Below are 109,211 nucleotides of genomic sequence, written 5' to 3' on the forward strand. Positions count from 1 at the left end.
AGCTGTAGCTTACTTGGGCATATACCTGTCAGGCTGAGCTACCTTCTGTGTGATGTGTTTCACCCTCTGGATCTCATGCTGGGAAAACTGGTTTGAGTCACCCCTGTGTGTGGTGGGTCTCCAATTCACACAGAGGCAGTATGGTCCCATCTCCTCCCCCAAACAGCTTTCCTAGTACTGAGTCCCAAAAGGACAAAACATCTCTAATGAACTCCGGATCTCAGAGGGTCATTGACCCAACTTCTAAATCAAACCATGTGGCAGGACGGCTTCTGCCTGGTTTATGCAGACCATCTATTGTGCTAGGGAAGCCCAGTCAACACAAGGATGAAATTGCACTTAGAGGGAGCTGGGGCCCTGGGAAGGTCTTAGACTTTCCAATATCCCTCACCCTAGCCCCCAGAGAGTTCAGCAGAGTATTTACTATGATAGAGCAGATATGAGCTGTTCCCATGATGTCTCTAGGAGGCTGAGGTTCCCCTTCTCTAGACCTGACTTCAAGGGCTCTACCCAACCTTCCTTTGCTTTAGAAATGGACCCAGCTCTTTGGGTTGGGTCACTCAACTTCCAAGACTGGTGCAGTGGCTACTCAAACAACTGATCAGATGTCCGTCTGTGACCATATCCCTGCCCAGCCTTGCAGAAGTAGGGGTTACCCTGGGATGTTGGAACCCTCATCTAGAAGAAGGGACTGAAAAGGCCTTACAGAAATGATCAGGACCTGTAGGCCCCGGATGAGTCCAACCAGTGAGGCCAACTTTCTACCTGACTCTGGAGGTTCCAGGAAATATTTCTGCCATTGAATTGCTTAAGCATCTCCAGAAGATGGGTTCTTTCCATAAATGCTCCCTTGTCCTGGGAGGCTTGCCTGTTCCTGTGCACATCATCACCTGCCACTGGCAGCCCCAGGAGTTCTCAGCATTTTCTGGGTAGCATCACTGTCATGGAAGCCCTGCCTTGCTTGCTCCAAGCTGACCACAGCTCATGCTGTGTGGTTGTAGACTGAGATCCTCTGAGAAGAGGTAGGGGGCCAGTGGGTGACACTACATAGTGGTATTTAGCAACCCTGGCTGAAGAAAGCCCAGAATCTTACTTCTCAGACTCTGAAGATAGAAGACCTGATTCCATCAGCCATTGAAGAGGGTTATCTGGATAACTGAGACAATGTCCCTTCTTTGAAAATCAAACTAAATCTTAGAAGATTTAGATCATACAAAAGTGAGAAAATAGGAGGGTTCCTTTACACTTTCAAGAAACAAGGGCTCTTCATCCATGGACTAGAGTCTCACAATGGCCATTTGCAAAGCAGACTTAGGGTTCAGGGGGAGGCAGTGAAAATCACTGCACCTGGTCATGTCTTGTCTGGGGGAAAGCCCCTAAACCAGCGACCCTTCTCCCTCTGTTGGAAGGGCCCATTGCTTAAGGCTGTGTAGTCCATCACATCTGTCCAGCACTGGGGGCAAGATGGAGGACTCTCTCCCCCAAGCAGGGCCTCCGGCTCTCTGCCTGACTTTATGTGGAAGCTGCCTCTGAGCATGGATGCCTGGCCTATCTTAAGTGTGGCCTTTGACACAGATTCGTGCCGATGCTCTCCCTGCCGCTGCCCATCTGACAGGCATTGTGCTCCAGCTGTATGGTAGGACTGTGCTGCCAAACACAAATGAGGCAATGCCCCAGCCGCTGTCTCCATCCTGTATATTTCTCCTCACTCTAGAATAAAGCTGACCAGGACACTGAAACTGTCCCCCAGAAAGCTATTTCTTTCGCGCTCACAGCTGTATGATCATGGATCCTTACTTGCTCATCATGATACAAGCCTGGTGTGCATGCATGTGTGCGTGTGTGTCCATGTCGTACCTGAAGACTCGGCAGATTGAAGCTACAGCTCAAGGGCTTTCTTTTTTCTTTTCTTTTTTTATTGATTTTTATTGAGCTCAACATTTTCTCTGCTCCCCCCACCCCTTCAACCCTCTCCCAAGATCCCCAATGCTCCCAGTTTGCTCAGGAGATCATGTCTTTTTCTATTTCCCATGTAGATTAGATCTATGTATGTCTCTCTTAGGGTCCTCATTGTTTTCTAGGTTCTCTGGGATTGTGATTTGTAGGCTGGTTTTCTTTGCTTTATGTTTAAAAACCACTTATGAGTGAGTACATATGATAATTGTCTTTCTGTGTCTAGGTTACCTCACTCAAAATAATGTTTCCTAGCTCCATTCATTATCCTACAAAATTCAAGATGTCATTTTTTTTGGTGTGTAGTACTCCATTTTGTAAATGTACCACATTTTCCCTATTCATTCTTTGATCAAGGGGCATTTAGGTTGTTCCCAGGTTCTGGCTGTGATAAACAATGTTGCTATGAGCATAGTTGAACACATGTCCTTGTGGGATGATTGAGCATCCTTTGGATATATACCCAAAAGTGGCATTGCTTGGTCTTGAGGAAGGTTGTTTTCTAATTTTATGAGAAATTGCCATACTCTCATACAAAGGGGCTATACCAGCTTGCATTCTTACCAGCAATGCAGAAGTATTCCCTTTTCCCTACAACCTCTCCAGCATAAGTTGTCATCAGTGATTCTTATAGGTGTAAGATGGAATCGCAGAGTTGTTTTGATTTGAATTTCTCTGATGTTGAAGGATGTTGAACATTTCCTTAAGTGTCTTTCTGCCATTTTAGGTTCCTCTGTTGAGAGTTCTCTGGTTAGGTCAGTACTCTGTTTTTTTTTTTTTTGGATTATTTGTTCTTTTGATGATCAATTTCTTGAGTTCTTTGTATATTTTGGAGATCAGACCTCTGCCTTATGTGAAGTTAGTGAAGATCTTTTCCCATTCTGTAGGCTGCCATTTTGTCTTGTTGACCGTGTCCTTTGCTTTACAGAAGCTTTTCAGTTTCAGGAGGTCCCATTTATTAATTGTTTCTCTCAGTGTCTGTGCTGCTGGGGTTATATTTAGGAAGTGGTCTCCAGTGTCAATATGTTCAAGTGTACTTCCCACTTTCTCTTCTATGAGGTTCAGTGTGGTTGGCTTTATGTTGAGGTCTTTGATCCATTTGGACTTGAGTTTTGTGCATTGTGATAGATATGGGCCTATTTTTATTCTTCTACATGTTGATATCCAGTTTTGCCATATGCCATTTGTTAAATATGCTTTCTTTTTTCCATTTGATATTCTTGGCTTCTTTGTAAAAAATTAGGTGTTTGAAGGTGTGTGGATTAATATCCAGGTCTTCTATTCAGTTCCATTGGTCCTCCAGTCTGTTTTTATGCCAATACCAGGCTGTTTTCAGTACTGTAGCTCTGTGGTAGAGTTTGAAGTCAGAGATTGTGATGCCTCCAGAAGTTCTATTATTATACCGGATTGTTTTGGCTATCCTAGATTTTTTGTTTTTCCATATGAATTTGAGTACCATTTTCTCGAGGTCTGTGAAGAATTTTGCTGGGATTTTGATGGGCATTGCATTGAATCTATAGATTGCTTTTGGTAAGATTGTCATTTTTACTATGTTAATTCTACCAACCCAAGAGCATGGGAGATCTTTCCACTTTCTGGTGTCTTCTTCAATTTTTCTCTTCAAAGATTTAAAGTTTTTGTCATACAAGTCTTCTGCTTGTTTGGTTAGAGTTACTCTAAGATATCTCATGCTATTTGTGGCTATTGTAAAGGGTGATAGTTCTCTTATTTCTTTCTCAGCCCCTTTATCATCTGTGTACAGGAGGGCTACTGATTTTTTGAGTTAATTCAAGGTGCTTCTTGAATGTCACAGATCAGGGAAGTTCAGTGAGGTGTCACTTGCAAGGGCAGTTGTCACATGTGGTGGTTACTCAGCAAATCACCTTTTCCTATTCCTTGGGGAAGAGCTGACTTTCTGAGCCGGGAAGAAATCACTTGAGGAGGGGCAGCAGGTAGACTAAGGCACGGTGTTGAGTTATGCTCTGACCCAGCACCACCTTGCTGTCCTCTGGAGAACCACATTTCCTCTGGCACACCTGAAGGATGCCCTGCTTACAGAGCCCCCAGTGCCATTGCAAGTCCTTCACTTTATGCACCTTGCTGTGCCTCATGTCCCGGGGCCCTGCTGCAGATGGCAGGAACAAGCAGCCTCGCCTCTGTCCTGTCAGGCTTCACTCTGCACAAGACCCACGAGCTGGGTGACTTCAGGCAGATGCCGTTTTCTCCACTCACCACAGTATATGGTCAGAGGCCTGTGCTCAGCCCCTCACAGTTAGTAAGTGACAGATCCTGTGTCAGTAATTAAAGCGAAAGGGGTATGGCAGGGAGGAAAGATGGAGGGGCAGAAGGCGACTTTGGAGAGAAGAAATGCTAAATAGGATCAAGCAGAAAAGACCAGGCAGAAAATGTTTTCACAGAGGCACTAGAGAAATGCAGAGGTATGGTAGTGCATGCCTTTAGTCCCAGAACTTGGGAGGCAGAGGTAGGTGGATCTCTGTGAGTTCAAGGCCAGCCTGGTCTGCAAGAGCTAGTTCCAGGACAGCTAGGACAGTTAACACTGTTGCAAAAAAATCAATAAAAAAAAAAAAGAAATGCAGAGTCATAGCTAATCCTGAAAACACCCGATTCACAAGTAAAACTTGTTTATCATGAAAGGTCAGATCAGACCATGACCACATCCAAAGTCCATTCCTCTTACAGTGGGGACCACTGGACTCCCCTGTTAACAAGAGTTAGTGTCTCTGAAACTCCCAGAACAGATGTATTTATTCGTGCAAGCTAACGACTCCGCGGATGGTGGTAAGGGAGCCCGACAGCTGCTGGGTTTGAGCCTTTCAGGCCCAACCACGGGCATTTAGGGATCCTTAACAGATGCCTGCACTGGCCCCATGGGAACTAGGGGCACAGATGGATGAGGTGGCAGGGAAAGGCTCTCTCCAAATGTTTGCAGCGTTGTTAATGTTTATGACATTCCTAGGAGTGGAGCGGTTGGTAAGGATGACGACACTGAAGAGTTGAGAGCCCCCAGGCTTACTCTAGAACCACAGAGTTCTGACTTTGACTGTAAGATGTCCCTTAGGGTTTTGCTCCCTCAGCAAACAGATAAATCTGCAAGGACCAAGAGAGCAAGTCACTGTTGAAGTGGCCCGACTCTGTGAGGATGCTCTCTGATCATGCCAGGATCCACACAGACCCTGGCTGTGGTAGGGCCATGGATGGAGACATGACCTCAGCTGCAGCCCGGGCCTGGATGTCACCATGGCCCATGTGGCAGCCCAGGTCACCCAGCACAATCACCGACTGTAAGCGGATAAATGCTTCCCGGCCCGTGTGTCACTCTCCCGTTGGCCGCAGCGTTTAGTTTCTCCCACAGGCATCAATCATACAGGTGAGAACTGAATTCTGAGTTTTATCGCTTCCTGTTTATAGTTTCTAGCTGTTTCGTGCTCTTTATTTAGTCATGTGCCCTCAGCCCCCATCTGACCCGCAGCCCCTTCCTGGCCCTAGCCCTCCTCATCCTGGTGGCAGGGACAGAACAGTCATATCCTGAGATTCCTGAGTCACACAGGCATCTGGCAATGTTTCAGATTTGATTTTGATGTGTTTAAGGGCTAGGTGGGCAGGGAGCTTGTATTTTGCAGGATACTAGTCAGAGGAGGGGCGGTATTGCCTGTTGTTTCTTACATGACGTCTGCTCAGGTGTCACCTAAGTGGACACAGGATCCACCTAAATGGCTTTCCCTGACATTTGCATAACTACAACAATAATCAGTTGAAACACTTGCCCTATAGAGACACATCTCTGTCATCTCAGAAGTGTGTGCTTTTTTCTCTTTCCCATGCTTTACAGAAAATACTCAGATATATTCAGTTATGATAAATTATACAATTACTTTAATAGAGGCCTTGTTTTTGATATTTTTGTCACTGTGTAGACAGATACAGAATGTTCTTTCTCTTAAGTTAAAAGCAAAAATATTTAAATGACGTAGCACAAATTCTAGTCAGTCTTGTTAAAAAAACTCAGAGTCAGACATCGGGGTAAGTGCTGAAAGATCAGAGAGCTAAAGGAGCCGGCCGTTAGTTCTTACCTCTACTGAATCCTCAGACCCGAGGGGCGATCCGTCCCTGTGAATCCTCAGGCTGAATGCTCTGCACTTCTGTCTCCTCCAGATTCAGCCTGAAGTTTCACAGATACAGCTTTCAGCATGAGGATCCTTGGAGACAGGATTGACTCTTTGGTCTGAGGATTCAGTAGAGGTAAGAACCAGTGGCTGGCTGGTCTGCTTCTCTGATCTTTTAGCATTTACCCTGATACATCTGAATCCGGGTTTTTATTGTTAAGACCAATTAAACTTTGCACTAGGAAATATAATTAAATATTTATGGCAATGCCCAACAGCTAGTGTCTAAGTGACATCTCAAAAAAATTTATAGAGCAAGTAAGACATTGCAACAGAGACTTTTCTGTTTTCCTAGTGCTAAAATGTCTTGTTGATTGGAGCTGCTTGTGCAGGAAGGATCCTCCTTCCTCATGGATGGCTACTCAGCCCCAGCCAGCCCATCAATTACCCAGGATTTGTTCTTTCTAGGTAAGGGATTGCCTATTCCAAGGTTGCTCTGAGCTTGCCTGATGGAAACGCTGCTGGCTCTTGGCCTCAGCTGTCCATCTAGGAAGGGCAGTCATCCTGTGTCACAGGGTGAGCCTTCTGCAGTATCTTGGGATGAATGGCAGCCCTGGCGCCTTGACTGTCCCACCCACCTGGGCACTGAGCCTCCTTTCTACCTTATGAGGCTACGGCTCTTCTTTGGGTTGCTGAGCTAAGCTTGCAGGAGTCAAACATCTAAGGACTTCTGAGGTCTGAGAAGGGTGTGTCCTACTCTGCTGGGTCATCCAAAGGAAGGTGTCGCACCTCTTTGTTCTCCCTTCTCTGTAGACCTCAAGGTTGATGTGACAGCCCTGTCCTGACTGGAATTACCATTTAGGAAAACAAGGCATCTGGGACTAAGACATCCCTGTCCCTTCTTGAGAATCCCACTCCTGGAAATGTCAGGGATCCCACTCTGCCTAGGTTTGCCTACCCAGTCCCACTCCTGACCAAGGACCTGTGGCTAGTGTTTTCCAGAAGGGACAGATCAAGCACTGCCCCTCAGATCAAACTTCTTTCTTAGTTCCTTTATGCTCCAGTGTGGGATACCCTCCAGCTCCTATGGGAAGATTTACTCTACCTGGCCTAACTGAACTGAGTCTAATGGCACTTGTAGGCTCTAGTTCCGGAGCAAAGGCAGCACTGGCTACTGGTGTTGGTACCAGGAGGGGGAGGAGAGGGGTCATCTCCAGTTCAACCTCTTTTGAGTCCTGTGCTGCATCTGTGGGGAAGAGAGGAAGGACAAAGGGGCAAGGGATGCCCACAGAGGGAGAAAAAACCTCCTCTGCCCCAGGTTTGTACATGTGGGAAGCAGGAGTTTGTCTCTTCCTCTCACTCCCACAGTGCCAGGCTCATGACTGCCACTTTTACCCTTAGAGACTTGTTAGGAAAAGAAAAGCATAGTGTAATCATTTAGGTGGGAAAGGTGGGGGAGGAGAGATGAGATGGTTAAACATGAGCAAAGAGGATTCAGGAGTGTTGTGCTTTTGTGCTGAGCCTGAGAAAGGAGACGAATTGCTGTGGAGAAGCAGGACTGAAGGCCCATGGCATACCCAGACTGGTGGATTAGACACAGGGAGGGCATGCTTGTCACAGGGCAATGTCGTGAATTAGGTCGATACGATAAGTAATCAGGCTAGCTCAAGAGTAACAGGAAAGAGGGAAACTTATAAGAATGGGAGTTCCAAAATCCGATAGGTCTGGCCTGCACCTGCATCCCCAGGTTTTTCTACCTGGGCTCCAGGTGGCCACACCCTAACTACAATGTGATTGGTTGATAGAGTTTCCCCATCAGGGCAGTCTTAAGGGAGGGAGTTAGGGCCAATTTTCCTAGGACTGAAGATGGGTTGGACTGAGGATTCAAGTTACTATGACTGCCCCAAGTTTCTATGAGAGTAACAAGAGGGAAGAGCTGTGCTCTTGGGCCCCTGCAGCTCACGGCACTCATCAGCCAAGGGCGACACACTGGAGGTCTGCACAGAGCCCATAGGAACAGATGGCAATGACAATGCTTTTGAGGTGGCTGCTTCCTACTTCCTGTGTATTAGAATCATTTTAGTGTTGGGTTCTTGGGCCTCATGATACTTCCTCCCTTTCTCTTGGTCACAAAGTCCAGGTGGCTCTTCCTGCTATCATGTAATTTCTTTGTATTTTCCTGAACCAAGTCGACGTACTTCTGACTCCATGCAGAGTTTCCTTCCTGTAGTTCTTGGTAGTTTATTTCCATCCATCTGATTGGACAGTAGAAACCCACTCAGTGTTCCCGAGCCTCTACAATGCACGGGAAGGCAATGCATTTATCAATGGCTTCACCTATTCTAAGGCATGAGGCCTGTTTGGAGTCCTGAGGTCACCACTGAATTCTGTGCTTTGGACAATGAGCTGGGAAGCCCCTGCTGGAGTCAAGGGAAGGAAGCTCAGTTTAGTGTCAGGCTTGAAACACTTTAGGAAATTTCTGGAGTGCGAGGCAGAAGCTGTCATCCATGACAGGAGGACGTCTCTGTCATTCCTACAGCCTGTCCGCCCCTACAGGATTGCAGGTGTGTGCTCTCAGCCATATCAATGATATGGCTCTGGGGAAGCCACCAGGACAGGTAAGAGTAGGCTGTGCATACCACACTCAAGAGTCAGCTGATAACCAACGTCTTCAGTTTCTCAAAGTGCCCATGTGTATATAACTCTAAGAACACCACATACACAAGCGCGCACGCACACACACACACACACACACACACACACCACAGCAGATGAAATGGAAAGGCTTCTGCATGTGAATCTCCAACAACACCTTCCAATTTAACAGACCAAGTAAATAAAATGACTAGGAAATTCAGCAACCGTGGAATTCCCTATAGGTGCCAGCAGGTGGCACTGTGGGACAATGGACAGAGCAAAAGCCACTTCACAGAAACCCTGGTTGATGGGGTCTCTTTGCCCTTTGTTCCTTTCCCCCAGAATCAGCCCTGCAGGACACTGGGAGTTCTATTCCCACTTCAGGGGATAGGAGCAACCAGGTGGGTGCCCAGCTGTGTCATTGCTTTGAAGTGATGGGATTAAAAGCCACCTGCCACCTTGGGACTACTGAGAGAATCTCAGCGGGTTAAGGACTGTGTTAGAGGTTGAAATGTAGGTGTGTCCAAAGACCAGGTTAAATGGAGGCAGTGCCTGGTTGCGGGAGAAGGGGCTTCATCTTAGCTTTTTAAAATTAGCTTACAAAGTAAGTGCATTCCCAATTCTTTTCCTCCCCTCTTATTAAAAATAGATTATTTTCTCATACACTATATGTCCTGATTATTGTTTCCCCTCCTTGTCCCCCCAGTTCATACCCACCTCCCCTCCCATCCAGATCAACTCCCTTTCCCTGTCTCATTAGAAAAGAACAGGCTTCTGAGAGATAAAAACAAAACACAACAAAATAAAACAAGATAAAACAAAAGCCATTATCTCAAAGTTAGAGAAGGCAAGTTAACAGAAGGCAAAGAGCCCCAAGAGAAGGCATCAGAATTAGGGACCCACTTGTTCACACACCCATGAGTCCCTTAAGCGTACCACACTGGAAACTGTAATATACAGACGGAGGACCCCCCGCAGACCCGTGTCGAGCCTGTGCTCTCTGCGTTAGTCTAGTCCAATCTATTCTACTCCCCTCCCAGGGAAATACATGTGCCCCCCCCCCTTCAGCTGTCTTATTGCTCAAGCTAAGACCTCAAGAACTATATTGAACAGACATGGAGAGAGTGAACACCTTGCCTTGTTCCTGATTTTAGTGGAATTATTATTTTCTCTCTAAGTCAATGTTGGTTATGGGCTTGCTGTAAACAGCTTTTATTATACTGAAGTACGTCCCTTGTATCCCTAAGCTCTCCAGGACTTTTATCTGGAGAAGTGTTGGATTTTTGTCAAAGGTCTTTTCTGCATCTAATGAGATGATTATGTGGGTTTCTTTCCTTTTGGTTTGTTTATATAGTGGATTACATTTATTGATTTTTGTATATTGAATCATCGTTGTTTCTCTGGGATGAAGCCTACTTGATCTTAGTGGATGACTTTCTGACATGTTTTGGATTCAGTTTTCAAGAGTTTTATTGTGTGTTTTTGTGTCAATGTCAATGAGGGAAATTGTAATTTTCTTTGTTAAATCTTTGTGTAGTTTGGGTATCAATGCAACTTTGGTCTCGTAAAATGAGTTGGGCAATGTTCCTTCTGCTTCTATTTTCTGGGATAACTTTTTCCACTTTATTTTTCCTATGCGCCTTTTACATCTTGTATCTTGATCCCATTTGTTTCCCTTTTCTTAGCATCCACCCTCTACCCTTGCATTCCCTCCCAAAATAAAACAAAATTTGAGAAAAAAGGGGAAAAAAATTAAAACTCTCATATTGGAAGCTGCAATGTGAAACATGACACAGTGAGCCCCACAGTAAACCCTCTTGTCCATATATGGGTTTTGTGATTGCTCATTGAAAAGTCATTGGTTTGGTTGGAGGCCTCTGGTTTCTACTACACAATCAATACTGGGCCCTCACTGGGCCTCTCCTTGGATATCCTGTTGTTGCCCTGTGTTGTGGTCAGCAGCTCATAAATGGCGTGAATGCTGGGGGCAGGCCAAATCACAACCCTGGTTCTGGGCCTGGGCAGTTGCAAGGTTGGTCCCTGCCAGTTCTCCCTGTCATCACCATCAGGGTGAACTCCCCAGCCTTGCTGCCTCCTACACCTCCTGCAGAACTGAACAAATTCTTATGCTTTCGTGTCCTTAGGGACGCCCCCACACCTGCATCATCAGGGCCAGTTCTGCTGCGTTGCTCAGGTGAGGTACAGGGACCACTCTCCAGCGTGCTGCAGTTAGTGAGGGGCAGAAACAGCCCTTCGGATCTAATGACCCTGGAGCCGGCTCCTCCACCTGTCTCAGGCAGTGATGGGCAGGGGGTGGGGGGAAGGGCATCTCTCCTCCACATGTCAGATGGGGACAGCTCTCGCTTGCTTACAACATCGGGTCACCCTCACCTCCGACCACCAGGCCAGCTCTGCTGTGCTGCCTAGGCTAAGGGCAGAGCCTTCCTGAGTACTGCAGCTTGTAAGAGGGTGGCCAGCTCTCTCATCTGTTGCAGGCAATAAGGGGAAAGGGGTAAGGAGGCATTTTTCCCCCTCTTGTGGGATAATTTGAGGAATATTGGTATTTTCTTTGAAAGTCCGATAGAATTGTATGCTAAAACCATCTGGCCCTGGACTTTTTTGGATAGGAGAATTTTAATGGCTTCTATGTACTAGGGGTTATAAGTGTGTTTAAATTGCTTATCTGATCTTGATTTAACTATCAAGATAATTATCCATTTTAGATTTTCCAGTTTGATGGAGTACATATTTTTAAAGTATATCCTTACAATTCTCTTTATTTCCTTTGTGTCTGTTATGTTCCTTTTTATTTCTGATTTTGTTGATTTGGATATTCTCTGTCTCTTTTGGTAAGTTTGGATAAGGGTTTGCCTATCTTGTTGATTTTCTCAAAGAATCAACTCTTTGTTTCATTGGCTCTTCAAATTGTTCTTTGTTTCTATTTTATTGATTTCAGCCCTGAGTTTATTTATGGCCATCTATTCCTCTGGGGTGTGATTATTTCTTTTTGTTCTAGAGGTTTTTAGACATGCTGTTAAGTTGCTAGTGGCTCTCTCCGGATTTTATGTTGGCATTTAGTGCTGTGAGCTTGCCTCTTGGAACAGCTTTCAGGGTATCCCATAAGTTTATATATGATGTATATTCATTTTCTTCAATTTTAAAAAGGTTTTAATTTCTTAATTTCTATCTTGACCTATTTTTCCCACTCGGAAGAGAGGTGTTCAGTTCGCATGTGTTTGTAAGCTTTCTGTTGTTGATCTCCAGCTTTAATATGTGCTTGTCTGGTAGGATGCAGGAGTTATTTCAGTTTTCTTGCATCTGTTGAGACTTGCTTTGTGTCTGAGCATATGATCAGAGAGGAAGATAAGTTATTTCAAGTGTGGGTGGAATGTTGTGTAAATTTCCATTAGATCCATTTGGTCTAGAACGCCAGTTAGCTCAAGCACTTGTCTAGTTTTTGTCTGGGTGACCTATCTATTGATGAGATTGGGGTACTGAAGGCCCTCATTATCAGTGTGTGAGGGACAATATATGATTTAAGCAGAAATCTTTTGTGAAAGCAATTTCTTTTGTGAAATTGCACGCCCCTGTGTTTGGGACAAAGATGTTAACAATTGAAATGCCATCTTCGTGGATTTTTTTCTTTGAGTGTGTAGATATTGTTCCCTGACTCTTCTGATTAGTTTTTGTTTGAAGTCTATTTCATTAGATATTAAATGGCTTCACCAGCTTGCTTCATAGGTTTTCTGATCTCTCTACTGCCTTCCTGTCCCCTCCTGTTAGCCACCTTTCTCTCTTTTTTCTTCTTCTAGAAATTGTTTTCCCCTCTCATGACCCCCTTTCTAGTTTCAGGACCTAAACCCTTTCCACATACACACACAGTTATAAGAGAAAAAAAATGTGCTAACTGTCTCAGATCTGACTTATTTTGGTTAACGTAATAATTTCTAATTCTCTTTTCCTATACAGAGATCAGGATGTCAGTTTTCTTTAAGGCTAGATCAAGTCTTTGTCTGCTAATGGATACTTAGGCCGGTTGCATTTCTGGGCTCTTGTGAATAGGACAATGATAAATATAGCTGTGCAGGTAACCTTGTGGTCTACCGGCTTAACATCCTTCATATACATGCTCAGGAGTGTATGGTTGTGTCACAAGGTAATTCTAGTTGTGGTTTTCTGAGAACCCGCCCCAGTATCATCAACAGTGGCTGTACCCACTTTACAGTTAAGTGGTGGAACTCTTACAAGCTAGGCCTAATGGGAAGGACATCGGACACAGGCCCCGAAAGCAGACTGTGGGTCTCCTGCCTTTCCCCTTGTTTTTACATTTTGTGTTTCAGTCTTGAGATGAGCAGCTTTGCTGCACTATGCGACCCCACCACCCACCATGTTCTGTCTTACCATGGCCAAAGCTATGTGACCCAGCAGTCATGGACCAAAACCTCCAGAATCAGGAGCAAAAATGAAGCTTTTTTCTCTATAACTTTACCAGGCCACATATCTGTAACAGCAGTGCAGAGGGACTGACAGAGAGCAAGAGGACAAGGAGGAATTAAAGATGGAGAATGGTGGTAATGAGAAAGCTAAGGTGCTTACAGTGAAAGCAGGTTTCCATGGCGTATAAACATAGTATTACATGGAATATGGAAATGTTTCTCATGCAAGCCTAGAGAGGAAAGATATTTGGCCAGACCAGGATAAGGTTGTGGCATTTATTTATCTGTGCTTTGTGTTGACTAGAACGTAACTAGAAAACTGAGTGTATTTGGAGGAGAGTCTTGGTGGTTCTGAATGAACATAAAACTGTCTTGAAGGATCTGGAGACTGTGCCAGCTTCTCCCAGTCCAGCCTTTCAGCCATGCGTGAAAGTCTCAGCCTTCCCCCGACTCATCCTTTAGCCCCCATGCCTAAGAGTCATTAGTGAGGCCTGGCCTGCTTCCATGGAAAAAATGTGAGCTAGAAGTTATCACAGCCTAGGGCTGTCCATGAGATTAACCATCCTCTTCCTCAAGCCTATGACTCCAACATGTGTCATGTCTTTTCCAAGCAGCTCGAGACCCACATTTGCCAGTGCCTGGCTCCAAAGTGGTGAGGACTTCTACTCATACAGGAGGACCCGGGATCCATAGGCAGGTTCCTGCTGGAGAGAAGGCGTGGTGAGTAATGTCCCCATTACCATTGCCTCTGACATTTCAGGTGCCAATCAAGCCACGGAGTTGTGAATTTAAACTCAAAGGTACCATTGCATTTAGCTAAGCAAGTCCTCATTTCAAGCAGGGTGAGCCCCAGGAGGCAGGCTCAGCCACATTCAGGTTTGCAGTGACCCTACTCACCTTAAGGGATGGGGTGCTGTGGCTCCACCCAGTAGTGATTAGGGTGAACATGGTCATTCCTGGCAGGCCCCTCACGTGATAGGTGACTTTCAATTAAAACGTGGGAGCTGGCTCTTGCCTGCTACTGTGTGAGTCCTGGCCATCAAACCTGGGTCTTTCGGCATGGTAGCAAGTACCTTTTTACCTGTTGAGCCATGTCTCTGGCCATCAAACCTGGGTCTTTCGGCATGGTAGCAAGTACCTTTTTACCTGTTGAGCCATGTCTCTGGCCCTACATTTTACTTTTAATTGGAGGATAACACAGTATATTTGTGTGTGTAAGCTTTGATGTGCCTTTCATATGTGCTAGAATTGTGGAATAAGTATGTCAATTAACTAACCCGCCACTCCATACTATAAGTTTTCTCGTAGTAAGAACATTGTGTACACCAGTTTTTTCAACAACTCTGAGACAAACAGTGCTGTAGTCACAATCTGGGGAGCAGCCCTCCTGTTCAACAGAAGCTTTACCCTCCCATCCTGCATCTCCTGAGATCCACTCATCTCGGATGCTGGGTCCCATCATTTGCTCTGTGTCTAGGAACTCAAACCTATGTCATACATGACCATTAAATACATCACCTGGGGTGCACCTAAGGTAAGAAACCAAATTTAAACTGACTTTCCCATGCTGGTTACAACCTTACTTTTTATTCCAGTGTGTCTATGTCTAGGTGGCTGCAGAGGCTGTAAGAAAGCGTCGGATCTCCTGGAGCTAGAGCGGCAGGCGTTTGTGAGCAGCTTCACATACACGAGTGGGATTGCACCCACTGCTCTGGGAGAGCAAGTACTCTTAGCCACCAAGCTGCCTCTCCAGCCCCGCAGCCATTTTATTTTAAAAGTTGTTTTTTTTCTTCTTTATTTCCTCCAAGTCCTAACTCGGGCAATATTGAAGCAGATGCTAAAATGTCTTTCTGTAGTCTTTTCCTCTGGGTTACTGTATAAAGTAGGGGTTTTAACACCAGATGTATAAAGTGAGGACCTAGCTGCTCCAAGGTATGGTTGAGAGGAGGTTTTTATTGTAGATGTGAGAGAGAGCACAGCCAGGGACATCTGGAAGAGTCCAGAGCAGGAAGAGAACATAGTAGACTAACATGGGCAGTAGAAGGAACCAGGCCATGGGGTTGGGGTGAAAGAGGATGACCAAGAGGGCGCTAATGGCAGGGTTGTATAAGAGCTGGAGAAGTTTAGGAGAGGTGGGAAAAGAAGAGCTAGGACTCCAGCGTGGACGCTGTAATAGGTATTTGCTATGCTGAGAAAACCTGGAGGCCAGCACACACTTAGGTATGCTAATAGGCACCACAGTGAGCCATTTGTCCTGGGGTTTCTGTTGGACTTGACATTCTAGCTTTTTTTGTTGATGATAAAGAGTGAGGTAATCTCTTCTGTAACTGCTTCTTAGCTCAAATTAAGGTGCAGCTGTCAGGGCCCAGGAAGGCTCAAAGATCAGGAAGGAAGAGGAGAGTACAGGCTGGGGGACATCTATTTTGCTAGCTACCCAGGTTCTGGAGGACCCCCTGAGGCTAGCAAAGTGCTGATTCAGAATTCCTCAGAAGCATCTAGTTTATATTGCTTTCAGCATGTCTGGAGTTCGCTGGTTCCGATATGGAGGAGTGTGCAGTCTTGAGTTGACTAGGGACAGACAGAAGGTAAAGTTAAGGATCTTAGGGGGAAATCTTTATCTTGGGTGTGCACTTAAAACTTCTAGGCCTATGGTCCTGATAGTCGGTGTGGAGGTGTCAGGTCCCAAGAAATTCCTTTTCCCAAAGTCTGGCATTTAGACAAAAGCCAGCATTCTCTCAGGAACTTGAGAAGCTAGTTCCCACTTTTTATCCCTGGCAAAAGGGACATATGGCTCTTCATTAACATATACCTACAGTGCCTATCAGTATATCTTCATCCTTGATAACCTCCAGGCTGCCTCAGTCCCTGCTCACAAGTACTTGTTTAAGCCTTATTGGTTCCCTTTCCCTCAGGTAGCCATTCCTTTATATCCCTGAAGATTTTTTCCTGTTGCTTCTCTAAGGTGATGTCCATCACACAGATGATTCATATCTAGTGGGGGCAGAGGTAGTTCCCCAGATGGACTCACACTGGGATTACCAGGTTAATGCTGAGAATGAGGCCCCTAGCAGGATAGCTTGAGATGAAATGATTATTTGCCTCCTGGATGGTCTCCCATGAGGTAATTCATTTTGATAAACAGAGAGAGGGCAGCCAGAGGCTGGTTGAAAATCCTCTCCCTGCTCAGAGTACACAAAGCTAGATCCTAATTCTCAAGAGGGCATGCTTGACTTCATCTCCTAGTTAGCCCCTGATATTAGAAAAAAAGTTAAAAAGCTGGATATTGTCCTTCAACCCTCTACAGAGATCTGTTGAATATAACATTTAAAATGTTTAATAGATGTGGGGAGCAGGAAAAGACAGAAAAACTTCCTGTGATAGAAGTACCAGCTTCTAGAGGCAGTCCTCAGGTCTCCTCCAAAGAAGAGGATGGGTGTAGATAGAAGTTTCTGTTCTCCCGCTGTTCAGTCCCAAAGAAACACAGAGGCTTATATTAATTATAAACTGCTTGTCCTGTTAACTCAGGCTTATTATTAACTAGCTCTTAGACAAGTATTATGGGTTAATTTAAGTCCTATGTTTAGCCATGTGGCTTGGTACCTTTTCTCAGTGAGGCATTCTCATCTTGCTTCCTCTGCATCTGACTAGTGACTGCATCTCTGCCTTTCCTCCCTCCAGAATTCTCCTAGTCTGGTCACCCCATCTATAGAACCTGCCTGGCTACTGTCCAATCAGTATTTTATTAAACCAATATCAGCAACAAATCTTTATAGTGTATAAGAGCTATTATCCCACAGCAGATGAAGGCACTAATGAACGCCACCTGGAGCTTGCTTTAAAGAAGCCAAGTTGACCCCTGGGTAAAAAACTGCACTTCACTTGTCTCAAGGACCCTGCCTAAACTTTGGACACTGGAGAGTTGACTGCACCTCTTTGCCTCACTAAGGTAGGCCAGTCTCCCAAGTTTCTTCTACACAGGAACATACCTTGGATCTTCTGGACCTAATGGCTGAAGACTAACACTGCCCTGGGACCTCCATTCCAGCAAAATCAAGATGACCATGGAGGAGCCTAGGATAATTGTCCAGGTAGTGGGTAAGTCTGTGCCATTCTTAATCGATTCAGGAGCTAGTTGGTCTATACTTCTTGTTACTCTGGTGACACCTATTCTTCTCAGATCTCCGTGGTGGATGTTGATACTCATCCCCACATGCCTAGAGCTACGGGTCCTTTCTGGGGCCACCTGATAGCTCACTCCTTCCTCATTACATTATTGGGCAGAGTTCAGTCATACTTTCCCTTTTCAAACAACTCTCTCTGGAATTTCCCCCTCCTTCCAGCCCCCTTATTCACTGACTGACACTGATACTTCTCCCTACCCCCTATCAGACTCATTCACCCAAGAGTATGGGATTCTTCCTCTTCCTCAATGGCCTCCCATCCTCCTCCTGGACCCTACTTCCCACCCCATCACTCTTAGTACCATAGTTCTCTCAAATATAGACAGGTTTTAGGGCTTAAAACATATACAGCTCTTTCTTGATAATGATGTTCTCAAAGAACACCCACACACCCCATCCTGCTTTTACTAAAGCCTAATGGTTCTTACAACTACCACTTAGTCCAGGATCTCAGGATTATTAATATAGCAAGGGTTTCTATAACTCTTATATCCTACTTTCTCAGATTCCCTCCTCTATCTCCCATATTATAGTTCAAGACCTTGAGGACGCTTTTTTCACCATCCCCCCTCCCCCCCGCCGACCCCAGATTTCCACAATCTCTTTGCTTTTACCTGGCAGGATCCTGACACCAGTACAGCATTCCAGCTTTCTTGGACAGTCCTTTCCTAGGAGTTCTAAGACAGACCATATGGTTTCAACCAGGCTCTAGCCACTAATCTCTCCCTAGACCTGCCCTAAACCACCTAATAGGTTCAGTATGTTGATGACCTTTTACTCTGCAGCCCCTCACTCTCACGTGTCACATTTTGTCCACCTTTTTAACGTTCTAGGAAAAAAGGATACGGAGTCTCCCCTCTAACGCTCAACTTTCTGTCTCTCAGGTCAAGCATCTAGGCTTTTCACTATCCCCTAACAGGCATGAACTTACTCTTGATCCCAGAAAGTACCTGCAGACACTCCAACCACCGAGGAAGAACTTTGAGAGATCCTTTGGCCTGACAGGAACATTAGAACCTGATTCCTAACTTTGCTCTTCTTGTTCTCCCCTCTATGAAGCAGCTAGGGACATCAACAGAGTCTCTGGATCCTGTTAAACCTCTCATGCCTCCGAGATCCTATGGGCTGTGCCTCTCCCTGACCTTGGCAAACCCTTTATCCTATGTTCTACTGAAATAGGGAATGGCCTGTGAGTTTTGGAACAAATCAGAGGACCCAGCTTTGGCCCTATTGTCTGCTTTTCTAAAGAGCTGGATACAACAGTTAGTGGATGGCTGCCTTGCTTGCAGGCACTAGCAGCAGCTTCCCTACTGGACCAGGAGGCTTCTAAGCTCACCTTTGGCTGCCCTCTCTGTCTCTTCCCACACCAGCTCAAGAATCTCCTGTCACACAGGGGTCGCTCCACTCTGCATGTCACCTTCCTAGAAAGTCCTAATACCTCATTTGGTTCCTGCCCTCACCCATTCCTGCCTAGAGCCACTTGATACCCTTACTTAAAGAAATTCACAACTTCCTGTTTCCCCTCTGTCACATCCTGACTGTACTTGGTTTATAGACAGAAGCTCATCTCTCAGCTCCACTGTTTTCTACCAAGCAGGTTGGGCCATAGTCTCCTCTGACCTGGTTTGTAGTACCTTCCTCTTTACCCCAGGCATTACTTCTCAGAAGACAGAGTCATCACTAGAGACCTCAACTTGCACAAGACAAAACCATCAATATATATAGAGATTCTAAGAATGATTTCCTTATTCTACATTACTATGCTTCCATTCAGGAGGAAAAAGGTTATCTCACAACAAAGAGGCACATATATTGCCAATGGAACATTAATCCTAAAACTGCCAGAAGCATCTTATTTTTCCAAGAAGACAGCAATTATTCACTGCTGGGGGCACCAGGTCCCTTCTAATGATATAGCCTTGGGAAATGCTTTGCTAACAAGACTGCTAAAGAGGCCAGCCAACATTCCTATTCTCCCAAACTTAATTTCTACCTACTGTGAGTCCCAATGACAGCACACCCCCCCCCCCCAAGTTATGAACTAGTCATGAGTCCTCAGGGTTGGCTTCTTCTACAGAACAGGTTCTGTTTTCTGAACCTCAAGCAAAGTCCTTTCTGACAGATATTAACTCTTTTCACACTGGGTCTCCACTTCTGATTCCTCCAACTCTTCTTCTACCCCTTCTTAAGGCTACCACCCCAGGATGCTCCACCTGCACTCAAATCTCCCAACCCTCTCCTTTCAACCCAACCACGGGGGTGAGGGGCAGTCTTCTTGGGGAGGATTGGCAGACTCAAAAACACACAAATATCTTATTATAGTAGACAGTTTCTCAGGAGGGGGTCGAAGCTTTCCCTTCTATATTTGAGACCGTAGAAGTGGTTCCCACCTCATAAATGGTACCTTAGCCAGAATTGGACTTACTAGATCCATACAATCAGATATTTAATGGCCTAGCATTCATTTCTAAAGTCAGTCAGTCTGGAGGGTTTTAGGGGTACAGTGGTCACCTCCACATTTTCTACCAAAACTAGACCAAGACATAACTCCCTGAAGCTTACGTGAATTTTAACTTTACAAAAGGAGTGAAAATTTTAGATACATTATCATTACCATTGTTTGTAATCTACACAGAAATCCACACTGTAAACAGCTGGAATATACCATCTTGGTTTGAAGAATGAACACTTTCCTCTGTCAAGAGGGCTGGACATATGGATGGAAAAAAGATGTTTTCAGCATGGTAAGAAGCATTTTCAAGTCTTTATAACCAAAGGAAACTTAAATTTTGAGCTATAACTCTGATAATAGTAGTCAGTGCCTTACCAGAGCTAGATTAAGAGGTTATCGGAACTAAATCGATTAATGTTTTAACTCTGAAAAAGTCTCCACATAACAATAGCATAGTGTGAGGGAGTGGGATTTGAAACACTCTCATTTTTCACTTTCTTAAACCTGTACACCTTACTTAAGCTTTCAAAGCCTGGTACCTTTCCAATTAGATTACTTTCCTAGACCTGCACGACTTAGACAAATTTCAAACCTCGTTCTTTCCATCCAATCATTTACCATGAGACACAGGTGGTTGGTTGCTAAGAACTGTCACTGCAAAGTTAGTTTCTTTACATAAAGAAATGATAAAAAGTTACATGGAAACCTGATTTGTAAGTTTGTCCTTTGCAGTGTGAGGCGAGAGGAGCATCCTGGCACATCAGTGTGACTTTTACAGTCATAGTAGACAACACAGGCAGCTCTGGAGTGGTGCTCATCCAGCAGAAGGGAGATGTGTGGTTAGGAAAAGTGAGGATTCCAGGAGAGCAGCTGTTCTCAACCTATGGATTGTGACCCTTTGGAGGTCACATATCAGATATTTACAACTCATAACAGTAGCAAAATTACAGCCATGAAGTAGCAATGAAATAATTTTATGATTGGGGGTCACTACATCTGTGGGACTGTATTAAAGGGTCATAGCATTAGGAAGGTTGAGAACCATTGCAATAGATTAAGAAGGGTAAATTGTCTTAGTAGAGAGATACCAACATGGTGGGAACTTAGGAGGGCATGGAAGTCTCCAGGAGCCAGAGGGAATGAGAAGACACTTAGTGAATGGGCAAGTAGAGACAATGGTTAGAGCAAATGGAAGGAAGAAACAGCTGAAGAGGCAGACTCTAGAATTTGGAGTCAAATATGGTGAGTGATAGAAACCAGCAGAAACAAATGATCCACGTATATTCAGGATCTTGGTTTGGTTAGGAGTGGCTGCGCCACTTGGAAGGGGGCTCATGCTTGTCCCTCCTGGGTTTCAGCACCAGATGTATAAAGTGAGGACATGGCCATGCCAAAGTGTAGTTGAGGGAGAGGACAGACAGAGGTGTCTGGGAGAGTCCAGAACATAGAAAGTTGTGGACTGAACACGGTTAGTAGACTAAACTGAGGTATGAATGGAGAAAGAGGAGGACCAAGAAGGAAGACAAAACCAAGAGAACACCTGGCTGCAATGGCAGGGTTATATAGGAATGAGAAACTGGAAGGAGTTTAGGGGATGGAGTGAGAAGAGCTAGGATGCAAGCAGGGACTCTGTACAGGGTACTCACTACACTGAGAGAGCTTGCAGGCACTTTAATGTGCTAAAAGGCAACATAGTTAGCCATTTATCTCGGAGTTTCTTTTGGATTTGGTAGTTACTAATTCTAACTCACATGTACTTTTTAAAAAGTAGGTTCTGCTTCTGACAAATTATCAGTCTTTTATAATTACTGTGAGAAAGAGACCCAGCATGAGGGAAGTGCAGAATAGAACAGAGGTCCATATTAAATAGCTTTATGGAGGGTGCCTGTGCAGTGCACAGAAACAGCTGATAGTCAGAGTTACATTTCTCGACTGGGGAGACATACACTACCTGTCCGGTGTCTTGAGTTGCAGCCTTGTGGGGCAAAATTCCTCTCTCCTGACTGTTCTTTAATCCTGACTGGGTGGCCACTCTTGCATTTCCCTCTGTGATCAGCAATGTGGATTTCCTATCAGAATATGTCCTGTGGATAAATACACATCCAGTCATTGTTATCAGAACTTAGAAGACGACTCCAGGGCCCGTATCCATCCTGCTCCATGGTAGCTGCACAGTCATGGAAACAGTCACCACCTCTCTGGATTTAAAGTCAGGATAGTCACTCAAGAGACCACAAAGAATGTCTTCCTCTATGGCCTCTTGCAGGTCACTAATTGGTAGCCTACAACTCCAGAGGAGTGGAGAGGGGCCTGTGGTTTTTGCACTGTCAGGAGGAGCCCCAGGGCACAGTGGCTAGAAAAGCCATCCTTCATATCCCGTCAAATCTGCATCCAAGCCTGACCCTGCCTCTTTATCATGTTTTATTTAAAATTTTATTTAAAGTTTTTTTTTTCTTTTTTGTTTTTTTAAGACAGGATTTCACCATGTAGCTCTGATTGTCCTAGAATTGACTTTGTAACCAGACTGGGATGGAAGTCATGCTCCATCACTGCCTGATTCATGTTTTTTTTTAATTATTATAAAAAGTGTTAATCAAATTGCAATGTCTATAAGGAGAAATCGAGTTGTAAAGCAGACATTTGCTACTCACTGCTCATTCTTTTTAAGCGCCTGCCAGGTTTGCTGCAGGTGCAGGCTTCTAAGCTGTCCTACAGACACACAAAATTACATTACTGTCACGTCGCACAGCCTATCCACTCCCATGTGCATGCAAGTGGTCATGTGATACTTGAGAGTCATGTTTTCTTCTACCCACGGACCGTGGGCTGCCTCTGTCCATACATTTCTCTCCAGTGGAGATTTTGTCATGGGCACAATCCCTCTAGCTCTCTTACAACACAACAACAGGTTTCTGGGAGACTGGGGACCGTGGTTGAAAGAAATGCCTTTCCATGAAAATAAAGTGGGAAGTAGTCGTGGACTCTGGGGCATTCAAACAGGATATCAAGTACCACTTAATATGTAAATATCTTTCCCTGAGGTAAGAAGGGTGTGTAAACTGTGGTTAACTGTGCGTTTGCTATGAATATGGAAGGGAAGTCTTCTTCTAGAGACAAGATATGGGAGGGAAGGGGAGAAGAAGGGAAAGATGAATGTGGGGTAGAGAGTAGGGGAGGAGGAGAGTGGGGATTGGGAGAGGGGAGGAGAAAACTTGACACTCGACCTAATGAAGGGTGGACCTTGAAGTCACCATGGCCAGAGACTTGGGATACTTATGAGCTGCTTAGTCAAAGATCCTCCCATAATGCCTAAGTTTCCTGGGAACACCTACATGATGCTCTACACAGTATAGATGTGTTCCTGACCCTCACCTTGTGCCATTATTTGAGTGTGTGTGTGTCGGGGGGGGACTAATGTTGCTTACTCAGACACCACAACTGCATCCTGACTGGTTCCCATGGCATTCTGTAGGCCTCTACCACAATGGGTGGTGGGTAGTAACTGCCTTAGCTGGCCGTCTCTTCACACACCATTATGTGTGTGGCCTGGGTCCTTCCCACTAAATCAGGCCAGCTCTTTTCTGGCCCTACATCACCCGCCCCACCTTTATTATCTAATTTACATCTGTCAGTCTTGTCTGCTGTACAGTGGTCTGTGGTAAGTAGAATTGGGGTTTCAACCGCCCTAGTAATAAAGAATCGTTGGGAAGAGCCATACCCAGAAGAAAGGAAATGCCCTGTATAGGAAATAAGCAGAAGAAGGAACTTACCACCTGCAAATTACAGTCCAAGTGAGACTGGCCAAACCACCCACGAGGAGTGCACCCAGTGCAATGGAGACCCAGGATGCCCGAGAGAGCCTGCCAGAATCTGTACAAGAGGACATGAGTCAGCAGATCCAGCCAGCATGGCTACAGGTTTTCACTTGACTGGCTCTTAGCAGAACTCGTGGAGGAAAAGACTTTTAGATACTGTGTTCTTCCCTGAGTGAATTGGGTATAGGCAGAGGGTCTGGCCCTTTAACTGAGAGAGAGGATCAGGTCTAGTGACTGCCACAGTCAGGCTGGGATGGGGATGAGGATGCCCTTCCTTTCTCATCTTGGAGGGCAGACAGTGAGTTTGCTGAGGAAGCTATGTAAGCTAAAGGAATCAAATAGGACAGACAGTGGGCACCCAGCAGCTGTATGAAGACCATGACACAGCCCTGGAACTAGTCATATGCACTTGGAATTTGCAAAGACTGTGAGATTCAGCTGGGGTCCAGGAAGGCAGCCTGAAGCCCCTGTGCAGTTACAACTTTAGGGAGATCTAGGGACAAATGGCTAATTTCCCAGTGATCTTTCCAACTGAGCCACTCACTGGGAATTAGAAAGCAAAGGGCAGACTTCTTGGGCCAGTTTAGCCAGGACCCTGAAACACTAGAGTCTGAGCAGGTGCTGTTCTCACGCCTTCTGTGTTCCTACCAAGTTCTGAGCCCACTGACTTCTGCGAAAGGCTGTCAGTCTGTGGCCAGTGACCTTTGCTCAAAGTCCCTGCTATCACAATCTTATTATTGACTCCTCTGCCCGCTGTTCATTGCTAGCTCCCTGAATTTGTTAGAACTCCTCCGGCAGAGAACTGGTTTTTAAATGCCACAATGTCACATACTACACTATCTCCATCACTGGAAAAGGTGTCACGCCCCTAAATCTAGGAGGACTAGCCCCAGCAAGAGGCTACAAGGGGACTGGGTCAGTGCTGGCTAGGAATGGTGCTGAGTGAGAGAGAGGAAGCACTGAGGCCTTGGCAGCATGGTGTGATTAGACCGGCTTTTCAGCTGCTTTCTCTATGGAGAATGTGAAAATCTCTCAGGGTCTGACCTCCTTGAAACCTGGGGACATTGATATATCTTACAGCTGACCCCTGAGGTTAACATTTGGCAATCTGTCATGTAAAAATTCTTCAGATGGCCCCTGTGTTTCTTCCCTAGGAACTGCCTTATGAAGACCTCACTATCCTCTCCCAACATGGAACTGGCCTCTTATGAGGCCACTTACTGTGCCTCTGCCCACGCATGACTGTAGAGTCTCCGGGCTTTGGCTTGTGCACCCTGTTCAGCTCTATGAATCCTTGGTGCAGGGTGGGAAACCCTCCACATGTTTTCCACTCCAGAATGACTTTAAGATCAATTTGAGGCTTGGTTAGGACCTCGGTGCCACCCTTGCAAGGGCCATTGTCCATAGTGCATGTTTCTGGAACATGTGCTTTTTGGTGATAAGACATTAAATAAAAAAATTCCATCCTCAACAGTTTTCTGGCTTGAGTGCTAAGCATTCAGAAGGGAATGCTGAAGACATCCTGAGCCAAACATCTACATTGCAGACAGGTGCCCTTTAGCTGACTGACAGCATCAGGAATTTTATTCTGGGCCCTTGAAGGTATCTCATGGGGTAAACAAGGTTAGCATGTTTCTGGGCCTATAGGGAATTGGGATGCCAACTTCAGGGTCTCACGCTTCACTTTGGGAGGTTTCTTTCTGAATTAGCTATCTTGTAAATGCAGGCAGAAGCCACCTCAGATTCTGCTGTACGCATCTCGCAGCTCAATTTGCATCTAAACGGTGTTTCAGATTTACTACTGAAAGCTGACGGGGTGCCATTCCATGAATTCCTTTAGGTTCTCCTTGTCTACTCTCTGCTAGGCAGGGTGAACATCAGCTTGGCTTCTGGGAAGATCTGGGGTACCCGCTAGGAATATAGCTAAAGTTTGATGAGCTCAAACACAGTATTTTTCTTATTTCAAAGAAACTGGCCAACAGACATTGCAAGGAAGCCACTCACCTATGCAGGTCTTCTCATCTTCACCTAGCACGTAGGGGTCTGTGCACACACACTGGAAGCTTCCCTTGGTGTTCTTGCACTTTGCAGAGGGGTGGCAAGGTGGGTGTGTCAAATCTGCGCACTCATTCACATCTAGAAGAATAAAGCACAGGCACTAGTGGGGGGGGGACCCAATGCCCCTAGCCTCATGTGGCAGACCCTTCCTTTCTTACCACCTAGGTTCATCCTTAGTATCGAGAATGTCAGTGTTACAGCCATGCTCCCTTCATGCTCCTATGCTTGTGAGTCTGCTGCAAAGCACCTTCAGCCTGGGTCTGTGACCAGGCCTGTCTCACGAGTTCCTGTCGCTTGTGGTCCAGCTGTGTCCCTTTGGCTCTTAGTCTATCTATGTCCCTGACGATTCTGTCATTTATGCCTCTACTGCCTTTTCCACACGAGCATGAGCCACCGACTGTCAGAGCTAAACGTGCCTTTCGTGTCTTGCTGTGTGAAGACTGGGACTGTTACTCTGACCATCTCTGCCACAATGTGCAGGGCAAACTGTGCTTGTGGAAGGTAACGGATGACAGACCTTATGCCCTTCTCTATTTCTCAATGAATTGGGGGATCTTATTTTTACTTTTCCCATATGCAGTTTTTTTCGTGGCTGCCACAGGAATCACCACAAGCTGAGAGTCTAAGAATAGAATCTGGTTTCCTTTCTGTTCTGCAAACCAGAAGCTTAATGAGTGGAGCCCTCTACAGCTCTTTCTTTGCCTCTCCCCAAACATCTCCAGGTGTGTCATGTCTTTTAGACTCATTGTAGTCCCCAAGTCTCTCCAACTTTCCTGCCTCGGTGTCTTTCCTTGTAAAAACCCAGGACCCTGGGTGAGGATCAGCCAGGAGCATCTGTAAAGATTCTATTTTCAAACAGGGCCACATCCAGAGATACTGAGGCTTAGGACTTGAACTTAGCTTTCTTTGGGACAACAGTCAACCTCAGACTCAACATGGTCAATTGGTTCTAAGCAGAAGTCACTCCAGTGAGTTTGGGACCATGCACACTCTGAGCTTCCTTGCAGAGGGTTAACTCCGAGAAGTGTGCTGCAAATCTACCCTGAGAGGAGACTGGTATTCTCCACAAAGGAGAAGAGAAAACATGTGGAGGTGGACCACACTATTAGAACTCTAGTGCCACCTGCATGGAGGACCAAGGTGTTGTGTGTCTGATAAGATGGTGATATTTCTCAAGAGCAGCAGGTTGGGCTCTCAGGTCACCATGGAAATATCTCCACTGATCTGTTTGACCCTGGAAGCAGACAGAAATATCTGCACCCATCTCTTACACACATGTTGTGTAACAACTATGAAAAGCTATAGACAAGCAGCTTCTATCTACTGGAACCCACAGCTTGAACAGGACTCATCATACACACCAACTGGATTTTCCTCTCAGTTTTACATGGGTGATGTATTAGTTACTTTTTTAATACTATGATGAAACACTGTAACCAAGGTAACTTACAGAAGGAAGGTTTGGGGCTGGTTATCATTCTAGAGGGATAACAGTCTATCACCATCATGGCAGGGAAGCCTGCCAGTAGGCAGTCATGGGGGCTGTAACAAGCCACCAGAGGACAACTTGGAACGGTGTAGAGCTTTGAACTCTAAAAGCTCACCCACAGTAACACATTCCATCAAGACCACACCTCATGGACCTCCCCAAACTATGACTGGGGACCAAATTCTCAAAAGCCTAAGACTACGGGAGGCATCTCATTCAAACTACTACACTCCACTCCCTGGCTGCCATAGGGTCACGGCCAAATCTTAATGCAGATTGTGTTTCATCTAGCTCCAAAAGTCTCCATAGTCTTTGAGTCTTAACATGATTTAGAAGTCAAAAGTCTGTGTCTCTTCTGAGACTCAAGGCAATCTCTTACCTGTAAGAGACTGTAGCCACTGTAAACTCAAACACAAATTGCATGCTTCCAACATGTGATGACACAGAACATACATTGTCCTTCCAAAAGGGAGGAATGGCAGTGGAGTGAGAAAATAATAGACCAGAGCGAGACTAAAACCCAACATGGAAAATACCAAATCCCATAGCTCTGTGTTTGATGTCAAAAGGCCCTTGCAACTTTGCTGCCCACAAGATCTGCCCAATCTCAGGCTATTTCCATGCCCTGTGTGCAGTTCTCTTTGGCAGATACTCATGGCTCTGACATCTGAAATATCTTGGTGTCTTTACTGAAACACATGCTTTATTTTTACAGTTTCATGCAATGGCCTCTCAGGGAATCTTGCTTTCTCAAGGACCTTTGTGCAGGGATTCCCCTGCCACAGACTGCCTGACCTCAGCAGCCCTCAGAGACTGTGGAGGAAGAGTCCATGGCCTATTTACTCCCCATATCTTACATTACTCTGAAGCCAGCATCATGTAGGTGGTACTGCCACGTTCAGCCAGCAGTCTGGGATGAACCCTCGAACTCTTGAGCCACATACGGAGCAGTTTTTGCTGGGTATTCCTTCCTAGGCCTCTCACTTCCACAAGCCTTCCCTTTGTTCTAATGCAGACAAGGCCTCGCCTCATCTTCCTGTCCCTTCTGTGACAAGCCTGGATTGCAGTATTAAGTTTCCTGATTCTCTTTATCTCTCCAAACTATTTTGCAAAGTATTAATCTCTTCAAACTTTTGTCTTACTTTCTCATTTTCATTGAGGACATACCTAACAGTGATTACTCATGACTATTTAATAACATCAATATCAGGCTTTCCTAAAATCTTCAACAAATGCCATTGCTTTTAAATTCAGCCCCAGGCAAGTTTGTAAGACAAAGGCAGAACACAGTCAGGATGTTGCCAAAATCTCACAATAGTATCATTGTCACCTAGCATCTATTGAGACAGGCCCTGATCCACATAGCTTCCACCACTACTGCCTCCCAAGCTCCCACCAGGGACATCATTAAAGCTCCACTGCAGTGTCCACCACTTTTCTAGTTCACAGCTCCAAAACTATCCACATTTCTCCCAACACCAGTGTGATTATGTCCGACACAGCAATAGCCCACTCTCTAGTTCTAGCATATGTATTCACTACTTTATGCTATTGTAATAAAACATTATAATCAACGCAGCTACAGAAGGGTCTGTTTGGACTGATTCTAGAGGGTTAATACTCCATCATGTAGAGAAGCATAGCCACAGGTAGGCGTGGCAGCTGGAACAGCTGAGAGCTCACATCTTGAGCATTAAGCACCAAACAGAGAGAAAACTGCGAGTTTGTCCATAGTGATACACTTCCTCCACCAAAGCCACATCATCCTAACTCTCCCCAAACAATACAACCAACTGGGGACCAAGCATTCAAATGCCCCAGACTCTAGGTTTAACTCATTCTGAGCATCACAGCTGCATTTTAGTGCCTAGATGGGATTTGAGCAGAGAAGATAAAATAATCTCTCTGGATTTCCTATGGTCAGTATTCAGCTTGCTGCTCTCCCTTCTCTAGTGAGTCACATGGCTAGGCACACTGGAGATCAGTGAGATACATCTTCATGTCAATGTACAACAAAAATATTTAGTCTTTCTTTTTAAAGATATGTTTTGTTTCCTTGTGAGTCCTTCTTTGGGTCCATGTAGTTAGAGGTAAGATTTAGTGAGAACTCCTGTACATGTAAACATGTCTGCACTTAGAATGTTTCCTCAATGCACCTTCATCAATTGCATATAAGAACATTATAAAAAAAAACCCAATAAGCCAGAAAACATGGCTCATAAAACGAGGACTCCCTTCCTTCTTCCCATCTTGCTCTGCAGACACATACCTCTAGTTCTAAGGTCTCAGCCATGCAATGCTCTTTGCAAGCTCACAAAGACCTTTCTCTGTGCAACACATGCAAACAGGTGCCCTTCCTTCCAGATGGATCAGAATGGATTCTCATCCAACATGCCACACTGACGGCTGTGTTTTTGTTCAGTGGTGTATCTTAGGTGAGCTCGGCTCTACAGTCCTAGCCGACCCTCCTTCATATGTTCAGCAGGGTATTTCATGTGTGCATACATTCATTGTGGGGGCACTAGGCCTTGTGTTTAATGTGGTACATCAATTCATTTAAATAGGCAACACAGGAGTTGGACTCCGTGACCATTCTCACTGTCCACTGGTAGGGTTGGAGGCAGGCACAAGCTGAGTGACCTCAAAGGGCAGAGTAATTAGTTTCTGAAAGCTATCCTGTTGGGAAGCTGCTGAGTTGCTATGCGGAGGAATGAGGCCATGGTCAGTGCTGCTCAATGGGTGTCTCACCCTTCACATGCTGGGCCTTTGCAGTGACGTATAAAGCATGCCAATCTGATCTCAGAGTGCTTGGCCCTGAAAGGCTGCTGGTCTGAAAAGAGGATGTCATTTCTTCTTGTCACAGGGTCTACATTGTGAGCTCACTTGTTGCACGTGGAGGCCATGCCACTGGCCTTTTCTACCAACAGGAGCACATGGGCAGCTCAGAAATTAAGTCCATGGCTACTAAGTCCTTGGGACCTGCTGGCCATGGTACCCACACTTCCTTAACTTTGGGGAGCCAGAGACTGCTAAAGTGAAAAATCAGGGTAAAAAACAGCCAAAGGGTGTGGGTTGGGGACAGAAAACTGTCTAGTGGAAGCAGAAGGGGTGTGCTTCTCTTAAGAGCTCAGCAGAGGGGAGCCCTGTGAACTGTCACATCCGCTCACATCCTGTACAGTCGGTGGTCAGCTCAAGTGGTCTGAGGACGGAGAATTTCCCTCAGCTAAGCTTTCCTTTGCAGTTGAAAATTCTAAAACAAATCGACCCAGTGAGCTTATAGAAATTCAGATTTTTAGACTAAATGAAATGAGGTATATAAGAGAGCCTGGTCATTCATAAAGCATCACTGTGCCAAACCCTAAGGGTCACACCCTAACAAGACACTGCCAGTGGGAAGAACAAGGAATCCTGGCCAAGTGAGCAGTTCTTGTTTGTTTGGTTGCTAAGCCGAAACAACACGGAGGCATTCAGGATTGTCATAATGAAGATTAACTACAGAAATTGATAATTCAGAGCGAGCGATCTAAGTAGCGGTTGTCAAAAACAACACCTGCACACAGATGTTGGCACTTCATAGAACAGCTGGGCTTCTGTCACTCATTCTGTGGGCATTCTGTCTTCTGGCAGAGGATCTCTGATGGTGTTCTCAGTGATAAAGTCCTTTACCTTGTCCCCTGGCCCACTGTTGCTCATGATTAGACTCAAAAGAGAATTGGGGAGTCTGTCCATTCCGAGCCTTCACAGCTCACTTTCTTTTGGTGCAAGACGGGGAGAATGGGACTGCATGTTCATATCCAAGTTTCCAGGCCAGGTGGTTGCTTTCTGGAGAAAGCTTATTCTCTCTCTCTTTACAAGTCGAACCCAGGACCCAGGCTCTTCCAACAGAGGTTGACACTCTTGCCAACTTCCCAATTATCTTAGGGGCAATCCCTACTTTGCAAACTCACAACAGGAAAGTGGATGGTGGAAGCCAGAAGGGCTGGAAGTGCCCGTTTCTTTCTGCTCTCCTATTACTGGCTGTGAGAAGGACTGGGAAGTGACTGCCTGAGCATGAGGAGTCCAAGAATATAGCTGGGAAGGTGATGCTCAAAAGGGGGAGATAGTTCTAGATCTTTCTATGGGTGCCTGGAGTGAGAATCTTCTCTGTTATTTAATTTGGGGAATGTACACTCTCAGTTCTTTCCACAGCCTTGTCAAGAACTAACTGGCTCTTTTTCGTCTCTCTCTGCCTAAATCACCACAAGTCCAGATTCGAAGTGACTGTCTGCATGTTTTGCCATCTAAAGAAAGCAATGAGTGTGACGAATAGAGGGAGAGTCTTCTCTTCCAGTGTCAGAAAAACTCTAGGGATACACCTGTGCTCAGAAAATGTCCTGGTGAACGATCTGATGCTCTCCTCTGGGGAAACACAGACTGTTGTTCTGTAATTGCTGTTCAACTCCACACCATGTGACTCCACTGACCTTTACAGACAGGAGGCTCCGAGTCCCAGCCATTCTGGGTGCATGTGACCTGCTCCTGGCCTTGTAGCTTGTATCCATGGAGACAGGAATAAACCAGGACCAGCTTCCCAGACTCTTCACAGTGCACAAAGTTCCCATTGTCCACCTTGTCTGGGAAGATGCACTTGTCATCTATGGGATGTTGAAGGTTAGAATTCAGTGAAACCACAAGAAAGATTCTAGACTGCCAGCCCTGCTGTGTGTTGAGCTGCAGCCCTCAATTAAGCTTTATTTCCCAATGCCTTGTATCTACAAAGCATTAGGTTGGGAGATAGAGGCTGCAGAGAGGAGGTTTCCTTGGCTCTTGGTCTGGAATGGAAGTGGTTAGTATGTTTGTATGCATGTCTCTCTATGGGCATATACAGCACGCCTCTTTGTGTCTCTGTTGGGAAATGGATTCCAAGCCATGGAGAAGTGCCTGCCACATAGCTAATTCTTTAGCTCTTGCTTGAATTCAAGACTGACATGGTACAGAACTGAGGTCATATGGTTAACAAAAGAGTTAGCATTTGGTGTGGTTGAGAAAATTCCTCGGTTGCTCAAGCGCTTGCTGTGCATTTGTGAGGATCAGAATTTAGATACCCAGAACCCACATAACAAACAGCTGGACGGGCCTGGCGCCATGGTGCTCTGACCACAATCCCAGCACACAGAGGCAAAGACAAGGAGTTCCTAGAGCAAGCTGGCTAAGCAGACCAACTAGTTCTAGAGTCAGCGGGAGGTAAGACAAAGAGATCAAGGACACTCAATGTCAACGTCAGGCCTCCAGACACACATGTGTACAAATGTGTGCCCAAATCCATACACACGTGAATATGCACAGCATAATATACCATGCACACACATGCAAAAGGAACAAATGTTTTGTGACAGTGGTAATTCATGAGATATAATTTAGTCTGTCCTAAGGATAGAACTAAAATCAAGGTGAGAACATTGACTTTGCTAATAGTCTCAGGAATCTGTAGATCCCTGCTCAATCTTCCATCTTTTTCTACATAGCCAAGTGTCAACCACTGCTGGCTCGTCAATAAGAGCTCATCCACCACTTCTCAGCCGGGAGGACTGAGCCAGCAGAATCCCAGGAGACTCTGTGGCCAGAGCTCCCTAGTGCTGTTGGAATCTCATGGGTACAGAGCCCATGACAGATAAGGAGAATCTGGGATTGCCAGAGCCAACGCTTGGCAGCTATCAAGTAGTGTGTGAACCTGGACAGGGTACAGATCCATCAACTGTTGCAAACTTCTGGTCTGATTCCGAGTTCTCACTGGGTACTCCCATACCACAGGAGAAGGCAAGGCTCGGTCTCACCAGTACTTTCTTAGGAGCACAGGGTTGAAACCAGCCTCTCTTCGAGAGGTTACACTGACTATAGTGGCACGATGAAGTAACAAGTAGTTCAGAGTCACCTTGTGGAAAGGTCTCTCTCCATGCTTCAAGGTTCATCCTAGGGATGTCTTCACAGGACTCAAAGTCCTGGGGGAATTTTCCAGTCCGGAAGGCATCCACAGGTACCCTGGTGAGGCCGGTGTTGTCACAGATAACCCGCGATAGCGAATGCTTCTCCAGTTCCTGCCTCTGAGTGTCTGTGAAAACATGGCTGTTCTCCCACCAAAACCTGCACGGGAGAGGGCACGTGGGTGGGCAGTAGGATATAGTGCTACCTCTGTTTCTTCCTGCACTCACTATCCCCATGGAGAAGATGGTCAGGGGGTGAGCACAGCATCCAGGGGCTGTGAGAATTGGGCATTAGAGAGTGGAGAAAAAAGGGTATGGGCCAGTCTGTGGAGTGGGGGCTGTCTGCAGGGCAGCATAAGCTGACCAGCTCCACTGTGCCTGTTTGGGTGCATCCCTGCCTCAGAAACAAGTGGGATAACAGAAAAGTCAGCCACAGGAAGAGGTGCCGGCCATTCAGCCCAAGGCCCAAGTGTTGTTCTTGTCCTTCCCTCCAGGCCAGGACTGACAAAGAAAGGCAATAATGTCAGTTCTTCCTATGAATGTGAATAGCATGGACAAAGCTCCAGTTTCCCATAGCCGTTTACTGTATAAAGACCATCTCCATTCCTAGTTGGGAACACATTCTTGGCTTGTGGGAAGGAACTGAAATCTGCAAAAGGGCTTGGACAGCATGGGAAGGAATCTTCTATCAGTTGTCTGATGGAAGAGTTGCCTTTTGGGGACACTCAGTCATAAACACAAGAGTTAGGAATCACCATATCACCACAGCAGCTACCAAAGCCTCTTGGACTTTGCCATTGGACTTGACCCAAAGACCATGTCATACTCAAGGGAGTCCAGGAAATGACCTGCCTCCAAAGTTTGTGTCTTCTCATTCCCTAATTATGTCAAGCTATATGACTTTTCTAAAGATATAGTTTCAAAGGAGATAAACTCCCCCAGGATTTCTTCCAGGTGTCTCATCTCTGTGAGATGCTGTGTCCCAGAAATTTATGGCAACATTCATAGCAAAGGTAAGGAAAGAATTGTAAGGCTGTGTCTAAAAGCTGAGACACTTATGAAAAGCAGTCTTATAGGGAGAGAGGGATGGATGGAGGCAGGCAGGCAAGAAGACAGAATCTAGTATAGGGGTAACTATCTAAAAGAAAGAAAGAAATGCTTCCTTTGTTCTTCCCTCATGCTTCTATGATTCTAATGTTTCATCTCATACCCTTAATCACCATCTGGCGTCAGCTCATGAGGTGCACAGGTGTAACACACCTGCTTTTCTCGCCCCCTCTGGGGGAGCTCAAAATTCTAGACTGAAATGGAGGAAGAAGCAAGTGCAAGACAGGCAGGAGCCTCAGCCAGCTGTGTGGGGATGGAGGGGGAGGCATGGTGGGGAGTGGGCCGGACTCTTCAGCCACATTCTGCTCCTGGGTACCAGCTGGGGTCCACATCTGCATTAAGGCAGGGCTACCTGTCCAGTGTCAGCAGTGCCAGCGAATGGCCAAGATGGACACGATAGATTGTCACAGTTTGAATTTTGTTATGTGCCTTCTCATACACATGACTAGTAATATGGGAAAACAACAGTAATATTTCTTTTTCTTTTCTTTTTTCCGAGACAGGTTTTTTTTTCTGTAGCTTCGGAGCCTATCCTGGGACAAGCTCGTATAGACCAGACTGGCCTCTAACTCACAAAGATCCGCCTGCCTCTGCCTCCAGACTGCTGGGATTAAAGGCATGCGCCACCACTGCCCGGCTACAACAGCAATATTTCTAAGTGAACAGGATATTCTATACGTCTTGTGGTCCTTTTGTTTGGTGTCAACATTGTTTTAGGGTTGGGAATGGTTTGTTTGAGAGAAAACCTTCCCAAGGTCACATATAAGTGCTTGATCCCAGATCTAGCTGCTTTACATGAGCCTTATGTAGAACACTCTGTAATACCCAGCATGCTTTGCCCCGAATGTGGAGAGGCTTTCCACAGGTGATCACCTGTCTCCATCCCTCAGGGCTTTCATCTGTTTCCCAATGATGCATGCAAACAGAGGGCCAGTGCGGGCCCCCCGTGGGAAGGTTTCAGCCAGGCCTCCCATCCAGACGTCGATGTTGTCTGTGTGCTTGTACAGCTCCATGATCTTGTTGACCACAGTTTGGTTGGTAATGGCCCTGCTCAGCTCAGCTGGTGTTTTCAGGCGTGACAAGCCACAGAACTCTCTCCATTCATTGTAGCCTGTACAAGAAAGAGGGGCTAGTTTGTTTTTACAGGGACTTAGAGTTCACTAGTCTACCCATGGGTTCTGTTGATCCGTGGAAGCTAGAGTTGCAGAGACATAGCCCTGTCTGCCATTCCCTGATGCAGAGTGACCATTGCGTTATTGTGGTATGACTTTCAACCCTATGGGATTTAACAAAACAGGCCATGCAGCACAGACTTAGGGGTCTTATAAAGAGTGTATTTTGGGGGTGAATTAGGATAGAAAGGGTGCCAAGTCAAGATACTTTAGTGGGTTCATACTATAATTGGACCAGTCTTCTCCTACTGAACTGTGGTGACAGCCCCACCCTCTTCAGACCTGTTGATGCTCCAGGAGGACACTGAGAGCTTATGGAGAACAAGAGCACACATGCGCACACACACACATTCACAAGCATAGGCACTCTCTTATACACACAAAGTGAAGAAAAATCAGCAGTGGGAATTTAAAAACTGGTTTGTGAATGCTGCCATCCGAAGGTATTGAGTCAATCCTCAATGAGAGCAGCTCCCTCCATTCTGATTTAGGAGAAGCTGGTATCTGTTTAATGATGGTGGTGGTGGTGGTGGTGATGGTGATGGTGGTGGTGGTGGTGGTGTGTGTGTGTGTGTGTGTGTGTGTGAGAGAGAGAGAGAGAGAGAGAGAGAGAGAGAGAGAGAGAGAGAGAGAGAGAGAGAGAGAGAAAGTGTGTGTGTGTGTATTTATATTTGATACAGCTAATCACCGTACCACCTTTTTCAGAGTCATAGCTCCTGAGCTTCCTGGCCAACGAGTCTGTTCTATCTCAACTCAAGGTCTGTTGTACATGCTGGACCCGGTGAGGGGCAACTCTCTGGTCATCCCCCTATTTTTTCTCTCATTCCAGATGGGTCACCTCAGTTATCTTTCTCAGGAGCTATATAGCAAGGTAACAGGCTCCTCCTTTCCTGTCTACCTAGTTTTGATGAATTCCATAGCATTTCTACTTCATCACAGTCTGTTTTAGGGCAGACCTCCCAGATCCCACAATCTCATGACAAGCAAAATAAAATCGGTGGATTTGATTTATCTAGAAACATATATTCCCACTGCTTGCCACAGAGGTTGGGGAATATTTCAGTTACTTCATTAAATATCTTTCAGGATCATTGAAGAATGAAAAGCAAGTGAATTACACTCAAAAATTGGGAGATAGATTTTCCAAGGGCCACATGTAGCAGCTGTATACTTCCACATCTCAGAGAAGCAGGTGCACCTAGAGTTCAGGGTGGCGTACAGAAGGTGTGTGGTCTTCCAACACAAGCAAAGGGTCCCTTTTCTGTATCTTTCCTGTATGGATTTGCTCTTCAAACCCAAGTTACTCTCATCTTTTTGGTGGCTGTGGTGAGGGAAGAATGACACAGGACAGCACCAACTACACCCTACAATCATAGTAATAGCCCCTGAACTTGGGGGCTTTTTCTGCTGCATGTATTTAGGATACTGGCTACTGGTCCTCTGAGTGGGCCACTGGGTTAGACAAAGCATCAGTGTAGCATCTCCTAGGGAACCCTGGGACTCCACAGACTTCTGTGGTAGGGACTCCAACAGGGTCCTGGGTGAGTTCTGTAGTTGGATGCCCTTCTAAGACTGGGATTTGTCCCCAGGCCATACAAGGAAACACACCAGAAGAGGCATCTTGGACACAAATCATAGAAAGGCACACAGACTCTTGTGTGGTGCTCACAGGGTGCAGGGCAGTCGGTTTACAGGTAGATATATAGTTATAGGCCTGGCATATACCTCTAATCCAAGTTACCAGGAAGGCTGAAGCAGAAGGATCATGAGTTTGAATCTAGCCTGAGCAACATAGTAAAACCTCATATAAAAACACAAAAGCCAGCCAAGCAATTGAACAATAAAACACCAATCTATTCCTCTGAAGCTGGCAGTGCAATATATTTGTGGGTGTGTTTCACTTTACCCCAGACAATGAACCAGAGAGTCCTTCCCCCAAAACATACTGAGGCATACCATCTAGAGACCAGACAGACCTGGTAAGCCATGGTCACGGCCCCTCTGCAAGTTAAGCGATGCCAGATCCAAGGTGCCAGCATTAGACAACACGAAGAGCTGCTCAGTCAGCTCCTCATTCATCAGCTGCTCCTGTACCTGCAGCTTGGCTGGTCTTGCCAGGAGGCCTCTCACGATTGGGTCCAAGCCACCTGAAAAAATCATACACAGGTCAGTGGGGTCCCTAGGTCCCTGCTGAGTTCTGGGGACAATGGATAGATTCTCAGTTATAAAGCAGGTTTATTCTTAACCATTGTCTGTGCAGCTTCACCAAATCACCTTTCGCAGTTTTGAAAGTATTCCAGGTTCTTTAGGACACTGTGGTTATTGGCAACTTAGTGCTGAGGATGCACCTTCAACACCTTGGGGCCTAGACAAAGGCAGGGCCACATTACTGAGATTCATCATTTATTTTTCAGCAGCAAAAGGTTTAGAGAAGTAGTTCTCAACATTCCTAATGCTGCAATCCTTTAATAATACAGTTCCTCAAGTTGTGGTGACCCCCAACCATAATTTATTTTTAACATTACTTCAAAACTGTAATTTTGCTACTGTTATGAATCATAACAGTGGTTTCAGGTGAGACCCCAGGGAAATGGTCTTTTGACCCCCAAAGGCGGCATCAGTTTACAAATTGAGAACTGCTGGTTTAGAGCCCAGGGAAATATTCTCTGGATTCCACTGTGTGGAACAGTAAGATGCGGCCTGGTTCTGGTAAACTGTTTCTCACGGACCTTGCTCTGTTACCCACTGAAGTCTGGGTCACCTCATAGAAGGCCTCAAAGGAAGCAAACCACCAAGCTCCCAGGTCTTGCCTACCCTTAGCTGTCTGAATTCAGAATTACATGCAATAGCATCAACTAAGAGAGGCCAGTTACCTTAGGTGCACACCAAAGGCAAATGTACAATGTATTTTGAATTGGGTAAGGTGACCGGGAAGATCCCAAGCATCTTTCCTCATGTTCTGCATGGTAGCAATTTTATTATCAGTGGTGAGAGAACATACTGTCAGCTGCCATCATCTCTATCCTCCATCATCCCCGAATGTACTCTTGAGACCGTTTAGAAATTATCAGAGGGAGAGAAAGAACATGGGAATAAGAATAGAAAGTAAAACTGTGGAGTAGTGTGAAAACAATCCTCCAGAGAACTACAGGTTTTTTTTTTTCTTTCATTTTTGCAAAATGCATGCATCCTGCAGCTCACAGTGCTGGTCTCATCAGAGAACAGGTATAGTTCTTGGTGATGAAGAAACTGACAGCACCCCTCCATAAGGCATGACTACCAGGACACTACTACCTGTCTGTCTGCTGAGAGGGAATGGGGAGGGAGGAGGAGGGAGGGGAGGAGGAGAGAGAGAGAGGGAAAAGGAAAGAGAGAGAAAAAGAGAGAGAAGAGATAGAGGGAGAAAAGAGTGTAAGAGAGGTGAGAGAGGAAGAAAAGAGGGAGAAGGAGAAGAAGAGTCTGAAAGAGGTAAGAGAGAAAGGGAGAGAGAGAGAAAGAGAGAGAGCGCGCACTCTATATCTAGATCATCTATTCTGAGTACTGAAGAGCTCCAGGTGTGAGTCAAGGCATTTCTCAGGAAACTTCACCTTCTAAAAACCTTTGAGCACTGTCCTGGGGAATGGCTCAATCAGTAAAGTACAATGCAAAGCAGGCCCAGAAATCTGAATTTGCTCCTCAGAACCCAGGGCAATAATTGTAGGGTGTAATGGTGAGAGCTTGTAATTCTGATCTTGTGGAGGCAGAGTCAGTGATTCTTGTGGCTTGCTGTTCGGTCAGTCTAGATTAATCGGTGAACTTCCGGTCAATGAGAGACCTTTCTCAAAGGAAGTAGATTGCTGTCCTAAGGATGACACGGGAGACTGTCCTCCAGCCTGTATTTGCACACACATGCACTGGAGCACAAAGAAACATGCCACATAGGTACATATGTGAAAAAGGCTTTGAATATATTTATGCCCTCTAAATAACACTGAAAAAGTAGATAGCATTAGCTTAACCAGCCAGCATGGAAGGTAAAGTCTCATGCAGGGCCACCCTGGGTGTGCTTAGCTATAGGCTCATGTCAGGAGTACGGGCATACCTTCCTGGATCAGCCTCCAGGGCCTGAAGAAGACATCATGCAGCTGCAGCCTGGGGAGGTCTGTGTGGTCCTGGAAGTCAGTATCTAGCCGTCTCACCAGTGGATGGACTGCGGCGTGGCCAAAGCGGAAAGCAGCAGTAGAGAAGACATTGGAAACGGTAGGGTTCACAGTGGGATCGTAGCCTTCATAGGGGCCCACGTACTGCCTGAAGGCATCGGGACCCAGGATCTTGGGGATATAATCCCTCATGGTGATGATCTATAGAAGAAGGAGACAGGTGCTCTCTGAGCAGGGAAGGTTTTCAGCAAAGCTCAAGGATGCCTGCAGGCCAATTGGAGATTAAAGATAAAGCAATAGGGAGAAAGTCTGCTTGGGCATCCTTGTGATAGAACATCATAGGATTGGTGAGCTTCCAAGAGAAGAACACAGTCCACAGATGCAGGCAGAGGTGTGGGGGGACATGCCCATCAGGTAAGGCACAGCCCATAGGAACATTAAAATAAATACAAGTAGCAAAGAGACATTAGATTGATGAGGGTAATACAGAAATCTGAGAGCATCTTTCCTGTTCATTGAGACAGTTATCACTTTCCTATCAAAAATAGGCTGCTGGATGATTAATGTTCAGGTCAGCAGAGATCCTCAGATATGCAGAACCACACCCTCTATTTTACAATTATTGGGCTTGTGTCAGGGCATCCCAGAGGAGCCTCACCACCAATATTGCAGAGATTTACTCAGAATAAACATGCAACCATGGCCCTCACTCATCACATTACTTTTGTATCACGTGAATGGTCACTTGTGGTTCCCTGAGCCTTCCTTGGGTGACTGGCCAACCCTCACTTAGACAGTCTAGACTCTGGAAGAGGCAGTAGGGAAAGAGACTCCTCCTGGGATTATTCCTGGGACTTTAACCTCTGTAGAAACTCCGTACATATTCACAAGATACCTACACTTGCCAGGACTTTCTAGCTGCTTGGAAAGAAGAACAAAAAGTATTAGGCCTACACCCCTCTCCCTATGGAGCTGACAAACTGATATCCACCATTGGCCAGGCCTGGAAGTCAGCCAGGGAGAGAATCATCATAGATTCTTCTCCCAGGACAAGGAGAATGCAGCCAGCTCTGGGGGTGGGAGCTCTTGCTGCCATGTAATGCCCCCCCACCGGCACAAATAAATCCTAACGTTGGGCCACCTCCTTGAAAACAGCAGGACTTTGGGGCTCCTGGTCTTGTAAAAACTATCCAAAATCGCTTTGGCTCTGCCCTCACAGGTACTGATGTGAGGTTCTTTGTGGGAGCACACAGCGATTAACAGCAAACCGTCTGTTTACACACGCCCATCAGGCAAGGTTAGAGCTACTTGGTGAAGTACTTTCACTCAGTGTTAATTATAAGCTCCAGTTTCAAAGTTTTGTATATCCTATTTCTCCTTTTTTTCATTTGCAAATAGGATTTATTATTCAAATGGTGCAATTTTGTTCTGTCTAGTTGACAACATGTTTATCCTCTGAAAACACAATAGCTCACTAATGTAATGCATCAACTAATCTTATCTGAGCATTAGGGAGATGACTCAGTGGGGCTTGTTTGTGGAGGGCAAGGCTGGTGACCTTCATCACCATATAAAGATGGCCAAAAGTATACCCTATGAATTTGTCTTCTAGTCTTCATATATCTGCCATAACCTAAAAATAGATATCAAATTACACATACAGAAAAATTTAAAAAATAAATTACATCATCAATACATTTTATCTGTCATTTCTAGATAATTTTCCTAGAAGGCAATGCTCTTCAAGAAGAAATACCAACTATAACTAATGGAGACATGAAGAAGCATGGAATGTCAAAAGTATATACATATTTCCATAGCACATTGTCTTAGAGTTTCTATTGGAGTGGAGAGACACCATGACCATGGCAAATCATATAAAGGAAAACATTTAATGGGGTGGCTCACTTACAGATCAGTTTAGTCCTTCATAATCATGGAAGAACGAGAGGCACCATGCAGGCAGATACGGCGCTGGAGCTGAGAGTCCTTACATCATGATCCAAAGGCAGCAGGATGTTGTCTGTCTCTCTGGGCATGACTTGAGCATATGTGAGAACTCGAAGCTCACTTATACATTGACAAACTTCCTCAAACAAGACCACACCTACTCTGACAAGGCCACGCCTACTAATAGTACCACTCCCTTTGAGGGCCTTTTTCTTTGAAACCACCACACACATCAAGGTTTGTTATGAGATACACAGTTGATGGCTGATTTTCCTACTTTATTACATCTCTTCCATTTAGATGGAAATGCTGCTTTGGATACTCACATGAGGTGCTTAATGTTTCTTATATTCTCTTCTATCAAGTATTTTAACATTAGCATCATTAAAACATGTTCACAAAGTGAGACACGCTGGGGGTACTCATCTTCCCAAGCACTTGTACTCAGGAGGCCGACACATGAGAATTATGAGTTCAAATGGAGTCTTGACTAATCACTGACAAACAAGCCAGCTGGATAACAACATTTCAAGGGGATTTGTGAATACATGAAAATAAAACCAGTAGACAAGTGACTACCCCTCTCTCACAGACACCTTGACTTGAAAAGGATGATCACACATTGGCCCATATTTAATTAAACAATGGACCACTTAGATGATGGGCATCCAATTCTATACACAGCAGCAGAAAAATATATACCAGTAAGTAAAAGTACAATCAAATATACACTAACGTCACTGAAGGACTATAAGGAACACAAAATGAACTTCGTTAAGTAGATTTGCCACACGACACACTTTAATATATAACTCATATGTTGCAAAATGGAAGCTGCAATGCTGTGATCTCACCATTGGTGCTTAGTGAACTTGGTATTAATTTACTTACTTCAAGAACGTGATAAAAAAAGAGATGAAACAAGCTTTTTGTCCCCTTGAAACTGAAGATAACTGTCATGTCCAAAGTCTTTATTAAATTGTTTACATAAATAGGACTTTTTCTTTCTATGAGTTCTCATCTCTTTCCTGATGTCAAGTTTATATATTAATGCTTTAAAATGTTTACAGGGATAGACATATGGCCAAGCAGTTAAGACAAGCTCATTCCTAAAACCAAGGTCAGGATTTTGACAATTTGTAACACTTGCTACAAGATCACAGGGTCTAACCTTCTTGGGAACCAGCATACATACATGTATTCAGAGACTAGAGAAATGCAGACTTCACCACATATATTTTGTTCCTAGGGTTTCTCTCCAGTATGAATTCTTTCATGACTTTGAAGATGAAGATGACTGGGCTGTACAAAGTCTTTCCCACGTTCATTGCATTTTTAGGGTTTCTCCAGTATGTATTCTTGTATGTATTCGAAGAAGACTATGACATGAAAAGGCTTTACCACACTGACTACATTCATATATTTCTCTCCAGTATGTGTTCCTCTATGTATTTGTAGAGTACACTGTGTAGAGAAGGTTTTACCACATTCATTCCATTGTAGGGTTTCTCTCCAGTGTGTGTATTTTATGCCTTTGGAGACCACGTGAAGGATTTAACACATTGCTTACGTTTACAGGTTTCTCCCTAGTATGACTTATTTCATGACTTGGGAGATGAATGTCGCATGCAAAGGCTTTACCATATTGAATATATTCACAGGGTTTCTTTCCGGTATGACATCTCACACATTCATGAAGATAAATTTGCTCATGTGAAAGATTTACCACATTCATTACACTGATGAATCTTTTCACTGAGATGAATTATTTTTTTACTTTGTCTGATTGTAAAGCGGCATCAGACCTCAAAGTTTGATGGCTTTCTTTATATCCATATTCTTCTTTGTTGTGGGTTCCTTTTTGTCTTTGAAGATACCTGTGATGGGAAGAGCCTTTATTCCATGACTCACATGCGCAGTACCTTCTTTTCATTTGAGTTTTTCACATGCTTGAAGAGAACTGGAAAAACTCAGAGTTTTACCACTGCTTTCAGTCATGAATTATTTTTCTAGACTGTGAGTCATACTACATTTGCTTGCTGAGTCAGGACAAACAGAAGAATTTCCACATTCCTCGGGCTCAAAAGACTCTTCATCGGTGAGTTTTTGATGTATTCTCAATGAAGTTGGAAAACCAATTAACTGCAAGGTTGTATCATATTAATCAAGTCTACTTAAAGTGGGGGATGCGATATATCTTCTCATTTTTCAAGAAAAGAGAAGTACATTGCTTCTTTACACACTCCTGTTCTCACAAGACCTCTATCCATTGTGACATCTGGAATACCTTCCACATCTTCTATAACTTTTACAGTGTTCTTCCATATGCTCTTCCCAGGTGCAGCCTATAGCAGTGAGGTTCCTGAACGTTTCAAGCATCACATCTTTGCAGAGATTCTTCTGAAAAGGATCCACCAAAGCCCACTCTTTCCAAGGGAAGTCGATACAAACATCATCATAGGTCACTGCATTCACACTGTGGCTGCCACACTTGCCCAAACTCCCCAGACAGCAGAGCCCACAGTGCAACACATGGACCAACTTCTCTCATGTCTACTCTCTTTTTTTTATTTTTATTTTTATATTTTTATTTATTTATTTATTTATTTATTTATTTATTATGGACACAATATTCTGTCAGTGTGTATGCCTGCAGGCCAGAAGAGGGCACCAAATCTCATTATAGATGGTTGTGAGCCACCATGTGGTTGCTGGGAATTGAACTCAGGACCTTTGGAAGAGCAGGCAGTGCTCTTAACCTCTGAGCCATCTCTCCAGCCCCCTCATGTCTACTCTCTTATCTAACCCAGTTTAACATAGGCACAGACCTATGACTAGAAATAGACACATAAAACACAATCCACTACAGAAACATACACACAGAACAGGTGCACAACACAATTCAAACTCAGAGACAAACACTCAGACATACAACACACAAAATACTGAGCCCAGATACAGTATACACAGTGCACATGATTTCCTAACCAGAGCTGATAGACACCCAATGTGTACCTCTGTGTACACACAGGGTCTGGGATATTTGGACATTTCCATGGGGCTGGTAAAGATTTTTAGCCCCTGATGTTCCCTGTCTTCATGTCCTCCTTACTCCCAGCTACCCATTGGCTAATGCCTGGTCTTTAGGTGCCTGAGGCCATGGTAGGGCAGGCACTCCTGGGCTGCCCCTTACAACTATGCACAGAAGAACAAACTTCCTTATTTGTTACATGAGATTGAGGTCATCTTCCTGTCTGATTTAGGGTTTCCGTTTCTGTGGTGAAACACCATGACCAAAAAGGAAGCTGGGGATGAAATAATTTATTAGGCTTACACTTCAGCATTGCTGTTCATCACTGAAGAAGTCTGGACAGGGAAGGATCCTGGAGCAGAAGTTAGCACAGAGGCCTTGGAAGGGTGTTGCTTAGTGGCTCACTTCCTATGGCTTGCTCAGCGTACCTTTTTATAGAACCCGGTGCCTGCAGCTCAGGCACCTTCCAATATGGGCTGTGCCCTCCCCCATTGATCACTAAAGGAGAAAATATCCTACAACTGTGATGTGGGAGGTGATGTATGCTGTGAATAGGTTTTATTGCCATTGGTTAATAAAGAAGCTGCTTTTAGCCAATGGCTTAACAGAATATAGCCAGGCTGGAAGATATAGATAGATAGATAGATAGATAGATAGATAGATAGATAGATAGATAGATAGATAGATAGATAGATAGATAGATAGATAGAGATAGATAGGGAGGGAGGGAGGGAGGCGGAGTCAGGGAGATGTCATTTGTCCTGCTGAAGGTAGACACAGGGAACAAACTTTACCGGGTAAGACACAGCCATGTGGTGATACACAGATTAACGGAGATGGGTTAGTTTAGGATATAAGTTAGCCAGAAATACGCTTAAGCTTTTGGTCAAACAGTATTGCAATTAATATAATTTCTGTTGATTCAGCTCTGGGCAGCTGGGAACGAACAAGCAGCCTTTCCCAACATAGCTGGATCTCAAGGAGGCATTTCCTCAGCTGAGGCTCCTTCCTCCCGTGATTTTAACTTGTGTCAAGTTGACACACAAACCACCTAGTATACTTCCCCATGGTGTTTCTATGACAACACAGGGGCTATGCCAAGTGTCCAGCACAGAGCTTGTTCTAACCTGACAATGAAGGAAGGTTAATATAGAGCAGTGGTTCTCAACATGCCCGATGCTGTGACCCTTTAATACAGTTCCTCATGTTGTGGGGACCCCAGCCACTAAAATTATTTCATTGCTGCTTTATAGCTGTAATTTTGTTATGAATCATAATATAAATGGCTGATAAACAGTCCTTGAGACCCACAGGTTGAGAACCACTGGAATAGAGTAAAATAACTCATTTCTTCATAACAACCCAGTGAGACTGTGGAGTAAATGCTGTGTCTGTCTGTCTGCCTGCCTGCCTGCCTGCCTGCCTTCCTTCGCTTCCCTACCCTCCCCTGCCTTCCTTCCTTTCTTGTATGGTTTTCTATGTCACAAATGACATAGAAATGACTCACAGCAATCTTTATTTAAGATCCTCTGGCTTTTTAAAAAGAATCCTAAAATAGAGTTTCTAAAACTGGCTCTTAACCTAGACAACAAAGGGTGCCCTCAGAGAGATATACAGGGATCTACATAGGAAGGAGAAAAAGACAAGATCTCCTGAGTAAACTGGGAGTATGGGGGTCACTGGAGAGGGTAGAAGGGGAGAGGGGAGGAAGGCAGGGGAGTGGAGAAAAACATACAGCTCAATAAAAACAATCAAATAAAAAAAAGAAAGCAGACAATAAGGAGATCAAGGCAAGCCTGGGCTATATAGACTCAGTTTTAAAAAACCCAGCTTCTAATGTAGCTATGCATTCAATTATTCCCATAATCCATTTTGCGAAAACGCTTGAGATGCCATTGATTGCAAAGTGTGCCAGTATTTCATATATAAGTAAATAGGGAGTAGAAATGTTAACTAGAAAATCTTAAAACAAGTCTGAGCATGGATGGATAGATGGGTGTCGTCCCTGACAACCTGGTTCTTTTACTTCAGTCTTGGGTGTCTGGGCAACTCTGCTCCGCAGTAGCTGGGAACCTTGGGAAAAATGCTTCTTAGAAACTGCATGTCTCAGACATGAAGCATAGCGACTTTTTACTCTGTTATTGACAGAATTAAACATGACCTTGTCCTAGTATTAAGCAAGTGCCCAGTGCTTGCTTAGCTATGATGCTGTTGCTACAATTCTTGCAAGCGTGGAAATCAAGATGTTAAGGATTCTTAAATGCCTTTCCTTAATCTGAATGAGTTCGCCTAGTCTCAGTTGCCAAACCTTAAGACGTTATTTGAGGTAAGCAGTCATGGCTCTGCTTGCCTGGTGCCTGAGCTCTCTACAAACAAAAAGACATCATCTTCTAAGATGGAGCCACAGCAAACCTCCTAAACTGAAGAACAACCCGACCCCAAGGAGCTGAGAACTCAGTCACAGTGGGTAACAGTCTGCATAATGCTTTGTATGACATTTCCATGCTCCTGGCTCATTTTTGCTTAAAGGGAGAAACCCACCCACCATCTGCTTCCCTGCTTAAGATCCCGAGGTGTTGAGCTGACAACCTTTGCCTGGGAGAAGTAACGCAACTCAATATCCTGTAGTCGCTGCATGTTTCCAGACAGCTGGTGAGCTTGGCTAACAAGAGAAGGGAAGATGGTCTCCTCTGTGGACCAGACCTCCGGGAATGAGTCACCTGCCACTGCCCATAGAGGACGGCTATGGAGTCAAACTCCAGTAAACCACAGACAGGACCAGCAGCGTTTCCTGAAGACAGCCCTGGAGCATACACAGGGCCAGAGGGTAAATCAGACCACACACAGATAAGGAGCCCAGAAATCAGTTCTTGGCCATGGGCAGCTCCTCAGTCACACCAAAGCTTTCTTATCGTTACTCTAAGTAATTACAGGGTAGCAAATGCACAACAAAGATTTATTTTCACCCTAAAAACTGTCAAGATTTAAAGAATAAGCACATGATAGTTATTATCTAACAATGAAAAAATTAGCATGTAGTTAATCAGGGCTATGTTGCCAGAACTTTCTGTCAGCTCTAATCATTTTTATTTTTTTAACCTGAGTTTTTGGATTTATGACTGCTTGTTGACTAATAATAACTTACAGTTTCATAGATATGATTACGCAGTAGTTCTTTCTAAAGAAGAACCATGTTCTTAAACTGAAAAGCTCCCAATACATCATTTGTATATAAAGTAGGCAAGGATGGTCTAAGATGACATCAGTATCTATCATTCATGAAAGAGCTACAAGTAACATCTTAAGGGCGCCATAAATGATCATTTGGCTAGCTTAATAAAATACCAGTTTCTAATGGAAATAAAGAAAAACCGATTCTTAATTTGACAGAATTAGGATCTCCATTATTACCAACACACAAATATGCCAGAATCCAGCTCTGTGCCCACTTCATAGGGCTGCTCCAAGGAGTATGCAAGCTGCCTCTATGAGGCTCTGAGAGTTATGGTTGCCAGGTAGCAGCCGGTGAACGGACCTGTTGCTGCTAGACACAGTTGTGGCTGCAGAAGGTCTGTGGCTCTGTGGTTACTCTGGGTGATCCAGTGCTGGGAGGACGGAGCCAAGAGGAGGCCCCTGGTACCAGGAGTATTTTGCTCACAAACACTTGTGCCTTAAATGTCCCCACTTGAATATCCCAAAGGTGATTCTGCCGGAAACTCAGAGAGACAATGATAGTCCTACTGGAAGCCACTGGTAAGTCAGCAGTGACCCTGCCCAACACCCTTAGGGCTCTCACAGTGGCCTCACAGACACGCCTTAGGGGTATGCACTAGTTCCTGTCTGTACTGCCTCCCACCCCCATGCCATGCACGGTACGCACCTGATGCAGCGCGCCCACCACCTTGCGAGCCTCCTGATAGGAGGTCTCAGCACTCCAGTGTGGGTTGATGGCCTTGAATGTAGCAGCCAAGCGGTTGTGCTCACGCAGCCACAGGGTGTGCACTGCTGCCAGGGCAGGGACCTCGCTTGCGCGGCCGTCGCCAGCCAGGAAGCAGGGAGTACGGGTGTTATGTGGGGCACCGGGCTCTGGGGCACAGGCAACAGATGCGAAGGGCAGGTAGGTGCGGCCTGAGTCTAGGTGGCGTGTGTTGACACGCAACAGGCCCGCGGAGCTGCTCCAGTTGCGCAGCTGCTTCTCGGTGCCAGGGGAGCTGCCATATACAGTGGATGCATCGAGAAAGGAGGTCAAACCATTCATCTGCTGCCTGGGATTGGCCGCAGACAAGTTGCCGAAGAGAGCTCCCTGGTCCCCAGTGCCGCAGGCTGCTGAGGAACGGTAGAAAGGCAAGCATGCCGTGGTCCCCGAGGAGTTTGAGGGAAGCTGTAGCAAAAGGGAGACTAGATATCACCTCGGAATCTTGGGCCCTTTTATAATCTTAAATCATAAAATAAATCTGTGTTGATTATGATATGGAGTGCGGGGTAATAATGATTGCTGATTCAGAGTATGCACGCTGCATGCCTGGGAACTGTAGGGTAGTTTTCACATACAAAATAATGTTTTACACAGGAGTGCATTGAATATCCAAGGAAGCTTCTGGGGACGGGACAAGAGAAGGAGACTTTGTATTTCATTTCAAGTTTTTTTTTTTTTGTGTGTGTGTGTGTAATTTTTAGAAAGACACATTGTTTCATAATCAAGGAAGAGTGTAGGGGATTACCTGTATGGGGAAGCAGGGATTTTGGTTCTCACAGGTCAGCTGGCAGTCGGCACCTCCCCAGAAGGCCGCTGTGCTGGTGCTCTGTGGCGTGAGGGCAATGTCATGATCGATGTACTGTCCCCACGCTGTCAGGAAATCAGAGTACTGGTCATCTTCCGTCACAGCCTCATTTGAAACTTGGATGAGGTGCCTCGTCACCTCTCGTACCTGGAGGGAGAGAACAGATAGCAATGACGTAGACAGATTGCACTGTAGTCAATAATGGAGACCTTGGGGTTTTAAATGCACAGGAAGGGTCTTGTTCACAGCTCCAGAGAGCCCCCGGGAAGACCTGTCATTGTAGACATGATGGGAAGAGCCAAGATGGAAGATAGACACATCTGGACTTGGAAACCTGCCCTGATTTGTGATGTCTGGGGCCTGTTAGGCCAGTTCTCAGAGCCTTAGGAAGTACATATAAAATATGTAAGTAGACAGAAAGCCATCAGTTCCCAGGCCTTTGTGGGAAGGTGTGTGAAGAGCACAGACAGCCCACGACTCAGCCCTCAACTACAGGGTTCTGACCAAGGTCTTAGTCCCTGGTCTCCCCACCATTGAGAAGCAGCCATTCTTTTCTGTTCCTTTCCTTCCTCCCTGCCCCAGGACAGTGCTGACTATTACCAGGACGGTAAAGAAGATGGATTTTGGGAACAGGAAGAAGCTTTGCTTATTTCATAGGTCGATTCTCTCTTTCCACTATGGGGTCCTGGGAGCTAAACTCAAACTTGCATGACAAGCACTTTTACCAGGTGAGCCATTTTGCCAGCCACAGGTCAAGATAGAAGAGAATTTGTTCCTAGGTGAGTCCCACCCAGAACTCCCCGTGTGTGACTTCAGTGACCTCCAGTGGTAAGATCTGGGTTGGACACTAGACCTTGAGTGCTGGGACAGAAGAGGGACCTATGGTGTGGGCACCCATGGATGGATAGATGTGAGCCTCTGGGGATCAGAAAGTAGATTGTGATGGGCAAAAGAACACCTCCAAATATGTCTGCTTTAAAATATATAACCAGCATGTGTGGTTAGATCAAAGACCTTGGGATACAGAGGTTGTTACAGGTTTTCAAGAATATCCTCACCACATGAGTCTTTATGTTTTGAGAGCCTTCTTGACTGTGGTCAAGAGTTGGGGCTTGGGGTGGAAGACTTGGAGAGATACCACATTGCTATGTGGCCGGAGAGCCATAAAAGCAAGAGTGTGAGCAGCCTTTAGTACTTAGAAAAGATGAGGCTCAAGAGATGTTTCTGTGGTAAAAGCACCTGTCTTGCATGTGCAAAGCACTGGGCTTTGGCCCTCAGTATCCCATCCACACAGGATCCAGAAAAGTCAAAGAGATGGGTTTTCCCCCCAAGGACCTTTAAAAGGACACGGTTCTGAGAGGCCTTGCTTTTGGCTTACAGAACTGGAGTTAAAAATTTTTTATTACTATGAGCCTGTAAACTTGGATTACTCTGTTAGAATAAGCTTAACAAATGAACAGGCTACACATAAACATACTTGGGTGCTGATTCTTATAAATAATATTATATATAAACAGACAAGAATTTGTAGAATCTTAGTATCAGCACAGGACTTGGGAGACTTTAGGATTTGAACTGGTCCAATGGCAAACACATGAGAGGCAAGAGAAACATCTTGTTTACGTGTAGACAGGAATAGCATGCTTTCTCAGTGAACCTTGGTACCCAACTCCACCTGATGGTCCCTACTAATTGCTAGGAAAACTTGGTCCTCTCAATAAAAAGACACCTGAAAAACCACTGGAGAGCTTTGTGATGGTAAAGGTGTCAGCCCACAGCTGACTGGGTCAGCCTCTCCCTCCTGGTCCTGATTTTCTCTATGCTGAGCTGAGTACCAGATGGATTACATTTTGAGAATTCTCTTGTAGGAGGAGGCCACTTGTTTGTCCAGGCTGCCCAGAACCAAAATAATCACACAGAAACCATATTAATTAAATCACTGCTTGGCACATTAGCTCTTGCTTCTTATTGGCTGACTCTTACATATTAATTTAACCCATTTCTATTAATCTGTGTATTGCCACGTGTCTGTGGCTTACCTGGTAAAGTTCCATCTGGCTCCTGTGGGGCTACATAGCTTCTCCCTGACTCTGCCTCCTTCCTTCCAGCATTCATCTTAGTTTTTCCTGCCTAGCTCTATTCCTCTATAGCTCTGCTATAGGCCCAAAGCAGTTTCTTTATTCATTAATGGTAATCACTGCATACAGAGGGGACTCCCATCATTCTGTTGAGGAATGTAGCTTAAAAACAAATGTTGACCTATCCATTGACATGAAGAGTCAAACTAGAGACAAAATGAACCATGCTTTGATGAAGTAGAACAATGGATCCAATGGTCCATGTTGGACCAAAGGACCAGTAGGAAATAAATGTGTGTCCCAAATAAATGTGCCTCTGATAGTAAAATGGTAGCCAGCATCTGTATATATGTAGTGTACAGGAGTGAATTCATTAGTGAATGCGTCTCTGGCTGCATCTTGTCTTCTACCAATGAGTAGAAGAATTGATTTGAGAATATTAAAGTGCTTATCCAGGGGAAGATGTCAAATTAGATGACAGTAACGTTAAATCTCAGTTGCTCTCCTTGATAGCTGGCTGTGGCTAACCTTCAGCTGCACAAATAGGTCTTACACCTCAGGGTTCCAGCTTCTGAGAAAGTCTGGGAACACAAGGTGTTATATGAGTTCCTAAGGATGCAAAATCATCCCAGTAGTTGCCCTTGCTTTCCAAGGCTGTAGGCAGTATGTCAGCATCATGGAAAATCTGTCCCTGTCCCACTGAAATAAGTTCTAAATGAGTACCAACTGGGGGTAGTGGGAAGCCATGGTATAAGAAGTCAGGGTTCCAGCCTCTGGGCTGACTGAAGCCATCTTCATAGGCAGGAGGCAGCCATCTTGCTAGGGCTGTGTTGGAGGCGCCCCATCTGGGGTGATCTCTGTGGAAACAAATGAGGGGATGTGTCTGAGACAGAAGAGAATACGGAAACCTCAGGATCTCAATACAGCATAGCTCACTCAAGATGATGCACTCCGGCTCTAAGTCTCCAGGTTGGTCCTCTCAGCTGATCCTCTGGATGGGCTTCCCTGGGGTTTGTGGAGGGAACTGATTCCTAGGACCTCAGTCTATAACCTTCTTGAGTGGTACCCCTTCCTTGAGGATGTCTTTCTGCTGGTAACCTCCTTACACTGCCCCTTCCTAGGTGCCATCCTGAGGCTTCTCTCCAAAGCAGGACACTCATCTTTCTAGAAATTACTATGGGTTCCCACCCAGAGGACAGGAATTTGGGGTATTCAAGGTTACTTTCTGAAAATATTGTCATATTTAAGCACCTTTAATCAAGACACATACAAGATCCTTGTGCTGACCGGGATGATATTTCAAATAGAAATAAGTACTTAGGAAATTACCAAAGGGTTCTAAATTCAGAAATGAGAGGACTGCCAAAGGAACCCATGTTAAAATTCACATTTGGATTAAAAAATAAAATTCAGTCCTTTTCTGAATTAATTGCTTTGACATAAGAATGAACCTCATCAGCCAGGTTAAAGGGGGATGTTTTCTACACCCAAACTAATCTGTGATTTTATTCTTTGGTTAAGGCATAACTTAGAAGAAAACATATTTAAGGTCCATGTTAAGGCAAAGGTGTGTTGACCAATACTTTACTGATTCCCCAAGCTGCTTCTGAGTATGTCAGGGACAGTGCCTCAAAGCCAAAGGGGAAAGGGCAGAATTAAACACTGACACTTTTTGTGCCTTCTTCAGAAGTTAAGAAACTGAACTATTAATGATTGGTTACTAACCCTACTGAAAAGCAGATGTCTTCCAAGTTTAAGTAGAACAACAAGCTGGTTTTTGTTGATTTATGATAGACCAATATATACTTTGTTGTATTTTTGTTTTGTATTTTTGTTTTGAGATGGTCTCACGTGGCCCAGAGTGGCTTTGCTGACTTTGAACTTCTGATCCTCTTTACTCTACTTCTCCAGTGCTAGGATTACAAACATGTATTACCATGTCAGTGTGCAATGTATGTGGTGTTGGTACTGGAGCGAGGACATCTGCATGCTAGGCAAGCACTCTGTAAACTGTTCGACTTCTCCAGCCAAGAAGTGATTTTAACGAGAGTTCATTGGCATGTTTGTTTTCTTGTATATCTCAGAAAGAATTTTGACACCCAGACTCAATTTTCATGATAAACTTCTGTTGGTGACTACAAGTTCACATCACATGTACAAGGTTCTCCAGTTCTCTTTACTGAAGAGGGGAAAGGTGGTCACTGTGTGCCAATCTCATGCCCCATAAGAGGGGACTGTGATTAGTGACTCAATCAGAGTCATTTGGGGAGGGAGGCATAGAAAGGTGTGGAAGAGGCAAGTTTCACCATTAGAGATGGGTGGGTGACTATTGTTCAGGGCCTGAAAGGTCATGGAGAATGGAATTTGAAATAAAAATGCCTGAGATTTTTGACTTTGAAAATTGTTATCTGCACTTCTTCCAGGGAAGCAGGGAGGATGACTACAGAACTTCACCTTTCCTTTTGGTCCCCCAGATTCAGTCCCCTAGTCTCACCATCCTGCCCCTCTCCAGCTCTGTAGCCAAACACCAGATGCAATCTTCCTTTACTCTCTGACCGCAGCCCCAATAGCTCAGGAAGATCTTCTCTTCCAATGTTCTTTTATTCCATTCATCCCACCCCCCCAGCATCTAACACCAGCAGGCATTCCCTGGGAACACACCTGTTGTGGGAATTCATTCAACCAATAGACTTCTGGGTACTGGCCCATTAGAGCATGGTCTGAAGTACTCCATGTGGACTGATAAGCACAGACAGGAAGGATGCTCGTTTGCGTGTGTGGTTTGAGTTCTGTTAGCAGCTTCCAATGCCCACAGAAAACAGCAGCCCTCTAATCTTAATGTGAGTTTTTCCCCAAATAAATACTTGTTATCCTTTATCCAAGGCTATCATGGACCTCATTGATTATGACTACATTTTGACCCCCAACTTCATTAATTATGACTACACACACCAGCTGAGCAGTTAGAGAAGCAGGCATGTTGACTGCAGGTCTCCTCTCTTTTCATTTCCTCAGGTACATTCCCTCCCGTCTCAGGCCTAGCTCTGCAGCAGACCTTCTGGGGTAACCTCTCTTCACTCTGACTTTATTCCAAGGAGACTAAGCAGATTCTGGCTGAACACTCTGCTTTCCTCCCTCTTGTGAACCTTCTCAGTCTCATGCCTTATCCCCACTCCTAAGTGTCAGCTCTCAATACTCAGCAACACATTTCATCTGGAGCCCCAGTGGCCACATCTGTAGGTCTGCAGAAAATTTTCTACCAGGCAGCACATAACTGCCACACTCTCCTAAAACCCAGAGAGGAAACATAAAACAAGGAACACCAACCTAAGAAAACAAAATGAAAAAAAACCTGAAAACCAGATACCAGTACCTAGATCTATAATCATTTTAGTCTCAGGTGCCCTACACACCAGGGTTTAAAAACACAATCAATAACAGGCAAGACAATGCATCTTTACTAGAGCCCAGAAACCATACTACAACAGGCCCTGAAAATTCCAACATGGCTGAAACACAAGATAGGAGGGACTTACACAGCCTGTATAAAGATGATAGACAGTCTTAAAGAGGAAATGAATAGATCCCTTAAAGAAATCCAGGAAAACACAGATATATAGTGGAAGAAAAAGAATGAAACTGTTCAAAATGTGAAAAAGGAAATAAAATCAGTGTAAGTAAACAGAAAATTCCCCAAATTGGGGGAATTCTGGAAATAAAAAAAATGAAGAATTTGAATAGGAATTCGAGTAACAAGCTTCACCAACAAAATAAACAAATGGTGTTCGTCAAACTGGATGTCTACATGTGGGAAAATGCAAATAGATCTATACTTATCACCCTGCATGAAACTCAACTCCAAAAAGATTAAAGACCTCAAAGGAAACAGGTAAATAAATAGAAACTCATGAAACTGAAAAACTTCTGTGAGACAAAGCATAAGCATACAGAATGGGGAAGGACTTTTACCAACTTCACAACCAATGTGGGACTAATATCCAAAATATATAAAGAACATAAGAAAATGATATACAGCTGCAGGTAGGCTGCTCCAACACCCTGACCCCAGTGATCAGACCCTGAAAGCTACAAGTCCCACTCTGCCCCCAACTCTCCTATCCCCCACAACCTCAGTGGAACTCTGAAACATAGCCTGCTAGTACACAAGAGGACCAAGATGCTGCAACTACACAGAGAGGACCACGAGTAAAACTCTGAAGCACAGGTTGTGACAGCACAGAGTGAACCAAGAGAGACTCCAGTGGCTCCCTGAGACACAGACAGCAACAGTACAGAGCAGACCAAGAACAGCTCCCAAAGACACAGATAGCCACTGCAAGAATTGGATAAAGTGGCAAAGATACTGCCAGAACCAAGTAAAGGAAGAGATTGGTAGGCATCAATGCCAAGAATTCACTTAACAACCTAAAAAGCAACATGGAAACATCAGAACCCAGTGGTCATACAACATGAAGACTTGAACATCCTAGCCAAGAAGAAGCAGAAGAAAATGATTTAAATGTAACTTCATGAGGATAATGGAAACCTTTAAAGAGGAAATGAAAAACTCCCTTAAAGAAATAAAAAAAAAGACAAAAAAAATTGGAGAAATCAATAAATCTCTCAAAGAAAACCAAGAAAAAACAACCAAACAGGTGAATCAGACAGTTCAAACAGTTCAAGACTTGAAGACTGAAATAGAGAAAATAAAGAAAACACAAACCAAGGTAATTCTGGATATGGAAAATCTGAGTAAATGAACAGGAACTACAGAGGCAAGCATAATCAACAGAATACAAGAGATGGAATAAATAATCTCAGGTGTTCAAGATACTATAGAATAAATAGATTCATCGGTTAAAGAAAAATCAAATCCAACAAATTCTTAACAAAAAACACCTAGGAAATCTGGGACACCATGAAAAGACCAAACCTAAGAATAATAGGGGTAGAAGAGGGAGAGCTCCAGCTCAATGGCTGAGAAAATATATTCAACAAAATCATAGAAGAAAACTTTCCCAAACTAAAGAAGGATATCCCTATGAAGGTACAAGAAGCCCACGGAACACTAATTATACTGGCTAAAAAATTTCCCCTCACCATAAAATAATCAAAACACAAAACATAAGAAGAAAGAAAAAATATTAAGAGCTGCAAAGGAAAAAGGTCAAGTAACATATAAAGGCAGACCTATCAGAGTTACACCTGACTTCTCAATGGAAACCATGAAAGCCAGATGTGCTATAGACACTAAGAGACCACAGATGGAAGCCCAGACTACTCTACCCAGCAAAGCTTTCAATTGCCATCGATGGAGAAAACAAGATAGTTCATGACAAAACCAGATTTAAAGAAGACCTATCCATAAATCATCCCTACAGAAAGTACTAAAAGGAAAACTCTAACCCAAGGAAGCTAACTGCACCCACAAAAACACAGACAACAGATAACCTCATACCAGCAAACCCCAAATAATGGAAACACACAAACACTACCAGTGAAAAATCACAGGAATTAACAATCACTGGCCATTAATATCTCTTAAAAATCAATGAACTCAATTCACCTATAAAAACACACAAACTAAGAGAATGGATACATAAGCAGGATCCATCATTCTGCTGTATAAAAGAAACACACCTCAACCTCAAAGATAGTTACTACCTCAGAATAAAGGGTAAGGAAACAAATTTTCAAGCAAATGAACCCAAAAACCAAGTAGCGGTAAGCTATCCTAATATCCAAACTAAAATCAATCAGAAGGTATGAAGAAGGACACTTTATTTACATAAGAGGAATAATCCATCAGGATGAAGTCTAAATCCTGATCATCTATGCTTCAAATATAAAAGCACCCACATATGTAAAAGAAACATTACTAAAGTTTAAATCACACATCAAACCCCACACACTGATAGTAGAGGATTTCAACATCCCACTCTCACCACTGGGCAGGCCAACCAGACAGAAGAAATAAGAGAACTAACAGATGTCATGACTCAAATGAACTTAACAGACATCTACAGAAGATTCTACTCAAACACAAAAGAATATAACTTCTCAGCACCTCATGGAACCTTCTCTAAAATTAACCACATACTCAGTAACAAAGCAAACCTCAACAGATACAAAAAATAGGAGTAACTGGTGTGAAACAATTCTGTATTCTGTCAATTATTATGTTTGAAATAAATGCTGATTGGCCAGCAGCCAGGCCAGAAGTATAGGTGGGACAACCAGACAGGAAGTAGAGGCAGGGCAATGAGAACAGGATAAGTCTGGGAAGAAGGAAGCCCATTACTCCTGAGTCCTATCCAGACACGGAAGAAGGAAGATGTGACCTGCCATCCTGAAAAAGGTACCAAGCCATATGGCTAACATATTCTAGAATAATGGGCTAATATAAGTTATAAGAGTTAATAAGAAGCCTGTGCTAATGAGCCAATCAGTTCTTAACTAATGCAGACACTCTGTGTGATTTTCTTTGTGGCTAACTGCCTGTGGGACCTGGTGGGAGGACAGAAAACTCAGACAACAGAATGGTACCCATGTGGATAACTGCATCCACTTAAAGCCTGAGAGAGCTAGAGAAGTAATTAGAGACAGAAAAGAATAAAGCATGGATTCTTGGTAGCAGCAATTTCTCAGGTCTGCTCTGCTTGCTAGAGGCAAGCAAGAACTCTCATTTAAGAGAGGCTTCATGACTCAGCTTTAGCTGCAAAACCTTGCAGTTCTTAAAGAGGTCTTGCCACAAGACACTTAAATGGTGTTGATAAAAGCTGACCACATGCCTTTTTGTTTTAAGCCATAGCAGGAAAAAAAGCCACACTGTTTTAAAATGCTGGCCTTCTGGGCCGTCCTGCCAGGGCAAACTCTGACTCTTTCAGGTAGGTGGTCTGACTTCAGAGCATTTGAGTGTGGTTTGTGAGCACACTGTTGCAGTTTGCTTGCTGGCAGGGACCTTGAAATGCCATAGAGTTGTGGCAATAAATGTGGCTACAGCCGGTACCTCTGCCATGAGCCTGGGATCTCAGAAAACTAAGGAATGGGCTGGATCTAGCCGTCAAAGCCACGGCTTTAATCCTCTCCATATTGCTTAGCAAATTAAAGACTCATGTAGTCAGAAAAAGAGATATATACAATAAAGAGAGATTCAAAGATGAAGAAAGCCTTTAAGTGGTTTACATTGTGCTAAAAAATATGTGCAGGGTAAAGGTTAAAGTCCTTAAAATAAAAAGTAAAGAAAGAGAGTAGTTGGGTGTGGTGTGATGGTATACATCTTTAATCCCAACATTTGGAAGACAGAGGCAGATGGACCTCTGTGAGTTCAAGGAGAGCCTGGTCTACTGAGGGAGTTGCAGGACAAAGATACACAGAGAACCTGTCTCAAAAAGCCAAAAGTTAAAAGTAAAAATAAAAGAAATAGAAGTTAAAGTAAAGTCACAGAAAGATGGGAAATACACAGAAAATCTAGATACTGTATGTTATTATGTTCTCTTTGAATTGTTTGAATGCTGAGGAGGGAGCAAGAGCTGCTAAAAGATATTTGTTTATAAATGCTGCTAAATTAACCCAACATGGGTATATTGAAAACACCTTAACTTCAAAATTGAAGTCAAAAGGTATGCTACTTTGGAGAAGAGATTTTGCTTTTGTTTCCACAGGAAATGAGAAGTTGTGGATTCATTCTGTGTTAAGAAAAATCAGGTTTGATCAAGGAAGACCACCTGAGAAATCTCTAGTAGGAACAGATGGCCCAGATGTCAGAGTTCTACATCCAGAACAGCTTCAAGACTTCTGCCTGAGATGATCAAGACTCAGAGGATACTTGATAATATCAGGACTTGATAATAATTTAAAATTTTCTTTAGGTCCCCATAAAATTACAGTGCCCCCAACCAGCAGGAAGTAGCCTGAAATACTATGCCAACATTCCCAAAAAATGAACTATAGATATTTTTCCTTTTTCTTTTTTTTTTAAAAAAAAGGGGGAAGTGGTATGGGGCAATTCTGTATTCTGTAAATTATGTTTCAAATAAACACTGATTGGCCAGTAGCCAGGCAAGAAGTATAGGTGGGACAACCAGACAGGAAGTAGAGGCAGGGCAATGAGAATAGGAGAACTCTGGGAAGCAGAAAGGTCCTTCTGCAGTCCTGCCCAGACACAGGAGAAGGAAGATATGACCTGCCCCGCTGAAATAGGTACCGAGCTATGTGGCTAACATAGATAAGAATAATGGGTTAATATATGTTATAAGAGTTAATAAGAAGCCTAAACTAATAGGTCAAGCAGTTTATCATTAATGTAGACTCTCTGTGTGATTTCTTTGGGACTTAAAGACTGTGGGAACTCAGAAACTCAGACAACAGAAAGTAAACCCTAGATCACTGTGGTTTAAAGTTAGAATTCAACAACACTAATTGCAGAAAGCCTACAAACTCATGAAAATTGAACAGTGCTCAATCAAGCCACCCTTGAGTCAAGAAAAAATAAAGAAATTAAAAAAGACTTCCTAGAATTCAATAAAAACAAAGCGTCCCAAAACTATGGGTCACTATAAAAGCAGTGTGGCTAAGAGGAAAGTTCACAGCACTAACTGCCTACATAAAAAAAAAAAGTGGAAAATCTTATACTAGTGACTTAATAGCACACCTGAAAGCTCTTGAACAAAAAGAAGCAGACTTACCCAGGAGGAGTAGACAACAGGAAATAATCAAATTGAAGGCTGAAATCAGTAAAAATAAACAAAGAAAATAATACAAAGAATCAATGAAACAAAGAGCTGTCTCTCTGAGAAAATCAACAAGATAGACAAACCCTCATTCAAACTAATCAAAGGACCGAGAGAGAATGTGCAAATTAACAGAATCAGAAATGGAAAGGGGGACAGAACAACAGACACCGAGGAAATCTAGAGAATCATTATATTATACTACAAAAAACTGTATTTCAGAAAATTGGAAAACTTAAAGGAAATGGACAATTAAAATAGAGCTATAATCTGCAAAGAAATAGAAGCAGTCATCAAAAGTCTCCCGACCAAAAAGGTGTAGGGCTGAATGGTTTCAATGCAGAATCCTACCAGAACTTCAAAGAAGAGCTAATACCTATACTCCTCAAAGTGTTCAACATAATAGAAACAGAATGAACATCTTCAAACTCCTTTTATGAGGCTACAATTACCCTGAAACTAAAACCACATAAAGACTCAAGAAAGAGAATTACAGACCAATTTCACTCATGATCATAGATGCAAAAGTACTCAATAAAATACTGGCAAACCAAATACAACACATCAAAGGAATCATCTTTCATGATCAAGTTGACTTCATCCCAGAGATGCAGGGATGGTTCAACATACAAAAATTTATCAATGTGATCCACCACACAAATAAACTGAAATAAAAAAACATATGATAATCTCATTAGATGCTGCAAAAGCATTTGACAAAATCCAAAACCCTTTCATAATAAAGGTCTTAGAGAGATCAGGGATACAAGGAATATATCTAAACATAGTAAAAGCAAGCTGACAGACAACAACAAATTAAATGGAGAGAAACTCAATAGTCACAAATAACATAAAATATCTTGGAGTAGAACTAACCAAAGAAGTGAAAGACCTGTTGAATAAGAACTTTACATCTTTGAAGATAGAAAATGAAGAAGATACCAGAAAATGGAAAGATCTCAAAAGCTCTTGGATAGATATTTTCAACATAATAAAAATGGCAATCCTACCAAAATCAATCTATAGATTCAATACAATCCCCATGAAAACACCAACAATTCTTCAAAGATCTTGAAAGAAAAACCGTCAACTTTATATGGAAAAACAAAAATCCCAGGACAGCCTAAACAATCCTGTACAATAAAGGAGCTTCTGGAGGTATCACCATGATCCCTGACATCAAACTCTATTACAGAACTACAGTAATGAAAACAGCTTGGTACTGGTATAAAAATAGAGAGATTGATCAATGGAATGGAATTGAAGACCCAGAAATTAATCCTGATTTTTGATAAAGAAGCTAAAATTATACAATGGAGAAAAGAAAGCATCTTCAACAACTGGATGTCAACAGATAGAAAAATGACTCTGAGATACCATCTTACACTAGTCAGAATGGCTAAGATAAAAAACACCAATGATAACTTATACTGGAGAGGATGTGCAATAAGGGGAACACTCTTCCATTGATGGTGGGAATGTAAACTTGTACAGCCACTCTGGAAATGAGTATGATGGTTTCTCAGAAAATTGGAAATCAACCTGCCTCAGGACCCAGAAATACCACTATTGAGCATTTCCCTAAGGAGGCTCAATCATGCTACAAGGACATTTGTTCAAATATGTTCGTAGCAGCATTATTTGTAATAGCCTGAACCTGGAAACAACCTAGATGCCCCTCAACTGAAGAATGGATAAAGAAAATGTGGTATATTTATACAGTGAAGTACTACTCAGCACTAAAAAACAATGACATCTTGGAATTTGCATGCAAATGGATGGAACTATAAAAGCCCATCCTGAGTGAGGTAACCCAGACCCAGAAAGATGAACATGGTACGTACTCACTCATTCATAAATACTAGCTGTAAAGCAAAGGATAACAAGCTTATAGTTTATGACCCTAGAGAAGCTACGTAGCAAGGTGAACCCTAAGAAAAACATATATAGATCCACCTGGAAAGCAGAAATATCCAAGATTGCCTGACAAAATTGGGAGCATAGGGGTGGGGGGCAAAAGGAGGGTGGAAGGAGAAGAAGAAGGGACGGGTGAGGAGAACTTGAGAGAATAGGATAGTTGAGATGGAGGAAGGACAGAGATAGAGAGCAAGGAAAGAGATATTTTGATTGAGGGAACCATTATGGGGCTAGCAAGAAACCTGACACTACAGAAATTCCAAGCAATCCTGGGATAACCCCAGATAAGACCCCAAGCAACAGAGCCTTCCCCTGAAGTCAGATTAATGAATATCTTAAATGTCACCATATGGGAACAGAGGCAGAAACCCGCAGTGAAGATCAACTTTGGGTTGATCTCCCAAAGTCCAGTTGAAGAGTGGAAGGAGTAAAAATATGACCAAGAAGTCAAGACCATGATGGGGACACCCACTGAAACAGTCTACCTGAGCTAATGGGAGCTCACCAACACCAGCTGGACTGGGAAGGAACCAGCATAGAACCAAACTAGGTCCTCTGAATGTGAGTGACAGTTGTGTGGCTGGGGGCAGACTGCAGGGCCACTGGCAGTGGCACCAGGATTTATCCCTACTGCTTGTTCTGGCTTTTGGGGAACCTATTGTCTTTGGATGGATACCTTGCTCAGCCTAGATATAGTAGGGAGGGCCTTGGATCTTCCCCAAAGCAATGTGCCTTATCCTCTCTGAGGAGTGGATGGGGGAAAGGTGGAGAGAATGGGAGGGGGGAGTGGGAACTTGGATTGGTATGTAAAATGAAAAAAGATAGTCTGTTTTCTTTTTAAAAAAATAAAAAATGAAAATGCTATATAAAAATCCCGCATAATCCAAGTAAAAATATACCTAAACAGAGAATTCTTAATAGAGGAAACTCAAATTGCTGAGAAAAACATCCTTAGGCATCAGGGAGATACAAATAAAAACTGCTTTGAGATTCCATCTTACACCTGTCAGAATGTCTAAAATAACACAAATAACAGCTTATCCTAGCAAGGATGTAGAGCAAGGGGAACACTCACTCATTGCTGATGGAAGTACACTGTATGGCAGTTCTTCAGAAAGACAGGAATCTATTTCAAGATACAGCTATAACCACTCTGCCCAAATGATGCTTGTTCAGTCCTGTTCATTGCTGATCTATTTACAATAGCCAGAAATTGGTAACTATCTAAATGTCAACCAACAGAAGAATGGATAAAGAAAATGTGGTACATTTATGCAATGGAGTATTAGTCAGCTGTTAAAAATTACATCATGCAATGTGCAGGCAAATGGATGGAACTAGAAAAATGTCATCTTGAGTGAGGTAATCTGGACCCAGAAAGATAATTATATCTATTCACTTTTAAGTGGGTATTAGTTATTAAATAAATGATAAATAAGCTAAAATCTGCAGACTCACAGAGGTTAGGTACAAGAAAGGGACTTGGGGGGATATTTGTTTCTTCCTGGGAGGGGGAAATGAAAAGAGTTTTGTAGATGGAATGAGAGTGAGGAGGATGGGAACAGAAGAATCAGACAGGGAAAGAGAGGCGAGATTGGGTTGAGGGAGGAAATGCAGGCAGAGACAGCTATGATTGAGGGTCGTTTGAGGGGTGGAATGGAAGCATAGTGGAATGGAAACTTTCTAAGATACATGATCAAAAGGATGGAATTTCACTGGCTACCTCTGGTCTTCAAACCAAGTTTCTAGTATAGTGGCTAGGTTACATCCAATTGAGTTGTTTGCCAAAGGGGTTCCATGGAAATCCCCAAACACCCAGGCTGTTGCCAAAACAATAGGTTCATCTCCACAAACTGAGAGCAAGACCCTATTGCTGAAGACAACACACAACTCATTGAACATGGAGAGGTCAAACTGGTGACTATTTAGAACCTTCACCCCAACATTCTTGTGTCTTTCCTGTGGAAAGGCACTCTGTAAGGCTATCAAAGGAGAAAAGTAAACACCAAGACACAAATCCCTTGGTCTACAATCTGTCCTGTCTGCAAAATATACCGGGACAATGGCGGCACAAAGCTTTTGAGAGGAATGAACCAATGTTTGATTTGACTTAAGGCCCGCTCCAAGAGAGGGAACCCCTACCTGACACTGTTTGAGTAACCAAGAACCAGAGGCTAAATAGCCCAGAGCCTTAGGGTAAAACCAAATAGTACTGGTCTTACAGAAAAAAGTAGCTGCAAAGGACTCCTAATGATATTCTGCTATACTCATAGATCAATTCCTTACTGAGCCATCACCAGAGAGCTTTCCTCCTGCAATAGATGGGAACAAATACAGAGACACACAGTCAGACACAATGCAGAGAGAAAGAGACCTTGGAACACTAACTGGGATGTCTCCACCACGTCACTCCCATCAGAGCTCAGGGAACCCCACAGAAGAGGAAAGGGAAAGTGTGCTTGCAAGAACCAGAAGGGATGGAGGGCACCAGGAGAACAAGGCCCTCTAAATCATCTGAGCAAAGAGAAAATGAGCTCACGGAGGCCGACACAGCAATACAGGGCCTGCATGGGTGTGTACCAGGTTCTCTCTCTCTCTCTCTCTCTCTCTCTCTCTCTCTCTCTCTCTTCTCTCTCTCTCTCTCTCTCTCTCTCTCTCTCTCTCTCTCTCTCTCTCTCTCTCTCTCTGTTTTATAGCTTTCAGTTTAGCATTTTATTGGATTTAGAGTGTGTGAAAATGTAGGTCTCTGGATTCTAGTACCTTCTCTTGGTACTCTTTTATTTTTGTTGATTTGCCTTGTCTAACTTTGATGTGGTGGTTTTTGTTTTATCTTATTATATTTTATTATGTTTTGTTGTTATCTCTTAGAGGCCGGTTCTTTTTCCAATGAGAGACAGAAAGGGGGTGGATCCAGATGAGACGGGAGGTGGAGAGGAACTTGGAGGAGCAGGCAGAGGGGAAACTGTAACTAGGGTATATCATATGAGAAAAGAATCTATTTTCAATAAATGGGGATCAAAGGAAAATTGCTATCTGGAGATTATATATATACACACACCCTCAGAATACAGAATTGTAGTGAGGTAAGTGACTTTTTTGCATGTGTGTATGTATTCATGTATGTGCATGCACATGCTTATGCAGTTGCATGTGTAGACAGAGGTTTATGTCACGTATTCAGTTCCATTCCTCTCCATCTTCCATGTTGAGCAGGGTCTCTTGTTGAACCAATGCCCCACCATTTCAGGTAGTTTGGCAAATTACTCAGTTTGCCAGTCTCCTCTATATATTCCTTTGTCTCTGCCCCCTTGAGCTTGGGGTTACAGACAAGCTGACATACTTATTTGGCATTTACAAGGACTCAAGGGATTCAATTCCAGTCTTCATCCTGAGTGGCAAGCAACGTACAAGCTGAGCCTTCTCCATAACCCAGGCAAAAGTGATTTTTAAGATCTTTTCAAGTCTTCCATATTCATTTTCCTTATTTACCTAGACATTGTTACCATTGCAACCCATTTTCTGTGTGACTAAGATTTCCTGCAGAGGAGGGGCTAGCAGTTACAAAGAACTGCCTGAAATGTCCCCAGAGGGGAAAGGCTTCATCCTTTACATGTCTGTTGCTTTCCCTACAGCATTCCAGAAGGACTAGTAAGCAACTAGCCATGATGCTCCAAGGAGGCTTGATGACTTGTGTGTCTCGAGAGACAGCGAGTGGCAAACAATTCTATTATTAATACTTCATTGACATCTCGCCCAACTAGCTGGCTCAATTTGCAAAGGTAGGCATTGGAGTAGTGCTTTTAATTAGTAACATGAAGGCAGTCAGCTGCTCCTTACTGGTGCACCATAAAATACAGCTCCCAGAGAGGCCCTATTGCACGCAGACTAACCTAACATAATGTTTACAGAGCCTCACTGAGCTTGCTTTCTTTCCTGGTTGGCTTTCCTATTTCAACAGTTCACTAGGAGATCTGTGGTGCTCAGGGACACCGGGGTGCTGCTGTGGACACACAGTCTATCACTGGATCCATATAGTTAGGGTCAGCTGTTTACAAGGACCCCAGATGGACAGTTCTGAGTGCCTCTCACTGCTCTGGAGCCCTTGGGCTGTGGGGGGGGGGCGCACAGAGACACCTGTGAGCAGGTGCTGAAAGAGCCTCCATCCCCAGTGGCTTCGATGTCTCATTCTGCATATCTCTGTAGTTCTTTTATTAGGCTTGGATTCATGATGGCCATGCAAACTTATTGACAGCAGCAGTGAGCAGAAACATTTCTCAGCGTATTTTTCAGGAGAGTGGTACCTCATTTCCTTCATAGCTCTAGTGACCAGGACTTAGGCACAGGCACCAGGACCAAGATCTCAATGTTCCACATTCTAACAAGAAAGAAGCCCTAGATCTCCAGCTGAGAAGGGAGCATGCTGGGAAATGCCATTCTATTTGGTTTTCTGGACATCTCCCCAGCCCAAACACGCAGGGAAAAGCAGAATGGCCCTGGGTCATGGATGAGATTAGCTTTTCTTTTCACTTATACAAACATGCTGCCTTCTCAGCAGGAAGTGGAATTGGAGTGAATGAGGATGATGGCCGCTTTGCATGGGGTAGGCACACAGAGAACTCAGCATGTCTGAACAGCCATACAGTGATCCAAGGAGTTCACTACACTTCGAAAGCTTGTCTGGGGGAGGGAGGGCGCTCTGATCCCGATTAGGGGGATCTTTGGCAAGAGCTGCTCTCCTGAAGAAAATTAAACCATCTAAGAGGTTGACTTGTCGAGGAATGTGCTTTTCTGTAACTGGTATGATGTGGACTTTTTCAAGAGTTTTGGACAACTATCTTCTGGAGTCACTGTACCCATGTGATGGTCTGAGAGGCCTCAGGACACCCGCATCACCCACCTCCTCAAGAGGAGTTGTTTTGATTTATAATATCTAGTTCCACATTATTAAGTGATAACGTCCTTTTTAATTTGAAGGTATGATTTAGACTCTGCACGGGCTCATGTTTGTAACAACTGTTGTTTAAAGTAGCTTAACTATCAATACACAGACTTTCCCCAGAGGGGTTGATGGCGTTGATTCCTCCCAGGAAAACTCCAAAATATCACAATTCCATGAGTTACATTAAAACACAGATGGAAAGGGGGCATGAAAGGTGCCTGTGAATGTGTGCCCACAGACACACGTCTAAGATAAGCACTCCCCGTGCATGCAGACACACAGAAGTCAGCATCACACCTGCTGCTAGCTCGTGCTTCTGGAATGGCCCTAATTGAAACTGTCAGCTACCAGGAATTAAGTTATTTCACAATGTGCTTGGAAGACAAACTCAGTTTAACTGTTAGGGAACGACTATAGAAAGCTGTACAGCAAATTATGTTCTGCACACAGATGGGGTGGGAGTTCTTCTGGTAACAGACACACCCATCAGATTTTCTTTTGAGTTTGTCATTTCCCCTAGGAATTATTTCTGAGTCTCTAGACTGTATCGAACAGAAACTGTCCCTCACAAAGAGGAGCATGGATCAGCACTGTAGGGAAACGGACAAGCTGGCCCTGAGTAGGGTTCTTCTGACCATGGCATGTGACTGTCGTTGTATAGGAGGCACAGCTGGCAATCTTGATTAGCAGGCAAAGGTTAGGCTCCCTCAAAGTCAACTCTGGTGAGAGACGGATAAGACCATGAGGGGCCAGGCCGTCAGGGCTCACATGCTTTCCAGAGGTTGAAAGGCCTGTTTTGATCCTGAGATGCCGTAGCACCCTGAGATCAGTCATGGCCGCCACTTATGCTTCCTGCTCTTCAGGACCGCTCTCCTTGGTAAAGCATGCTGAGTTACACTGGGGCATTCTTGAGGCTCAAGTCTGGGGAGAGCACGAGGAAGGTAGATGCTAAAGAAGTCACTTCACAGTGGCACTCATAGTTATCACTGGGTTCCAGAGGACGTGTATGATTGGCATATTGGGGCAATTCTTATCTGCGTTCTGTTCCAGAGGTCAAGTCTTGGGCTTGATATCACAGGGTTGGGATTCACGCTCTGCCCTGTCCTGTCCTCATCTGCTACCATCCTTTTTGGATGGGTCCGACTACCTCCTCAAGGGCCAAGCTTTGGAGCTCAGGCTGTGCTCTAAAAAGGGCTACATATATCTGCATCCCCCAGGAGAGGACTCTTGGCTTTTCCTTCGCTTCTATTAGAGTTCCACATTGCCCCTTCTTTCCAAGTTAGTTTAAGGAGAAGGCTGCTTCCCGAGGTAGGTAGACATCTCTATTCCCAGGAACTACTCAGGAGGAACTACCATTCTCTAGGTAGGGTAACATGGATTATCAAAGCAGAGAAAGCCATCCAAACAGCAGCAAGCTCTCATGAACATGGATTGTTGTGTGATCTATTTCTGCTGGAAGGGCTGGCCTCCCTTCAACTCTCTGGGGGGCTCCTCTATGTCCCAGGAGGCACTTGCTTAAAACAAAACTTGTAACATGGTGTCTGTTTCATCAGGACTGTATGTTTAGGTCTTGAGGAAAGAGGCATGGTTCTGAACTAGATCATTCTTGAGATCCCTCAGCAGCGAACAGCACCCAGCATGTATGAACAGGGTATGTTTAATAATGGCTGCTCAGCAACTTTATCTTCCAGGTCTACTACTGTCTGGAAGGATGCTCCCTTCTTCTCTCTACCCTTCATGGTGATCTGCACAGCAAAGGCTTCTGTATGTGGCTGCATTTTAGGAAGCTTGCTTTCCTTTTTCTAGATTCTCTCTTAGAGACTGCTTTAAAAAGAAAAAATAAACCACCCGTGTTTCTGGGGGTTCTGAGCAGTACGAGGTTGAGGATAGGAAGCAGATATGGTTCTCTGAGTCCTGGGGGTCAAGAATAGTCACCAGTTCCTTAGGGCTTCATGAATAAAGCTGAAGGCTCCTGCTAATACACCCCAGCAGAGGAAAAGGCTCAAGAATAAGATGACAGCAAGGGAGGGAGAAAAGAAGAGCCTACCCGCGAGGCAGGACACACACAGGTCTGAGAAACAATTCTGAAAAGCAACCATTGGCTATTCTTTGTGGAAAGAGGCATACTGGCTTCTTGCATGCAAGTGATGTCTTTGTTTCTGTTTGATACTGGCTATTTTTCTAAGAGGGGTAAGGCCTCTGAGATCAATTGTGCACCCTCCTTCCCCTAATTACCGGAGGCCAGCAATAAGCTCGCACATATCTGAGGTTGCTTGGTTCATGATAAAGCATGAATGGAATTCAGCATGTAAGCAGTAATGTTTGTAATACAGCGAACATCATTTATACACAAAGCAGATACACACAAAACCTTCCTCAGTCCCTACTACACATATCACACAATGTACCAAATGAGGAACTTACAGGTAAGATGATGGATTAGAAGCCCCCTCTGTTGGTCAGTATTGATCATCAACCTGACGGAAATTAGCATCATCTGGTAATAGCCTCTGAGCAAGCCTGTGGGAGACTATATTGATATGAGAAGACCCATATTAACTGTGTGTGAAGCGGTTACTTAGGAGCCTGGAGTAAATATAGTAGAGGAAGCCAGCCAAGCAGCAGACATTCAGGGTTCTCTTTCACGACTGTGGCTATGGTGTGAGCGCTTCAGGATGACACATTTTCTTTCCCCACAATGATGTTTCCCAGAACAGTAAATCAGAATAAACGATTCCCTCCTTCAACTGTATTTGTCCGGGTGCTTTATCATATCAACAGAAGCAGAAAACTAAGATATCCTCCGTGGGACCCACTGTAAGATACAGGATAGTAAGCAGTAGCGGCTATTCTATAACAGGAGCTGAAAAATGAGGCTGGACCATGAAGTTTGGGCCAAGGCTAGGGATAATTTCCCAAGGGACCCTGTGGTTACATGGCAGAACTCTGGGCTGGAAAAAGGACAGGCTGTAGACATGTGACCAGGGCTGAATGCACAACAGAGAGGCCCAAGACCAGCGCAGGCTCTGGAGACAGAGGCTAAAGTGTGCCCAAAGCAGAGATTCGCTGGAAATCTAAGGGAGCAGTTCAAGAGGGAAACATCCTGCTATTTCCTGGGCAAGTGGTCATCCGGGCACTAAGAAGTCCACTGCTGAACTTGGGGTAGGTGTTCCACAGTCGAGACAGAACCGACTCGATATGAACCTTCATGGTGTCTGCAGAAACAGAGTCTGACAGAGGTGGCTAGAATCCTGGTGAGAGGAGCCTGCCCAGCTGAAGAGTTAAGCAATAGTGTGGGGGGTGTGGTCACATTCATACCTTGGCTGTTGTAACTCACGTCGGGGAAGTAAGACCATCTCTAACACGTGGAATAATACCAGGGGAAACTACCTAACATCAGCACATATGAGGGTTGGCAGTGCCCAATCAAGGCCTGACATCTACTGGCAGCTGAGCAGAAATAACCCCAAAGATTTATTAGAATGCCCCCTCAAGGGGTTTCCTGCAGATAGTTAACCCATATTAACTACACACACTTATTGGATACACATGAAGAAAGCAAGCAAAGTTTTGATGTGAATTAGTGGCTGGCTGGACTAGGTGGGGTGCCCCAGAAAATACTGAGCTGGGCTCTTGTTCTGAAGCCAAATGAGGTCAAGAAGAGGGGGGACATTGTGAGGGGGCCAATGTTTCTGACATTGGGCACACACGTGGAAGAAATCAAGAGCTACACGCCACAGGAGCTGATACCTTGTGGCAGATGGCCAGACTCATCTTTCAGTTACATTTGGCAGGAGAAGTGGAAAGTCCTGGTAACACACTAGAGACAGGCAGAAGATATGGAGAAGTCAAGGATGTTGCCTAAGTTCTGGACATGAGACATTAGGTGAGGATACTCTATCTGTGATTTTAGAAGCTAGGGGTGAGACAGAGCAAGAAAGCTCCCCTTTGCTGTCTGTATCTGTAGTGCAGGGCAGCCTGAGGGTGGCAAGGCCAAGGAGCTAGAGTATGGGAGAATGCGGCACAGAGGGTAGACGGTCAGTTCATGGATCTAGAGGCTACTTCACAATGGCTTGTAATCCAGATTAAGTCATGAGGGGCCCACGACTGGCAGAGGGTCTGCACACAGTACCTGTTGTTGCATGCCCCGGTGATGGGCCGGTACTTATTTGCCAGGCAGGTATCAGGACATCTCGGCGGCAGCATGAAAGGCAAGCATCCTGACAGGTTGGCAATGGTGCCCAGAAGGTCTGCTGATAGGGCATCTACATAAGATAGACCAGAATGTGTGTGACAATGTCAGTACCAGATAACACCAGTACCAGATAACGTCCCTTGCCAACAATGTATCAGCCATAGCCTCAAGGTCTGCACTGGGGCTTCCTGTGTAGTCTCCGCCACCATTCTGAGAAAACCTGCCATCTCCTTCCCAGTCATACACACCTTCTTTCAACCCCCTCAAGCATCTTCCCTGACAGGAGTGTGGGGGTTTTGTCTATTCTTTTGCTTCATGAAGATTCAGGAAAACAACCTAAGAACCATGAGGATCCAGGAGGACAGGCCAGTATCCACTTCTTAGAGATGTCACTCATCTCACAGGACACATCGCTGGGGCCAACAAGACGTTCCCATCTCACAATTATCTAGTGCTTCAGGGGAGCCCTAAAGCAGAATATGTATCTTCCCGTAGGAACCTGATTTTGTTTAGCTGGCTAATAGCATTCATTCCTTCATCTACAAAAGCCTTTATTCTTTTCTCCTATTGATTCCTTTTTCTTATAAACTTCTCTAGATTAGAGCCTGTGAATGAAGTCTCTTTTGTTTATGTTTACTGTTTTTCTTGCCAATTCTGTCACTTCCCTTATGATATCTTAAATGTTCTGGAGTGTCAGAGTCTATAGCCAAATAACTTTACAACATTCTTTAGGGTAGAATTCTCCAGTTTCATAGTATGGCCTGCCTTCCCAGTGTGCTCTCACTCAGGCCCTGGCTGAGAGCCTTGTAAAATGAAAGGAGGCTCTCGTCCTTGGGGCAGGTCACCTCACCCCACATCACTTCTACTACTGTCTGAGCTGATGTCATTACTAGATAGGGACCAAAGTTCCTAGGAAGGTCTTTCAACCATGTGGTCTGAAGCAAACCTCTTTTAGGAATGACATTTTGATTGCTATAAAAATCAATTAAACTTGCTGGGCGGTGGTGGCTTATGCCTTTAATCCCAGCATTCAGGAGGCAGAGGCAGGTGGATCTCTGTGAGTTTGAGGCCAGCCTGATCTACAAAGCAACTTCCAGGACAGGTTCCAAAACTATGCAGAAACACTGTCTCTATAAACAAACAAAAAAATAATTTAACTGTTCAGTGTAGGATCTGAGTCTGAGAATTGTGGTTAATCCTGGTTTAAAACACATTCACCTGATCAGGCAAAGCAGCACTAACGCTCAAGCAGTTTACAACACTGCATTGGAAATAGATCTCACGGAGCTTGTTAAAGAAAGCTCATTTCAAGCATGTCACCACAGAAATGACAATGCTCTTTAGGTGGTGCCCATGCTGGCTTTAGCATCTCAGCTCCACAGAAGTTTTGATCTGAGGCGGTTTATATTTTCTTCCAATGTGCTCCAGGCAGCCACCACGTGAGCCCAGAGACCGCAGACTCACTTCATTTTTGGGAAAGCCTATGCGGCTGTCACATTCCTTGAGTAACTGACTAAGTCAGAGGCCCTGGCTACAAACTGGGAAGCTGCATCTGCAGCCCCCGGCTTGCCGTGACAAGACACACCCTGGATAAATGTTTCCTCAAAGAACTCCTATGAGGGAAGGTGTTCACCAAGTTCCACTAGGTGGGAAGATTATAAGAATGCCTCCAATTTATTTTAGACCCTAAAAGGCATGTTTTTCTAAATAGGATTCAAATACCAGAGAAACTGTATTTCCCAGAATAACGCAAATGAGAGGTTGTGCATAGGTTGAAGCAGAGGCAGAGGCATGTGGCTGCTTACCTGTGAAGAACTGTGATTGTGTGCAGAGGAACCTGGCCACTTACCTGTGAAGAACTGTGATGGTTCCTGTTTCAAGGTTTGTATTGATGTTTCCATGATCTCTGCTGCTCGGGAAATGGCTCCGCTGGTGGACTCTGGCAGCTTGGAGAGAGAGAGAAGCTGGGCGGGTGAGAGGACCTCTCTTTTCTTGAGGTTTCTAGAGCATATGGAGACATAAGTTAGTTGGAGCTGGAAAGGCAGTTCAGCTGGTAAGAGTACTTGATGAACAAGCATATAAGTACTAAAATTTGATCTCCAGAACCTATAGAAAAATCTGAGCATAGTGGTCTGTGAAGTGGCTGAAGATTATCTATTTATGTGAAATACAACCACTATGTATCTAAAGAACCTGATGAGTCTAACTCTAAGTATGACAAACATGAATGACTATTGACCTAAAATTCTTAATTCCATTATAGCTTAAAGACTAAAATTTAATATTAAAATATTAAAGAATTTTTAAACAACTGGGCAGCAAGTGAGGATAATGACCTCAAAATGTAAACAATATATAAGTATTTTGATCAGAGGTAGAAATGTATAGTGCAATGTAATAAATATATCCTAAAATTGTATCAATATACAAAATGTCTTAAGCAGAGGTAGAAACATGCATGCATACAATACGACAAAATAATTTTGCATAGGTGTACAAATATTGTAAACAGAAATAGGAGCATATTAAACATAACAAATATAATTTGAATTTGTATCAATATACAAGGCTCTATACCAATGTATATTGTCTATAAACAATAGCTCATAAGTATTTACTCTATTACTATTATTATTAGTTTGAGTAAGCTCACACTAATTTATCTCATTCAATTTTCTATCCTTTTTTAAAAAGGAGATCCCTGAGTCTACAAAATTTCCATCCCAACCCCCAACCCTATACCAATTATAATCAACCCCTAATTGATGTCCCTAACCCTGAGGACAAACTTTGTTGGGAGAGGCCTGAATTGCCTGGGACTTAATTACTAAATTTAGTTAATTAAGAGCAACATGTTCATATATGGAGAATTGAGTTGGCCAGAATATCAAGGAACCCAAAGTGGCAGTCGTGAGCCACTTCAAAGAACTGTAGAATGTGGCATTTAAATATCTTAGGGTTCTGTTGATGTGAGACACAATTGTTCCTGGCAGCACCAATCTATTCCTGAGAGAATGTTGGTCATCGAAGACACTCCACTTGGAGCTTGTTTTCTTCTTGGCAAAACTGGCCTTTGAGCAAAGAACTGCCCATGTTTCTACCACTGACAAAATGCATGGTGTCTGAACTGGACAAGTAGGATACAAGAAAAAAAGACTGCCAAACCTTACTAAGACAGAGTAAGATGGTTTTGAAATTTTTTCCTGCCTCTGAAAGTGGTCTGTCAGTTACTCTAGGACTTTGTCAAATTTGGTTCTCCAACGTTGCAAGTGAGACTTTGGGTGATTGCCCAGGTAGTCAGTTGTTTCTGTCATTTATTGCACATTTTGGAAGTTGTTTGATTGTACTTCCTATTTACTCAAGTAATGTTATTTCCCTGCTCAGGTCTTTGATGGGGTTGAAGACTCAATAGTCATAGTTACTTTCCTCTCATGACTTAGCCAAGTCATTTCTAACACAAGGCTTAGACTCCTTATGATAGGATAATTATTGAAACATTTAGCACATGTTACTTGCTTAATATTATTTATGCTGGTTGTAATTCTTTTTTATACTTGATATCTGTTCTTGTTGCATTTAGTTTTGTATTTCGTATTTAGACAAAAGCAGGAGGTACTGGGAAAATTCCTTTGAGATGTTGGACCACTTTGGGTGTACTCTTGAATACTATAAAAACAGATGTAGAAATGTGTGTTCTCTCTTTCTCTCTCTCTCTCTCTCTCTCTCTCTCTCTCTCTCTCTCCCTCTGTCTCGGCTGCTGGATTTGGTTCCTGTTCCCCTCTAGTGCAGAGGACTGTTGATCTGTGAGTCTACCCCTAAATAAAGAACCCTTCATTATATTCCCTGCTGAGCTAGTGTGGGACTACTTTAGCGCACCTATTCTTATCAGAGAACAAGACCAGTGACTTCAGATGACAGTGTCTTTTGTAATCATTTCCACATCTCTGTATATATCCAAAAACAGCATGCTGCAGATCCCAAAATATGCAATACAAATAAGACTTAAAACCTTAGGGCATAAATACTATGATTATGACAGTTTTGTAGGTGAGGAATTTAACACTTAACTCATGTAAGGTGAGTAGCTTTTGCAAGGTAGATATGCATGACAGTAGCAGTGTTGAGATACATACATATACACACACATACATACACACACATACATACACATACCTCAATACACTGGCAATGAGTGACTGCCAATGTCCATAAAATATGACATATTAAATACTTATATTTTTTACATGTTCACATATTTGTAAACGATCTAATGAAGTCCTGAGTCTTGAGAAGACAGGTTATTTAATTTGCAATCTAGAACATGAATTGACCAAAGCTCCAAGGGAATGGACAGAGGTCAGGAGGCCTCAGTTCAGAGGTGGAGGCCATTGTCACTCACCACTAGCAGGGCTTTACCTTCCTGAGATGTTAATGGTAGACAGAAGCAAGGCCCCTAAAGACAGAGACATTTCCCTGAAGCTTATTTGAGCAAAGGACATTGTTGAGAGGGAAAATGGTATGTTTGAATGTTTGTATTTTGAGTACCCTTCTGATGTTTGCCTTTGTAAACAGGCAAATATTTTGGGTGTAGGGTGATCTGTCTTTCTATTTAGTGGTTGATGAACTTTCCCTTACTGCTCTAGCTGCTTTGAGGCAAAAAAAAAAAAAAGCCTGCTCTTCTAACAGCTGACTATCGCTATGCCAGAACTAACCATTGAATACACCATGGACATCTTACCAAAGACCCCAGCGGTCAGCCCCAGGTCTTTGGCCATCATGATCGTTAATGAACCATTTCTGCCTCCTTAGAGGAGCTCTCTGAGGTTCTAGCAGAAGAACCGGTGAGACTGGAGCTGGGGCAAGACCACAACGGGTCCAAAACAGAAGCCTTGATGGCTGTGATCGGTGCTAGGAGGCAGGATGGAGGGAGGGGTTAACATCCAGCTACCTGACTGCCGAGGAAGCAGCTGATCAGGTTGAGAGCAGCTAGGGCAGGAAGAATGAAGCAGAAGGAAAGATGATGAGGGAGTGGAGGGCAGAGACAAAGGAAGGGCAGGAACATAAGAAGCCAGAGAAGAGAACATGCAGACCATGGTTGATGGAGTATTCTCAGAGAGCTGTCCGTTCCTTAGAGTCAAGGCTCTTAGACCCTAGTTCCAAGAGCTATGATACTAGTCACTGCCAAGGGCTAAATTTCTAAAACCCCAGGCCTGGTAAGTCCTGTTACACTTGTAAGGCTAAGGGCCCTTATACCGGAGACTGGCAGGGACTGGCACTGCAGGGTGCCACTTGCTGATGCCTCTTCATGCCTACTGCTGTTGCTCACTGCTGCCACACAGAGAAAGGAAAGCCACTGGAGAGGAGCATTGGAAGAGCTTCTCCTTGCTTGTCCAGGATTCCCATCTGGGCAGAGCAAAAGAATTTCCGGATGACTGGTTGGTGATGCCGGTACCCTGCCCTGTTCCGAGGTGGACAGCCACTGGAACAGTCTTCCCTGGTATCTTGACCCCTAGGCTGGGCATTCTAGTCCTCACAGCTTGCTGACAATAGTGGCCATTACCAAGGACCAGTGCCTATATATTCTCCTGGCTTGTCCCCTTAGCTATCACATGGTCCTTCAAAAGAACTGGTCCTCCCTGGCGGATGACCTCTCTCCCATAATCAGCCTGCTCTGTGCTCAGATCTTAGGGACTAGATGAAGTGTTTGTATCAATTGCCTAGTCAGCTGTCATCTGCTGCAGCCCGGGGAGGGGCAGAAGAGGCAGCTTCGCGTGTTAGCCCTCCAATCACAGTGCAGGTCTCCAGCCATTGTGCAGGGCTAACACGACATGGCAGAGGCTGGGAGGGTGTCAAATGACGGGTGTGTGTCCTCATATTTGCAGGAGTATATTGATTTTACACTCGCATTGTGGGAACTCTGTGTTTAGTTGGCTCAGGGTTCCTTATGTAAAACGCCGAGGAAAAGTCATGTGTCAGATGTATGTTCTCTTCAGTCCCCTGGGTGTTGGAGAAGTGGAGACCACTGCCCAGCGCATCATCCTCATTAAAGCCATCCTGTGCCCTTTGCTTCTCAATCTGCTGCCAGGCAGAACCTGGACATTTCAGTGTCAGCAGACTAAGATGATGTCACAGGTCTGAGCATTGATAATGTAGCTGAGTCCAGCTTGGAGCCTGTGGGCATCTGTGAACCAGAACTCACTCTGAGCACTGAAAGGGAACCTATTTTTTGCCCCAGGAGCGGGCCTCGTGGGTAAGGATGCGATCCTGGCACTTTGTGCTGTCTAGAGCTTTCTGTTTCCTCAGACCCACTATCTCTCAGAAGAGAAAAAAAAAGGAAAAGTAATCTTATCCACGTTCTGGGTGGGAGAGAAGATGGAAGGTAGGAAGGGTAAGGGGGAGAGGGAGAAGAAGGGAATGGGAAAAGAGAGAGAGGGAGAGAGAGGACCACCTGGTGAATATACAGGTATAGATTTTGTTCTACAGATGCGCAAGTCTGAGCCAGGAAAGTTTATCTGCTTGGTCTGATGAGGACTCTTGGTCCAAGAGAATGGAGGAGTTGGTAGCTTTACTTCTACATTCAGAAAGGGCTGCTGGGCATGCCTGGTCCCCCATACAGGTATCCTTGGAGCTACTTCCTACAGCATATCTGACCTAGGTGGCTCAGCCAAGACTGGCAGCAGGCCTTACCCACCCTTACCAGCCTTTAGACCTGGCTCCACTCCCTGCTGCAGAAGCATAGGCTGCCAATCACAGATGAAGCCGCCATACAGCCATACAACTTCATGCTCCTTCTGTCCCAAACGGTGCAGTCATGGGCCCCCCTATGCCATCAGCTGCAGTTCCCACACCAAGGTGGCCACTATGAAACCCTTTCAGGTTTATGAACTCTCTCCCACGTCTCCCGCCTCCAGTGGGAGCTCTCCAGCTCTAAGATTCCCAGGGGCATCCTGTACTACTGAAAACCTCTCTGTCTTCCTTCATGATTCCTATCAGTTCATCTGCCAGTGTCCCCTCTCTTTTTCAACTTCAATCTTTTTTAAGAGTCAAGTAACAATTTATCTGTAACCAATGTAAAATATTGAAACCATTTCCTACCTGGAATAATAGAAATTTGAAGTAAAATCAGAATATGTCAGGTAATAATCTGGCCTTAAGAGACATAACTTTCTACCAACTTCCAATAAAACTCTAAGCTTGTGAAGACAAAGCCTAGCATGTTTTTTGATGCTTTCTGAACATCTAAAGAGACACAATGATACCATTAGCACTGGTGTCTGCCACATATTTAAAAGCATGATGTCAGGGCCCGGAGAGACAGCTCAGAGTTCAGAGCACTGACTTCTTTTCTAGAGGGCCCACGGTAGATTCCTATCACTCACACTGTGGCTCACAATTGTCTGTAAATCCAGTTCCAGTAGACCTGATGCCCACATCTGGCCACTGCAGGCATAAGGCATGCACATAGAACAGAGATATGCATGTGAATAAACATGTATAAACATATGGTAAGATTATAAAATTTTGCTTAAAAAATTAAAAATGAGTATATGATGTCAGGAAAAAAATGACGGTCAGCTTTGGTTCTATGCTTGAGGTGGTACAATGGTGACATCCTGGTGACTGGCCACCAAGCCTGAGGCATACAGCACCCTTTCTTCCTTATTATGCCGTAATGTTATTTCTGACCAGGAGTCAGATTTTGTCATCACGGCACCTTGATCTACAAGTAGACCAGGCTTTTGATCCGTGTTTCTCTGAGCGAAGCGTTGGAGAGAGCATTGTTTAATTATTGCTGTCCCCAAAGTTGGAACCATGAATCCTCTCACCGGAGCTTCAGTGCCTCATTTGCAAGGGGGTGATGGGGAACACTGTCCCTTACCTTTGGATGGTGTTGTAGAATGCATTGTCCACCATGAGCTGGCTTGCTTCCACCACACTGATAACACGGGACTTCATCATCTTCCCTAGGATATAAAACATGGCACCACTAAACACGCACAGTGCAGCAACTCTCCCAGGTTTGATGTCCTCCCTCAAGTGCAGACAGACACAGTGATGGTGCCACGGTCTCTAGAGATGGATTGTTGAACTGTTCTTGGGCATTAACATTTACATCAAAATGAAACAAATTGTGAAAAGGTAAACTAAGTAACTGAGCATTTCAGACACTGTATCAGCGGGAGTGCCTTGTAGCATCAGCACCTGGCAGCATCTGCTTTGACATCTGATGTGAGAGGCAGCAGTGTGATGGGAAGCTGTTGGAGAGTCTCAGATGCTTGTGATTCCAAGTCCTCCAGACCACACCAGCCCTCAGGTGGGGCACAGTGTTTACTCACTTTCCTTCAAATCTAGCCTGCTATCCCCAGTTCTCATTTCCACTCCTGAAGTCAGCTATGGCACGGAGTTTCCTAGCTGGGGAAAGCACTCATCCTCAAGACAGTGCCACGCCTGTCTGCTTCTCACCGCGATGATCTTGGACTAACCCTCCAAAACCTGTCAGCAAGCCCCCAACTTAACGCTTTTATTTTTATAAGCATTGCCTTGTTCATGGTGTCTTCTCACAGCAATAGAACGATAAGGCAGCATCTGATGGTTTGTATGGGGTCAAATGCAGTTGGAGAGGCTTGAAAATGTGTCTCTTCTCACTTCATCAGTGCCTTGTAAGGGAAACTCTGTGCCTCAAAACTGACTTCCCCATCACTGAGAGGAGACAGTCACAGCAGAGACGTCTCACTTCTCGCCTTCCTGCTGTCAAGTCAGGTGCCTTTGAAAACACAGAACTGCTGGACTGCACCTCCCCTCCCAACACAAAGACCCCACTGCCCACAGAGTAATCCAGGCTCCTCTCTAAAAACTTCAAGACCCAACAATCTACAGGGACAAGGTTTGATATTTCATAGTTCTGGGTGTGGTAGCTTGATTTCCTCCTCACTTTAAAAAGTATCACCCTCTGGTACCACAGAAATGGCATAGTGAATGAGAACATTTGCTTCCTAGCATTAAGACCTCAGTTCAGATTCCAATATCTGTGAAAAGCTTGGCATGCCTTCATGCACCTTTTATTGAAACACTGCCCAAAGCAGGCTTAGGAGGGTTGCTGAGGCTTGCTGGTTGCCAGTCCAGCTGCAGGTTCAGTGAGAGAACCTGTCTTTGGGTAGTAGAGAGTGATAGACTCCTGATGCCCTCTGCTGGTCTCTATACACATGGGCACCAACCCCGTTACATGCCTCTGTATATAGCCCCCCTCCAAAGTCGTTACTTAAAATATACAACTCATTTTCTCTTCCTTAACAAAGTCATGACCCTCTGAGTGGATGCAGAAGAAGAAAATGATCACTTCCTCACTGTGTATCCTGTGCACTGTGACCATTAGAGGGGACTAGAACGCATGGCCTCTACCAGGTTAGAGGCTTGTCGTGTGTATGACCTAAGTGATTGAATAGAAGAATTAACTATGAAGAAAAAAATTGGTGTGTGTGTGTGTGTGTTTGCTATTTTGGGGGAATAGTAGCTGCCAATGACAGAATTTCTTGTTATTTACCCCTATTAAGATGATATTTAAATAAAACTGGTTATGTATTGCTTATACTTAATTTGCTATACTATAAAATATTTTACCAAAATTTAAAGAAAAATTTATTGTTTCAAATTTTGCCGCAGGCACACCTCTCATCTATGATCATCTAAAAATCTCCATGGAACTGGACGGATTTTGAATTAATGTTTTGGATGAACAGAGATGTCTCATTTATCTACAACAGAGGAGAGACTCTTCCCCTCTGCCCATCTTAGGTTAACTTTCTGGGGCCGCATAAATTAGACAAAGAAAGGATAAACAAGTGAAAAAATTGCCAGACGCAAGTCTTGGTCTGTGTACCGACATCCCGTGAGAGCTGCCAGAGCTAACTGACAAAGCCGAGCTGGAAAGATGGCATTCTCAGGGAAAGGAAGAAAAGAAAGAAGAAAGGAGGGAGGGAGAGCTGGAGGGAGGGAGGAGAGAGCAGGTGGTCAGGGAACAAGCTGTGAGGAGGAAGATAAGTGGAGAAGGCTGTTAAGGCAGCTGGCAGCTGGGTTTGTGATGTGTGTTCCTGGATGTCTGTGCCTGGCTGGAAACCTGGAGACACTTTGCAGATGGATTTTCTGGCCAGCAGGGGGAGACAGAGTGCTTCTCTATGACCCAAGTCATTTGTAGCATCTCAAGATCCACCCATCAGGTACCTGCACAACTACCTCCTACTTATGGTTGAGGCTAGGCCAATGACCCTGAGAATTTCAATTCGGCTTCTTCTGTTTTTCTAGAAGAGAAATCCAAATTCTAGAGAATAACTTGACTCATTCCCTGTCTGGGAAATATCATTTGTCACCTGGTTTTCCATGTGTATCTTCCGAAAGTGCCATCTGCTCTGGGAGGCACACTGGCCTCTAGAATCCCACCATTTGCTTATTTATAACAGGGATGCAAGAAGCCATTATACAAGAAAGGTCCTGTGTGTCAAGACAAAGAAACAGGCTCCTTAGTTCCAAACATGTTCACTAACACAAAGCAAAACGGTATGAAACGAAACAGCAAAGAGAACTAACGTCTCCCTCTCTAAAGCCACAGATGCCCTCTCGGCTTCCAGGTGCTGTCTCTGGCTAACTCAGATCCCTTGGCTTTTGCTCGGAGCCACGTGTGGATCCTGTTTTGACGATCTCTGTTTTCAGACATCTGGAGAACTGGAACAGAGCTCAGCAGCTCCCCTTTTAAACAAACTCCCCACTGGGCTGGCTTCCCAATCTCAGGATTCGCAGGCAGCTTTTCCTGCTCGCGCTGTTCATTTGCATCCTATTTTCTTTTCACAGTTGCAGGGAGCTCTGAGTTCACCATAAAGATTATTACGCATGGAAGCCTGTCTCAGTCTGTGGAGAGCAATACACAGGTCTTCATGAAGCGTGTGCTACCAAGGGTTGTCAAGACATCTGAGGAGAGTTTTCTTAGATAATGGCCGTGGATATACCTTAGGGGAAGATGAAACCTGTTTTCATTTTCAGAACTTTATTACTGAATTTCCAGGTGTTGAGGGTTTTTTCTCTGCGTTCTGAGCCATCTGGCTCTACACAGTAGCGTCTGTATGTGTGGTGTGTGTGCGTATGTACATGTGCATATGGGTGTGTGCCGAAATCTCGGTGGAGACCTCCAATTGACGCGCACCGTGCCCCTGTGCCTGCACTCTGTGCGCTGGCACCCAGTTCGCGAGCTTCGGGAAAGCAAGCTGGAGGTTAAAATACACAGACACACACAGACAGCGAGACAGCAGACAGCAGACAGCGACACGGGTCATCCTTGAGTTCCCCAAGAATGCCCCCTTTATTGTGTTCAGGGGCAGATTCTATAGAGATAGCCACACCCCAGCCAAACCCACCAGAAACCACTCTCCTGCCATCAGGAATTCCTGAAGATCTCGTGCTCAGAGCAGCTGTAGGCACTCAGATCAGGGGATTACAAGAAATTCAGCATCTGGGGTCTCACTGCTCCCAACATGTGTGTATACGTGTATATGCAAGTGTGTATGTGTGTGCATATGTGTATCGCGTGTGTGTGTATGAGTGTGTGTATGCATGTGTATGCGTGTGTGTACATGTATGTGTATTTGTGTATGTGTGTGTATGTGTGTGTGTATTTGTGTGTATGTGTGAATGGGTATGGATATGTGTATGCGTGTATGTGTGAATGGGTATGGATATGTGTACGCGTGTGTGTTTGTGTGCCCTATAGCTTTGCTTCCCAAAGTGCCACTGATGTCACCCAAATGCACAAACCCATCTCTGCACTGTCATCTTCCACATGCATTTAATTCTGGCTGTGGTGAGATAGAGCAAATGAAAGCTATGTTTCAGTTACATTTTACCAGTGAATATTTATTGTTTCAAAGGCTTAAAGGCACTGCTCTTTTCTTTCCAGCTGACTAAATAATGTTCAGACGTTAAAGGATGTAAGATCAAACCACTGTGAAGCATACACTCTTGCTGGCTTTGCTTTTTTGTCTGCTACAGGGTTTCATGATGAAGTCCAGGCTGGGTTCACTTAAACTTGCTATATATCCAATGCTAGCCTTGAATTCTTTTTTTCTTTTTCTTTTCTTTTCTTTTCTTTCTTTCTTTCTTTCTTTCTTTCTTTCTTTCTTTCTTTCTTTCTTCTTTTTTTTTTTTTTGAGACAGGGTTTCTCAGTAGCCTTTGGTTCCTTTCCTGGAACTAGCTCTTGTAGACCAGGCTGGCCTCGAACTCACAGAGAGCCACCTTCCTCTGCCTCCCGAGTGCTGGGATTAAAGGCATGTGCCACCACCGCCACCACTGCCCGGCTTAGCCTTGAATTCTTGATTCTCCTGCCTCAGATGGATTATAGGTGTGCTACCACACCAAGAAGAACTTAAAGAGCACTACTAGTGATTTTAATGTTTTTTTTTTAATTTCGTATCAAGCCTATGATTTCATCCATGCCAAGGCAAGTGCTCCCCTACTGACCTATACCAGACCAAAGGCATAGCCAAAGCGATCCGTAACCTCGTGAGTCTCCCCTCATCGTCTTTAGTGCTGGCCTATCGACACGTGGCAGCACTGCTGCCATATCTTCTAAATGAGAAATTTATAGGATAGAAATAAGCCAGCTTCAAAGCATCAGAAAGAATGGTAAAATGCACTTTAAAGTGCACGACGATGATAAAAGTTGCTTTGTACGTTATTATGTTATTTAAAATGTAGGCAAAAGAATTAAATATATTAGATTCGTCAATCATGCTTTTTTTTTTTTTTTTTTTTTTGGTTTTTCGAGACAGGGTTTCTCTGTGGCTTTGGAGCCTGTCCTGGAACTAGCTCTGTAGACCAGGCTGGTCTCGAACTCACAGAGATCCGCCTGCCTCTGCCTCCCGAGTGTTGGGATTAAAGGCGCGCGCCACCATCGCCCAGCTGTAAATCATGCTTTTCATCCCAGCATTCTGGAGGCAGAAGCAGGCAGATCTCTGTATGTGTTCTACATAGTGAGTTTTGGGCTGATGGGGGCTACATACTGAGACCTTATCCTCAAGAAACAAACAATATGTGTGTGGAGTTATAGATACCCCCACACACATGCTGATTTCTGAAAATAAAATAATTTCCAAAATTTAAAGCCATGGCGCGCAGATGTTTTTATGGACAGCTCATGGGGGTGGCAGCTATTCTTGGCTTGCCTCTTGCCCTTCACCTTCCCAGTCTTGTTTTATTGCTCTAGCACCTTGAAAACGGCAAAGCAGAAAGACAACGTGGTTTACTCCCTGCCTGCATGCTGAAAACCCGCTTTGTTCCAGAAGTTGGAAGGGTTGGTATGGAGGAGTAAGATTAAAAATGAGTATTTCTTTTGTTTTCCCTAGCTGCCAATGACAACACACTTCCTCAGTTAAGGCTGACCAGGAATGCCTGTGGTGGGCAGTTGAAGACCCAGACTTGGGAGGGGAAAGGCTTGGCCACCAGAAGGAAGGGAGGAGGGAGGCTTTCCTCAGGAGTTCCCTAACCTGGGAAGGCAGCAGGGTGACTTCAGTACAGACATGATGTCCAGACGTTCAGAAAACAACAGGCAGAGCATGGCTCCTAACTGGAGGCAGGGTTGAGTGTGAATGAGGATGCTCAAGTCCAAGGGATGGGCAGTGTCTGAGAGACTGGGCACGGGGCTGGGGTTGGTGGTGGGTGGGAGTGCCTCGTCAACATTCTGTCACCAGGAAACTTCCTCCAGGGTGACTGATGTCCTTCCTCCCCCATGTCCTGCTCTTCCTCTCTTCCCTCCCTTCCCTCCTCACTTCCTTTCTTCTTTAGATCAAAGAGTCATGATGTTAATCATGGCATCTCAGTAGCTTTCTTATTGAAATTTCCCATACAACTGACTAATTTCAGAAACTACCAGAGACATTTAATGAACGATGATTTTATAACAAAGGAAACAAAATACTCAGAACTTTTCTTCCAGATATATGTATAGGTAAAATGGAAATGATTTATCCTGCAATCATGAAATCATGAAAAAAAATCAGTTCTTTTAAAGAACGAATTACAGTTTCATCCCTCTAAACTGAAAACTTTCATTTTCTCCTTGACAAGCACAAAAGGATCTTAACCAGTTCTCAACAACTGGCGCAGCATGCTCCGTTTGTTGAGTGTGAGAAACAACTTTGCAAGGCTAAAAGATCATATCTTATTTGTTGCTTACCCCACAAGACTTCTCTGCTTCTCAGGATGAAAGGGAAGAAAATTCCAGCTCCTATCACTGCCAGTGTGACTGCCGCAGCTCCAAGGGCTCTCGTTCTGCAGCTGAAGTGGCAAAGAGGAAATCAGGCATTCAGCAGCATGCTGTGGGATCTACCATAAATACCCAGGCCTCTCCTCAGGTGCCCTCCCGAGTCCAAGGCTGCTACTCTTCAGGACGCTGAACGTCCTCAGAACTACAAGATGCATAGAGAGACTGGAGTGCTTTTTCATCAAATCTGGGCCTTGAGAATGGGAGATTTCTTTCTTCACACACGTCTATGTGGAGCAGATAACTAAGAGTAAGAATTTAGCCCTATAAAGACAAATAAACCCCTGGACCTGCTGCATTTCTTAAGGAGGGAGGATTATAATGAAGCCATTTCAGATGAAACAGAAGACCCCAAATGGGTCACATCCACTTTCTAAGCCTTTGTTTTCTTCGTCTTAGACAGCTTTTTCTGAACCCCTAACTTTGTTAAGCAGGACACCCCAGGGGGACTACATCATAGTGCACAGGGGTCTACAAGTTACCCAGCATGGCTGAGCTGAAGTCATGGGATCAGGGCACTGCCAGGCTTTGCTGGGAAAACCTATCTGTTTGCCACACAGTCCTCCCATAGACAAGTTTACACCTTTCATGATAGATTCCCCTTAGGAAATGGGAAAATAAATAGTTTACAACCTGACCATTTTCCCTTTCTCAGCCGAGGAAGCGGGATGTGCACAGTTGGGTGCGTTCTTTGCAGTCTTAACTTCTGAGATGTGAATCTTGATTAGTTTTCTAGATTTGGTCACCCACCATATAAAGGGACTCTGCTCCGGCTTGGCTGCCCACTCAAGCTTCTGAGGGGAGTGGCTTCATCCTATGTTTGCTTAGCATTGTGTTTCTGCCAAGTTCTCCTGTGTCCTGGCTGGTGGGAAAGAAGGCGCCACGCCCTAGAGGACCCTCTGTCCACCTGACCTAGAAAGATCTTTGGAGAAAAAGAAACCTATTAAAAACCAACCCCTTGGACATTTGTGCTTTTCCGAGCTGATGCAACTGAACACCCCCCCCCCACCACCACCACACACGCATACGCACAATTAAAGTAGGGGGCAGACTTTGGAAGAAGAGATTTAGTGGGGGGGGGTGATGAGATGAGAAGATAATGGGACATTTTGATTAAAAACATGTATGTTTATAGTATGAATTACATATGAGAAATTATAAAACAATAACTAGAATAAAAGAACCACATGAAAGAAAGTACGAATCACCCAACACCAGCTGCATTGCTGGTCCCCGCTAGCAATGTCAACCTGGGACCTCATTGCATGTCTCTGAGATGCCAGGGTCCTTTGCTGTGTGATTTTCGTTTTTTACTCAATGCTTTTTGAGGAGCCCACTACCCAGTTCCTAAATAAATCACACATGGAGGCTTATTCCTAGTTATGAATGCCTAGCCTCCACTTGGCTTATTTCTAGTCAGCTTTTCTTATCTTATGTTATCCTGACTACCTTTTGCCTTCGGGCTTTTATCTTTCTCCATTTCCGTATACCTTTCTTTACTTCTTCCTCCATGGCTTGCTGTGTGTAGCTGGGTGGCTGACCCCATGATGCCTTGCTCTCCTCCTTCTCCGGTTTGCTCCTTCCTCTGTTCTCCTCTTTATACTTCTCTGCCTGCCAGCCCTGCCCATCCTTGCTCCTGCCTTGCTATTGGCAAGCTCTTTATTAGGACCATCAGGTGTTCAGAGAGGCCCAGCAAGCGTTAAACAAATGCAACGTAAACAAAAGTAACACACCTGAAAATAATGTTCCCCAACAGCCCTTCTCCCTGAAAAGTGAATAAAATACACCTGTGTTTGTAAGCGTGACTAAAGAGTCTCATCCAGAAAACATTTGAAGCTTGCCAGCAACATCCCCAAAGCCACCATCTCTGAAATGGGAAAGATTACTAAGCTCCTCCCTGCCAGAATAAACAAAGTCCAGTTATGTTCAGAGAAGCCGAGATGCAAGAAGACCAGCCTAGCTGCCTGGGAGAGCAATTGAGTGAGGCACCTGGAAATGCAGCCTCATTTGTGCTGCCGGTAGGCCGTGGAGTGTGCTCCAGGCTACCGTCATCCATGCTGGGATGAGCTTTGGTGGCGCAGCTTTCTGTTTTTGAGTCGTTTCTGTTCCTCCAAGTAACTCCTCACCCATATCCCTGTATGTAACCCTAATAAAATCATTGGTTTATCAAGTTGGACTTCAGTGGTTATCTATACTGTGGTCTGTTGTCGTTTCGCTATTTGGGGTGAGGAGACGTGTGTGTTGTGTCTCCCCAATGAAAGTCTTGTCACACACACAAACACATTTCAGTGTTACCCAGAGGCCAAAGAAGAGTGCCTAAGAACAAGAAAGACCCCTATGGAGGCAGCAGAGCGAACTTCCAAAAGTTAGAACACTCTTGTCTTTTCCTCTGAACTATAGGCTGCAATTTTACCCCTCTATCTCTATTAAGCTATAGTGATGGTAAAAGTTACATCCCTCTGTGAAGATTGGTTAGTACTTCAGTGTGCAAAGGCAATGAATGAGGAATGACTGGACAGTTTAAAACGGCCATCATTTCCTGTATCCCCCTTATTTCCTCTCCTCACGGTCTCCTCATTTCTCCTCAGGATCTCTTCTCAGATCCAATTCTTACCTTCTCCTCACATCTCCTCCATATTTTTCTCAGATTCTCCCCTCACATCCTTCCCAAGCACCCTCTTGTCTTCACATCTTCTCACACCCTCACCTCCTAGCTCTTTTCTCTCTTTAGCTTTACTCCTCAGCCTCTCTGCATCTTTCACTACCTGCTCACACTGTATCTGAGTTAGGGTTACCATTGCTGTGATGACCAAAACAACTTCAAAGGAAAGGGTTTCTGTGGCTTACACTTCTGCGTGGTCGTCCATCACTGAAGGAAGTCAGGCCAGGAAACATTGTGGGAACCTGGAGGCAGGAGCTGACGCAGAGGCCATGGAGGGATGCTGCTCACTGGCTTGCTCATCATGTTTGCTCAGTCTGCTTTCCTACCAGCCCAGGTGTGGTACCGCCCACAGTGGACTCCCCTATCAATCACTAATGAAGAAATGTCCTACAGGCTTGCTACAACCTGATCTTATGGAGGCATTTTCTTAACTGAGGTTCCCTCCTCTGAGATAACTTTACCTTATGTCTAGCTGACAAACTATTCAGGACACTTGACCCATTTTCAACTTGAAACACAAAGATATCACAACTAAGTTCCAAACTTTTCTTTCTCATTCATCCCCAAGATCTCACATAAAAAAGATAAAATGCTTTAAAAGTTCCAGTCTTTACAAATCCAAACATTAAAAAATCAGTCCCTTCTCTTAGCCTGTGCCTTTTTAGAGGTGAACTGATCCCAAGAATCCACGAGGATGACCCCAGCTAAGGCCCTAAACAATAGAGGAGAGGTGCCTTGCCCTATTGTCAGATTGATGACTATCTTAAATGTCACTATAGAATTTTCACCCAGCAACTTATGAAAACAGAGGCAGGGACCCACACTGGAGCACTAGACTGAGCTCCCAAAGTCCAGTTGAAGAGTGGAAGGACTGAAAATATGAACAAAAAGGTCAAGACCAAGATGGAGACACCCGCTGAAAGTTTACCTGAGCTAATGGGTACTCACCAACTCCAGCCAAACAGGGAAGGAACCAGCATAGGACCAAATTAGCTCCTCTGAATGTGGGTGACAGTTGTATGGCTGGGGCAGACTGAGGGGCCACTGGCAGTAGCACCAGGATTTATCCCTACTGCTTGTACTGGCTTGTTGGAACCCATTCTCTTTGGATGGATACCTTGCTCAGCCTAGATATAGTAGGGAAGGCCATGTTTCTTCCTCAGAGCAATGTGCCTTATCCTCTCTGAGGATTGGATGGGATGAAGGTGGAGGGGATGGGAGGAGGGGAGGGAGTGGGAACTGGGATTGGTATGTAAAATGAAAAAAGATAGCTTGTTTTCTTTTTTAAAAATATAAAAAAATTCAGTCCCTTTAAAATATCCAGTCTCATTAAGAATCCAAAATCTTTTAAAAGTTCAAAATCTCTCAACTATCGGTCCCTATAAAAATCAAAATTAAGTTAAATACTTTCTAACTTCAAGAGGGAAAAACCAAGGCACGGTCACAATCAGATCAAAAAAAAAAATCAAACTCCAACAGCGTGAATAACAAAATACCCAATATTTGGGATTGACTCACAATTTTCCTGGCTCCTCCACAGGGCTCGGGACGCTTCTCCAGCTCTGCCCTCTGCAGCACACACAGCTTGTCTTCTAAGTTCACGATGGCTCCACTCTGTTGCTGCTGCTCTCTTTGGTGATTACCCCATGGCCCCGGCCTCTACAAAGTGCTGGGGTCTTTGGCTGCAATTGGGCTGCACTTTCATCAATAACCTCTCCTAGGCTCTTCACGATGCCAAGCCTCAACTTATTCACATGACCCCTTCAGTCCTGGGCCCTCAACTGCCCCCGAGTCTGTACCTTCACCAGTGGCCTCTCTGGGCTTCTAGTGCCAGGCCTCAGCTGCTCTCCATGACCCCTTCATGCCTTCAAAACCGGTACCACCTGGGTGACTCTCACACATTACCAAGTTCAGCTGCCAACTCCGAGTACAATCTTCACCGCCTCTGGAACATTATTTGTTTGTGCTCTCAGGAAATACTTTCCAGAAGATTTTGGCTCCATTATGATGGTCACTTGTTAATGAGTGCTAATTGCTAAGCTCTAACTGACCAGCGTCAACTGACCCAGTGGTTCTGGTGGCTTGTTAACCACAGTTGATTCTTCAGCCCCAGCTGACCAGAAACCACAGCTTCTTCCCATAAATGGCGCAGCAGAGTCTTTGCTTCCCTCTGAAACTTCACAAGCCAGGTCTCCACCATCTTCTCTGCTCTCAACGTTCTTATCTTCAAAGTTCCAATGAAACAGTTCACTGAGGCCTCAGCACTCAATGGCTCTTCTGGCCCAAAGCTCCTTCTGCACCCTTGCCCCAAAACATTGCCAGATCTGTCATAGCGATCCTCCCTATCCTGGCACCAACTTCTCTTCTAGTTAAGGCTGACACCGCTGTGATTGAAGCCCCATGACCAAAAGCAACTTGGGGAGGAAAGGGTTTATTTGGCTTACTTTTGGACATTGTAATTTATCACTGAAGGGATTCAGGACCGGAATTCAAGTGGGGCTGGAACCTGGAGGCAGGAGCTGATGCAGAGGTCCTGGAGAGGTGCTGATGCAGGCTTGCCTACAAACCAGAATTTATGGAAGCATTTTCTTAGTTGGGGTCCCCTCCTCTCAGATGACTTTAGCTTGTGTCAAGTTGACAACTTTCTGGGATACATTTCTTCTCATATTCTAGTCTCATAAACTCAGTTCAAACTCTAGGGTTTTGGGATGAGTTCTCTGACGAGCTCCTTTAACCAGCTTTCAGGAAAGAATGCAATGCATCATGGATACCATGCTGTGCCCTAGGTCTGAAGACCTTACTTGTCTTAAACATGAACATTTGTAGTCTTAGATCATAGCCTCCTTAGGTCATAATCCTGCCCTGCCACCCACCAGCTTCTATTTCTCACATCCATAAGCTTGACATGCTTAGGTTCTACATATGAGAAAGATGGTGAAGTATTTGACTTTGCATGCCTGGGCCTTATAGTGTAGTAGTAGTAGTGTGTGTGTGCACACGCTATGGGTTTGTGACACCAACAGTACAACATAGTACCTGCATTGCATCCTGGTATAGAAAAGAGACACAGACTGGAGAACTTAGGGGAACCAGAACAAAGTAGGCTTATGAAGTTATCTCGGCATGTCATTCTGGGTTAAAGATTGTACTATAGCTACATATGGTGTTCCTTCTGCGGGAGGTGCTGAAGGCAACTGTGGTCTTCCAGCTCAGTTAAGAATTACATTAAACTTTCCTAGCCTTAAAAACTGAGTAATATTTGCATTTAGAAATCAATTCACTTACCTGGTGGAATTCAAAGAATCATTTGGTTTTGATCAAACCTAAACTTAGGTCCGTAGGCAATTTGTTAATTTATACAAGTCAGAATCAGCCAAAGACATACATACAGAAAAGACATTAGTTGAAAGAATTAAATAAATGCTAGTGGCTCTCCCACACACTCTAAAACCTCAGCATCTAGTGATGAGAGTCTCTGAAGTCCAGGCGTGAACGGGAGCCTCTGCTGAGGGAGCCAGAGTCTGTGTTGTCTTGTTTATCTCAGACTATGAGCATCATGTCGTTATGTTCAGGGTAGAGTCCCTGTTTATGGCTTTTGCTTTTTGCTCATGTGCCCAATAAATGCCATCTGATAAGTTCAATGAAAGAGACCTAACCATGTTTTTGATGCTGTGTCAGGCCCATGGCAGTCTATGTACCTGTTTTCACAGTGTCTGTAATATGGCTGCACATCCCTTCCAGTGTCTAAAGGCATATCCTATAGGCAAGTACCTTTCTGAGAACTAAATCTGTATTGTGGGTATCATCTAGGGATTCGGGATATTTCATACCTGGTATATTCTATACCCACCCAAAGTCATCTTCTCAGCATGGGCTTGGGTTCCCCTGATGTTTAGACATTTTAGCCATATTGCCCTAACCCAGTGGTTCTCAACCTTCCTAATTCTGTGACCCTTGAAAACATTTCCTCATGTTGTGTTGACCACAACCATAAAATCATTTTCATTGCTACTTCCTAAGTATAATTTTGCAACTTTTATGAGTCATAATGTAAATATCTGTGTTTTCCCATGGTCTTAGGTGACCCCTGTGAAAGAATCTTTCAACTCCCCAAGGGGTCATGATCCTCAGGTTGAAAACAACTGCCCTAGAGGTTATAAAGTCCTCACAGAGACAAAGTAGATGAAAGAGGACATTAATGTCAGATTCACGTGTAACTGCAGAGTTCATTTTGTAGGTTCTCATTTTCTCCATTCTCTCCCACTAATAAAGAGATTGAATGAATTCATTTGGAAATATGATTCCTTGTATTGCTAAGGCCACATTCTGCTTTGGACCCACCATGCCTATGAGAAGCTCGGACCGCACGGACAGCAGGGGCTTTCCCTGAGCAACAGGCTTGAGAAGGGCTTGGTTCTGGTGTTCCTTAACTGGTACTTCTGAGAGCAGAGTGAGCGGAGGGAGAGGCACAGCACTTCCCCATCCCAGTGTCTAGGAACATGTGACATCGCCCCACTCTAGTGTGGGTGTTAGCTTCTTTATGAAATCCCGAGGATGCTCCCGCCTCTAGCTGTGTACACCAACTGCTAAAGCAGGAAACCAGATCATCCCTTGCCAGGGACTATGCACTCTCTTCCAGAATCAATTTGGAGACATCCCCTCCCTCCTCCCCAGTAGCTGAAACACAGAAAGCCAGCTGGCACTGACTGCTCAATTAAAGACAAGCAGTAAATTGCAGGTTCTGGAGAGGTGAAGCTAATCACAGTCCTTACCTGACTGCGCTGGTTTGACGTCAGATGCTCAAGGACCATGCGTGTGGAGTGGGGATGATGAAGGGTCCTTTGTTTCTCTCAGGAATTTTCAAGTAGTTCTAAATCACGTGTTGCAGCATATCATGCTCCCTCAGATGAATCCCGAGTGTTGTCAGGCCCAGCAGCCGCTAGGATAAATGACCTGTAGTTGAACTCTTCATACAAGTTATTTGAAGGCCTAGTAGAATTCACCTGCTTACAGAGTAACCCTGAAGGAGATAGTCCAAACATGATCATCATATCCTTGACCTAAGAGACAGAGAAGACCGCATCATTGTTCTTACTTTAGCGAACTGAGGTTGCTGCAAGGGAGGTGGGGAGTATTAACATGTCAGTGAATCTAAGATGGCCTGGACTCATCTGATTTGCTAATGTTTCTGATAAACTCAACCCAGCTTTAAAAGAAAGGCTTTTGAGTCCGAGGCTTGCTTGGTCTACGAAGCAAGTTCTGGGACATTTCAGGACTGTTACATAGAGAATCCTTGTCTGGAAAAACCAAAGCCAACCCCCCCCCCAAAAAAAAGACAAGTTTTCACTATGTAGCCCAGGCTGACTTTGAACTGGCAATCCTCCTGTTTTGAGCGCCTCTTGAGTTTGGTGATTACAGGCACTGTACTACCTCTTTTTGCCTGATTTTATCATTGGCATTAAGACACTGATATTTGATGCGTTAAGACAAAACAATTGCAGGAATGTTCTGGAATGTGGATTCCATTTATTGGTTTAAAGACAACCTGTGAATTAGAGTGCTTTCGGAGATTTGTACAAAATAAATGTGCCGATCCTAAGAAGAAAGAAAACAAGACACCGTCGCTTTTCTTAGTGTTACAAATAGTGGCAAGGACTTGCTTGGCTGGTTGTAAGAACTAACGGAGCTGCATTTTCACACAACATTCAATTAATTTTCTGCATCTTGAGAGCCCTAGAGCAGCACTTCTTAATGTCCAGAGCAAACCTTTACCCGTGCCCCAAGCCTGCACCTCAGGCTGCCTCAGGCTGCAGATGAGCATCGCCATGGATGGGAAAGAGCTTTGCTGCCACTGCACCTTTCTAAGAGTGTAGGGAGTGAGCGGTGCCCATGTGGCCTGTCAGTGTCAATGTAGACCGAATCAAAGGCCTGGAGGGCATGCAGAGAGGACCATTCATCACCATGTTCCTGAAGGCTGGCCATGAGCTTCTGTCTTCCCTGCTGCAAACACTGGTACTGCTCCCCTCTCACTCTAGCGTGTGTCTAAGCTCTGTTTCAGCCTGGGCCTGCTAACATCCTTAGGTAGGAAAGTGGGTTTTCTTCCGTCCCTGGGGTAATGTGTTTATTGACTGATGTGATGGCAAATTGACACCAGTGCTTCTTCCAGGTCTGTGAGCTTCTAAACAACAGATTGGTCCAGAACGGTTGCTTCCTTTGCCTGGGTCCTGGCAACATCCTCTTCTCAGATGGGAGCCTCTTCTTTGGCTCTCTCACCTGTGGTGAGAGCAGAGAGGCAGCTTGGGCTTTCACGCCTTAAAGGGTGATAATCTCCGTGCTGCAAAGATGTTGCTAGGGGTGAAATATTAAGGGCAGTACACCCTCCTTTCCCAGTGCTGTGGGAAATGCATCCCCTGATGTGAGACCACAGGGAATGGGATATTCCCAGGCTCTCGAGCTCCAGGAAGTTCAGGACTAAGACGGCCAGTAGGCCAGAAGTCTAGTTTGCTGTTCTTCCCAGGGAACATGGAGGCTGTAAGTCATGCCTGGTGATTTCAAGCCAAATCCTCACAGGCCAAGAAGGCTGTGATCGTGCACATCAGCTAGGTTCCTCACATGCTTCTGGGAGGTGAATCTGTGGGAGCATGGAGGGACTATTTGATTATTAGACATGATAGGAAACATGGGTAATAAAAGCAAGGAGGGAGAAATGTGGGTGAGGATGGAGTTCTGGCTATGGATGGATGAGTGGATGGGTGTATGAGTGGGTGGATACAGGGATGGATTGCTGGCTGTGTGGTAAGTTGGAGGACTGAAATGGATGTGGTAATGGATGGATGGGCAGATGGGTCCGCGGCTGGACGGATACACACGTGAATAGATGATCGTGGGTAGGTGAGCACATAGACGGATGTGTGAATAGGGGAATTGATGGATGAATACAGACATGGGCACATACATAATATAGCCATAACGAAGGGTGAATGAGTATAAGATGGGTAAAATAAGTGACCGAATGAGTGACACACCTCAGGAGGCGTCTGGGTCGTTAGAAGGACACATTATGGTGAACGAGCAGGAGATCTATGGTACAAAATCAGCCTTTTCAGCTGAAACCAGCTTGCTTTTTAATGACATACTTGTAAAGGATTAGGAAGAAGATCTTTTAGGAAGGATTTCCATTTTATTTAGATCGTTTGAAGTTTTGGTGCCAAGGACACATGGTTGGAAAGCAATCTCTCTCTCTCTCTCTCTCTCTCTCTCTCTCTCTCTCTCTCTCTCCCCATGTTTGTAAAAGATAAAAGGAATTTTTAAGAAGACTCCCTGTAGGCTGACAGATCAGTGACTGACTTGCCAGGACAGGAAGAAGCCTAGAGTGAAGTCCACACTATCTCCACAAACAGCTCACTTCTATCCTCAAAGCAGGCATAGACTTCATGGAAACATAGAGGAAATTCACACACCTACCTTCCCTGCCTGGGCGTCTTCACCCATTATGCCAGTAAGGATTTTATTCTCAGATAAATGTGGAGCCAGCCCCAAATATTTTGTTTATAAAGTAATGGCAGCTTGCAATTTTCTGTCTTTTCTGTACCCCCCACTGGTCCCCCATAGCAGCATCTGAAAATGATGTTCTAAGGCTTAGAAGGTACTACAGAGAGGAGATAGGGAAAGTGCCTGTCCAGAGCAGGCTGTTCCCTGCTCTAAGTGGTTCCCCATTGTGTGAAACAGTGCCTTTCAGGATGTGTGTTGCCCTGAGTGATTTTGCCTACAGGGTTTGGCTTCATTTTGAGTACAATTGGAGCCAGCAGGATGACTCTGCTCCTGGCTGTGCATGTGGGCATCGCCGCTGGTCCAGCATCACTCAGTAGGCACTGACTGGTAACTAACCTACTCCTAGCAATAAAAACCGCCACTTTATAAATTTGCCAGAGTCAACGGGCCTGGCATGAGCCCATGGGTACATATTAAACCCTATCAGAAACAAGACTTGAGAATTATTAAATACACCAGACCAAGGAAGGGTGCAAACTCATCTGGGCCCTCAGAAAGAAAAGGACGTAGATGTTAGAAAACTGGGATGGGGTGGCATCCACAGAAATGTCACTGCTACTCAGGGTGTGTATCAAGGAACCAACTGGTAGTTAACTCCTGACTGTCCCTTGTGCTTCAGCTCATTCTGGTCCCTTCAGATTGCCAACAGCATATCCATCTATTTGTCCTCCTGGCCTGACTGTGTATCCTTCCTCTAAAGTTCTATAGTACTATACCTGCCTCCATAATCCCACACCTCATTTTTTGTAGCTCAGCTCAGTTACAGTTCCTGTTACCTCTGAGATCTGCAGTCAGTCTTGCAGTTTAGCTCCTTATCCCTTGCAGCTGTCTACTGCAATCTCTTTGGACTCCTTAAACCCTGTTGCAGCCCCCTTAACTCCCTTTCAGCTGTATCCTTTCTTCTCTCTCTCTCTCTCTCTCTCTCTCTCTCTCTCTCTCTCTCTCTCTCTCTCTCTCTCTGTTTGTCTGTCTGTCTGTCTCTGCCTCTGTCACACACAGGGAGTTTTTGTGTGATGTGCTGAACATGACTTGAGACAATATAATCAAGACCAGAAGGAAAGAACCTGTATTTGTTAACAGCACTATATTGAGGACTCTGGGACTATTCCTCAAACCCTACATGGATCTATGGATCTATTCTTGCTATATAAGTTGTCACATATAAAAAGTATGGAAAGATACACAAGTTTCTCTCCATGTTTTTGTCATGGTGTGCTCACCACAATGCCATAAGAAGAATGAGGATGAAGGTTGATAATGTTCAAAGAGAAAGAGGTAAACTTCAAGCTGAGGAATGCTGAGGTTTCCTGGGAAGCCATGGCAGGAAGCTTGGTTATAGTGGAGTTCACATAGCAGTGACCATTGTCATTCAATTGACAGGTAGTCTCTGTAGCATATTATAGCTGTGTTTGCAGTACTTGGCTTTCCCCAGGCCAATGGATGTGGATGAATGGCATGGTGATGTTCACTCTAAATCAGCACTGGAAATAAGACAGACCTCAGTGTGATGGGATTAGGGCCTTATGTAGGAAGAGGTTTAAAGCCATGTGGAGGACTGGCCAAAGCCAGAAAGGAACTTGCAGAAATATCACACCTGCAACATGAATTTGAAACCTGTTTAGTGGCCATGATGGCCATGCTTACAATAAAATCTGAAGATGATATGCATGCACAAGGGCTTGGGGAGAACAGGTGACCTGTGGAGGGGTACCAAATGAGTATACCAAAAAAGTCTTGTAGACTTGCGGGATAAGAGATTGTCAGACAGAGGGTATCATCTATGTCTTTCAAATACAACCTGATAGAAGCCCTGGAAAGTGCCTTAGAAGGAACCCTGGTAAAGTGGATGAGAGGACCCACCTCTCCCTGGGTACTGTGTAGGTATTAAGTATTGTTAAAACCCATCTTACTATGAGGAAATTCTCTATGTTCAAGTGGCTCTGTGTGTGTCTCTAAGATGCTTTGGCAGGAAGTTGTAGTGCGTGCCAGGACCTCACATGGGCTGGAATAGGAACACATATGGGCAAGCCATGGCTTCAGAGAAGAAGCCTGGAGAAGTCTTTGAGTGGGAGCTGCCTTGTACCCCCACAGTGTCTGTTCCAGCATGGACTTGGCATAGGGTGTTCTGGGGAAAGGGTCTGGGTTAAATTCAGAAGTTTCTAGTAGATCTAGAGCCCAACATGAAAATGGCCTGAAAAAAACAGTATTGAGGTGTTAGGACATGGGGCCACAAATGTCAAGCTTGAGCCCAGAACACAATGACATGGCCCTATATCATTGAATGTCATCAGGTATATAACTACTCGAACCTCCTCTCTCTAGTAGTCTTGACCAGCATTGTGGTCACCATGGAGAGATGCTTTCTAGATGGTATCTTTAGAGTGACTGGGTTCATTTTTTTCTCACTGCATGTAGCCAGAACCTAGTATATAAATAAAGTTACATGCCTAAGAATACCCAAACAATATTTTCTCCCATCCTTTGTAGAATGGAATTTTTTTTTTTTTGCATGGCTACATGTTTGGGTTCCTACTGACAGGCCCAGTGGGAGTTGGAAAATGACTTTCTGAAATGCGAGGTAGGGGTCTGAAAATGCCGTGCTCAGCCGTATGGGGAAGAAAGAGCAAAAGAAGTCACCTGAAAGGGTGAGGACACAGCCTTGCTGGCTGTCCAGGAAGATCCTAATAGGTGGCAGGAGGCCAGGGCAGGTACTTGTTTCCAAGGCAACAGACACTGCAATTTAGAGGAGCGGCTAGAGGGAGGGTGAGCATATTGCAACCAGATGGGACTAGAGTCAGTGGGTTTCTTCTGGGGAAGAATCTGCAGCTCAGCCTCCTGCTGGGAGAGGCCCCTTGTTCTTTCAGGTGCAGGATTGCAGTGCAGGTGCGCTGGGCCTAGAATCTGAACCACAAACCCATGGAGAGCCTGAAGGAAACAAAAGAATCTGTTGGGATTTAAGCAAAGCTGTGCCAAAGCTTTTTCAGGGCCGTGGGGGAGTCTGGGACAGAGGCGAGTTACCCTCCTTTTTTTGAGGCTCGTCAACAGAAGGACCTAGGATAGTGATTTGTATTTTTCTTTTCTTTCTTTCTTCCTTTCTTTCTTTCTTTCTTTCTTTCTTTCTTTCTTTCTTTCTTCCTTTCTTCCTTTCTTCCTTTCTTCCTTTCTTTCGTTCTTTCTTAAAGATTTCTGCCTCCTCCCCACCACCGCCTCCCATTTCCCTCCCCCTCCCCCGATCAAGTCCTCCTCCCTCGTCAGCCTAAAGAGCAATCAGGGTTCCCTGCCCTGTGGGAAGTCCAAGGATCACCCACCTCCATCCAGGTCTAGTAAGGTGAGCAACCAAACTGCCTAGGCTCCCAGAAAGCCAGTACGTGCAGTAGGATCAAAAACCAATTGCCATTGTTCTTGAGTTCTCAGTAGTCCTCATTGTCCGCTATGTTCAGCGAGTCCGGTTTTATCCCATGATTTTTCAGACCTGGGCCATCAGTAACTACCTGAGCAGGGCATTTGTACAGTTCCAGGCACTGAAACAACTCACGGTCTGGGCATCCTATCAGGTTTGCTTTCTTCTGTTTATCTGCAGTACACATGGGTAACTGGATTTGGGAAAGAATACTTCCCCAAATACAGACAATTTACAGACAAACACTGTAACATCACCCACAGGCTGGGAACTAAAATTATACCAATAGATAGTAGAGACACATTAAACTACATATGACTTGAGTTCTGATCACTTCTTCCATTATTTCTCTCTCTCTCTTTTTTTTAGATGAAGTAACAGGATCAACAATGATCAGCTTTGGGACTTGACTAGATTAAGTATTATTTGGAAAATACCTTCAATGAAAACAAGTCCTGAACATAGGTGATGTTGTTTTAGGCAGCATAAGAATGTTCAGCTCATAGTCTATGATTTATTACTAAGTAGCATTTTACTTATTTAGCTAATCTAGTAAACACATGAACCTTAACTATTTTTGAACTACACAAAGATGCGATGACATGGAGATGTGTTGTATCTGTTTGTTGATAGTTATTTCTCAGAGCTTTGCTTGTGCCATGTGATTACACACACAAGTCTGCCACCACCCTCAAATGCACAGGTTCACACTCACTTCAGGCTGTAACAATGTTTCTCTGCTTAGACACTCAGCATTCAGGCTGCAACAGTGTTTCTCTGCTTAGACAATAACCATCTCTGAACACTGCAGGTGCATCTTCCCTAGTACTTACCTGGACAGGTGGGTCTGTTTCTAGGGTCACAGACACCACAACTCCCTTCGTGCTTGTTACCAGACGAAACCAATGAATATTCTCAGGATGGCTAACTTGTGTAGCAGTGCTGGCCCCTCCTTATGGCTGCTGGTACTTAGGCCTCTGTAGTTCCCTCTTAGCTGAGACTCTCATTGTTCTGCTTAGGTAGTTTTGGAGGACTCTGTCCCAAACGATGTCACTATCAATACCAAAGCACAGAGAACAAGAGAGTTTGTTCTGAAGTCAGTTTTGAGTGACCATGACCTGGGAATAGATTCATGTTACTCCAAACACCTTGTTCCTGAGCAGTAAATTTCATGAAGTTTTATAGTAATGGAACAAGAAAATCATAAATAAAGACTCCTTTTAAAAACATTGTGTGAAACATCAGATAAGCAGTTTATGAAAAATAGAGGAAAGCCCGTTGTCTCTTTCCTGTGCTGTTCTGATGACATTCTTAACCTTTGTGTGGAAGCTTGGGAGGAAGCTAGGAGACAGGATTGATTGGGTCTAGGGAAGGGATGACAATGGCTGAGATCAAAGAGTAATTAATATCGATTATAGTAAGAATGAATTCTAACATATGTAAACATTTTTCAAGTGACTAAGCACTAATTATGTTTTACCTGCACTACTCGATGCTGTTAGCAATCCTGTGAGGAGAAAACAATGGTGCAGAAATGTGGTTATATAAACACAACCAATGACAACTTGGTCACAGGACATGGGATAGTGATTTGTGCTTTCATCAATGACTGGCTACAGGGATGAGAAGTGAAGGGATTACCAAAGATGCCGATGCCCTGCGCCATCTCAGCTTGGGGACTATATGCCAGTGATCCTGGATCCACAAATTTATCTAGTTTAATATATTAAGAAGCATTCAGGTTTATACTATTTGTATAGATGCCCCTTTACATTTGATAGTTTTCTAGCAGTCTCAATAAGAACTTCTTTCATTACTTCTCTCCTCGTTTTGCTGCTCACTCATCTGTGTTAACCACAACGGATGTTTGTCAACTCCAGGAGGAACTTCAAGGCAATTCACCTCCCTTTTAGTGTCTACATCTCACTTGGTAGCTTAGTTCCCTCACACTTAATCTTGCACTTATGGAGAGTTGTGCCCACTATCATTAGATCTAGCTTGTCATCCCAATCACACTGCTGGACCCCACATGTATGTGGCCATTTAAAAGGCCATGCCACTGCCTAGCAACTCTCATTTGTCCTTGTGAGCTGACTCTCCCTTCTATGGACTAGTAACTCCCAATCCTTCCCTTTCTATACTCTGACACACCCCCACCTTGCTTCCCTCACAGTCAAGTTCCTTTTCCACAGCCTTAGGAACAGTAGCCATACAGAGGGGCTACTGACGGTGCCATTGCTTGTTTCTCTTCCTACTCTGCCCTGTATTTGGGGCTCCAGCACCTATGGGAAGCTCCACGAGAAGGCGGGTGTGTTAGGTTCCAGGAAGGATGGAGTCTTGCTGTTTATATTTATGGATTGCCTGAACCTGCAGCAGGGCCTCTATTTTATATCAGCATTTTATTTCATACTGAATTATTTAAACACGTTTGTGAACATTCCCTAAGGATCTACCGTTTTCTCTCATCTGCTTTGCAATTAAACTGTTTTGAAAAACAACCGAAGGTTATTGTGGAGTTGCTAGCACCTTCGTGAGCCACTGATGGGACTGCTAATGGAAAACAGTATGGTAGGCACTCACAAACCAAAAATAGGACTGCCGTGTGACCCAGAAACTCCACCTCTCGGTTTCTAATCCCAGAGAATTAAGCGCAAGGATCCAAGTATTTGCACAAGAGATGTTTGTACACCCAGGATCACAGGACAGTCCAAAGGATAGTCCAAAGGAGGAAACAACCCACACATTCAGCACATACATGCATATGCACAGAAGTACATGCATGTACATGTAACTGTGTATGCAGACACATATAAAACAGGATCTTTGGCTTTAAGAAGGGAATTCAGACACAAGCTACAGCATGGGTGAACCTTGATGATATTGTGCAGTGTGAAATAAGTCAGTTAAAAAGGACGGATGACTAGCAGTCCCACTTTTAAGATGTCCCTAGAGAGAAGGACTCCATAGACACTTAGAGTGTAGCTTTGAAAGACTATGAGCAGGGAGGAATGGGGAGTTGTCTGTAACAGGACAGAGCTGGTTTGGGTTGAAGAACATTCTGACTTTGAGTGGGTGATGGCTGCAGAGTAGTGTGGCTGTGCCTAACATGGCTGCAGTGCAAACTGCTGTACTTTACCTCGGTTGATGTAAACCTTCCCATTCCCAGTCTGGCTTTTCCCCCATCATCCAATGCGACACTCCACAGCCACGGTTATGTGGCTTATGGTCAAGATTACTCCAAGCAGCTTTGACACAGCAAACCACGTCTTAGCTTCTGGGGTACTTTCCCACAAATTGTCCTGGCACAACCTTTCTGACTCCCCAACTGTCCCTTCTGTTTTTAAAGCCCTTAGCTGGTCTCTAAACTCTTAACTGTTGAGACAGCCCCTGGAATGGCTACCAGGCCATGCCAATTCAGGATGCTACTAGGTTCGCAGCTGGATCCAACATTAGGGCTCCAAATGCTACCTGTTGTTGATGCTCTAGGTTTAAAGTCCAGCTGGACTTTGCCCTTGGTCTTCAGGATTGCTCACTAGTGGATTTGTTTTTTGCCATCAATCCTACCTCAATTTCAAAAGTAAATTCTGAGTCATTTCCAAAGCCTGCTTCTCATGGTCCTCTGGTTCTGTAGCAGCTGCTCATAATCTGGTGTATTAGGACACACCCTCACCCCACACCAGATCCCCTCAAAGATCCTTCCCACCCTCTCTTCCATGGCTCTAGGTGCAAGAAACAGCTTTTTTTTTATCTGAACCTTCACAATATCTCCTGAGAGGCCTATGTCACCTTTTCTTCTCGCCATCTCCTTTAACTGTAGTGACCTGAATAAATGTTCTCATCCCCAGGGTCAGACCTTCCCACAGCCTCCATTTTTCCTATGATACCAGTTGTGATCCACAAAACACCTGCTGCTCTGTCTTCAGTGCCTGGACCTCAGATCTTGCCAGAGACCATTCCCCTGGTCCTTTGCTCCAGCACGATCTCTGTCCAGGCAGAGCCTCCGAATGTTTTCACTTGACCTGGTGCTGTAAAGAGGCAGGCGGCCTCATCAGGCTTCCTTCCACAGTAGTTTTCAACAGATGCTGTATTCAACATTTCTTTCATCCTTTTCTGATCATTTCTTGTTCTGGGTTAAAATCTTTCAAAGTTTCTTTCATCAAAGAGAGGGGAAGGTTCAAGATTACCCTTATTCCTTGTTGCCTAATCTATTAGAATATGCAGTTTTTCTGGAGCAGTAATAACACTCAACATGCACGTGTTCTGATGGGACCATGATGAGCATTTACTGTGCACGTAAGTATCTGTGTGTAAGAAAATCTTCAGCTTTCAGCAGACGAGGGACATAAAGCCCACTGCAGCTGGTGGATCAGACCTCCCTTTCCTACCTTTCTGGGTGTCCTTGAGATGACACTGCAGCTAAAGGCTATAAAACAAGTTATATAACAGATCTGTGTTGGTGAAAACTTGGCTGGATTTAGAGAAGCATCCAGTCTTCTTCATTGGGGCTTCTGCTCTGTGTCATATGCAAACATAAATAAGGGTTCTATCTTTTTTTCTTTTCTGTCAACGTGGTTCTTACTCCACATTTAAAATTGGAACCAGATGAAGCAAGGCACACCTAAAACTTTTGAGAATATCACTTGTCATACTTTGGGTTAAAGATGTCTTTCTAGAATATCAAATAAGGGATCTTAGCATAAACTGATTACAAAAATTACCTCCACCAAATTGGGCTGTGGGCAAGCCTGGTGGGGCATTTTCTTGATGATTTGTATGGGAGAACCCAGCCCATTGTGGGTGCTGCCACCCATGGGCTGGTGGTCCTGGGTTCCATAAGAGAGCAGACTGAGCAAGACATGATGAGCAAGCCAGTAAGTGGCACTCCTCCATGGCTTCTTCAGCGGCTCCTTCCTCCAGGTTTCTGCCCTGACACTCATATCTGTGATGAACTCTTACCTAGAAATATAAGATTAAATAATTCCTCCCTTCCCAAGTTGCTTTTGATTATGTTTTATCACAACGATAGGAAGCCTAAGAAAGCAGGCATGGGAGCCTCTTCAGGATGAGGTCAGTGCTGTGGTTGAGTACACAACGGTGGGAGGCTCCCTCTCTCCCTGGCAGCCAGCACCTCCCTGTGAAACTACCACAAGTGTTGGGAGTATCTGGCTTGAGAGCCACTCACAGACACACTGAGCCATGAAGCCAGTCTAGGGCTGGACTGCACTTACTTGAAAGTGGCCCAAGACGCAGAATTTATGTTTGTGCCAGGACTGCATTCCAGCACATTCTGTTCCTTCTAAGAAAACTTCTCAGGAGCCGTTCACCTTTCCCTGGTGCCTTGGGTAGGCATGTTACAAAGATGGCCGAGAGAAAGACCATTTGAGGATGGTCATGGGGCATTCCTAGGGCTGTGCATCTTCTCTCTTGTCTGTCACTACTCTCAGGACAGACACATGGCATTCACATCCAGCAGAGGCTGATGAACTTGAGAGAAGTTGCCCACATGGCAGACCTGTTGCAGGGATCCCTGGGCAAGACAAGTCGGGTGTTTCCTGAGTACCACTGTCCCACGCCTGGGTAGGGGATCTATGATGGAGGGCTCACTAAGCCTCTGCTGCCATGTTCTAATCATGGGCTGTCAGCAGCAGTGGGGACCAAGACAGTTCCACACTGCCTTCAGGAGCATTTTGAGAATTCTATGAATCTCGGAATCTCTACTTCAGAAAAGCTAGTGAGTAGGAAGCAGAGCTGAAGTTTACCCAAAGACATATTAAACATAGATTTTTTTTAAAAAAAAAACCTTATTTTTATTTCATGTGCATTGGCATTTTGTCTGCATGTTTGTCTGTGTGAGGATGTCAGATTCCTTTCATCTGGAGTGACAGACAATTTTGAGCTGCTATGTGGATGCTGAGAATTGAACCCAGATCCTCTGAAAGAGCAGCCAGTGCTCTTAACCAATGTGGTGCTTTTCCAGTCCCTTAAACATAGATCCTAAGCACAAGGATGATGGGAAGGGAAGAAAGACACATTTGAGAGCTGGTCAGGATTAAGAGCCTCCAGAGTAGCCATGTTTAAGGACCTATTCCTTTCAGAAAAGGAGACTTTGGGCTGGTTCCTGCTGCTAAGTCTGGGATTGCTGGATCACAGCTGATGAGGTAAATCCCTAAGTCACAAGGGTTGCAGGGAATTTAAGATATTTACGCTACAAACAAGGTTTAGTCTTGTTTTTGAGACTGGCAATAGGCCAGTCTAACCTGTAGGTCACACAGCCTTAGGTCTTAAATTGATCGCACTGCTACTTTAATGTTATTCTCTGTATTAAAAAAAATGGTTGTCTCTGTGTCAACAATTTCTATAGCAAGTTCTGTTAATTGTGCTGAAATTCTTGATTCTTAGCTGGAGAGAGAAAGAGAAAGAAGGAGAGAGAAAGAATAAGAGAGGGGAAAGAGGTAGAGGTTTCGATCAGACTGTGGGGTGAAGGGCTCCTTTATCTTTATATGTGTGTATAATTGTCCAGGATCAAAGATGAAAATCAAAGCTCACCTCCAAAGTTCTCCACGACAGCAGCTGGAGACCCACCTTAGCTCTGCCCCCTTGTGCCCTCACACCTCATTATCAAACCTACTTCAGTGCATCTGGCCTTGCCATTTTAATGTTTCTCAGAACCAGTGGTAATCTCTGCTCATCCTAACATCACATGGTCTGCAATGAACAGGTTGAGATACTGAGCTGATCTACCCATGAAACCCAAGAGGAGGACAGAAGTAACTTTTTAAAATGCTCAGGAAAACATAAGGAAAATGATCCACAATAGTAAGATGAACCAAGAGTTCACTGAGCACGAATCACGCCTGTGTGGACCTTCAGCAGCCTATGAGAGACAAGTCATGCTGAGGCAGGATAAAAAGACCAGCGTGAGGACAGCTCAGGGTGCTGTGCAGGTAGTGGATGCTGCCAAGTTTATTTCCATTCTGTCTATGGACTCTCCTTTATCCACTGTTAAGGTACCTGTTGACACAGGTTTCTGCCCAGCCCGGTCCTGCAGTCGTTCAGTCCCAAAGAAATACACAGAGGTCTACATTAATTATAAACTGATTGACCTAGTAGCTCAGGCTTCTTATTGACTCTTTTTTGACTCTTATAACTTATATTATCCCATAATTCTTGTCTGGGTTAGCCATGTAGCTTGGTACCTTTTTCAGTGAGGCAGTCACAACTTGCTTCCTCTGTGTCTAGGTCACGACTGCAGACTGAAACTTCCTTCTTCCCAGAATTCTCATTGCCCTGCCTCTACTTCCTGCCTGGTTGCCCCACCTATACTTCCTGCCTGGCTACTGGCTAATCAGAGTTTATTTAAAATACAAGTGACAGGGTACAGACCATTGTCCCACAGATGTACCTTTGTCCTCATCACTCTAAAGCCCATTTGACCTCTTCTTTCGCTGCCCCCTTCATTGGAGCTGTGGTTCACAGCCCTCTAATAATCTCCCAATGGCTGATCCCAAGGCCCAGGTCTTTTGGGGATTTTGACTTTGCCTTGAACAACATGTAACAATCACTGTGGATCACAGCTTCCCCTTCCCTACAGGGGGAATTATGGCAGCACATGACTGAGCACTGTGGGTGGGGATAGGCCCATGGGATACTCATACACTGAGTACTTTGTAGCATACACCCTGCAGTAAATGCTAAGTTCTAGCTTCTTCCCTTTCAATCCACTTCCTTTGTCCTTTCTGCCATTTCTGGTAATGCAGATGATAGAGGAAGAACTCTTTCTCATGTCCCCATACTTCCTTGATTCTCCTGTAACTGGGAGCGGAAGCCAGGGAGAGACACAAGCAGAGGTTTAGGTGCACACCTCCTCACACTCCTGGGGATCTCAGAACTTGAGTTTAATGGTCAATACAGGAAAGGGCTCTGGCTGCTGGTAGTAGAAGTGGCTGAAGGATGTGACCAGGACAGACGTGGGGCAATTTCCTACAGGAGGTGTGCTTTGAGGTTAGAGTCACTACCTCTGCCCTGAGCTGAACTTTGCAAATTCTTCTTCTTCTTCTTCTTCTTCTTCTTCTTCTTCTTCTTCTTCTTCTTCTTCTTCTTCTTCTTCTTCTTCTTCTTCTTCTTCTTCTTCTTCTTCTTCTTCTCCTTCTCCTTCTCCTTCTCCTTCTCCTTCTTCTTCTTCTTCTTCTTCTTCCTTTTCTTCTTCCTCCTCCTCCTCTTCTTCCTCCTACTCTTCTTCTTCTTCCTCCTCCTCTTCTTCCTCTTCCTTCTTCTTCTGACTAGGAAATAACATCTATAGGTGGATATTTCCTTCAAGCGAGGGAAACTCCCATCTCCATGTGATTGTTAGGTCACAACAACTTACATTCCAAGAGTTCAGGGATACACTCCTCAGACACTGTGGCTTTTGGACTGTGATGGGGTGGGGAGGGGTGTCCTCATGTGAGTGGTGTGATATACAAATTATGAAGACTGGAGCTCTTTAAAGGGGTAAGACACCTGAACATAAAAAAGAAACTGTTGCTATTTGTTTCATAGATGTTCATCCAGCGCAACTCCTTTCTGAGAAACGATTGACCCACTCACAGCCTTGTAGAAAAGCGTGTGCCTTCTTATACACCTAGGATTTGATTTGATTGGGTTGTCACCATTCCTAGTGCATTGCAAACTATTTAGAGAAAACTCTATGAATGTTAGGTGCTGTGACCCCAGATGGTTGTAAATCTCCTGCTCTTAAACAGCTTCCCAGTAAAGGCAAAATGGTGCTGATTTTATTAGGACTGATATGGGACAGTAGACAGAGGTGGTCGGTGACAGGAGGGACCATATAAGTCCTACTTAGGAAAGGGCTCTTCCTCAAACCCAGAGACCGAGGAGAGTTGGCTCATATTCATGTTCATTTGTGTGTGTCAGACAGCCAAATGAACTCATCTCTTCTGGTGTTGGCTTCTGGAGTCAGGATGAGCAGGCAGTCAGGAATCACAAGGTTGATGTACTTAAACTGTGGTTCAAGCATAAAGACTCACGTGAGTGACTGCACTTCTTGGTTGGGGTTCAAGCTGATTCATAGCTGCAAGAGCTAGGATAAGGCTCAGCATCTTCACCGAGGCATAAGAAGCATAACAGATGCTGTGGAGCATCTCTGGGTTGGGGATGTTGAGCAGCCAAGTTTCATTTTCATGCTCTCAAAACACAGACGCCAACTCATGTTGACTGAGTTTGTGTTTGCACTTCTTAGTGGTCTTCTGAGCTTTTCCCAGTGGGAGCTGGTGACTGGCTAGGCATGCAGTCTTTACATAGGCAATCTCTCTCAAGATTCTGTAAGGGGTTAGTTGTTGACTTACTTTCTTTCTGTATCTTTTCCTCCCTTTCTCCCTCCCTCTTTCTCTCCCTCCCCTTTCCTCTCTCTGTCTCTTTCTCTCATGTGGAGAGATGGTTCAGTGATTAAGAGCATTTGTTATTCCTATAGAGAACCTGGGCTTATTTTCAGGCTCACAACTTTTCCATAACTCTAGCTCCAGGATATCTGAATCCTCTTCTGCCCTCCCTGGGTACCAGGCATGCATGTGGAGCACTGACGTACAGTCAAAACACTTATGCCCATAAAAATAAATAAATCTAATTTTAAAAAGATTTATTTTACTTTTTAAAAGTATTTATGTGTATGTGTGTCAGTGTGTAGATATGGGCATATGAGTGAAGGTACCCAAGGAGTTCAGATGAAGATATCATGCAGGAGCACACGAATAAAACAGTCCCACACTATCTCAGAATGAAGTATAATGCAAGGTTCTTTATTAAGGGGGAAACTCACAGATCACAGTCCTCTGCATGAGCTGGCAACAGGAACTGAATCCAACAGTCAGGCAAGAGGAGAGAGAGAGTGTGGGTGCACAAACATGCACATTTTTGGTACCCAAGCCATGGACAACCTAGTCTAGCATCTCAAAGGCCATGGGCTGAAGGAGGTTCCCAGCAGTATCAGATCTCCTAGAGCTGGTAGCAGGCAGTTGTGAACCAATAGCTGTGGGTTCTAGAGACTGAACACTTTTAATTGCCCCAGTTGTTGGCTTTCTAAGTGACACTCAGGCAGATAGCCTCTCTATCCTGTGAATCTATATTTGAGGTTTTCTCAGAACTGATCATTAT

The 109,211-nt window shown here is 44.5% G+C and overlaps 2 protein-coding genes across 2 annotated transcripts; both read right to left on the minus strand.

Annotated features, from left to right (window-relative positions):
- Positions 1-13,665: 13,665 nt before the first annotated feature.
- Tpo (thyroid peroxidase) lies at positions 13,666-88,316 on the minus strand. The gene is made up of 17 exons (XM_075981880.1): positions 88,297-88,316; positions 85,363-85,463; positions 79,026-79,110; positions 72,996-73,147; positions 71,084-71,216; positions 52,091-52,220; positions 49,226-49,432; positions 48,385-48,885; positions 39,466-39,724; positions 37,361-37,531; positions 35,086-35,323; positions 33,057-33,265; positions 31,609-31,779; positions 25,603-25,734; positions 23,554-23,653; positions 21,735-21,867; positions 13,666-13,851 (listed from the first exon to the last, which is right to left on the minus strand). Exons 1-17 carry the CDS (start codon positions 88,314-88,316, stop codon positions 13,813-13,815), a joined length of 2,781 nt encoding a protein of 926 aa, XP_075837995.1. The 3' UTR covers positions 13,666-13,812.
- LOC142855730 (zinc finger protein 431-like) lies at positions 43,736-47,141 on the minus strand. The gene is made up of 2 exons (XM_075982154.1): positions 47,050-47,141; positions 43,736-43,973 (listed from the first exon to the last, which is right to left on the minus strand). The coding sequence occupies exons 1-2, from the start codon at positions 47,139-47,141 to the stop codon at positions 43,736-43,738; spliced, it is 330 nt and encodes a 109-aa protein (XP_075838269.1).
- Positions 88,317-109,211: the final 20,895 nt, after the last annotated feature.

Source organism: Microtus pennsylvanicus, chromosome 8 (assembly GCF_037038515.1).
Source record: "Microtus pennsylvanicus isolate mMicPen1 chromosome 8, mMicPen1.hap1, whole genome shotgun sequence".
Lineage (NCBI taxonomy): Eukaryota > Metazoa > Chordata > Mammalia > Rodentia > Cricetidae > Microtus > Microtus pennsylvanicus.

What these genes read in the sequence shown, in the direction of transcription:
- Tpo (XM_075981880.1), bottom strand. Translation starts at nt 88,316, where the DNA reads ATGGACGACCACGCAGAAGT. An exon ending in TTCTACAACACCATCCAAAG is followed by an intron (nt 73,148 to 79,025) that starts GTAAGGGACAGT and finishes CATATGCTCTAG; the next exon opens with AAACCTCAAGAAAAGAGAGG. An exon ending in CCGTGACCATGGCTTACCAG is followed by an intron (nt 35,324 to 37,360) that starts GTCTGTCTGGTC and finishes TTTCTTGTACAG; the next exon opens with GCTACAATGAATGGAGAGAG.
- LOC142855730 (XM_075982154.1), bottom strand. Translation starts at nt 47,141, where the DNA reads ATGCAGCGACTACAGGATATTGAGTTGCGTTACTTCTCCCAGGCAAAG. An exon ending in CTTAAGCAGGGAAGCAGATG is followed by an intron (nt 43,974 to 47,049) that starts GTGGGTGGGTTT and finishes CTGTCTGGGGAG; the next exon opens with TTTGGGCAAGTGTGGCAGCC.